The sequence below is a fragment of the Jatropha curcas genome, chromosome 6 (assembly GCF_041381405.1).
Source record: "Jatropha curcas cultivar XTBG-Jc1 chromosome 6, XTBG_Jcur_1.0, whole genome shotgun sequence".
NCBI lineage: Eukaryota > Viridiplantae > Streptophyta > Magnoliopsida > Malpighiales > Euphorbiaceae > Jatropha > Jatropha curcas.
Window position 1 is genome coordinate 2,815,181 of NC_143156.1, and position 121,896 is coordinate 2,937,076.

Consider the following 121,896-nt stretch of genomic DNA (forward strand, 5'->3'; position numbering starts at 1 on the left):
CTTATTTCAAAATTCGAGGACGAATTTTTTTGTAAGGGGGGAAGACTGAAACGACCCGAAATTATATTTTCAAAAACTTTTCCAATTAAATTTAATGTACCGACAGCCTGAAAATCAATATTAATATTTTAGTGCGAATACTGTGAGAAACCAAACCGAAAACCGAATGAGAAAGTCGAAAACCATTGAAAACCAAAGATTTGGGCCGAATCGGACCGAATCGAACCGGTTCGACCCAAACCATCTAGAAAGCTCTTCTCCTCTCTATATTCAACGCTCACCCCTCACCTCTCACACACTTCCAGTCAGTCACCGGTGACCCACAGCCTCCCCAGCCACCACCCTCCTCCCTCTCTTCTCTTTTCTTTTTCTTCTTCTTCTTCTTTCTTTTCTTTCTTTCTTTCCTTTTCCTTCCTTCTTCCCTGCGTCTGTCTTCGTGTGACTAGCGAGAGACAGCAGGTTCGCTGCGCGCCACCCAGCCTCGCCGCCACTCCACGCCGGCAGTCGCATCACCTCCGTCGCCTCGCTGCTCCTCCGCGCGCCACTGCCAGCAGCTCCACTCGCTGCCAGATTGTGCAGCGCCAGCTCCTTCTGCCCTCGATCGTGCAGCGCCTCACCCAGCTCCTCACGCCATTGCCACTGCCACTACTGCCGCTGCTCCAGGGCACCTCCGGCCATCAGCCTCCACCTGCTCTTCACTCCGGCACGTGTAGCCTCCATCTCCGGACAAGTAATTCCAGCATCCATTTTTTTTTAGATCGCCCGGGTCCATCTAGTGCTCCTCCAGGACAGAATCAAGGCTAGAGCTTCGCTCTCCATCACAGTGAGTAATAATAAATAATGCATATCAACATTGCATTTGCATAGTAATTATTTACTAAATATATATATTATGTCACTATTACTACATAATTATATTTGTGATTGTACATTTGGATGTATTGGTGCATTACTTGAAAGCATTGTTTGATTACTTGTGTTGTGCTATACGTTGCCTTGTTTGTGTGGAATTGGGATGAAGTGGACCACTAGGGGTTTGTGAGGACGGTCTGTGATATGGATCCGGTTATGATATGATACTTGACCGTCGGCCGGGAAAATGGGAGATCGGCGCCCCCTTGTGCACCTGATGATTTAGATTATATGGAAATTCACAGGATGGCTTCTTGTTGATGCGCACCTGACAATCTAGGTTTGATTGTAGTTCGCAGGGTGGCCTCCTGTTGAGCACTTGACGATCTAGATTGGATGGAGACCACCGAGTTGCCTCCTGTTGATATGGAAAAGGAAAGAGAGAATGGAAAAACAATGAGAGGACTGGTCAGTGAGGTTTAGACCAGTTGGCCGTATGGGGGATCGGCTCCCTGGTGCACATGTACGAGAGGGCGAGCCATGTGTGAGGACGGCTCGTTGGGGTTTCAGGTGGTGCCACTGACTAATTTCCACTTACTTGATTACTTGAAGGTGACATTACTTGTGGGTGCTAGTGTTGTGCCATATGAATGACTGCAGCATGCTCATTTTAGATTATTAGGATGCATTTTGCGTGAATGTGTGTGGTGTGTATTATTTATTATTATTCACTGAGTTGCAAAACTCACCCCCCCCCCCTTCTCTCCAAACCTCTCAGGTAGTAGGAAGTCGCTGATCCAACTGAAGCTCTGTCATTTTCCTCGCGGAGCTACAAAAGTAAACTTATAACTTTTGTTATCATAATTTGAGATTTGTATTATTAATTACATACACTACTTTAGTTTCAATTATTGTTGAACTCCGCAGTTGTAGGGTCGTGTATTTTCAGTTAGGCCTGCCGTATGTGTTACCTTATATGTATGGTTTGTTATGTTATTAGGTGCAGGTGGACCAGTATGCCATATTATGAATGTGATTGATTATGATTAGGCCCAAACTAAACTTGTTTGAGAAAATTAAAATTGGACCGCATTATGTAAAAATTATATCCTATCTTGCATGGGCTACTGTTCCTATTGAATGATGTGCTATGCTTGAGTTGAGCGGTTTAGGCTTACTACGGGCCTCGGGGGCCTTAAGCTTACCTAGGCCCTAGTGCCGGTCCGGCCCACGGAAATGGGTCGTGACATATAATCTCTCTTTACAAAATAAAACATAAACATCAATTTTGTTATTAAATATTTATCTATTTCACATATTAATGACATTAGAAAATGAATTTTAATTTCATTAAAAACAAGCATTGTGAAAAATGAATTTTATGATATAAGTGACATTATGCTGAACAAAAATAAACACGTAATTATAATAACTATAAATAAAATGCTTTTATATGTATTAAATATGCTAATAGTTATGAATAATTTATTATAAATCACAAAATTATACCTTTGTTGATCATCGGAAATTGAATACACTTTGTAACTCCATCACCATCACCACATTCATCAAACTCACATCAATAAAATGTCATGAAAATAATCTTATATTGTTTGCAAAGAATTGGTTTTCTTTAAGGTTTCATTTATATTGAAATAGATATATATAAAAATTCTGCAATAGTGGAAAAAGAAAATATAGAGAATAAATATTAATGATTTTGTTAATTATTTTAGAAAAAGAAGTAAAAAGTTTTAAAAATATTAATGAAATTATTAATTTAATTAATTATTTAAAAACTGAAAATATTATAAATGGAATTAATTAACAACTCTATTAATTATATTAAAAATAATTTTAAAAATATAAAAAATTATTTCCAACTTGATATGTAGGCTATCATTTTGCCACATAAGCATCTTAATACTCTAAAATTATGCCACATAAACTTTTGTACCTTAACTTTTATATATTTATATAGATAGATATATATTTAATAAGTAATGTTTTGTGCATCTTCTTATTATTATTATTATTATTATTATTATTATTATTATTATTATTATTATTATTATTATTCCACGTTGATTTAGAATAAGGTATTTAATTAGAATAAGAGACTAGACAATTATTTTTCTTTTGAACTAATTTTTAGAGAATGAGTTAAACCCGGTCTGTTTTTATTAACACGGTGTCAAAATTCAGAGCTCATCCTCCTACTATTGAGCCATTCACTCTAAATAATGTTCATGCTTGATTAAAGTCTAATCAATTTTGTTAATACTTTTAATATAAATTATTCAACAATTGTTTTGTTTTTTTCTTTAATTATTTGATAAATATTTAATAAATAATTTTACATGTTGAATTGCTTAACAAAAGTAATTTCTACACATTGAAAGTATTTAATATATATAAAATTTTACAATAAAGACATCGGATAACTTATGCATTCGTCATTTATAGAATTGTTACCTTCCAACCTGAATCACTCATCTTGACGAGAAAGCTTGTCTTGTGTCAAGTTAGCAGCAGATACAATAGATTTATGATGAAAGTTTTTAAATGGCATCCAATTGTATTAGTTTAATCGTAAAGAATTGAGATTCTTATTTTTTGTTAATTATATATTTGGATTCTATATTATGAAAGAAATATTTATAAAAATAATATTTTTAAATTTAAGCATATCTTTAAAAATTAATTTAATTTCATAAAAAAATCAATCAAATGTGATCTTATCAGTATTATTATAAAATTTTTTATATTATGGCAAATTAAGGACACTCTCATATTATATACTCTGTAATATTATTTTAATTTATTAAACTTCCTAATAAATAAATAAATAAAAAGAAAGAAAAACAATAGATTTGATAGGTTTTTTTTATAAACCATCGGTATTCGGATTCCATTATCAAGGACTACCTAATCCAGCTTGGAGTTTAATCACACTTAAAGTTTTCCACCCCTCCCTGCAAATGCGTTTAGTAGGAATTGAATCCAAAATTTCTTTCTATATATTCAGCCGCGTTGTCAACTGTCTTCTAACACAATATGTAGATAGGCTTTGTTTTTTTTTTTTTTTTTTTTTTTTTGATAGGTTGATATAGCATCAAAGATCCAAAGAATATGTGTTTTAATTGACTACTGTTACCTTAATTTTAATTAATTGATTACCGAAAAAAAATAATAATAAAATAAAACACAGAGGGGACAAAATAAATTATCATTTGATAGAAAATGGTTCTAACAGTATAATAAATATGGCCATGGAAAAGAGACAATATATCAGTCAACTGAAAACAAAAAAGCCACATTAAAAAATAGCGCATGGATAACATTTTTTTTTTTTGAAAATAGGGAAGAAAGATATCCCAAAACTTTGATCACATTTGATCTTCTAATAATAAATAAATAATAGTCACATAATTGCCTTTAGTATAAATTAAATTTACAACTTTAGGTTTATTAAACTCAAATTTATTAAGTTCTGGAGTATTTATAAATTATTTCAAACGAGGGACGCATAGTTGTTATTGAAATATAAAAATATATAATTATAATGGATTTTTCAGGACTACAAGAATAATCCCGGAAAGTACAAGATTAAATTTATATGTTAGTCCCGTCATTCGCAGCTTGTAAAACTACTGATCGAACCAAACTGAAAATTGAATTGACTCATTTCAGTTCAGTTCGTTTGGTGTCCAAGAGAGATTTGGTTGATTGGTTCATTGGATTTGAAGCAAACTTATTGTTTAAATAGACTCGATCACAAAAATTTATCGATTGGATTTAAAATTGAATTAAAATGGCAAAAAATGATCAAACTAGACCAAATTTACTGGTTCAATTACGGTAAAAAAGTTTATAGATCGATTCGGTTCGATTTAAACCGAACTGGTCGTTTGCTCACTCCTAATTGTTACCATAGTCAAATGCAAGTGCACGTGACCATTAGGATCCCAACAGACTCCAGTCTAGTCTCATCAATGCCACTCCATTATTGTTTTCTATTTTTCTTGGAAAATATCATCTTCTGTGTCCTCATTAATTGCATTTGAGCCTTCAACTTTTATTTGTTCTGTTTTAATTATTTGCTTTCTTATTTTTTCACAATAAAATATTAAATTTGTAATAAAACAATTTTAGTACTTATAATTAAAAATACTACTACCAAATCATGTTGTGTAATACCCATGCTGAGTTCATAAACTTATTAAGCCTTTGATATATATATATATATTTTACTTCAAACTTATTTGATTAAAAAAACAATCATAATATTTATGGATTATAGCTTAGTTGATAACACAAGTTGGATGCGTGGAAAGAATTCTCAAATTCGATTGTCACTAAACGCATGTATAAAAAGGGATGAAAAGTCTTAACTATGACTAAATTATGAATCGAATTAGGCGATTTTTTGTAATAATTCGAATACCGATGGTTTAAAAAAAATCATACTTACCACTTTCTAGTGAATAAACTAAACGAATTTCTAGTGAATGTCATCATAACAGATTCACTAACATTAGAAAAAAAATTATGCAGAAAAAGAAATCGATGTTCGTTATTTATTTATTATTGGTGATAAATCTCATTAATGTCATTATTTATTTATTTTGGTTGTTAGTATGACTTTCACCCACATACATACCTCACTCTGCGCTAAGATTTCTTTTGTGCTCAGTGAATAGAACAATGGGTCTGAGTTACCAATTTACCATAATTAAAAGGAGAAAGAATCTAATGTATTCTGGACCACCTTAATGTAGTAGACCACCTGATCTTCAGGTCTTGGTGGCTGTGATTATGGGTTGGTCTCGTGTCCGGTCCCATCCAAATAATTACTTGGCATTTGATTCTTTAGCAGGCTGATTTGTATTTGCTAACTGATTTGAATTTATATTATATTTTTATTAAATTTTATAAAATTTATTAATGTAATTTTTGAATTATTAATTTTATATAATTAGTTTGTTCATAATTAAATAAAATAATAAATAACTATTAAACATTATTGTAAAAAATTCATTAAAGTGTTTTATTTATATGGCATGCTAAAATAAAGAAATGCAAAAAATACCGTAAATTTTATCTTTTATAGCAATCTCATTCAAAATTAAATTAATTTTTATGACAATTGTAATCCAAATTTGATATTTTATAGCTATTACAATCTATATATTGAAATTGGAATTGGAACTGTAATTTCAAATAAAACATGAATTTTTTCGTTGATCCTATGTTGGAGCTTGGGTTAATTTAACCTAACCTTATAGCAAATTTGAAAACGTCCGCTTTAATACTCCTCCGTCCCAAAAAAATAATACATCTTTTCTTCTTGGTTTGTTTCAAAATATAGTCCACTCTCATTTTTTGCATTATAGTTAATCTTTAAATTGTCCATTACACCATTATTAAACTTTATCTTATTTTCAATAACTTGATTAATTCTTATTTATTATTCCAATATAATAATTGCTTACGTATTATTTAAGATGAACATAATAAAAAAATTATGCGAATAAAATTATCCTTTAATCATAACAATTGCTATTTTCTTAAAATGTGAAAATAAAGTAAACTATCTTTTTAGAATGGAGGAAGTAGTAGATTGAGAGACAATGTATGAGAGAAAAATCATTTTTTTAACATTTCTTGATTACGGAGAACACTAATTTTGAGAGATAAATAAAAAGTTAATTTATAAATTTGATTCAGACACCCAATTATATATATATATATATAGAAGTGTTCAAGAAAAGGAAAGTATTTTAAAAATTTTCTAAGTAGAAACATTACTCCTTTAATTTACAAGCTTTCACTATCTTTTTCTTATCTGATGATGTCATAATTATTCAAGGGGAAAAATCCCCCAAAAAAAAAAAAAAAAGAAACAGCGAGCTCATCATAATAAAATTGAGCCATCCCACACTTTTACTATCCCTCTCAAAAAAAAAAAAAAAAAAAAATGATACAGTGAGATATTCCAGTGTTCCAGCCATCTCTGCTTTCCAAATTGCATACATTACCTTGCGCTTTCTCTCTCTGCTTTTCTCTCTATCTACAAAAAGACACATTCACTTTGTCTCTCCCTTTCTCTTTCTCTGCCTGTGAACATCCACAAAAGCTACAGTTCTACAGATTCTTTCTTCTCTTAATAATCACAGTTTGTTTCTTTCCCTTTTTTAATTCAAATTTCACAGATTCTTTACTTTCCTTCAAGTCTCTCCAATTCCATATTTTCCTTTCCTTTTCTCTCTTTTTTCTCTTAAATCTCTCTTAATTACCTCAGATTCCTACACAAATTCCTTTCCTTTTCACTCTTTTTTCTTTTAAATATTATATAAAAAGTTAATTTATATAACGTGTTTAACTTTTAATATTTTATTAAAAATTACTCAAAAATTAACTCATGTAAAGTTACTCAAACAGCTAATCATTATTAAACAACTAAAACAATCAACAGTTAAAAAAAATTTTGCCAAACAAATCCTTATATATAATCTAACATAATATAACTAAGAGAAATTCATGTAACTACTTAGACCATTATATTCCTTATCAAGTATAAAAGTCATAGTCTAAATACTGAGGAAAATTGACCTCACAGTCATAATTTAATAAATTTTAAAAAAAAAATCATAGTTAGATAATCATGTAACTCTTGGTCATAATTTGAAAACTTCAAGAAAAATTTCAGGCATCAAAAATACTATATTATTAATTTATTTATTTAGTTGCTAAAAAATAAAGAATCCACCGTTAATGTTTAGATAATCAAAATATATTCACTGCCCAGTATCCACATTAAAACTGTCATTTGAAATTATATATTGTATAATAGGTAACTTATTATATAAATTTGCTTTAAATTAATAATTAATATGTATACTTCTCAGTCCCATAATTTTAATGGGCAAAAAATAAAAAAAGGAATTCTATCCCTCTTGTTTATTGGATTTATTTCCTTGATTAATGCAATAATATTATCTTTCAAAAAAAAAATTTAATAGGCAAAAAAGAAAATTATTGGGAATATTTGGAATTTATACATGGAAAGAGGAGGAAAGGGGGGCGGAAGAAATACACAATATAAACACCATCATTGCAATAGTCAAAAAAGAAAATTGAAGCATGGAAGGAGGAAGAAAACACATAATAATGACTCATGGGCTTTTGGTTCAGCTGCTGATAGCCGATTTACACCCGATATTTATGTCGTAGGTATTTTGAAACTTTTTTGTATCGGCCGGTAATTAATTCATAATATTATTTTAGACTTTATTAACCTCATCAAAGTAATTGCTTATAAAACTTTTGTTTCAAATTGATATTTTTTATGATCATTTTATTTGTAGTTATTGAAAAATAATTTCATTAAAATATTATTTTAAAATTTTTAATTATTATTTTATTAATATAATACATTAAAATAAAAATAATATATTCACCTTAATTTATATATATATATATATATATATATATATATATATACACACACATCATAATATATAAAAACAATTATACCTTTAATAGTCATTTTATATGTTAACAGCAACTGTTACCAATATTTTACCAAACACGAATACTAAGAAGCTAATCGCTATCAATCATCAGCTATCGGCAACCGCTATTAGCTAGTAGCTAGTACGAACCGTTAAACCAAACGAGGCCTTAATAGATCAACATTTCCAAATCTCGTCTCAGCTTAAAGGTCCATCTTCTCCTCGCAACTCTCTCTCTCTCTCTCTCCTCTTTTATTATATTGCTACATCTTTTTATTGTTAATCATGACCTTTTTTTTTTTCCCTTAAAGAAACCCTAAAAATGCTTTTAATGTTCATGAAAACAAAACAAGAAATTACAAAGAAGCTGAGAAGACAATAAACAATGGATCTACCAAACAATCTTTTTTCACCTTTAACAAAGAGATTCATTTTTTAACCAAAAAAAAAAAAAAAAAAAGACACAAAAAGATGCAAACTTCGACTAAATTGCACATATACAACATGCATGTGCCTCTCCCACGCGTCTGACGTGTCTCCCATTAGTGTTTGGATAGAAGTCTTTTTTTTTTTTTTTTTTTTTTTTTTTTTTTTTTTTTTTTAAGGAAAAGTTTTGAGCCTATCTTTGATCACATTTGATACTTTAATAATAAATAAATAATATTCTCATAATTGCTTTTGTTACAAATTAAATTTAGAGAGAAAGGAAATATTATTCCCATAAACTAATATGATAGACTGGAATATAATAAAGAAAAAGGATGTGTTAAGGTGTAAATTATGTATATTTTTTTAAAGGTTTCACAGTGTTACAAAAATCAATAATAATTTATAATTCACAATTTTATCCTTGATTAATTTTTTATTTTTAAAAATATTAAACTCAAATTTATTTATTTATTTATACAATATCGTGACCTTTTCTCCATTTAAATGAAGGCCACGTTGAAATTGTTCCTCTGAACTATGTACATGGCGGATGGCCGAGTATTATTATGCAGTTATTATAACATAAAGAACGAGAAAATAATAGCAAACCAATATATATATATATATATATATATATATATATATATGATTCTCTAGATTTTTATAACTCTTACCCTCGACTGTTTTAGAATTTTTAAATCGTCAGTTAACAGTGGAAAAATAATTATTTTGTCCCTAAAGCTTTAGAAAATTAATTGTTTCATTCTTGTATTTTTATATATTAGATATTTAGTCTTTAAAATTTGATTTTGTCTCATCAAATGATTTTTCTGTTTAATTATAGTGATTTTTGCCCGTTAAATTACTAGTGAAAGACTAAAACACCTTTTTCATAAGACAAAAATTAAAACCACTATCCCTCTTCTTCTCCTCCGTCTCTCCAAATCTCCATTTCTGATTCTACAACTATTCAAATTTTAAAAATAAATTAATGAATACACTTGAAAAATCTATACTATCAAAAGTAAAAGAGTCCATAAAAACTATTTCAATTAACAATGAATACACTTGATTTGTATAATTACAGTTTATTGCTCACTTGTAAAACCTATTTCAATTGAATCCAATTGCTGATGAGTATAAAAATCATAGTATAAATACCGAGGAAAATTGACCTCACAATGGTAATTTAATATTTTTTTTAAATTATAATTAGATAATTACGTAACTCTTGGTCATAATTCGAAAATTTCAAGAAATATTTCAAGCATAAAAAATACTATATTATTAATTAATTAATTTAGTTACTCAAAAATCAAAAAATCCACTATTAATGCCATTAATATTTAGATAATCAAAATGTAATCACTGCCAATTATCCACATTAAAACTATCATTTGAAATGATATATTGTATGATAGATAACTTATTATATAAATTTACTTTAACAAATTAATAATTAATATATATATTCCTCGGTCCCATAATTTTAATAGGCAAAAAAGAAAATTATTGAGAATATTTTGTATTTATACATGGAAAGAGGGAGGAAAAGGGGGAGGAAAGATACAGTATGAACATCATTATTGCAATAGTCAAAAAAGAAAATTGAAGGAAATATCGTATTCTTATACATGGAAGGTGGGAGGAAAAGGGGAAGAAAGACACAATATGAACACCATTATTGCAATAGTCAAAAAAGAAAATTGAAGGAAATATTTTATACTTATACATGGAAGGAGGAAGAAAAGACATAACTACTTAGGTTACATTTATTTTAGGAAGACATGATGTTTTTCCTTGAAAAATATTTTCCAAATGATTTTTTTCGTTGTTTGGTTGTAATATTAAAAATTAATTAAAAATATTAAAATTTTAACTCATAAGACCATAAAAATATTAATAATAGTAATAGAAATTTCGTATTTTAAAAATTTTATTGTTAAATATGAGAAGAATACAAAAAAAAGTAAATTATGAAATATGTCAATGACCGATGATAGTGAACGATGATATCCGCTGATGGTGAATGGTAAGTGATAGTAATAGATACTGATGGTTAATAAATTAAAAATTATAAAGTTATAATAAGTTTATTAATGTCAGAAAAATATTTTAGAGTCTTAAAAATGAGAAGTCATTTTTCTTCAAAATGATTTGATTTTTCTTTGACCAAGAAAATAATTTCTCTTTACTTATTTTCTTGAATGCCCCAAATAATGAAAAATTATAAAAATCTCATCTTAGAGCTACGTCTTCTTCCTCTCATCTCTCTCTCTCCTCTTATATTATATTGCTACATGTTTTTATTGTTATTTTGTTATATTCTTCTCTTAAACATGACATTTTTTTTCCCTCTAAGAAACCCTAAAAATGCTTATAATTTTAATGAAAACAAAATAATAAATTACAAAGAAGTTGGGAAGACGATAAAAAATGGGTCTACCAAATACTCTTTTTTGGCCTTTAACAAAGAGATAATTTTGTAACCAAAAATATATAGACTTTGACTAAATTGGACATTTGCATGTGACTCTCCCACGTGGCCACGTCCCTTTCTCTATATATATATGTTTAATTGTTCCTTTCGTCATTTCTTTTCAACCAGATTGACCTATCTTTACAATGTTATATTTACTATTTTGGCCTACTATTTAGTTATATATATGATACAAATTTTGCTCCATTCTGAGTCATGATATAAATATCTTTACAATTTCATAATAATTAGCAAAGACTTTTGTGATCGAAAAGAATCGGAATTTATTCTCCTCAAATTTATGAGAAAATACTAATCTTTTTTTCTTATTGCTATTTTATTTTTTAGTAAGAAGACATTTGTAATCTTTTTTTCATTAATTGTTCGTTATTAGATTTATTAAATAAATACCATCAACAATGTGTTTCTTGAAGTGGTAAGCGACTTCAATTTTCAGAAAAGTGAAAATATAAGTTCGATTTTCGAAAAGCGTATTTTACACTTTAATGAGAGTATAAAAAACCTTTACGCTTAAGAAGAATTATACCTCTCGACAATGAGTATAATTGACTGTTAAGTAACGGATTGATAGCAATAGCACGATACGATTATTTTTGGATCCAAGATAGGCACTTGAGCCTGCATGAGAGTTTAGCTCAGCCCAATTTGTCCCAACCCCAAATTTTAACTTATATTACAATAGGCAAAAAGGCCAACCAATATAGATTTGATAATCTCGTGGGCTCGAACTCATGCATGTAAGATCCTTCGTACTGTAAAATTTGCAAGTTTATCCTAATAGTTTGATTTAGTTTTTTTTTTTTTTTTTGAAATCTAATAAATTAAATAAAATTGAATATTTCAACTATTATGAGGTAAGATGAATTTATTCACCGAAATTCATTTTTTATGGAAAAATATTTTCCAAGAAAATAGAATTCCAAGAAATTATTATAAAAAAGTCTAATTATAGTAAGATAATCATAAAAATTTTCTAAGAAAATAGCATAATTATGACAATTAATATTATTTCCTCTGTCCCAAAATAAAAGATATTTAAATTTTTTTACAAGGATAAATAATTAATGTTCCTAATATAACAAAATCAATGATAATTTGGTCAAATAGTTACTCTTGTGAAAGTAGTTATTCTATAAAGGTAACATTGCAAAAACATCATTTATTACTCCTTAAATTACTCAAAATGATTTATAATTTGGAATAAAATAATCACACAAAAACGAATTATATTTTGAAACAAATAAATATTGTTATATAATTTTAAAATCTCTTATTTTCTATAGAAATATAATTTTTTCAACTTTTGAGACAAGAAAATACTGTCATGAATGTGAAAAAGTAAAAATTAGATATAAATATTAAAAATTTTATTTTTTCTGACAATTAACGTACTAATCAAACATTAAAATTTAATATCATTCAGTTGTAATTTGATCCATCTTTTTACAAAATATAGAAAATGTGGAGAGTGAAAGGTCTCGATAATATTTTTGACAAAAAGGTTATAAATATTCCGATCAATATTATATCAATTAACTTGGTAATAAAAATCCATAGTTGTGAAATCTTTAAACGAACATCATGTCAAAGAAAATTACGAAAGACCAATATATAAAAATGATATAAATGAGATTTGTTTGTCTCAAACCTTAATAGATACGATTGCAACCTATAAACATGCAAATCTAGAAAATTGAAAAAGACCCTAATAGATCCTTAATGCCATTTCACAGTGATATTAATTGTTGGGTTAGTCAGTGGAAATGTCCCTAGCATTTTTCTCTGGGGATGAATTGACATCTAAACGGCTAAACTTTATTAAAAATTTTAATTTTTTTTATTTTTTATTTTGAAGGTGATTCATTGCATCTATAATTGTATGGATTCTATACTATCTATCTATATAAATATATAATTTTTTAAGATATGAATACTTATATAGCAATGATGTGTCATTTTATTTTTTCATTATAATTAATAACATTAAATTTTTTTTATTAAATAATGGAGTTACAAACTAATAAATTTAATGAATGATTTTATTATAATTAATAGTTTTTTACATTTAATAACTATTAAATTTTTTATAAGATAATTTTTTCTGTCAAATAAAACTAATGGAGTTATAATAAAGTCATATTTGATAAAAATTAATTGAATAATGTAGGTACATTAAAAAATAAAAATAAAATATTGATTTCAATTCATTAAAATTTATTTCGTTAAAATTAAATATTCTTATAATACCTCATATAATTTGAACATATGAGAATTTTAAAGAGCAGAAAAAAATTAATTAACTATATAAGTTGAATACAATAATTTACTCCCAATAATTAATTGTGCTAATTAATATTTTAATTCATTACTTGAGAATTTCAAAAAGAACTTATAATTTTACTTTTTATTTTTAAACAAAAATACATAATCAAATTATTTACATTAAAGCATCGCAAATATAAATTACAATAATTTTCTTAAAAATTACATTCAATTTAATTAAAAAAATTATATAGTTCGTGCATAAGGGTACATGACTAGTATTATATATATAATATAAATCAAAAGATCTTTAAATATGGTTATAATGAGACCGAAATAACATTGACACACATTCAATTACTCATTTCTTTTTTTCTTTATCTTTTTTTTTTTTTTTTTTTCATATGGTTTTGTTTCCTTCTTTCACAAAGAGAAAACCAAACCATACTCAATGTAATATATCATCTTTTTCTAAATAAATTGTCAGAACCTAATGCTTCTTAGCTTTTAAGGTAATAAAAAGGATAAAAGAACAAATCATAAATGAATAACACTTGCATCAAAACAAGAGATCGACGTATAAGGAAACGTATAAGGAATCGATCCATATCAAGCTCAAAAGTTAAAAAAAAAAAAAAATCATTTTTTACCAATTCAAGTGAATGAATATTTGACAAGTAATATTTTATGCATCTTTTTGTTTTATTTTTTTAATTATTTGATAAATATTTAATAAAAATTTTATAGGTTGAATTGCTTAATAAAAGTAATTTCACAAATTGAAAGTGTTTAATATATATAAAATTTTACAATAAGAACTCAGATAACGTCTATCATTTATATAATTGTTAACTTCCAACCTTAATCACCCGTCTTGACTAGAAAGCTTGCGTCAAGTCAGTAGCAGCAGATACAATACATTTATGATGAAAAGATTTTTAAATGACATGTAATTGTATTAGTTTAATTGTAAAAATTTGAGATTCTTATTTTTGGTTAATTATATATCTAGATTCTACATTATCAAAAAGCTCCGTTTATTCCCAAAAAATAACTTTTGCTAAGGAAAATGTTTTCCTAATATTAGGCAAGAAGTTCCTATCGATTTGTTATGAGATGCAATTAGCATCTTTATTATCCTGAAGAAGATAGTACATCTTATAAATCAATATTTAGACCCAATTGTCAATTATCAGGCTATAATATATCTAGTACATAATTGTGATAGTGTGTTATCTTCTAAGCAATGCTGCTGGAATTATGCTTTTGAACCTTTTCTTGATGAACAAAAGAAGAGCTGAGCCTGCCAGCGGCCAAGTTGTTACAATTGCAATGTATACAAGCAGCCAGATTGAAATCCCACTTCGCTTCGAGAGCTGACCCATTTATCTTCTCATAGGAACTATTAGATCATTGAGATTTTGATCTGATTGTTGATTGTCATTAATTATAGGAGGTATTTTATCTGTCATATTATCACTCCTCTCTCTGTCAGAAATGGTTTCTTCTCCCTTCTTAACATGATCCCCATCTCCATTGCACGTTTCTTCTGCTACACTGTCTGTGATGTTGCCAATTGCAGTCACCATTCCACCTTCCATAACATTCAAGAATGGTCCCTGATCAATTGAAGATTGCGGCACGGAAGTCGAGCTACACTCTTCCACCTGCAAGACAATACAAAGCAAAAATATTAAACTTGCAGCCAACTGGGACTAGCCAATTCCATTTTAGTTCAAAAGTTCACATTTTGATCTTGAATGCAACTTTCCAAGCAAAAAAAAAAAGATCTAAAATATCAAGCTCCTGATTCTTTTATGCAACTATATACACGCTCTTTTCTCAGGAAGAGTTTCAACTTTTCATTAATTCAGCCGGATAAAATATTAGGCTTCAACAAAATCCTTAATGCAACTTCAGCCTCTGTCAAGCTCAGGAGGTAAACGGACCTAGTGCCAGGTTTTTGGTTCAAATCGTAAGATAAAATATGAAAACTGCAATATGAGGCATGTCATGTATTCTCATCAGGTATTCTTCTGCTATTTTTATTTAGTATATTAGCTCTAAGCTGTTAGTAAACTATTTTGTACCTTCTCTTTTCTGTTTCTCAATGGGCTAGAGTGCAAGACATGAAAGAATTCATTAACGGCTCTCACGCACCTGCAAGTGAATGAAGAAATATATTACACCATGACTCCCATGCATATCCTACAGTAATTGTTTTTCACAATCCAAAGAATCATATATCATACCATGACCGCGCAGTTACATAAACTCACGAATAGTCTCTAGCGCAACATGCCAATAACACATGTTGAAATACATTTGCACATGCATGCTATACCTTGGTCCTAGGTAAATATGACAGGTCTTAATTCATGGAAATTTGCTTCTTAATTTTTATCTATCCCATTGGTTTTATCATTTTTCTGGGATAATTTACCAATATATCTCAAATTAAACAAAGCCACACAAAAAATACTAAACTTCCTTTGAAACAATCGAATAATTAGGCCAAATTGCAAAGATCCTCGTGAAACATCACATCAGTCCTAAGATGACACCTCTAGTAAGATCAAGAAACAGGCACACAATGGGATTCTCCAGGGAATGGGTTCTCTCTTTATTTTAACTTTTTCTTTTGTGATGGAAGAAGAATTTGTATTAACTATTATGATGCAAGGAAAATGTGAATATAAAAGGAAGACTAGGGGAATCCCGTCCCTCAATGTTGCAGAATACAGGATTTGCCTGAAGCAAAAACACGAGAAAGAGAGAGAAGCTGTAAATTACCACAAGCTATTTGCAGTTATACCCTCGTAATAAGCCAGGTGTCCTCCATGTTTTGTGGTAGCCAGGATAATGTTCTCATTCGCCCTAAAATGAATCAAATGTATCAGTTTCACATAAAAATAGTATCAACTTTGCAAAAATAATGTAGTGACTCCCAAACTATGTAAAGTAACAAAAATATGGATGTCTTTGATTTCGCATGACATCGTGCTAGTATGGTTCAAATTTTTTAACATATTTAAGCAAGCCTCACCATTGGGATGTTGAAATGTATCTGCTACACTAATGTTCCATTTTGCTCATCAACATCGTTTTGCACATCCAAGAGTTTTGACAGCAAGTATACAAAAAGTTTAAAAATAGATCATCCTTCAAGTCTGATTGATGGCACTAGTGTAGGTCAATACTCAGTAGGTGCGACATCATAATGTCAGGTGGCCAAAACTTGGACCAAGGAGCAAATTTTTTGGACATGTTGAAACTTATTTAAGGTTAGAAATACAGTCGCTTCAATGGTTTCATTATAGCTTATACATAGGGATATTCAGACATGGAAATGACACTTTGGAACTTCAAATTAGTGGGAGAATCGACAAATGTAGTGTGTGACTCCTGAACATATATTCATGCCCATAGTTGTTGCTGAATCCAAGTAACCATATAGAGGAAAAGTTTAGGAAAGAAGGTTCCTGGGCACGTCTTTTTGTCCTTCACAACTATGGTTCACGAACAACGCATTCATGCCTCGGTGCATTTCACCCAAGGATTAAGAAGCCATTGCTGCCAAAGCTAAAACTTGATGCCTAACAGCTCATGCTAGGCCTAGTGCATACTTTTAACACTACCAAACAAGTTTCCTTCAAGTAATGCCACAAATAGAGGATTCTTACTCCTTACCTACATTCATCCCATGGGATGGCTTCCCTTGTACAAACTGGATCATCCAGTGCGCTCACACACAGGAGAGGCAAGGATACATTTCCTATAAAATTCACACAACTAGAACGCCTGTAATATGCATCTACAGTCTGAGAAACAGCAGAATCCTTTAGTCAATCAGGGGATATAGAAAAGCAACCATCTTTGATTCGGGGAATAAGAAAAATGACTTTTACCTCAAACTTTGCAAGAACTCGAGTTGCATGTCTGTCGAAGTCTCTAACTGAACATGACTGTCAAAGGGTAAAATCACATGTAGTCGAGGAACATTCAGAATAGAAGTGGACCATTTACTCGGTCCATGGAACCCCTCAATGATTATTTTTATATTTACATGAGCAAATAGATGAATGTTAACAAGTATGTACATGATGGACTTTGTTTATAATGTGGAGACTACATGTCATGTATACATACAATTGAGCTGTGGAATAAATAAATTTTATATATGTTGTTTTTGTGGGCTTACTTCAGACGTAATACTGCCTATAGGCTACTATCTTACACTTAGTTTCCACTAATTGATCAATTTCTAATGAGACATGAGGCCATTTAGTGGTAAATGTGTCCTCTGGAATCTCTGATCAATCAAATCCTACAGAGAACGTTTACAACCTACAAGCCACATTTGATTTGAAGGAAATAGGAAAACAAACACTTCCATTTACAAGATCAAATAGCTTGTGACCATCACAATTAGTTGCCAATTGCAGACAATATCTGGGATAAGACAGTTTTCAATTTAGATGTATACTAACTGTTATTACTGTATCTGGATATATACTAACTGTTAATACTGTATATGTTAACATTTTATTTGGATGTATAATTACTGTTAATATTGTAAAAGGATAAAAATGATTAGATCAAATCCAAAAGGTCATTTCTCAAATTGTACCATTTATTTAATTGCCATGAAAAGGTCATTTCTCAAATTGTACCATAAGGTTATTTAATTGCCATGACAGTTTGCTGTTTTTGGAAAACAGACGAACTGAGTGAATATTCAGCTGTGTGTAACACAATAACTAGAGTTTAAGAAACAAATGCAAAATACCAGCTCAATGCCATTCCAATCTACTAGACGAGTCAAGACAGATTGATGCCTGTAGGAAAGTATAGACTGAATGTAAATTAAAAGAAAAAGAAAAGCAAAATCGTAGTCTATAAGAAATCTTTTACATTTTTTATTTAATCATTATATATTGTATACAGCAGCAATAATAAGAGATTCGAGTCAAGAAACATAGAGGAAGAAGAAATGTAGACTTACAACTGTGCATATGCCTTTAGACCCACACTTAGCACTCTATCATATAATTTCTGCACAAGCCTGCGGTTGATGAACCTGTCACATATCTGTAAAGCAATCAATATGATATTCACTTTAGCACATTAATCTCATAAACATTAAAATTATTGAATGTCCAATAGGAAAAGCAGTTAATGGCAGGTTCAGGTACCTTGCCTGGAGCATATATCCAGGAAAGGTTTTATTATTTATAACATAAAAACACAAATATTGATATTTTATTGGCTTTTTATTCTATAACTTTATTCTTTTCTTTGTAAATGATCAAAGGACATCTTGTCTTTGATACCCAAAAAAACAACTGAATATTTGATCATTTCAATAAGGAAGCAAAATGCTGCATTTCTGATTCATTCATCAAATATAATCTGACTAAACTTTTTCAAAATGCTGCAGTTGTCCCACCACCCGCTCATGATAACACATATATTTGTAAGAGACCAATGTAAATAAAGAGAGAAGGTTTCTTTCTTTGCATGAAACACTAGCTTTTATCATCCACGTTAACAATTGCCTGAAATGGATACTGGAAATTTGGAAGCCAACTACGTCATCACACTTTCAATCATATAACTTCAATTTTTTTTTTTAGGAGATAAAAAGAGTTTATCATATCTATAGATGAGATTTGAACCCTTAAGAAGTTAAAAGAACTAAGAGGTGCATATCAAAGAACCAATATCATCGCACAAACTAATTCAGTACGTACATGCAAAAAGCATAAGAAATTTTGTGATACATAACCCTATTCAAATGGATTTGGCATTTGACAACATCACACAAATGAATGTACTAACCAAAAGGTCCCATGGAGAGCAAATAGCAGCAGCGCCAGTAAGAGGAATATTAACCCCATGCTCGCCAAGATATTTAACCTGCAAGAAGTACTCCACCATAATAGAAAAATGAAAATATGTGCACATCAAGTGCTCCAGAGTTCCAGTTATACATAAAACTATAATAGTCACTTATATAGAAGGATGAGGAGGCCGATGTCCAGTTTTCCCTTTTCAATCCAATCAGAGCAGTGACATTATATCAATCTGTTCTTCAACTTTAAGAAATGATGGGAATTACATATCCTTTAACTTACTGTCATTGAGAAAGTAAGACAGAAATCTGGTTTCTGGCATTTTTTTTAGTTCACTATATTTGGTTAAAAATTCTGCCCTCATACCCACTCAAGTCTCAAGTAAATAGCTGTAATTAGGAGGAAAAGAAGTAAATCAAGGGAAGAAAAAACAACAGTGTAAATCAGGTGGATGCCACCTTATGCCACGTATTCACCTGGGTAAAAAAGCATTACAAATTTACAATGAAATAAAAAGTTTCTTTTGGTGTCTATTTCTAAGAGATTTAATAAATATAAGTTCTAAATAAGTCCATCCATGAAATGTTTAGTTTGCTTTCAGCTTCACCATTTAGAACAGTCCAAAAATGCATTATACATTCAAGCACTATGACCTTTCTGAATTTTAGAAATGGAATATATAACAATCTCACTGGTAAGTTAATTCATCAACAAAATTTGTCCATTAACACAAATACATAATGAAACTTTGATGCCTCCATACTCAAAATTACACGACTAAATTTGAATAGGGAGGGGGAAGATCAGGTAATTTGCTTACCAGAATATTGGCACCAATGCTAGTTCCAACAGCATATAGAGGAGCTTCAGGATATTGACAGTGGATATGATCGATGATACTCCGAATATCCTCTGTCCATCCAGCATTATAGAAGCAATCAGACTGACATAAATATTTACAACAAGACAACTTATTAGTCAACAATTAACACCACTCAACATCCAGACAAACATGGATGTATAACCACACAGACAATGAATGATAATTTGAAATTAAAAATATGTTCAAGTTACTTAAAATGTTGGACAACTTATCACTATATGTAATGATGAATATGCTCAGAATTATGATAAGACCCTCATGAATAACTTCATAACCTAACAAAATAATCATGCACAGAATCACCTCGCAACAGAGAAATTCAGTAAGGGCAATTTATGAGTCAAGTATGCTTTTAAACGAACAAATTCAAACAGCATCCAATGAAAAGCCATTACTGATCATAAAGTATGATGTCCTTTCAATCAATGTGAATCTGTATGAGAAATACATATGAGGAACAGAGAGATAGAGACTAGAGACCAGTCCTCCATGGAGATTGAAAAGGAAAGCATTACTTAATAAGAAATCAAAAACTTGTAAGCAAATATATAATACTCACAGTAATTGATATGCCTCCCAGTCCCCGATGATTGCTCACGACAACATTCCAACCCTGCCTTGCCATTGTGAAAGCAAGATGCTTTATATACTGTTATACAGTACATTTTTCTTGGATATTAAAAGTAGAGGAAGATGAAGTTAACAAAGAAAGAGAAAATATCACCAAAGAATGAGCATGTTAACAAGTTATAAAGGTTTTATGTCAAGAGATAAGGGAAATGAACACGAAGTTTGGTTTTATCAGTTGAAATCTGCGTGCATAAATAATAATAATAATAATAATAATAATAATAATAATAATATTGGAACACATTGCAAAGGATACAGAAAATGGAAGGAACTCACAGCAGAAGCAGAGTCGCTAGTTAAGCCAGGAATCACTATTAAAATTGGAGTTCTATCATCTTGAAGAATGGAATCATTTTTATCGGAAACACCTTCAACTGCAAATCATAGTTGTAAAAACCAGAGCCAAATACTTAAATTTTGTATGTAACTCAAAAGTCATACATCTTGAGATCAATTTCTGTTGTAATATTTTCAACCAAAAGAAAGTGAAGCTGTTTTTAAAATGACATCTAGCATTAGAAAATTATTGACCTATTTTATCTGAAGCTAGACCATACCCTCTATGCTTAATTATTTTCCAACCATAATCCTCCTAAAAATGCAAGCATATGATATGAAATGAAAAAGATAGAGATGTAAGTGAAAGGCTAATAGCTAAAGGGTAAATGGCATCAACTTTATTGAAAGCAAGGCCTAGAATAAGGGGTTACAACTGAAACTAACCATCAGAGCACATTAGCCAGTCCAAAGCAAGTGTTCCTCCATCTTTAGCCTTGAAAATATGTCTGAAAATATACATATTAAAATATACACAAGAAATAAAATAAAACTTGAAATATGTGAGGGAAAAAAAGTCACTGCTACCAAGTACTAACCTTGTATAGGCAAAATTAGGAGAATTCCCAAAAAGACTCAGGAAAGCTGTTTGGAGATGAGGACTACATAGCCACGGCGTTGGAGAAAACCTTTTAAAAAAAATGCAAAACTTTGAGTTGCAATATTAACAATACCAAAGCAAGAACATTGAAATCAGAAAAATGAAACAAAAAAGTTACAGAATTTGACGATGGAAGACTTCACCTTCCATGAATAATCGGACACTTGGAAGCAACAGATTGGTAGAGCTCAGAGGAAAAATTGCATGTGAGTAACACAGGATCGCCTCTAAACCCAGTGAGCAAATAGTCAAAGAAATGAATCTCAAGGAAGTTGTAGAGGAAAAAGAAGAGTGTCAATAACAGGTATAATAGATAGTGATGAATTGGAATAAAGGAAAGAGCTTTGAAGAGAAGATCGTAAGGTGAGACTTCTAATGTGTTGTTGTCCATCGGCCAAGTGAATTTGAAAATTTATCAAGAAAGCAAATTTTTTAGAGGGAGTTTTTGAGGAGAGAATGGGCATTGGGCAGCATGTGGGGTTGGGTGATGGTGAAGAGACAGCGAATCGATTGGCTGGTTGGGTTCCCCAGAACGGTTTTGTCGTATTTGACCAGTTTAGCACGTTTCTGTGAGAAAGTTAATTCTTCATTGTGAAGGAAATTGTAATGTTGAAACTTGAAATGCGGTTGAATAACCAGTTGAGACGATAGCTGTTTATAGAAAAATATTAAACGACAGTCCAATGTGCCTAATCTGTCAGTTTTGCCATTAAGTGTCTTTCACATTCAAAAACCTTTGAAATTTGAAACGACCACTACCGGCGCCACAAACGGCAGTAAAGCTTGTGTCGTAAACCAGAGCCAATTTTAACGGGAATCAATTTCTCCACTGCCGACTGTAGCGCACAATCAACTTCTAGCAACAAACGACTCATATGCATCTCTGCACCACCAAATTCACACACCAATTCCACCACTACCGAACGTTCATAGCCGCCAAGATCAAATGGGTTCGTGATGCATATCTAGACGCAGCAGTCTCTAAAGAAAAAGACCTTAAACAAGCCATTTCTATCAAGAATCAAATCCTCTTTTCTCCCTCCAAATCTCTCCCCCTTTCCTCTCTCTCTCTTCTAAAACCCCACTTCAATCTCCCAACGACAGCTCTCAAATTTTTGCAGAAGTATCCATCTCTGTTTATTCAATTCCAGCCCTCTCCTTCTCTCCCTGTCCATGTCAAGCTCACTCCTTTTGCTCTCTCAATCCACAAAGAAGAACAAGTTATTCATAATTCTTTGGCTTATAGAGATGATGCTGTTAAAAGGTTAGCTAAGCTTTTAATGCTTACTAGAATAACTAGATTGCCTTTGCATGTCATCGACAGATTTAAGTTGGATTTGGGTTTGCCTCATAGCTATATTACTTCCCTTTTATCTGATTATCCCGAATATTTTCATGTTTGTGAAGTTCAAGATTGTTTTAGTGATAAAAAATTGCTTCACCTAGAGTTGGTTTCTTGGAGGGATGAATTATCTGTCTCTGAAATGGAGAAAAGAGTGGCACATGGGGATATGAAAAATATCAAGAAAGGTGAGCGCATTGGGTTTCCTTTGAGTTATCCTAACGGGTTTGATTTGAAGAATAAAGTGAAAGATTGGGTTTTTGATTGGCAAGGTTTGCCATATATATCACCTTATGAAAATGCCTTCCATTTAAACCCAAATGGGGATCAAGCAGAGAAGTGGGTTGTTGCTGTGTTACATGAGTTGTTGTGGTTGCTAGTGTCAAAGAAGACAGAGAAGGAGAATTTGCTTGTTTTGGGAGACTATTTGGGGTTTGGACATAGATTTAAGAAGGCTTTGGTACATCATCCGGGGATATTTTATGTTTCGAATAAGATTAGAACACAGACTGTGGTGCTTAGAGAGTCATACAGGAAGGATTTTTTAGTGGTGAAGCATCCTTTGATGGGAATGAGATTTAGGTATATTCATCTTATGAAAAAGCTAACAAAAGGCCAAGTAAATCAATCAGTGGAGCTTTAGGTTCTTGGTCGAAAAGGCAGGTTGCCTCATCAATCAATGAAGGGAAGGAAAGAATAGTGAGAGGTAAAAGTCAGAAAGAAGAGGAAGCGAAGTCAAATGGCACTTTTGATAATGAATTTCAGGACTTGGAACATTCTGATTCTGAATTTGAGGATGCAGAAATGATGAGCCAATGAAATTGAAATCGTGAATTGATATGCTGATAACTGATAATTGGTATCATGTGAACCAGGAGGCAAGATGTTGATATCATTACGTTGGAATTTTGCTTCAAATGGTCCAATTGGAAGTTGAAATCAGTTTGACAAAATTCTGTGAAAACAAGAAATTGAGTTACGGAATGAAATGAGATATATAACCAATGGATCAAATAAAAGAGGGAAAATTGTTGATATATGGTTCTTTATGCCCACATGTTACAGCTTTTTAGGATGGTTGAACCAACTGCTTCTGTTTCATTTTTGATAAATTGACATTCCCAGAAGTGATTTGGACAAGCAACTTGAGTTGTTTTCTTCCAGATGGTATAGATTTGAGAGCTTTTTGTTGTGCAAAGTCAAAATGTTAAACGTGAGCTTTTTAATGACTTTTTGTATAATGAAGCAGAGTGATTTCACTAACATTTGAATTGGATCACTATGACCTTTTGGCCTCTATTTAAAGATTGCAGCGGATTAACTATGAAGTTCTACATGTGTTACTTTTTTGTCAATCTATGGTGTTATTACATAGCTCTTGATTAGATGGAACCATTAAGAATTTATGATCACAGTCACACTCACAATCATAGTATTAACTTGCTCAGGTTGTAGTTGAATACCTGAGTGGTGTCTAATTTTTCTATCGTTTTGGAACTGTTTCCTTTTCCAAAAGTGACATGATTAAATGTGGGTCTGTATATATTAGGCTTCTTCGTTTTATCAAGTTGTGGACTTATGTATCACATGGAGGTTCCTAGTATTCTCTTTTGGCATATGTCTCCCAAATTCCCAGTGGCTCAAGTGTGATGACGAAGGTTGCTAGAGGCCAAATAAAGAAAGCAATCAAACCCAAAGAAAGCTCAAATATTTTCTCCAAGCATAAAGAGCTAATCCTTATTTCTCTCTTTGCCTATCGTACTGCAAAAATTGACCTCTTTGGATTTCACTGTTCATCATGCCCCTCCACCTTTTTCAATATATTGTATAAATGCATTATGTACCTTGATTTTCAGCTTATTTGTCTGACTTCATTACTTATTTGATGGCTGTGCACGGTTGACATATGTAAAGTCCAAATCTTTGATTTTATAGGTCTTTAAACAAAGAAGCTTGGTGTTGAGCAGGAAGAGGTTCATCTTTGTTGTTGAGATTGAGCTTCTGAAAAATTTTTGTATGGCTCAAATTGAGATACAAGCTGGGAATGAATATCTAGTTGATGAACTTGGAAAACCCAAAATGAATGTGGTGCATTAGGCTTTAGGCTTGTGCAAAATGAGAGGGGCATTAATATTCTTTATTTGCTCTAGAGGTATATGCTTCATCTTACCATTTTTTTTACCTCCCTGTTACATTTTTAAGTGAGCCTTTTTTTATTTTCTCTATAATTGCATTTATGGATCTTCATTGTTATAGTTTTTATACATTTCTTTTGTTTAGTTCATGGATATTGTTCATATACAAAATTGCATATCTGAATTAAGAATTGTGCTTGGTACTTTGAAATTACTAAACAAAGGTGAATGCTGTTTGGTATGCAAAATATGAACTTTAAAGATATCTTGATTTATCTGTTTGACGTTTGCCTTTGTGGCGACATTTGTCTCTTCTTCATTCTATTTACTGGCCTTGACCAAGACTTGGGATTGTAAAGAGCTTGGCACAATACGATTTAGCTTAGCTCGAAACTGATCGAGTCTAGAAATTTTAGACTCGAGCTTGAGTTTAATTCAAAAATTTTGAAGCTTGAAATTGGTTTGATGCTCGAGTAACCCTAAAATAAATATTATTTATATTATATATAAAGTTTGATAAGATTTGACAAGCTTTCAAACTAATCATCGCTGGGTCTCAATATATATGTACACTTGATAAGCCACTGCGTGTATGTAAAACATTATTATGCTATTAAATAATTTTTCTGAGGGTTTGACGTGAAAAAATACTCATAGAAAAGGATGATTACCATACACTATTATGCTATTAAATAATTTCTCGAGGGTTTGACGCGAAAAAAATACTCATAAAAAAGGATGATTATAGAACCCGAAATACGAATATTTTCATGTCTAAAGGGTGTAAGGATAAAAGAGAGAAGAAAAATGTCTTACCATTATTTAATACAAAACATCACAGATTATTTTATAGAATTGCTTAAATGAATCATATAATTAAGAAGAAGAAAAAAAAGTTAATAAAGATTTGAAATTTTTCATTAGTAGATTGTGTTTTAAAAGAATAATAAAAATATAATTTTATTTTTGAAAAAAAAAAAAAAAAAAAAAAGACAAACATCGTCGACTCCGAATGTATAGTTGGACCTCACCATTGTTATCAAAGGTGAAAAAAAAAACATTGAATAAATAATAAAAACAAAATGTGTGATGATCGCAATATTATATATATTCATATGATGTGGCTTTCCGACATGGCCATATGATTGGTTCTGAACTCTGTTTAATGACTGTTGATATCTGTGAATTAGACATAATATTTCTTAATTAAATATGTTTATTTTAATACAAAAGTGACAACACTACAAAGAGTTGAAACTTGAAACTCATGTCTGGCTTTTAAAAAATCAAAAAATATTTAAGAATTAAATAATTTTTTTTCAACAACATAGACTGTCAATATTGGAGTTCCATATTCCTCATGATGTAATAAACAAATAAATAAATAATACTCCAACTATTACATTAATCATCCAATACTAGATTATATTAAAATAATATCATAATTTTTATAATCAAGCCAAATTAAAATATTGGAAAGCGAATTTCATATGGATAATTTTAAACCAAAGAACCCCAGTTGGATTCCATTGTTCTTGTCTGAAAATTCAAAATTAGAGTTGAAATTTTCATTTTAGTAATTAAATGCAAATGTATAATAATGTAGTTGACAGGATCATGAGCATGTGGGTATCCTTTGTAATCCCAGTTGCTAAGTGCTAATGATTAATAACCAGGAATCTCATATTATGATCAGTTGATCACTAATTTTATATATAAATTAATAATTAATAACTACAAAAAATAAATGGATTTAAACATATTTAATTGCTAATTTATATTAATACAATCATAGAAACAAATGCAATTCTAGATTATATACCTACAGTTTTGACTTGGAGCCTCATTGCAGATGAACACATGAGAAAATGTGAGATTTTGGCGGCTTTATTTCCGTGCAAGTGGAAATTATTAAGATTAACTACTATTATTAGTACTATCAAAAAAAAAAAAAAAAACTACTATTATTAGTAATAGTATTAATTTGCGGCGTAGATTTCTTCTGAGAATCCAATAATGATAAACGTAAAGTCGTATTGCCATTTACAATGTCGTCCAATTGGGTAGGGCTTCATCAAGTTTGCTACTTGGTAGGTACTACTCGTTGGACAAATGTGAATGAACTTTCTCATATCGGGCACTTGTAAAAGGTTTTAATAAATTAATTGGTGCCACCCAACGTTTTTATATATGTATATATATATATATATATTTATTTTTAATCACATGTATTATCATTCCATCAGGTTAGAATTAAATTCTACTCTGCATCGTGTTGATCCACTAAGAGATAAAGTACTTTTAGCAAATATTTATTTTCTCCATAAAAATCGAACCTTCAATCTCACTTAAAATAGAAGAGTGTCGAACCATTTATCTCAATATTGTATATTTTTTAATTCTTAATAAAAATTTAAAATTTTATTAAATTATATAAAGGATGATAAATAATATTTATAAGTTCAATTTCATGAAAGCTGACCGAAGAATAATTTTACATTTTATAATAAAATGATGGAGGGTATCTCCTAATTCTAATTTAAAAAAGAAGAAAAAATAAAAAAAAAACCTTAGAAAGATAAATATCTTTTCCATTTATATCCATTTTTCCAAAGGAAAATCAAACTTGTCATTTTCAGTTTTTCGAGGGAAGTGTGGGAATGAAATAAATTGCTGTCCACCGACCATACCCATAGCCCATTCCATATAGTGGGAATGAAATCTCAACTGGAGGAAATATATGCATGTGATCTTTTCATTCAACAAATTTAACAATAATATTTTTCAGTTTATACCCTTGTTTTTTTCAAAATTCTCTTTATTGATAATACGAAGTTAATGGTTAAAATATTATATAAATTTTTTAATAAAGAGTGTATTATATTTCTATATATAGTTTTTTTTTCAGAAAAAAAAAAATTTCATGTCGAAACCAAAAATCCAAATCATCTAAAATTTTCAATTGATAACTCTCTTCTATTTCTTCCATTTCATTTTATTTGCTTGTTATTCTTTCTTTGAATGTTAAAATATCTGTAAAGTTTATAAATTTATATATATAAATAATTATTTTCTTATTATAATTTTTATAATTATTTATTAAATGAATAATTTTTATTAATTTCTTAATAATTTAAAAATAAAAAATAAAAAAATAATTTTATTGGTTAAATTCTCAATAAACGGTAATACACGTGTTTTGTTAAATTATACGGACAAAATCATCCGGATGGAGTAAAGTATCCAAATTTGTATATTTCTTCGTATGAAAATCGAAACTTTTAGAAGACAAAAGTAAGGTCAAAGTTTGCAGTCTCCTAAATATCATTATTCTGACAAGCAATATATAAATCACCGATGTGGCCAACATGTCAAAGCTGACCTTAATGACTCAGTAAAAGTACAGGTCCAAAACGTTTCACGTGGCTTTCTGGGATCCACTGCCGCGTTTTGTCCACATGTAAAATGGGCCCCATCCATGTGCATTAGCTTCCCAAGTTTCCTCCAGCTGTCTTTCTAACTTTGCTGATGTGGAAGCAGTTCCTGTCCGTCATTTTATCATTCCTGTTGTTAGGTATGACGTGTGAATGTGTCAGATCCAGGTGTCTTTTCTCATGTGTGAAATAATTTTTTTTTAAAAAAAATTGGCTTCTTCGACATGATGTATTCAAGCACGTTCTTATTCTTTATTTCTTTGCAATAACAAAAGTAATAAAAAATCCTCTTAATATTAAAATTTTGACTTTAAAATTTTGGGTATGGCCCCTTAAATTTCTCATAGGTTCCAATTATGATACTGTATTTTATATTTTAACAATAATTATATTCATCGTCAAAATAAAATATGAAAGTGTAAAGTTACGATTAAACTTTTGTAAAATTATTTAATTTCGATAAAACATATAACTATTATTAATATATAAAAGTGTATAGTCGGTTGTTATTGATTTAGAAATCGGATAAGTTGAATAAGGAGTCCAAGTTCAAGGAGATCCGGAATTCTCTTGAGTTGCCTGAAGGCAAGCGAAGTGCTTCGATGGGGTGAGGAGCACGAGCGATTGAAAGAGTAGTGATTGGAAAGCTTGGAAACTTTTTTTTAGGTCACCCACTACACGGTAAAGAAGCTAAAAATAATTGAATTTCATAAATTCAGAAAATAACAAGAAAAAATTGCCTAAATTTATATATTAAACTCAAAAAGGTTATGCTTAAAGTGGGTTTTTATATTTTAGAAGCCTTATTACCATTTACTGGAAAGAATAAAAAAAAAAAGAAAAAGAAAAAGGCTTATTAACAAGTTGGAAATTTTAATTATTTTATTATATTCAATCTTGGTGTGCATTTGGATAATTTTTTTAACATATTATGCTAACTTCGTGCCCTTAATGATATAGTATTCACCTTGAGATTATAAAATTATAAAAAATAATTTTTCATACTTTGGATAGAAAGTTAATTATGATTAAGAAAAAGGTTAAAATAAAAATTTATTTTAATCCAAAACTGTAAATGAATTCAACTAAATGAAATGTTATTTAGCTCCAACTCAGCTCAGTTCATGCTAAACTCAAATTTGAGAAACCAAATTCAAATATGACTCATATACAATTTATACTTTTTAAAATATATATAACTTCTTTAAAGGCCGGAGTTCCAACTCAGCTTGTTTCTTAAATAATTTGGATAAGTAATTCATGCTCTGTTTATTTCAGTAAAATAATTCGTAAGAAAATATTTTTTACAATTTTCCGTTGTTTCAGGTGTTCAGAAAAATAAATTAACGGAAAATATTTTTCTAGTCAAAGGAAAATTTTTTAAGAAAAATGATTTTCTATTTTCTAGAGAGTAAAACATTTTTCAAATATTGACAAATATTAAAAATCCATATTTTTTTTAATTTAGTAATCATTGTAGTCACTGCTACCCATCACCATTTACCACCAATTATAACCACTAACGGCCATCGGTGGCTTTCATAATTTACATTTTTCTTTTTGCATTCTTCTTATATTTAACAATAAAAATTTTAAATTATAAAATTTATATTATTATTAATATATTTTATAGTCTTATGAGATAAAGAATTTAATATTTTTATCTAATTTTCAATATTACAACCAAACAATGGAAAAAAAGTCATTTGAAAAATAATTTTCAAAGAAAAAGTTTTCCATAGAAAACATTTTTTTGCAAGTCATTTTACGGAAACAAACAGAGCATCAAGCTCAAACTTAACTCCTTAAATTCAATAAATGAATTTTTTTTTGAAGGTACCTTTAAATCACTTATAAACAGTTTGGATCATTTTATAACGCTATGCAATAATACTAATTATTCTTATTTTGTACTATCATTTATATGATATCTGGAATTAATATGTATTTTTCTAAAAAAAAAAAGGTTAACATATATGTTATCAAAAAGTTGAAATCCTCGCATGATCCTTTTTATTTAATAACTTTTATTGCACTAAGAAAAATTCTTTAATATAATTTTTAAAAAGAAAAATTATTTAAAAAAAAAGGGAGCTCTCTTGCTTATGGGGATGTGATTCTTAACAAGTCTTATTTGGCCATTAAAGGCTAATCATTTCTTAGATTGAAAAGGAAGTTAACTTGCAATGATAAAATATTAAAGAATGGATGCCCCATCTTACCTGGATTTGGGTCTGCAGGGGCCCATTATGATTATTACACTTTAAAAAGAATTCCAACTTTACATTTAAAGATTAAAAAAAAAAAAAGAACTTTTTAAATAAGTCAATAGAAATGAAGTTAATAATTAAAATTGATGCAATTGAGCTTTAATATGTTAGACTGAAGCAGTCTTAATTACACATTTCAAGTCAATTAGTAAATTAGGAGGAAAACTACAACACTTCAATTGTACATTCTCTAATTTTTGCATAATTTCACATATTTTTTAATAATTTTCATTGATTAATGATAATGATGATTCATTAAATATCAACAAATTTAAAACGGGTGATGTTATTTTTAGAGCAACAATTGTTAATACCAGAGCAAATTTATAATATAGACAAAAGTACCATTTTCCATTTCCCTTCAATTTGTTCATAGCAAAACTTCTTATTTTCATCCAACGTCTGGAAGTAACTCAGCCAAAAATAATTTACCTGATTCACTTGATTTTGACGGTTGACAACATCTCTAGCTTATTTCATAAATTTCTATAGCTGTATAAGAAGTGCTTCTATTAAATGGGATAATCGAATTCTCCCATCATGGTAATCACATTAAACAAAATTTAAAAATCCCACCATATACATAGAAAGGCACACACCAGATTCTTGAATTAAAGCACCTAAAATACTACAAGCAAGACATAATATTATTCCATGAATTGATGCAATTTGATTGTTTCTTATTGATTTATTCATTGATTATATACAATTTTTGAATTAAGTCTTATTTTGAAATAAGATCTAATCCTTATAAACAGAACAAGACTTATAATTTACCAATGACAATCTAACTAGAATCACATATCTACTTCAAAATAATAACAATAATAATAATAATAATCATAAATGATAATAACGGTAATAATATTAACAATAATACTAATTTAATAGTAATAATTTCGAGTTTCTAATGATATATGGAATTTAGAAAACCTTAATAAATTAGAACTAATCAAATGTCATAAAAAATTTTTTTTTTTTTTCGAACTATCATTAAGTTTGAAACAAGAAATATAAATAAAGAAATGAAATAAAAATTTGTAGATCGCATTGAATCTTTCTTCATATAATAAGTGAAATTTTATGTTTATATGATGAATTAAATTAGATTTTCTCCCTCTATTTTCTCTTTCAATTTTTCATGCATTAAACATGGCATTAAACATGATGAAAGTATTCTATTTATATAAATTAATGCGACAAGTATAGTGGGTGAAACATGCATTACAAGCAAGGTCGAAATCAAAATCTAAAATTAAAAGAACCAAAAAAAAATTTTTAAAATTAAGAGAATTAAATCAAATAATTTTTTTTTAACACTCTTTATAGAGAAAATCTAAAAAATTTTTGGAATTTAGGGGGTCGGGCTCCTCCCATTCCCTCTCTTATACATGTTTGAGAAACTAATGAAAATAAAGGGGAAAAAGATCCTAATTTTTCTAAAATTATTCTTTTTAGAGCTTCTATTAGTTACTATATACAAAAATATCATGAAGATAAATGTTAATACCAAGATGTGAGGAGACAGAAATATTAACATATGTGAAGTTAATTTTTAATTAATGACATATTATTATTTTTTTAATGATAATTGCAATGACAATGATAGATGAACCTATCATGACATGCAACTTGTGAAACCATAACATTTATAATATGTCAAACAAAAGATAAATAATACCAAATAATAAACTTCTAGCTTTCCACTTTCTTGCACGAACCTACTTACTTGAAATTAATGTTGTTTAAGTTTAATCCAAATAAAAAAAAATATATATATTTTTTAAGATTTTGGGTGGCTAATACTTTTCCACTTTCTTGTTAAACTAGATTACTTAGATGCTAGTTGTTGCTTGTAATTTGATTAAAAAAATTTTCTTTTGCTTAATAGCTTGGTTAAAGATACAAGTAGAGAATCATTCAACCTTGAATTTTATCATCTAGACTTATTAGACTTATTATTATTATTATTATTATTATTATTCAGTAATGAATAGTCATCTTCTTAGAATAAAAACCCACGAGTTAGATTTTTATTTTTTATTTTTTTAGGAAAAAAAAAAGGCGAACTAATTAAGTAAAATTAAAAAGGAAAAGGCCAAAAAAGTACGGATCAATATTAAAAAAAAAAAATGAAAAGCATGTGCATATATATCCAAGAAAGAGTTGGTTGTGTGTGTGTGTGTTTTTGGGTAACCAATAGACATTAGACAGTGAGTGTCTATAAAATGCTTAACATTGTGATGTTCTTGGTGGTACATTCAAAGAAACAACTACTAGTTTTTAGTGAAAAGAAGAGACTTTTACGCTTTTAGAGAGATATAGAGAGGAAAATGGGAAATTTGGGAGAGATTGAAGAAATAGAGAAATGGGTTTCATCACCAGCTGTAAATATAGCAGAAAGAAGAATGCCAAATCTTTCTTTAAATCATGTCTCATTTGTTTGCAAATCTGTTCCTGAGTCAGTAAGGTTTTATGAAGATGTTTTGGGTTTTGTGCTCATCAAAAGGCCTTCTTCCTTCGATTTTGAAGGAGCTTGGTAATGTTCTATTTCTCCCTTTTGCTCTCTTTCTTTCTCTCTTTTTATGTACATGTTGTTTCTTAATTTGTTAAAAGTCTTCGTCTTAATAGAAGATTTCTGGGCAGATATTCAAGATGTTTTTCCTTCCTTTGGGTTTTCTTTATTTTTGCTCTATTTGTTTCTCTTTGTGTATTTAACCTCGTATGAACATATATAGGATAGGATGAGCTTTGTATAAGTTTATACTATTTGATGCTTATTTTATTTTATTTTATCTCAAATTTTACTAAGCTGTGATCAAACCATCTTGTTCTTGTGGAAATTTTTCCAACTTCAGAAGCAAAATAATACAATTCGATTTTGGATCACTTCCTTTTCAAAAGTGAATTAAGTGGTTTTTTGGCTTTTGGCAAAACATACACTTTCAGTTCTTGGTTGAGAAAACAAAGCTTTTGTCAGTATTTTTTAAGGGAAACAACTTTTTGGTCTCCTAATCAAATTTTAAAGTTATCAACATAAGCAAAAATGCATAGCCTAATTTTACGTTTATGCATTTTCTTTATTTTTGTTAACCATGTCTTATTTGTACCTGAGGAAAAAAAAAAAAGGGAACTTCAGGAACTGATTTGTTTTATATCAAAACTTTGGATTTAATTGGACTATGGATGCAGTCATTTAGATATATTTTATTCACTTTGGTCCTAATGCATCTTTTTCAAGGGATAAACTTTTCTAGACGGGTCTGGTTCCACCCTTGGATCAAACCAACGAACTTTTATAACTAATATGGGAATATGGGTATTTTGCAGGTTATTCAACCATGGTGTTGGCATCCATTTGCTTGAAGCAGAAAATGCCCCTCATAAAAAAGGAGCAATAAATCCAAAAGACAACCACATTTCTTTCCAATGCTCAGATATGGATCTTCTTGTTCGAAGGCTCGAGGAGAAGAAAATTGAGTATGTTACAGCAACTGTAGAAGAAGGTGGCATTACAGTTGATCAACTTTTCTTCCATGACCCTGATGGCTACATGGTTGAGATTTGCAATTGTCAAAATCTACCAGTTCTTCCACTTTCTGTTTGCCCTCTAAAGCTACCTAAAGCCAATGGGAATATAACAACTCCAAGATTTTATGGTATTTCTTATTTCATTATAGATTTTGTTTTCACAATGTCTAACTGAAATCAGTGCTTTTGAAATCAGATCAGTCGATCAAAATAATTTCAAGAAACCTTGAACTTAATTTCCTTCAGTGGGTATTACAAAACTTTGAAACAGAAAAAGTACAGAACATATTGGATGGGATTAAATCTGATTTTGGACCGGTTTTCGGTTTCATGGTCTGGTCCGATTTTAATAACATTTGTTTGGAACTACGCTTTAGCTATAGTTAATTGAGCTAAATTTTATCAATAATTTTGGAGCCTGACATTTTTGAATAAAATTGCAGGGAAAAGCAGTTTGGAGATGGGATGCTCTGGAGGAGTTGCATCTCTGATGATGGAGAACTTGGTGGTTGACATGCTTGACATTTCGATGTAGGAGATTGGAAGAGAATGATTGGTGCAAGTTTTGATTGAATACTCTAAAAAATTTGTTTTGTAAAAATAGGGGTGAAAGCTTTTGTAATGTGAAAAAATTTATTAGGAGATATCAATCTTTGCTTTCGGTTGTGAGTTTTTTTTAAGTTATATTGAAACAGTGTTTAATTTATTGGTTTGATCAATCTTTTCTTATTTTTCCAATGCTCTTTTGTTAATGTTATGCGTTTGTAACCAAAGAGACTGAAGACAAATGGTTACCAGAAAAAAAAAAAAAACAAAGAAGAGGAAGAAAAGAAAACACAGGCTCGCAATTTTCCGATATTTGAAATATTCAAGAAAATTAGCTAACGAAAAATATTTTCTTACAGTAATAGTTTGATTCTTGCAGTTTTGTTGGTTCTCTTGTTATTCTCTTTTGTAGTGTTGTGAGTAGCAAAAATTTAGAACTTCAATCATAGAAAAAATAAGATAAGAAGACAAATTTAACCAATCAATTGAGATCTATAGGTGAAAGAAATCATATGGACTAATAAGTTAATTTTAAAGTAATGTGAAGATGTTCAATATGCAAAGCTACTGCAAAAGAAAAACCACAAAAATATAGTTATAATGTCTAAATATTGAACAATTTTGGAATTAATGGGGTATAATGCCTCAAGAACATGGTCAATTTTGAACAAAATCAACTTATTTTCAAAATGATTAATATGTTACAATTTCACAACATATTTGCCATGGTCAAATCTGAATAGTGGTAATCTACAAGTGGCTAGCTCCCTCGGTCAAAATTATTTCCAGGGTAAAATTTTTTGGTTACAATTGGGTATATACCTATCAGCCAGCAATGAGAGAGAGATAGGGTTGGAGTATTCATAGAGAAGAAATGGTCATGATGGTGTGGCACCAGAAGCATTGATTGGCTTCAGTCATTCACCTAATGATATGACAACAAAAACATCATCAAGGGACCATTTTCTTGGTTTTGACTTCTCTGCAGGGTTAATTATTGCTCGCTCTGCATTCGCAAGGCGATAACCAATCACGATTTCGTGTCTTTGACGACCCCTTATCATTATTTCATAAAAACAAAGCTCCTCCTGGTCAAATAAGTAGAATTCTGCAGGTTTAATACACATTTCATTCCCCTGCAAAAAGACCAATTGCATGCATACAAAAAAAAAAACATAGTCAATGCGATACCGTTGATTCTGAAACACTAAACTAGTTGCTGGGTAAGACATGAATGGGGAGAAAACAGAAAACAAAAGGTAGGCCAGAGAATCACAATTTTATGTATCAAATTAATCAAATTGCCTTCTGCCAGAATGGCGACGAGTCTCAACTAATATAATATCAGTCCAACACTCCTACCCAACCCCAGAACATTTCAGTTATGATGTGTTCTGTCTTTGCTTTTTCCAACAAAAGGTTAAACTATAATTTATCTGAAAGATCAATTGTTCTTTATTAGATGGATTTGTTTTATTCAAATTGTAGTGGGCTCTGTTTCGAAAAAATAATGAAAAAAGAAAAGGAACACAAATCTAACATCAATGTCCTATTACTAAATTCTAGTACAATCAATCCATAATAACATCAAAGCATAAGATAAGGTATGAAAGGTACCTCCTCTGCAAACAGTTCCTCAAGGACACGATTTATTTGCTTGTCTTCAGCCACCATTGCCAGTGCCATGCTTACCAGTTCATTTGATAGAACATAATCACTGATTCTGGACACCGAGACAAGGTTTCTAGTCCTAGAATCCAGGATTTCACTAATAATTATTGATTTGTCAGAAGCTTGCTGCATTTCACGGATCCAAGAACTGTGAGAGAATCCAGAGAGCCGTAGAGATGCTGACTTTGTATCTCTATAAGGGAGACGCTTTGACTGAAAATCATAAGGAAGAGAGAGCTCTTATCAACAATCAGACTATTAACCAGTCATGTTTATAGAGCTGTTATTTCAGAAGTAAATTCATTTTTGCTGGTATTATAAAGATGTCTCGCAAAAGCACATGCAAAATTCTGTCACTTACTTCTATATTTCCAATCTGAATATACCCCATGTCCTAATATAACTTTCTCTCAAGAGTTAGACACAAGACAGAAACCTTTATTATTTTTAATATCGTCCACACGGGCCAAAATGTAGCTTAATTATTTTTACATAAACCGATTGCTCAACATTTACATGCACCTAAACAAGGAAAGATATTCACTAGATCCATAATACTTTTAAGTGCTCAAACAAATGTATTGTTATATTTAAAAAGGAGGGAGCGACAGAGCAATGAAAATAAAATGGGGAATTAGCTGTCTCTTGTTCTTAAACAAGGAGGCAGCAACAGTATTTACCTGTATATCTCGAATAAGAAGAAGGGTAGCAAGAGATCGTGAGTCAGAATGCACAACAGAGTCCTCCAATGACTCATCTGCAAGAATTAATATCTGTCCGCTTAGAGTTAGTAATCAGTAGTGGAATTGTGCTAATTATAAGAAATATGAAATGTGCTTGTGTATGACAACTAAAATAGTTTCACTTTGTAACTGAGTTTCTTGTTGAGTAACCTTATAGAGATGAAGTGCAGAGTGGTGCTATGTTTAAGAAAGTAAAAGACTGTTGTGTTTCCTTGTTGCCCCAGGTCCATTTGCTAATGTTGTTTAAGTAGGTTGTGCACTATCTCAGTCTCTTTGGCTTGCCTAGTAAATGCCACTAGTGATAGGTGACTTTTCTAGTATTGATAAGCTCAATTGGTTAAATTTGGTCAGACACTTTTTTCCTTTTTTTTTTTTTTTTCTTGTCTCTGGGAACGGTTAAAAGGGTCAGGTGTGTAAGTAACTGTTACCTCAAGGCATTGTAACTTGTACGAGAGAAATTATTCATATAGCATTGCAATAAAAAAAAAGTCTGTGGGCCCCCTCTCTAGCTCCAAACTAAAACAATGAAGAGCCCAATGCTTTTCTTGGGATGTAGCACATTTTCTTCAGTTTTCTACTTACAAAGCAATCTTTCGCACCTACTGTTTTTTCTCCATAATGAGTGCAATCAATTGATCTTTGTATCTATTATCTCCTTGCAAACCCATTCCCTAATAAGGGATTCAATTACATTTTATTGAAGTTCGTTAATTATTAGATGGCAAGCCCTTATAAATCCAGTCTTTGACAAACAAAGTTGATGACCTTCAATTTGATGGTGAAACTGGGTAAAAGGAAAAAAGGTGATGCAACTTACAGAATCGAAAGTCTCAAGAGGAAGACTCTCCAAATGTCGTCTGATGACAGCGTTTCCCACCCGGTGGACAAGTTTTATGTTCTCCAATCCAGAAATGTCAAGTCCACCATCAGTAAGCTTCTTTTCTCTTTCTTTTTCTGGGACCTCATTGAACATCCAGAGTTCAGAACCTGGAGCCAGGAATGCCTCTAGAACCTGAAAAGTAAAAGCAAAATCAAAAAATCAAACTACAGCCTGTTTTAAGTAATTTCTTCTTTAGTGCAATAAAATTACATCAAATTAAGCCATCTTCTAACAAAAACCGAATAAGACTTTAAGGTAGCATTAAAACTTTATATTGCATACCATTATCATATCATCAATGTCACGGCGCCATCCACAGAATAGTATCTTCTCTGGATATTTTGGAGGATCAACTAGTTTTGGACAAAGACCACTGCGTACCTGGATTAGGTACAAGCACATGTAAGAAAAGACAATACAGCTAAAATCATTCTAACACAAGGCTTTAGCACATTATAAAAGAGATAAGTAATTAAAGTCCAAGGAGACAAAATGCTCAAGCATGTAAACTTTACTGCAGTATAAAATATTTCCTTCTCTCTTTTCCCCCGAAATAATAATACAATGTAGAGATTGAGAACCACTCCAAGAAACCATAAACAGAGCGTCAATGTTTCATCCTAAGCAAAGTTCACTTATCAGGAAAATGTTAGGGACCTATATGTTGTATCAGCTTTTACTGGCAGAAAAAGGAAAGGACAAGCAGATTTGTCGTGATTGCACTTCATGATGAGCGAATGTTATACCATTTATAGTTTTCATCATAGGCTTTGGTAAGAATTTAACTTCTAAACTTCCAAGCAGCTAATCATCACTAAAATCCAACGTTCATCTTTATCAAGTGTGAAAAGGACAACCTTTGGAAGAGGACCTGGAGTGTAAGTGTCATCATCCTCAGCTATGACAAGAATCTCATCCCCTTCCTTCAGTATATATTTATCATCTGGGTTTAAGTTTATTTTTCCACCTTCTGCAGCAACTTTAACTCCACAAGGAATTGCATCAGGAAATGAAATGAGAACTTCTTCAAAATGCAGACCGTCCAATTCAGGCCACCTTTTGATGTAAAATTCTGCATTCTCAAACCCTAATATATCTTCCCAAATCTGACCAAAAGAACTAAAATTAATAAAGAAAGAAAAAGGTCACACCTAATTGCTGAAACCGAAACAAAAGAAAGTGAGAAAAGTAGAATCAAATATTGATTGTTATCAAACCCAAAGGGTGCAACACAACAAATGGATAAATGAATAAATACAGATAACATTATTTATAGGGTTATAAATGAGGAAAATTTAACCTATAACCAAAATGTTATAAACAGAATTACAGCAGACTAATGACGTAGAATACTTCTACATGCATACCATGCAACATCAAAACTAAAATAGTTTTTGGCCCAATTCACGATAAAAATATCAAAAGCAATGAGGACTGACATTACTAGACGAACTGTGTTGCTAGAATGAGGGAAAATTGAAGATCACAAATAAAAATAGGCTGCTGACTGAAAATGCAGTACCTCTTTTCTCAGTTTTTAACCCAGATAAGACCCAAACTAACATTATCAACATCAACTAATCATTTCAAGTAGTGCACAAGATGAGACCATAGTTCATATAAGCAACGGTCATCTATGGTAGTTACAGTGTCAAATCTTCAGAAACTGTGAAGGCACAGGCTCATTATGCAAAGAGGTGGATCAGAAAGGAAGAAGAAAGAATAGACTCAAACATTGTCCCAATTAAAAGACTATGAATACCACAATTTAAAATATTGCCATTGAGTAACCTGTGCAAGGCCGGGTTGCAAAGCACATTGGATCATCAAACGTCCAATCACATCATGTGCAACAACTGTTTCAATGAGTTCCCCTCCAACAAGCTTCACCAGAGGTTCATTGTCGAGGTCACTCATCTCTACAACAACATGACCCTTCAGACCCTCTTTAACTCCTGTTAGGCTAAGCACAACCCGTAAAGCACGTGCATCACTCTGGCAAGAATAATACAAATATTTAAAGAATATTTCATAAGGGAGTATGCAAACCACAGAAGTAGATAGGGACATTGTAAGCAAACCTGGTCCGCATTTTCATCGGATGCTAATACAATGATTGCACGTGCCTTAGAAACTGAAACCTGTGAATAGGTGGGAAAAAAAAAATTTAAACCTCCCTAGAGCCCTACAAAAGCTTAAAGTAAAAAATAAAACTCCCCAAACATACTTTCTTTAAGTCGGCCAGGATAAGAGGGCTGCCACTTCTGCATATAACAGAAGTGCCCATGAAGTCGAATTCTAGCTTAGCTATATCCATCTCCATTTCCTCCTTGTCTCTTTCTGCTAATACAACAACAACTCCGCCACCAATACTCTTGTTTGCTATTGCTAGCTGCTTCAAAAGTGAACCCTAAAACCAAAATGCCATTTTTATGCTTTGCATTGAGAAAGATTCTCATGATACTGATTTGCACATTCAACTTCCTTTACAAAAGCGAAAAAGGAGAAAAGGAGAAAAGATGAATAATTTTCACAATATCCATTAATGGTAGCAGTTCTAAGTGCACTTCAGGCTAGAGGAATAAGACCCTGGATTGTTGTGCATCTACTCCTGGATTGTTGTGCATCCAAGAAAGAAATAAAGAATGAACGTCAAAAAACAGGCATCAAAGTTTCAGAGTTGTGCAAGAGAATTACCAATTTGTCACTCCACCCAAGAATTAGTATATGGTTCTTTTCAATAACTTCACTCTTCCCTTTCCGCAATGAATCTACTTTCTCTGAGATGGCATCTGAGACAAGTCCAAGCATCATTGCAAATATCAGCATTCCTCCTGAACTTATAGAGACAGAAACAATCCTTGGCCCAGTCCCAACCCTATCTGCATGATTTCCAGAATCAGCTATGAATGTCCATGACAGCCAAAGAGCTTCAGAAAAGCTACCATCACTAACTGCATACAGTGCCAAGCCGCCAAATCCTATCAGAAATATAGTTGCAAAGAGTAGTGCAAGCAGCTTTGCATAAGGATAAACAGAGAAAAATACATCCACCATATATGCAATCCTCTTCTTCAAGGGAACCTCCTCATTGTTTTTAGTTCTTTTTGGGAGAGCCTTGATTTGTGGAAGATAATCAAGATATTTGTAGATTAAAAATGGCATAGTGAGTGCGAATACCACAGTATACAAAGCAATAGTCCTACTGTCAGCTTTTCTTAAATAAAATGAGTTATAATCTTCATGTTGCAAAACTTCGATGCTGTTGTTACCAACACCGCTTTTGTTGCCACATGCTGTATGAAGGTTAATATTCTCTTCCTGCAATTAAAAGACCATATTTATGAAATATGGAAACAAATCACAAACAGTTGTGTTCAAGCAACATGCAGATTGGCTAAGGGAGTAAACATCCAACTCAGCTAATTAACATTATACAGCTTTTTTTCCCCCTTTTTTGAACAGAAACTGTACACAGCTTTGTTCATAACTTTTCTCTCTTTTCTTCCTTATGAGAATCCAGCACTGGCATTCATTATGTTTACCTTCATTTTTTGATTCCATTCAAGCAACAAGAGAAATATTGTTTCAAGCTTTTAACACAAAATCAATGCATTTCTCAACCCTAAGCAAATTATAGAACATACCTGTAGTTTTGTAACTTTACTCCGCAGGTGAATTGAATGAGATACAGATAATATACAAGTGAAAATGAGCTGCAAATGAAAATTAGCAACAAAACCATCAGTAAAATGTTGCTAATCATCAAAACTATAACATACCAAAAAATGCCAACTAAATCATGTCTCCATTCAGCAATTTCAATATTCCTGTTTCCCTGTTGACCTAACAGTTTCTACTTTCGTTGCAGCTAATCATCAGTCCAAAAAAAGAAAAGCTCAATTAATGGGAAATATATTTTCTTTCTTCCTTTCCGAATCCTATGATAATGAAATAAGAAAAAGAAAAAAAAAAATCCAAACTTTCTTTCTTTCTCTCACTTTTGAAAAAAGAAAATAAAAAGCCAAAGTCCCGCGAGAGATAAGCCAAACGTAGAAAAGAGCTAATTATTGAGCAAAAGTTTAGTTATGAGAGAGAAATTGAAATTTTCATTATACAGAAAAAGGGCAAAAGGCTATTTAAGAATATAATCTTTTTCCATTTCGGGAATATTCAAAATTGTCTCATTTTTTTTCTTGACGATTTTAAATTCTAAATAATTTTTTTTCCTTACATTTTCCCTCCATTTTTCTCAGCATCCAAACGGAAACCAACATTGTATTTATAATTAAAAGAAAATGCAATCATGAAAGAGAAAAACCTACAAAATAAGAGACCAAAGAGTGTTTCAATCCCCGACTGCTCCGAGTCAGAGAACTAGACTGAGTCGTCAAAACTTGACTAGCTGCCGCCAATTTTACTTCCTTCTCTGTTTTTGATTTCTCCTCTTTCGTTCCCACCGAATTACTCGACACACCTCCAATCTCCTTCTTTTCCTCTACCACCCTATTATTACCACTACCACTAGCATTAACACTAGAACTACCACGCCGACCCTTCAACGCTACCCGATTCCCTGCCACGTGAGGCCCGAGAAACGACGGGAAAACCCAATCTCTATCAGACAAGCTACCGTCAGTAATGTTATTCCCGCTACTATGAGCTGGAGATGCATCCTCGTTTCTGACGGAGACCCGGAGATCGGGAAGTTGAGGAAGAAGGGGAGGGGAAGGAGGAGCAGCTGATACGCGGCGGACGGTGGGGAATAACGGACCAGGAAAGTGAGTGTCGCCGGAAATTGTGGTTTTTGATTTCTTTAGCAGCGGTGGCCACTCTGCCTTCTTAGTGCTCGTATTCGAGGCTGAAGCTGAAGCTGACGCCGAAGCCAAATCCTCACTGCCCTTTTGCATTTCTCTTCTTCTTCAGAAAGAGAGATCTAAGTGGAGAGAATTCAGTTCGAAGTTAGGACACAGTTTGATTTCAGTGTAAGAAGAAAGGTCTGGCTTTCGCTTTTATTCTTTTTGAAAATCTATTTCTGACCCCTGAAAGTTTTTATTTTTATCTATTGAGCCCTTTATTTCTAAATTCATTTTATCAAGTCCATCATTTTTCAATTTAATACTTGATTGCTACTATGTTCAGTGGTTGCATAATTTGTTGGAGGCTAATGCTTGGTAGTTGAATTAGTGATTAAGTATAAGTGATTGAAGATTCAAACACAAATAATCAAATATTCAAAAAAAAAAAAAACAAATAGTCAAAAATCTTAACTCTAATTATAATTAATATCATTTAATATTAATATTTTCAAATTATTTACATTTATCAAATTTAATTTTAGGATTATTAATATGTTAAACTACTAATTTTAAACTATTACAAACAGTTGGATTAGTAGAAATAAATTGTATTTGGAGACTAATTTTATTGAGAAAGAAGAAGGACTTATAGACAAATTCAAAAAGTTTTAAGGGCTTAAAAATAATTTTATTCTTTTTTTCAACTTTTTATCTTTTTTTGGGGGTGGCTTTATAAAGTGATGATTGATGGATTGATTTGATAGAGATTCAAGTGGGGTATGTGTGAATCTGTGCCTTACGTGGATGGTGGGGACCCATGATGTGATCGGTAGAGATTATCTGATGATATGGACGGTAGAGTTTAATGCGCATGATCATGTAATTGTACGATAACACGATCTATCTTTTCTTTTCTTTTCTTTTCGTTTTTGTTTTGTCTTTCAGTTTTTTTACTTTTGTTTTGTTTTGGTCTGGTGGCGCTAAATTTCGTTATAAGTGAATGGGATCCACGTGTCCGGATTCTGCTTACCTGTCCAGCACTGATGACGTGGTAAAGGTCAATTGTATGCAGAGTAGCCATGTGAAATTTAATCCCGTCCTATCTTTTCTCTCCCTTTTTTTAGCCCTTTAGAGTTAAAAGTTTTTATTCTATTTTTCACACGAAAAATTTCAGGAAATTCCTATTTATGATTGAAACAAATATATAAATCAAACATGTAATACCGAGCATCAAATACCGGTCTTTTAGATGTAAACGATAACTTCGGTCATGTCGTTAACTACCGTTTCATTTACAGCCTTCTGAAACGACAGGACGAGATGGCATCATGATGATTGACAATTTTTTCAAAGAATTAATTCTAGAAACTCCATTGGAGAAAGAATACACTGGTACTTTGTGAGTGTTTCTTAGCCATTGTCACTTGCTGTCAAGCTTAGAACTATCTTTAGAGTCAGAGGGATTGTTGTATCTCCAAATTACTCCCAAACTGCTGCCCATGATGTTCATAATCACAGCAGACATAGCAGGAGGTAATGCAACCATTGGAGAAGTGAAATGTGATGTTGCTAAAACCACACCCAAGGAAGAATTTTGCATACCAACCTGAAATGAAGTTTTGCAGAACAAAAAGATCAGACTTCTAGTACCTTTTTTTCAATGGTGTACTCTCCTTGATACGTCTAAAATTTGATATTTCAAGCTTCAAATGCACTGCTCTAACCATACCTCAATTGATATAGCTCGCCGTTGTTGTTCTCCAAAACCGCAAATAGCAGCAGATATGTAACTGCAGATACAGACAGTTTAAAATCTTCACTGCTAATATCAATCAGATATACAGCAATAAAGGATAAATAAAGCAGAAAGGTTTTGGGTCGATAAACTTGAGGTGTTTGTTTAAGTAGGGTGAAAGATTAACGCTCTTTTAATTTTACTAGTAAGGCAAGAAAATGTTGAAAGTGTGAGTGCCCAGTGGAGAGAGAGAGAGAGAAAATAAAACCCAAATGAAAATCTACAGGCATGTATCAGTTTAATGACATAAAGGGCGTTTTGTCCAAATGTGATATCAATTGAGACAGAGAAATCCTTTTCATTTTGGCTTTTTTAAGAGAAAACCGAACTTTCTGGTTTACATGATAAAAAAAAACAATTGGATATTCTACAACAAACCAAAAGTGTTTCAGAGGTTGTTTTACATATCTATCAAAAAAAGTTTTCGCTGATTCCAGGAATATTCTATTCAGGTCATCTGCATGAAAACACTTTCATGGTGATATGTCAATATATTTATATATGTATTGTTACATGTCTGTCCATCTTGCATAATTACTCTAGAAATGATGATGAATAGAAAAAATAACAGGTATAATTTAAAAATATCAAAAACTATGTAAGTATGAGCATTAAGGCCACATCAAGGAAATGACATCGTTGCAATGAAAATTAAGAGAAGCTCTTACCCCAAAAAGAAACCAGCAAAATGCAGCAAGAAAACGGAAAGCATTATAATGCCCAGTTCTCCTGAAAATATTGATTGAATGAAAAGAACTGGAGAGGAACCAGGAGGCAATGAGGCACCAAGCATTGATTTAAACCGAAGAAAATTTTCTGAGAAAACACTGGAATAATATCCAGAAAAAAATAATAATACGTGAGAAAGAGAAAAAAGAAAACGAGATGCACCAATTTCACCATAATAAGTGAAATGGAACCAAAACCTGCAAGCAAGCAGTGATGATGTTAAAACAGCAAATAGTGGTGCAAAAGGGATCACAACTTTCACTGCCGCAGGAAATGCGCTTTGCATATAAGAACCCAACAGAATTGGAGCAACCACCACCTGGACAAGAAATCATAATGAGTAGAATATGAGCAAATGTACAATGTTAAATAACTTGTCATCAAGCACACACAAATTTTTATGTTACCTGTAGAGTGCTGATAGAAAGTTTTAAGGCATCCACAGGAACATAAGTTCCTGCCAGAATCTTTGTCAGCAGGGGAGTGAGAAGTACTGCACCAAGAGTAGTGCAGACTGTCATTACAATAGATAGTGGAACATCCCCTTGAGCAATTAAGGTCACCTGTAACACTACTTCAGCAAACAGAAATGAAGAAGTTTTTCATGAATATGAAAATATTGTATTTGGGCTGTCTAACAACAACTTCTAAGATGTCTACATGACAAGGAGAACATTCTAAATACTTTTTTCAGCTTATGGAGTTTCATCAAGATTGAGTCATTGATACCATATCTTGATGACAGAATCAAAATGAAAACTATAAATTATGGTCAAAACATATATACTTGTATATATGATCATATGTTTTCTGGAAGGACAATTATATTGAAACTATTAAAGATGTAAAAGCTTCTTGGCAAGAAAATAGTCTTCGCCATAATTTTACACATTTTCAATTTTTGAGTGATGAAGTGCAGGTACACAGCAGGTGAGCTTCAAACCCTCGAGTGTTGTACAAATTAAGTATCTAGAAAAGCATCTACAATAAATCATGAGGCTTGTTTAATTGCTACTTGCAGTAGTTGATCGTTAGTGTATTTCCAACCAGTAAACGAATATGCATTTGAAGTCCTTTGAAAGAATAATGATAAATAAGAAACAAACATTCAAAATGAGTGGTCATAAGAAGTTTTTCCTTACTTTGGGCATCTAACGCGTTGTCACATTTTCTTTCCTAAGCAAGCATAGCATAAATGATTACAGAAAACGAAACAAAGGGACAAAGTGCTCTTACCACATTAGACGCGGTACCTCCAGGGCAACATCCAAGCAATATCAGTCCAACTGAAAGAGAAGGTGAAAGTCCCAAGAATTTACCAACAAGCATTCCAAAAACTGGCATAATGGTGTACTGAGCAGCACATCCAAATAGTATCTGATCAAGAAGTGGCAAACAAGAACTCATGAACAGGGAAAACCTCCGTTGAGGTCAGCATTTTATTATACAAAATTGATGCAAGTGCTTTTTTCCTTTAAAACCTCAACCACTCGACAACGAATAACAAATAATCCACAATGCTAATGAACTCCAAAAAAAAAATAAAAAATAAAAAATAAAAAAAGGAAATGAAAGATTTGATCAATTACTCAATTGCATAAAAGAGTTCAGATATAATGGTTCAAGAAGTAATCCAAAAAAAAAAAAAAAAATCAAAATTGAAATTCTAATGAAGCAACTAAATCAACATTAAAATTAGTATACAATTCTACAAAGTTCCATTATAATTTCTCCCATTGCGAACTAAAATTTTCAAATTGAAGCACATTTCAAGCTTTTAATTGAAGAACCAAAATTTCAGACAATTCATTTATATTCCAATGCCACATCCACAGAATTATCTCCAAAAAAAAGGGAACTTGAGGGATAGATAAAGAATTAAAGACTCACGGAGACAGGCCTTCGCAGAAACAAACCAATCAAGTCTTTGAGCTCCAAGGTGAGACCCATAGACAACATGATTAACCCAAGAGACAAACTATATGAAGCTGGTCGTGCTTTCACAAACCAAACAAAAGCAGAAGGATTTGAGCAAGCAACAACGCCTCCCACAGTCACATATAGAGGATACAAGCTAGCTGCAGTGGACAACACATTTTCCCACCTGGGTTTTGCTTCAATCACAGGTAAATTCCTAGAATCCTCATGAACTGATCTAACCACTAATGCTCTGGTTAAATTCCTTAATTTTGGTGGTGAAGAAATGGTAAATCTATGTATAGGTTTAGTGATAGAGAATTTGAGGTGAGAGCTTTGAGGGACCGTAGTAAAGGGACTGAGAGTGTGCGAAAGAGACATAGATTTTATTGGACTGGAACCTGGACGGAGAGAGTGAGAGATTGACAATAAAAATTTGAACTTTGCCTAGATTTTCTTTTTCAGGCTCGTAAGTCATAACGAATTCTGATTCTGAAATTCTTATGGAGTTTTGCAGTTAGCGGTGGGTTGACCCAGGGTGGACCCACGTCGTGCTTAGCGGGTCCATTGTAAACAGGTGTCATCCACATGCAATACGCTAGTGGACGCCACGTCATTTGGCAAATTGATTTTTGACTAAAATGTTTTAGATAATGATTTACGGCTATAATATTTGGTTTATAGGCCAATTAAAATAATATTTATATTTAATATTTAATTCATTATATATAAATATAGTGTGCCAATTGTAGATTTTTAATGCAAGAAAACAAAACAAAAATATGATTTCACGTGAATGTCTAGATCTCAGTATTTATCTTCATAAAGGGTAAATATGCACTATATTCTTTGTCTTTTTAATCAAAATTTTTTCTCACTAGATTTTAGTCTTTTTAATCAAAATTTTTTCTCACTAGATTTTTCTGGTAAAGGTTTTTAATAAGATAGTTTTTCCAACGCATATTGAATAAATGAATAATGTACTTTTTTTCGTCATTAAGAATTTTTTCAATAGATTTTTTCTTAATAAGATTTTATCGTGACATATTCTTTGAAGAATGGACATTCAATGGAGAGTATTATGAAATAAGTAGATGTCCTATGATTTAGAAGTCTGTATTTTTAATTATTATAAACTCTATATTCCTGATTTGTATAGGACTTTATTAAGATTCCACTTATATAACTATATAAGGACAATGGTGACAAAATTATTATTAGCATAATTATTACTTTAATGATATTAATCCTTAAGCAAGACGTCTGTACATATGAAAATTCCGTAATAAAGAAAAGTTTGACAATAAGATCTTTAATGTTACAGAATTAAGATTACAGCTGTTGGATCCAAGGTCTCATATATAATCAAATTAATATAAATATGAATTTTTAAAAATAATTTTTAATTTCGGAAAATGAAATTATTGAAATAATAACTTTGGGTACTTTTTTAATATGTTGTGAAATAATATTCTTTCTTTTTTTTTTTAAGGAAAAATAATATTCTTTCTTAAAGCTTTTAGACTTAAATATTGAACTTTTCAAATAAATTATTATTCCATATGAATAAGTCTTCCACGAAGAAGCAGCCAAGAAACCTATTCCATTATCTACCAATCAAAGTCAGCGTCGTCGATGGTGGAGCTACAGCTACCACAGTTTCTGAATCAAGGATTAATCTTAAAGAATCAAACGTTTATTTATTTTAAAAAAAAAAAGAAACAATAAATAATATATTTCAACAATAATTTAACATATATCAATACAATTATGCTTCCTAATAGACAAATAAAGAAATTAATTTATTACTTTTTTCCTCAAATTTCTAAATGAACATAGGAAAGAAGAAATTATTTTCCTTGAGTAACAGGATATCCAATTCCATGCCTTCTAGTTGGAAAAACCACAAACAACAAGCTGCAAATAAGCCCAATCCCAACAGGAACAATATCCAAAACCTCTTGAGTTTCTTGCTGAGGCATAGAAAAGAAGCAACTCAGCACATTCTTATCTTTCAAAGCCACAGCAACAAAAACAAGAACAGATAGAACTGCATGAACTCCATCGATGAACTTAATCCTGTACTTTCTCAAATCTTGATCGCCTAAACTTTCAGGATCGGGACAATCAAACAAGAAAATCCCTTTAAAGGTTGCAAAACCATAGTAGACTTGACCATCTGTTGACTTTATGCTATCTGTGAAAGAAGCAAGAAAGCAAGAAACAGCAAGAAGAGAAAGAAGAACGAAGGTTAAAAATTGCGTGACGGAATCACAGGCGCCATTTTTGGTAAAGACTGGTGTTAGAAGCTGAAAGGCTAAAAGGGTGCCTGTAGGAAGAAGATTTGCTAGATTTGCTGTGCTTGTTAGGGTTTGTGAGATTGCTCTTTGTGAAAGAGTAGGAGTTTTTGTTGGGGATTTTGGGGTTGATGGTTCTTGGTCGTTATTGGTGCTTGTTGAGCTTGAACTTTCTGTGGATACTTCTTGTATGGAAGTTTGCTTTGTGGATGTAGTTCTTGCCCTGAGAGACATTTTGGGTTGGTTTTCTTTCTTTCTTTCTTTCTTTCTTTTCCGATCTGATGAAAGTTTTATGCTATATGATAGAGGTGGAGATGGTGCTGATCAATACATAGGGAAGGGGAAGATATTTAAATTTAGAATTAAGAAAGAAATGAAATTCGTAGATGGTTGAAATGTTCATACAAGAAAATGGGAGTTTAGGTATATATGTACTAAGATTCGGTTTGAAAGTTTGTTGCTTCTATTCTATTTCCACGTAATTTCCTTCCCTTTCGTATGTGATTAACTTTTAGTTCAAAAGTTATTGTTTATTAATTAGTTCAACGTGACTAAACTCGAATCGAATTAGGCAATCCATTATAATAGGTTTTTATTTGTAGAAAATGGCTTTCTTCCTGGGTCGTAGAAACTTTAATATTGCTCAAAGAAAACGTGTAATACATATACATGTTTTTCAATCAAAATTAGTTAGAGTCCTTTCAAGAGTGATATTTCAAAGTTGAAATTGCATAACTACTACTACTGATAAAAAAAAATATGTTGATTTGGAAATTATATATATATATATATAAATATAGAATTTCTAGGTTGGTTTTTTGCTTTTTTTAGTCAATAGTGATGTGGAATAATTAAGGAATATAATACTATTTTACTTGTAGTTTTTTTTTAATCATAGTGGGATTCAATTTGTTAAGGTAAGTTCCAACCTGTCTGTGAAGGTTTTTACATTTTTATATTCATAGAAGAAAATATTATATATGTTTAAGATAATTTGGTCTAAATGATTGAGGCGCGTTAGATTTCAACTCGGTGATTACAAGATGAAATTGGAGTGGCTATTTTATGGTTTTTGGAACCGAAACTGTCGGTTCAGAATTGGTAGGAATCAGAACTAAAATCGGTTCGAATCGAAATTAGAATCGGGAGTCTGCGGTCCGATTCTGATTTCAATTTTTGAGGAACCGTGAAACGGTGGTACCAAGAACCGGCCGGCACCGATTAGAATCAACGACTTTTTCAACCGGTTAGAACCAATGGTCCTTTCCGATTTCAACAACTTTTTTTAAAAAATATTTTTTTAAAATCCTCAAATTAACCCTCATAACAAATGTATAATGACTAGTTTTAAAGGCATTCGTGGAAAATTGATTTTTTGGATTTACTATAAGTATCTGTTTTCATTTTTAAAAAAAATTAAGTTCAAGCCTTTTTAAAAAAAATAAATTAAATTTGAGCCCTTTTTCAAAAAAAAAAAAAAAGTTCAAGCCTTTTTTAAAAACAAATAAATTAAGTCTTTTTACTAATAATATTTTCTTTAAAAGTCTTTTCTAAAAATTATTTCATAAATATTTAAATTTTCAATTTTGAAAAAAAAATGTTCCCTAATTTTTTATCTTATAATTATATGATTCGCTGAAAAATCAATCAGAGTGTTAAAACTGTCCATTTTGAAACCATTAAGGAATCAAAATGTAAACCGTAACGTTCGGTTTTAAACGGTAACCAAAATTCCAATTCAAAGAACCGGAATATTATATCATAATAGTATGAAGTTTTATACTACATCTAATTTTATGCTACGAGTGTCAAGTATATTTTCATCACACATATCACGTCTAATTTTTGTCATGCAAACCATGTTGATTTTATAGGGACTTCTATCTATTTTTAGCTCAAAAATAAATAAATAAATCTATTTGAGTTTTAAAAGAATCCATTAATTCAATTTATAAATCCAAAATTAAACTAAAATTATTAAAAATGGAATTATTTATCCAAAAAATTCAAATTAAACTACTGAGAAAAACATAGGTTGATAAATAAATTTAGGAGGAAAGTACATTAAATTATCACATAATTTATAACTTTTATTAAGAAAGTTTATATTATTATCAAAAAGGTTTGTTTCAAGTAGTGATGCATTTTCAAGTTTATATTATTTTTTTTCTGATATTAGAGCACGGTAATTTGTTTATTAGACATTTAGTTATCAAATACACCAATATAAAAATTTATTAAAAATATTTTTTTACTTATAAAGGAAAATTATCATTAATTAACTTAAAATAGAACTACAGCAATAAAATGACAAGTTGCGAAACAGCACTCGTCTGTTACATCATTTAGCGACGATGCTAGGACACACCAGCATTTTCATTCTCGATTGAGCCCCCCCTCCATTAACATTTAACAGTGGGTTCCTAAACCCTAACTTCCGTATCTAACCAGGTACTCCTCTAATTTTTATCTTTTTTTCCCCCTTTGTTCTCTCCATTTATATCACTGATTTGTGATGTTTGTTTGTTTTGTTGCTGCTGTATAATAGGAATGAAGCGAAAGCGTGGACGCCCAAAAAAATCTGTTGCAAAAAAGCCAAAAACTTTAGCGAATAAGGGTGAAGAAGCTTTCTTGAACTTTGTTGGCCAAAATGTCCAAGAAAAATCTGCATCAGAGCATGTCAATGATAATGGGTTTGATCAATTTAGTTCTGATAAGGTCTCTAGTTCGTCTTCCTCTTCTTCTTCCTCAGGTGAAAGTGATGATGGGTTACAGTTTGGGAGAGTTAACAGTGATTCTGATGAACCACAAATTGATAGAAGGGTTAAGAGAACAGCTAACAGGCGTGGTAGGACTAAAAAGCTGGAAGCTTCAAAGAAAAGTTTAAATGCCAATGTTGTTTCTTCTAATGGTTTGGGTTCATCAAGCAAGAAAGAATTACCACCATTGAAGATTCCAGCTCAGGATTCAATGTTAAATAAGAAAGATTTGAAAGCTTCCTTAGCGGTATGCTTTTTTATGTTACAGGGTTTATGGCAAAAGTTTGTCTTTTTGTGAATTTTAAGTTTTAGGGAGTTTTGCTCGTTGGATTTTGTGGTGGAAAAAGTTTTAATTTGATTGTACTTACTATTCCGTTTTGGTTTTGTGTATTTGTTTTAAAGGTCATTAAAAAGGTAATGGAAATGGAAGAAGCCGTACGTTTTAGTGCTCCTGTGGATCCTGTTTCTCAGGGATTACCCGTAAGTATGGATTACTATTATATATTTGATAACTGTGTTCTGTTGTCAGAGATGCATGTTATTGTAGTGCTTGTGTTTCCAAGAACATGTGAGACTGTAGGAGTACCTGCATTGTACTAGAATAGATGCATGGTCCAATATTTATTTGAGCAAAATATGTAGCCCGAAGGCATTACGCTCTAGGTAACCTCATTTGGTTAGTTGATTTCGTGGTTTCATAGTTGCATAGATAATTATTGGAGCATTTGTTTCAGATATATGAATTTCTCAGTGTTTCGTTATGGCTATAAGCTTCTAAGAATATAGACGCTAAAATCTTTTTGTGGTTTCACCATTGCTTACATTAGAGAACAAATTAACCTGAGACCTCAATTTAGAAATTCTTATTGCACACAAGCTGTTTTAGTTATGGCCAAAGGAAAAGAATGGCTTTTGCAGTTGGAGGAGGGACTCCTTAAAGGATTGCATTATAAGCTTTAAGGGTGCAATGCATTTGTAAGTTTTAATTAATTTATTTATTTTTTGTTCCCAATCTAACTGGTTCCCTTAATACACTATCTGATCTCTTTTCTTCACCCTTGTATTAAGAAAATGTCTGCAAGAACTGCTTTGGACAAAACATAATGATTTTATCATTCCATTATGGCATCAGTTCTTAAAATCAATGTGGCTATTGTTCTGGGTGTTGAGCATGCTTATGCTGTTATACATCTTTTTGGAGTTGTGATGTGTGTCTTCATCATAATCTATTTATGACTTGGATCCTTCTTTTTCTCTGTCCCTTACATGTTGGGACCTGGGGCATTGGCGCAACCAGGATTATTTCAACATCATAGATACACCAATGGATTTTGGAACGATATGTAGCAATCTTCAAAATGGTGTCAAGTACCTGAACTCAGAAGATGTATATAAAGATGTCGAGTACATTTGGGAGAATTGTCGTAAGTATAACAAAAAGGGTGAATATATTGTGTACCTTATGAAGAGGGTGAAGAAGAAGTTTATGAAATACTGGACAGCAGCAGGGCTACATAGTGAGATAACGAAGAAGCCCAGCGGTATGAATTTCATGATTGTGATTTTCTACTTTGACTTGACTTGGCTAGCACAGTTTTCTTCTGGAGAAAAATTTTATGGGATCAGTGCACAGGTTTCATATAAAACGTTGGGCCCTACTTGCTAGTGAAAAGGGGCAAAAACATGTAACCATTGTACACCATGTTTTGGTTATTTGGCAGGAAAAAATTAGCTTGTTATATAAGATTAATTTCCGGCCTGATTTTTCTCTTCATTACTTCAGTTCTCTTCCCCCCCTCTCTTTTCCTCTGTGTTTTTCTTATCAATGAATTTGCATTTAATTATTCCTTCTTCATGATAGTTTAATTATTAAATCTGCTAAATCTCAAGCTTTACCTGTTAGTTCATGGTCATTGTACCATGACTAGATTGTATAATGTATGATGAAATTTCCTGCAGTATTACAGGCAGAATTGTAATTTTTTTTTTGTTGCAAAGTGGTGCGCGTACCATAAAATGAGATAGAATACCTTGTGCAATGGGGACATGCTTCATATCTGGATTTTCCAATCACAAAGACATGCATCACGATATATTGATTTCTTTTACTTTTCAATTACATGTTTTCCTTTTGTAGGACATTCTCAGTTAGCACCTTCTGGTGATCATGCTGTGGGATATAGCAGGCATGATCCAATGTCTACAGTGAACCGTCCAGTGAGTAACCCCATTCAGATGCAGCAGAACAATTTTGGCACCAGCCAGGCCCAGCCTCAGCCTCAAGTGCCTCTATCAAGCTACACCCAACCCTATCATCAGTCTCAGCCAAGCACCAACCAAGTGCCACAATTTTCCCGGTTCCCAGCTGGTGTGGATGCAGGTACATTGTGCCTCAAGCTCTCAGTAACAACAGTAGTTATCGGGTTCATAACTATTCAGGTCTTGCAAGTTAATTAAGTCAAAGAAAGGCCCTAAATTTCTGTTGCAATAATTGCTACCCCTTAGTTTTTGCTAGATATCAAATTTAATCCAGATCTGCACCAAGAACAGCTTCTCAGTTTTATTATTTGTTCGTTAATATATTTTTCTAATGGTCATCTTAGCTGACTTGCCATTGTTTAAGCCATCTAAATAAATTGTGAACTTACCTCTATTTCTTTAATGAGTGTTATTGTTAAAAAATTACACATTTATCATTGAAATCCTTATGCAATATTGTTAAAATATTTTCTTCCTTTCTGCACCAACTAAATTAAGATAGAAACAAAGCACTAGGGATGAATTCTAAACAGACATAAAGCTGTGTTAAGTAGAGTACATAAAACAAAACCATGTTCAATTATTGATTATTTCCGATTTCTTTTCCTATTTATATGATAGTTCTGATTTCAAATCCATGTGGGTAGCCTTCTGTTTCTTATTTGGAAAATTTTGGCTTTCTGCTCAAATTTCAAACTCAATGTCAGCATTCCTTGGAATTTGATGTTATTATGCAACGATTAAGATAAACGTGTATGTGCAGATATGCCAAGGGGAGGTGGACGTTTGGGTAGGGCTCAGCGCAACCATTCAGATGGAGTTGTTAATGAGGGGAGTATGAAGGAAGGGACTGATGTACACGCTGCATCTAATCTACCGCTGCCACGAACACCTAACTCAGACCCAGCTGCAAACACTCCTGTTGGATGCACACCATCCTCAGCATCTGGCCCTCCAACTCCAGGAGGTGATATTGGATCCTCAACCACCTCCACTACAGTTACAGGCAATCGGCGTGCCCTTCAAGTCATCGGTGAAGAGTAAGAATATTTTAATTGCTTTATTATAAGTAGGTATTTTGTTTTTTTTAATTCAAATTTGTACATACATGAATCTAAAACTAATTGTTCCTTATTTCAGTTTTGATCCGCCTGATTGTGTTCGCATGATCACACGTATTTTTAAGATGAGATTTGATTCGGCAGGATACAACTGGAAGTCTGTGACTGCAGACACCAAGAACTTCTACTGGCAGGAGTTCAAGGTAAAATTATTTCAATTCTAAATAAATGTAATTTTGTGACTTATTTTCCATATGTAATTTGGTTTAAATTATGTTCTGTGTTGTTCTTATTTTCTTTATTTTTTAAGAAACACTTTGTATGGGATGAGGCAATCGAGGCCTCTGTGAAAAGGAATTGGAATAGGAAGGCTGCAGATCGCTATAGGGGTATGCTTGGTAAATGGAGAAAGAAGAAGCCTAAATATCTACCTGATAATATTTGGGAGAGTTGGAGGCCATATTGGGAGACTCCTGAGTTCAAAGCCAAATCTGAACAGTGTTCTAAGAACCGTTTGAGCGAGACTGGTGGTCCAGGGGCTGGTCCCTCACGCCATACAGGAGGATCTATCTCTTACAAAGTACATGCAGAACGCTTGGTATATATCCATTTTTCCTTAATTTAATTAACTTCAAACTTTGTAAAATTATTTATTCTTCCAATAAATGTAATAGACATGATCTCAATTTTAGGAGGCTCAATTACAACGACCACCACTTCCGCATGAACTTCTAGAGGCAACACACACTAGGAAGAAGGATGGGCAATTTGTGGACCAAAAGTCCAAGAGTGCATATGTAAGTTACATAACCACTGGCAATGAACATTATTGTGCTTATAATTGGACATTGTGAATACTGAACCTACTCTATATGTTTTTATGACTTTAGGAGGCGATTTTGTCTAGGGTTCAAACTGAATCTCAGCCCCAAGATGGATCTTGTGACCCGTGCTCAGTCGACGTTGCACAAATATATCTGCAGGAAGTGGGTGGTGTAAAGAAGCGACAGGTTTACGGCCTTGGCTCGCAAGCATCAGTTCTCTTTGGACGCTCTAGTGCCTCTAGCTCTTTTGCAACATCTCGCCTTCAAAATAATAATATCGACTCTCGGATTCAGGAGATGGAGCAACGCATGAAGGAGCTGGAGATGCGTCATCAACAGCAGCAGGAGGAGTTGCAGCAGCAAGTCCAGCAACAAGTTGCAAAGCTACTTCGTTCCCATTTAGTAGCTATGGCAGGTGGCTTACCTGCTCCACCTACCCTTCCTTCGCAACATCCTCGACCACAGTCTTCAGGTGCTCATCAAGGCAACGATGATGCTGCTAATCTAGGCAGACTTTAGATGTTGTATCTGTTGTATATAAATTTTGTACTTTTAGGCTCTGTTCGGGAACAGCGTTTGAGGGAGAGTTTAGAGTTTTGACTGTGTCAAAACACTGTTTTTATAAATTATATCCTTAGGTAGAATAGTATATAAAATAGCTGTTAGCGGATAAGATAGCGTTTATTAAAAAGTTAATCCATCTAATGTTCAGTGTTACCATTTTTTGATTAAATTGTTTTTAACAATTATGTCCTTAATTAACTTATATCATCTTTATCCTTAATTAACTTACATTATCCTTAATTAATTTATATTAACATTAGTTTAAAGTCTTTTGTTATGGTTATGCAAGTCTGCAATTAAGTTAAAAAATTACATTATTTTACACAAATTTAAACAAAATAATTTAATAATGAATTAAAAGAGGAATATGTGAGGAAATTGTATTATCATTTAAGAAATAATAATGATTTCAATTTATATAATTGGACTATACACTATAAATTGCCTTTTTTTTTTTTTTTTTTTTTTTTTTGTAATGAGTTCATTGCTATAGTCAATCTTCAAATGTCATTTTTTGTCATTTTAAAGTCAATAATTAATCAAATAACTATTTTAACCGAATACTTTTGCTGTAACAGTTATATGAACAGTTACCTAATAGCTATTAAAACAGCGAAGAGCTACTCTAACAGTTAATCTTGCTGAATAAATCCTTAGACATTGAATACATATTTAATTTATTTTATTTTATAAAAAGTTTCTCTAATTTTATATTTATTTTGCATTTATTGCTTTAAATAAAACTATTTTTTTCTAACCGTGTTGCATGTTGTTTATTCTTGTAGTTTTATTTGTTGCACATTGTTTATATATATATATATATGATGAGATGAACAATTTCTTTTAATCTTATATACTTATAATTATTATGCAAGCGTCGGGAATAACTATTTTTGTCATGAAGCTTATGTTTAAAACTTTTAATACCAACAAACCAATGTTACATAACATAATGAAGAAAAAAAAATCAAACATTTATTATTAATATCAAATCTAACGTAAAGTTTTTTTTATATATATAATTACAAAATCTAACTAATTTGGTTATTAAATAAAGTATATAAAATAAAACAAAATAAAAGTGAAGATAAAAAGTGATTAAACAAAACTAACCTATTAATTTTTTATTATTAAAGCTTACCATTCTAAAAACTCAAAAAAATATTATTAATATTTTCACATAATAATTAAAAAATATTGGAAAATATAAAACACGCTTTAAAAATTAAAATAAATAAATAATTAATTATATAACTGATATAATAGAGAATTTGAAGGGTAACCTAATTACATGGCGAGTAGTTTATTACATAATAACTAAAATTAATATTAAAAGATAAAAAAAAAAATAATAATAAAGTCAAACAAAAGAGCTTTACATGGTATCGAAAAACTTCTCTTATATGGCTTTATGATATAAACGTAAACATATATATATTGATTGAGATTTGAAGATTATCTTTCGTGACAAACATCTTTAGATAGAAACATCAACGTGATGGTAAATTCTCTATCTAATAAATAGTCGGCCATCTCGTAATTATTAATAATATTTAATACTTTGATATTATTATTAATAAATTTATATTTTTATTTATATTTTGCGACTCAGTTGGCAATGCAGACTTACAGTTTCGGGAGAATTCTCGAATTTGATTCCATTATTTACCCACATGAAGAGATCAAAAGTTTTAACTGTGACTGAGATTGAGTCGGATTAAACGGTCACCACCGTTGATATTTAATATTTTTTACTTAATTTAATTTAATTTTAAACAAAACTTTTACAAAGTAGTGTATAACATTTTATTTCTCTGCTGAAAAAGTTGTATTATATTATATATGGCAACGACAATTGTTGATATTTGCGTCACAAATTTTAAGCTAACAACAATAAATTGCCAAGTTGCGAAACACCGCCCGTCTGTTACACCATTTAGCGACACTGCTTGGACACACCAGTACTTTCATTCTCGATCAAGCCCATTCTTCCTTTATCTCTCTCGATTAACACTGTATTTTTCTCTTCAAAACCCTAATTTCTAGATTATCTTCAAAGCCGCAGATCTAACAAGTTATTCTTTTATATGTATATTTATCTTTTTATCGTTTGTTCTCTCCAATTTTTATCACTGATTGTAGTGTTTGTTTGTTTGTTGCTGTTGTTTAATAGAAATGAAGCGAAAGCGTGGACGCCCCAAAAAATCTGTTGCAAAAAAGCCGGCAACTTTAGAGAATACTGGTGAAGAAGCTTTCTTGAACTTTGTTGGCCAAAACATCCAGGAAAAATCTGCGCCAGATCATGTTAATGACAATGGATTAGCTTATGATAATGCTGGTGTTAATAATAATGGGATTGGTCAATTTAGTTCTGATATGGACTCTAGTTCGCCTTCCTCTTCTTCTTCTTCAGGTGAAAGTGATGATGGATTGCAGTTTGGAGGAGCTAGTAGTGATTCTGATGAACCACACATTGATAGAAGGGTTAATAAAAAAGCTAACAAACGTGGTAGGCCTAAAAAACTAGAGGCTTCAAAGAAAACTGCAAATGCCACTGCTAATTATTCTAAGGGATTGGGTTCTTCGAGCAGGAAAGAATTATCACCAATGAAGCACCCAGCTCAGGATTCAAGGTTAAATAAGAAAGAATTGAAAGCTTCCTTAGCAGTATGTGTTTTTGTGTTATTGGGTTTATGTCAAAAGCTTGTTTTTTTTTCGTGAATTTTGGATTTTAGGGAATTTCTACTATTTTGGTTCAGTGTTTGAAAGGCTTTATTTGATTGAACTCACAGTTTAGTTTCTGTTTTGTTTATGCGGTTTAAAGGTCATTAAGAAGGTAATGGAAATGGACGAGGCTGTACCTTTCAGTGCTCCCGTGGATCCTGTTTCTCAGGGATTACCTGTAAGTGTGGATTGCTATTCAGTGCATATATATGTTGGATAACTGTGCTCTGTTGTCAAAGATGGCATGTTATTGTTGTGCTTGTGTCCCTAAGATAATGTGAGACTGTAGGAGTACCTGCATTGTACTAGCACAGAGTGCATGTTCAAAATATATTTGGCAAAATGATGCCCAAAGGCATTGCACTCTAAGTTACTTCATTTGCATCAGTTGATTTTGTAGTTGCATGGCTAATTATTGGAGCATTTGTTTTGGATATGTAGTATTGACTGCTTCATTTTGGCTTTCAACTTCTAAGGATAAGAAAGACAGACACTCGAATCTTTTAGTGGTTTCACCATTTAGAGAACAAACTAACCTGAGAACTAAATGTAGAAATTGTTATTGCATAGAAGCTGTTTTAGTTATGGCCAAGGAAAAAGAATGGCTCTTACAGATGGGGGGAGGGACAGTTTAAAAGATTGCATTCTAATATAAGGGTACAATGCATTTGTCTGTTTTTTTGTTTCACAATCTGACCGGTGTCCTCAATACACTATCTTGTCTCTTTTCTTCACCCTTGTATTTAAAATAAAATTTCTGAAAGAGCTGCTTTGAACAAATCATAATTATTTCATATTTCCATTATGGCATTAATTTTCAAAGTGGTTATTGTTCAGGGTATTGTGCATGCTTATGCTATTATACCCTTTTTTTTGTGAGTTATGATGCGTTTCTTCATGATAATCTATCTATAACACGGATTCTTCTTTCTCTGTCTCTCTCTTACATGTTGGGGACTGGGGGTGTTGGTCGCAAGCAGGATTATTTCAGCGTCATAGATACACCAATGGATTTTGGAACGATATGTAGCGATCTTCAAAATCGTGTCAAGTACCTGAACTCAGAAGATGTATATAAAGCTGTCCAGTACATTTGGGAGAATTGTCGTAAATATAACAAGAAGGGTGACTATATCGTGTACCTTATGAAGAGAGTGAAGAAGAAGTTTATGAAATACTGGACAGCAGCAGGGCTATGTAGTGAGATAATGAAGAAGCCTAGTGGTATGAATTTCATGATTATGATTTTTCTGGATTTGGCTTGACTTGCCTCCCACAATTCTTCTGGACAAAAATTTTATGGATCAAGGCTCAGGTTTTGTATAAAACGCTAGTGAAGAGGGGGCAAAAACATTAAACATGTATCCATTGTACACTGTGTTTTGTTTATTTGGGAGAAAAAATTAGCTATTTATAGAAGATTAGTTGCAGGGCCTGATTTTTTACCTTCATCTATAATTCTCTTCTTTTTTTTTTTTTTTTTCTTTTTTTTGGCCGACTCTTTGCTTTCTTATCAATGAATGTGCATTTAATTATTCCTTCTTCATGATGGTTTAATTATTAAATCTGCTAGGTTGTCCATGGTATCTCAAGCTTTCCTGTTAGTTTATGGTTATTGTTCCATCAATCTATACTGAAATTTCCTGCAGTATTTATCATAAGCTGAATCGTATTTTCTCTATTGCAAAGTTCTATGAATACCATAAATAAGATATAATACCTTGTGCAATGGGGACACTCTTCGTATCTTGATGTCCCAGTCTTGAAGGCATGCATCATGATATATTGATTTCATTTAGTTTTCATTTACATATTTTCTTTTTGTAGGTCATTCTCAGTTAAAACCTTCTGGTGATTGTGCTGTGAGATATAGCAGACATGATCCAATGTCTACAGTGAACCGTCTAGTAAGTAACACCATTCAGATGCAGGAGAATAATTTTGGTGGCAGCCAGCCTCAATTGCCTCCATCAAATTACACCCAACCTTATCACTATCATCAGCCTCAGTCGAGTAACAACCAAGTGCCACAATTTTCCCGGTACCAGGCGGGTGCGGATAGCATTTATGCAGGTAGATTGTGCCTCAAGCTCTCAATAACAAAAATAGTTGCCAGGTTCACAATTATTCAAGTCTTGCATACGAATTAAGCAAGGCGCTAATTTCTGTTGCAATAATTAAGCCCTTTTTTTGGGCTAGATATCAAATTTAAAGCAGAGTTGCACCAAGAACAAGTTCTTCGTTTTATGCATTTATTTATTATTATATATATATTTTTTAATGATCGTTGTTGCTGACTTGCCATTGTTCAACCCATCTAAATAAATTCTGAATGTAAAGTCATTTCTTTCATGAGTGTTATTGTCAAAAAATTACACATTTAGCATTTTAATCATTATGCAATATTTTGAAAATATTGCTTCCTTTATGTACTGGCTAATTAAAATGAAAACAGAGGGCTATAGTGGAATTCTGAATGGACATAAAGCTGTTCTGTTGAGTGTATAAAACAAAGCCAGGATGAATTATTGATTATTTCCAACTTCTTTTCCAATTATATGATACGTTCTGATCCACTTCCATGCAGATAACCTTCTGTTTCTTAAATGGGAAAATTTTGGTTTTCTACACAAATTTCAACCTCCATGTCAGCATTATTTGGAACTTTGATGTTATTGTTGGAATGTTTTTTGAGAGTTCTAGGGTGGTATTATTTGAGGGTTTGCCCAGCGTGTGATATCATTAATTTTTTTATGTTTATTTTATGGAATGTCTTTTATCTTATACCTTGTCTTTGCATAGCGTGTCCAAAGTTTTTATGAGAACTTTGGTTGTGATGTACAAGCTCAATTTTTTACTTTCTTGTAGTAGAATTATTTGAGATCTGTACTTCTCTCAAAGCTAGCTGAGGTTAGACAAAGCTTTCAGAACTATGCAACAACTGTTGTTTACGCTTTAAAGCTGGAAGCTTGGATCATAGCAAGTGAAATCAGATTGAAGAGGCTGAACTGAACCTTCCAGATGTGGAAATTTGAGTGTGCTATGGGGTGAATGACTTATCTGAGTTAGACGTTGATGGTAGGCAATGATCTTGTTGTGGTTTTCTGACATCTTGATGGTAGCCTCTATCTGGACTGAATCAGGGGTTATTGGTGTCTGTTGGATGCTTCAATGCTGGTATTTGGATTCGCTTCCTCCCCACCCCATATTTCTTCTTCCTCTTCTCCCTTTTCTGAAAAAGGAAAACTGAATGTTTCTAGATGCTTTCAATATTTATTGCTTTGGGAGGAGATTTCTGATCTGTGGTTACTATGATTAAAGATATAATGTTAATTTGATGAATTTTCACTGCATTTCTCAAGAAACTAGTAACAAAAGAAATTCTTTCATGTTGCCAAAGTAAAAACAGAGGAAAACTGGTAGTTAGGTTAAACTCATGGGATTTAAAATGCTATTCCTCCTCTAATTTGTTGCTGTTGCGTGTCATGAGTGTTTGTGGTAATGTGCCCAATGATACATTTATTTTATGGAATTTATATTTATTTGGTTGCCTTCATAAAGTTATCTAACTTAGTCGGACGCTTCATAACCAAGTTAAGAGAAAAGTCCTTGTTTCTACAAGGTATTGATTTCACCTGCAACTGTTATCCATTAGCCGTTTCTCTTGCAGGGCATTCCCACAGAGGAGGACCACCTTCTACTGTTCTTCCTATGGAGCGGGAAAAACAGATACCCAAGCAACCAGTTGTCTCTATGGCGAATGGTTCAACCCATTCCCAGCCACAACAGCCCCAGTTGAGCTCATATTATCTTTGGCCACCACAACAGAGCACTGGCCAGCCACATCCATCTCAGTCACATATTGGTGCAGATTTTAGCAATGCTGGTATGACATGTCTATATTGTCATTTTTGGAAATACAACACCTCTTGCTTCAAATTCCATTCACTAAATCTACATTTTATCCTTTTTCTACAGTGACATTCCAATTATTTGTGTCCTCTAAAAGTTAAAGTGTAGTTCTCGGCCCTGATTATTTTGTAGGACAAATGCCTTTCCCTCCTACAGACTGTGCCATGACGCAGAATGGGTTTCCTTCTAGGAGTTCTGTGGATCCAATGTTCAGCATGAACCAGCCCCAACATCACCTGCATAGCCAGCGACCAAGTGAATCACATCAGCCTCGGGCAAGCATTGGGCATCCTCAGCCCTCCCAGCCACTGCCTATTGTTGATATCTCAAGTGCAGGTTTGATATCCTTGAAGATTATAATATTGCACATTAAAATATTTCCTGGATTTTGATCTGTATATATTTTAATAACAGTTAGAAGTCACAAAAGCAAAAGCAATGTAAGTCAATAATCATGATAATACAAATGCTCAGGTTCTACATGCATCTTTCAGGAAAAAGTTCTATTCTTTTGTGCTCTTATTTTCATGTAGTTGTTTTCTTAACCCTTTCATTTTCTGGTGTTTGTGTGGGATTATCAGGCATGCAACATTCAGATGCTCGTAGGATGGCGAGAAGGCATATGCATAGGCACTCTGCAGCCCCTGAAGCCGAAATCCCATTGACCTCAGATCATTTACTCCCTCAGCTGCCCTCTGGGAGTCACAACCCACAGTTTAGGTCTCAGCGTTCCACGCATGAGAGTAAGAGGAGGGTTCGAGGCCCCACTCGGTGCCGCTTCATGTTGGACATGCCCGATGGTGAGCGGATCTTTGTCCCAATCAATGAGCTAGGACAGCCTGTTGGCGCTGAAGCATCTAAGCTGGCTTCCTTCTTGGGCACTGTAGCACGAAATGGTAATATGGCGCCACTTAATTTTCTGGACTGGTCAGCAATGCCGGAGACGAGCAAAGAGGATATGTGGCAGTTTGTGCAGGTACTTGAAAATAGCATTCTGTTCTATGTGATAAAAGTATAGTGTGGGAGTGTTATTATGTCCTAAGTTGAAAGAAAACAAATAATAATAATAATAATAATAATAATAATAATAATAATAATATCTTCATCATTTTTATTTTTGTTATAATTATTATATTGCTTTCCTCCTTGATTGTTTCCTTTCCTTTTTGTGCCATAGTCAAAGTTTGACCTTGACCCCTTGTGCAAAACTTGGGTCATGAAGTCCCTTGCATCAAAATGGAGGAACTGGAAAGCAAAATTGAAAGCTGATCATTATAATCCTCATTCAACTGATGAAGAGCGTCTGAAGGACTGTAATAAACGAATCCTTCCTGATCAATGGGCAGCCCTTGTAGCCCATTGGAACTCTGAAGAGGTGCAGGTATGTGCCGGCAACAGTTATGACACCTTACATTTTACTTTGATATCAATGGCTATGTCAACATTTTACTTTGATATCAATGGCTATGTCAATTTGTGTGTTACTTGATTTGATATTCTTATGAACTGAAATATGAAGCTTACTTATGCCTCTTGTAGTTACGTTGTGCTAAAAACAAGGCCAACCGTGCAAAGCAGAAGACTGCCCATGCTGCAGGATCAAAGAGCTTTGCAAGGATTCGCGAGGAGGAGGTAAGCTATAATTTTGGAACTTATATTTCTACATGGTGGCTATTTTTGACATGCAAATGTATTCCCTTGATTGCATTGTCTAATGATAGCGAGCAAAGAGGTCTGATGGAAAGGAACCAACCCGAGGAGAGCTATACATCCTGACCCGTACACGTAAGGATGGACAACCTGTAGATAAGGGAGCTGCAGAAGTAATAGTATGTTTTAACAAACTGGACTGCGATCTCATTGCTTATCTTAATCTCATTATTTGGCATATTTTTGTTTGGTCAATACTTGAAGTGTAAAATAAATACTTGGGTCGTCATTGCAGTCAAAACTCCGTGAACAAGCAACTCAGAAACAGCAGACTTCAAATGACAGCAGTGAATATGCAGATACCTACTGCCAAGTTATGGGAGAAGACAGACGTGGCGATGCACGCATGTATGGGTTGGGTCCCACCCCTACTGAGCTTTGGGGCCGAAAACCTAGTCATAGTACTTTTATGAAGATGGTTTTGGAGGCCAAAAGATCAGCTAACGAAGAGGTAAGCAAGATGTTGAATAAAATGGAGGCCATGGAACAAAAGTATGCATCCCTGGAAGACCAGATAGCTAGGATGACTTCAAATATGCAGATTCTCATTGACAAAATGGATGCTTTGGGTTCAAAACAGGTATGTATAGGTATTATTTTTCCTTTTATTCCTTTTTTATTTACTTATTTTTATTTTTATTTTAAAGAATGAATCTATAAATATTGGTCAATTAGATTGTAAGTTTTTCTTTAGCCTGATGTTGCTTGTTCATTCCTGATAGGTTCTTGATAATGCTCTTGAGGATGCACCGCAGGGTCGAGTACACTCATCCTCATCAAGTCATCCAGTTAGATTTAATTAGGTGACGTCAACATATCCTCGAATTTTGTGCACTTTAGTTCAGTAGCTCTATTAACCCTGCGGAATGCATTGGTTCACAGAAAAATTGAGTTCAAAGATTTTTGTTTCGATGACTACATCAAATCATAATGAACTATGGAGTTAAGTCTCAACTCATGTTTTCAGAACTCAATTTTTTTCTCTTCATGAACTGGAATATATTTCTCATTTTTTGATCATGAAATTGGTCTTGGTTTGGATCTAGTGAACTCAAAAATTCAGCTGGTGTTTTCCATAAACTACTTGATTGTACCTCCCTTATTTCTGCATTTGTTTCTGAAATAATACACCAAACTGGGAAGGCAAAAAAGGGCCTGTGAAAGAAGGACTCGGCATATAATGATATAAACATTCAAGTAATATATAATTCATAATATTCAAATTCTGTTATGCTTTTTCTTTTGCTCTGGCTCAGCCAATATTTTCTTTCATATATTAATGAAATTAAAAGTATCTACAGTGACTATGCATGAAGAATGCCTTTTGGGGGATAGGGAAGGGGTATGACGGTTTGAACTGGACTAGATATGGTAACTGGCAAAAGGATGTGTATGTCTCCTTTGCCCAACAAAGTACGGCTTCACCTGTTACTGAACTTCGTCGTCTAGAACTTGTCTGCAAAATGTCCTGCAAAATGCCCTTAACTTAATTACATCAGTTCTAACTTTTAGCTGTGTTCGTGTTCTGTGTGCAGGTTTAAAGAGGCATGATGCTCGACAGACTTACCTGACTTTTGTTTTGTACCATCTTTCTCTCTCTCTAAATCATGTGTTACTCACACCGCTTGTGTCTTGTTGCATTTGTTGGTAGTAATTTTTTCACTCCAAAACAAGCATTATATATTTTGTTTGGAGTGATTTCTGATCACCGAGTATTCTTCCATCTTCTCACAAGGATGAAAATTCCAGTGAGAGCCACCTCTCTATATGAAGGAACTTATGTAATTGGTGTAATTTTTATATAGTTGAGATGGTACTTTTGCCATTCTTGTTACCACCACAAGCTCACAATCGAGTTTACAACATTATACTCGTTCTGTTTTATGCACAAACGATTGTATGGATGTGATACAATAGATAGTACATAAATATGAGGGCGAAACAATCCATTTCAGGACTTGTTTTTTGAATACTGGGAAATAATTACCTTGGTGAGATTTCATTTTCTTTTTCCTTCAACCAAGGTAAATCCATTTTAAAGGGTACATCAAATTAAAGCTTGATTAAACCAATCAGGTATGATTTAGTTAGAGGAGAGAGTTTTAGTTTTTCAGCTCGAGTTATAAAAATCTATTCGGCGTTATTTTGGCCCATTAGATTACCAATAACTAAAAAACAATAAATTTAACTAATAAGCTTAATAAACTAAACCCTCACAATAAAATAGATATGATAGGACTCTCTTATTTTGGTAAATAACAAACATTAGATTCCACAAATGTTTAATTAGGTTCCCTCATTTTTTAAAAATAGACTTTCCTCATTCGCAGTTGAACTCAATCATCATTATAGAGGGAAGGAATGTATAAATAAACTATTTCAAATATTATGTCGTTTGAACAAATGCTGAGATAGCTTCCAAAACGATCAAACCAATTCTGTCGTTGGAGTAAACCACCCCTTTATAACGAGAACTGGTAACCGATTGCTAGGAAACGACGTCGCTTAGCAAATTCAAGAGTTCAATTTCCCAATTCATATGTATGCTTAAAAACCTCGTAAAAAAATAGTGAAATCCGTAAACCTCTGTTTCCCTCCTTCGAATCTTCTGTATGTAGTCGTTATTAGCCCAGCGATCTCGTTTAAATCTGAAAAAGGTATGGCGCTGTTTATCCACTATTAATTAATCCATTTTCGTTAACGAAATTCTACGGTTTTGCTTGTTATGGAAAACTGAATTGTTGTTCGTTTACTGCTTGGGGTTCCCTTTGTAACCTCTCTTCAAAAAGTTTCGTCTTTTACATTATTCAATAACTAAAGTTTGAATTTTTATGTTAATGGGTTAGTTTTTTTTTTTCTCCTTTTTGTAAATGTAAAGCAATGGCGTGCAAATTAGTCGTAATTAATTTGAATTTTCTGAAAATTTGTTGAAGTCTAGATTTTATGAGATTTTTATTATTGTTTTGTTTGGTCTTCTGTGCAGTGTAGCAAGGTGGGTAGAATATGAAGCGAAAGAGAGGGAATAAGAAAGGCAAGCAAAAACGTCCTCCTGCTATTACCACAAATGAGGCAGTTGTGGACCTAGTCAATTTGGATAGGGAAGATAATTCTGGTGCAGATGAGTTTGATGATAATACTAATGATAATGATAATAATGAAGAGTTCCAATCTGCAATGGAGGTTGATACACCTTCTTCTACTGGTACAGATCAGCCATTGAATCTTGCAAGTATAAACCCTGATGGGTCGATTGATAAGACTGCAGGGAAGTCGTTTGGGCGTGTTAAGGTTAAGCTCAAGACTTCGAAGGTGTTAGAATCGCATAGCGATACTGATAAGAGTAGCCCACAATTGGGTTTGGAGAAACAAAGTGTGGTTAGTGATAAAATAGAAGATACTGGCAACTCACTGTCTGAAGTGAAAACAAATGTTTCTGGGAATGTATCAAAGAAACCTGGGAGTATAAAGATTAAGTCGTCAAAAGTGCTGGGTGGATTGGGTGCTGAGAAAAGTGGTGGTACTGTAATGATACAGGATGAGGGTTTACAACAAAAAGAACCAAGCACGCCTCATCAGGAATCTCAATATAGTAAGCAAGAGTTAGATTCTGCATTGTTGGTATGTTGGATTTCATTTCCTTCTGTTTTTTTGACTACTTTACTGTTGACTTTGTTATTCTGAGTTTTGGTTGAAATCTGATTTCTGCTTATTAATTTTTTTTTGGGTTATAATTTTAGGTGATTAAGAAGATTATGAAAATGGATGCAGCTGAACCCTTCAATGTTCCTGTGAATCCTGAAGCTCTTGGAATACCTGTAAGTATGAGTAGCTTACTCTAAAGGGACTTCAACATTACATTTATCACCCTCTAGCATAACAAAGCTCTTGGAATTAGCTTGGCACTGGCTGCTGCTTGTCTTTGATGAGTATGGGGGACTAAGTTCATATGGGTCATAGTCTGTCATGAATGATTGCCGGTGCATTATTTTCTTCATATCTTTCTATTTAATGGCCACCTTCATGCATACACTTAGGAATCTCTTCTCCTTTCATCCTGCTGTACCATATAATTAATAGATGAAAATTGTACATCACCAACAATATGCATTTTATTTTCTTAGGATAATGGTCCTTTGCTTTGAGATGCCTCACTGCTTGATGTGTTTATTTCATTAAATGAACTGATGTCTACTCTTTTTTAATTTGGGTGGGGATTTTACACCAGGATTATTTTGACATCATTGATACGCCAATGGACTTTGGAACTATATGCAGCAATCTTGAGAAGGGTGATAAGTATATGAACTCGGAGGATGTCTACAAAGATGTTCAATACATTTGGGACAACTGTTACAAGTATAACAATAAAGGTGATTACATCTTGGACCTCATGAGGCGGGTGAAGAAGAATTTTATGAAGTATTGGACCGCAGCCAGTTTATTCACTGAACAGTCAAGAGGTTCCAGTGGTGAGAGTTTTATGTATGTTTTTTTTTTTTTTTTCTCAACCAAATCAATTTTTTATTTTTGTCATTCGGCTTTATTTGGTAAACTTGCTTTTGCTTCTTGTTTTGTTCTATGGGACAAAGAAAAGAGAGCCCAAAAAGGGGCTAATGAAGCTTGTTTATCATATTGACTCAAATAGTTGATGGAGACAAGGTTGCCAACCTTATAGATACTTGGTCTTTCCCCAAGTCTTACATAGCATCTTAGTGGAGTAAAGAATTGCATTCTCTCTACTGAATTTATTTTAGGACCTAATAAAAAAATAAAAATTATAGTTTTTCGTATTTTTATGAATATATCTAGTTATTTTACTTTTATCAATGGCGTGGAAGTTTGTGTATGATACAATTGTGTCCATTAAATTTGCATATACAATTGTTACTTGCTTGCTCACATGGATCTTAAGCATGAGTTGTATGGTCCAAACAGTGTTGAGAAAGGGCTAATGTTGATGGACTTTGTTATTTGGAACATATATACTCTCAAATTATATGTCGTTGGAGCTACAGTTCATGCTACATCAGTTCTCTTCTGCATAATTAGGTTGCATCCAAATTAACCTCTCTTTCATCCCCAAAAGCCATAAAACCAACCCTTGTTCAATGTTCAAACTTATCTCCCTCTTTCAAGGCCTTTATCAATTAGTAATTAAGGCAGTTTGTTTGTTGTTGGGTCTGTACTGTTTGCTGATGGTTGAAGCTGCTGATTCATATTCCTTTTCATGGTTTTTTTGTGTTGGATTCTTTAGGCAAATATGCACTTGTTGTTGGATAAAAGGTGCCACTTGGTTCAAGTTTTCTCAGCATAATTTTATTATGGTGGTCTGACTAGAATTGTTGTTGCCATGCCAGGTGCTGAAGGTGCTCAAGGGGAAGATAATGGAGCCTCTAGTCAAGTTCATGGTAAAACTAGTCAATATAAACAGAAGAACAAAAAACGTCATGGGTATATTCTCTGCATGTTTTTTTCTTTTTCTGTTAATGCATAGGATATATTAGAATTTTCATGCGCTGTTCTTTGAATATTTTGTGAGTTCTTCAAATTTATTGTACTTCCTAGATTCTCATTATCCAACTTTTAGATGTCATATGGGTTATATGGTGATGACATAGTAATAACAGATAAGGCCAACAGGAAACAGTGAGTAGACATTAAAATTAGCATATAATAATTGTTTTTCTCATGTCCTTTCCCCTTCCCTAATTTCACTACTGGTCCCCTGAGACTGCACTCTATTTCAGGCTTGTTCCCATGCTTGCAATTTTGATTTAGAATCTCATTGTTCCAAATATGCTTGGTGTAGTCTGCTTGCTAACCAGTTTGAAGAAAGTGGCAGGCTCCAGATTGGCCATAGGTCATCACACATTCTTTTCCTTCCCTTCACTCATCTGAGGCCATGTCTTTGATTTTACAAGATGTTATATTAACAGTTATGCGATTCTCTTCCCAAATCATGAATTTTCCTTAGTTTTAAATTTCACAATTACTTATATTTTGCAGAAGGCGCCATAAGCTTGATTGCCTATGTGCTATATGTGTTCTAAAGCGCCGTAGAAGGGAGCGCGAGGAGAATGCTCGACTTGCTAAAGGTCAAATTGGAGTTTCTGATAATAAACTTGCTCAAGAGTCAAAGCAAGAGGTGCACGTGTATTTTTTTTTACTGATAATTAGTTACATAAAACCTTTTATGAGTTGAGTGTATTTTAAGTTTGTGTTTATAGCATCCATGTTCTGTACTTCTGGCCATACCCAATTTGACATGGTCTTGGATATGCACCAAATATTTCTTATATGTTCTGAAATTTTGAATGAGATCTTTTTTTTTTTTTTTCCCTTGACCGTGTTATAAGTATCTGGTAGTTACATACTTGTATGCATCAGTTAGACGTGGAAGCTTACTGCCAATTTTTTGTTCTTAACATAGAATGAGATTGCGAGAGAAGACACTTAGGAGTTTCTGGTGTAGGTTTTAAGTATTGTCCCTATTTGGATTTTTGTCAAGGGAAAGGAACAAAAGGGCCTTTAAGTGAGAAGAATTAGATGCCTGACTATGTTTAGATATTTGGTTTCATTGGCAGCATTTTACAGGTATACAAGCGACCGTGCATTTCTTTTATTTTGTCTTGAAAAAGATTTTCCAATTGTGTTAAAGTCGGGCCCCCTCGGTTACCTTTGTAGTAATTTTCTCTATGGTAAAATTGAATTTGTACTTATTTACTCTCCCTCACCTGCTTTTCTCTCTTCCTCCTCTCTTCTTAAAGGGATCTCCTCTAACTGAGAGTCCTGGTGGTGAGGATTCATCATCAAATATGGATGAATCAGTAGATCCAGATGCAGATGCTGAAGTGGAAGGAAAGGGGCAGGACGTGAAAATGGAAGATACAGAGCAGCAGTTCAGCACCGTTAAGGACAAGCCTGATGAGGCAGAGGATGAGGATGACGATGATGATGAGGAAGAGGAGGAAGACGAGGAGGAAGAGCAGGAGGATGAGACAGAGATTCAAAAGAAAGGGAAAGTCGAAACATCAGAGAAATCTGGGTTTGCTGATAGATTGGGAGAGGAGCCTAATCAACAATCTCAGCCTGGACTATCAGATAACACAGGTTTGGTAGTCCAAATACATACTGACAAAGGACGTATGACAGGCCAGCATGAGGACAAAACTCTAGCAGTTCAGCGAAGTAAGGATAAGGTAATTAACTTTCTAAACTAATTTTCATGTTGGCACATGGAAAAAGTCTTGCTTAGAATTTTCATGGCTAAAGCAAGCTTCCTTGAATCCATTAACTGTTGTATGTTTCGGATGTATTGAGGCCAAAATGATTAGAAATGGGTAATTTTGCTTAGATCTTAAGAGTAAATGTTAAATTTGTCGGCAGACCTAAGGATACCTATTCCTGAACATTTTTGGCTGATTAGGAATAGAAAATTTAAGATATAGATGGGTATAAAGCATCACATATCTCTTGATCGAAAAAAATTTTACAGGAGGCACAAAAAAATTTCTCCTGCATATATTTCTCATGTAACCTTTCTGTTTTATTTGCTTTTATGTTTGTATAAAACTTCATGTAGCCGACCCCAGCTAGTTTGGGATTAATGCTTAGTTGTTGTTATATTTGTGTAAAATTTCATGATATGTTGTACTTTACAGGAATCACAAGAACAAAAGCAGAAGGATAAAATGTTTGAGAAGTTTCGTTCCGAAAATCCCATGCTTTTCAGTTTGTGCAAAAGTCTCTTTCCTGACAACAATAAGTCTCTCTGGAGCGGGCCTCACTCATTGGTTCGACATGAGGGTTCCGATCGTACAAGTTCTATTCATGCTGCTATTGAAACTTTGATGAAGTAGGTGCTTTAAGTAACTTCACATTGTCCAACAAAGGATCTGAGGTGACCTTATGCTCACAGAGATCTAATATATTATTACAAGGCAGCATGTCTGACATAGATCATACGTGAAAGTGAAATGCCTAGTTATAAATGATGCTTCTCAGCTGAGGATAATTAGTTTTATCTTGGAACAGGGTGGAATCATACCTCATGGCCTAAAAATTCAACCCTAATTTACGCAACTTAGGTAATCTTTCTGCGAAGTCATTGGTATTCCTTTGGTGGTTGCAGGAATTTGCAATTGTAATTTGTATACATCAATGTTAGAAGTTGTAATCACTTGATATTAAGCAAGAATTCTTTTAGGGTTGTACTGCGGCAAAAAGCAGTTTGTGCGATTGTAAATAGATTATATTCTTTTAGGGTTTTACTCATCGTTATGCAGTCCTCGAAAAGGATTTCTCAAAAATAAAATTCCGATCCCTGAAATTTCATTTATTTTTGGGGAATTTTTTGGTACTATAAATAAGGCCGCAATTGAAGAACCATGTTGTGCCGGAAACAAAATGTTCTTGATTCAAAAATGCCACTATTTCCTTGTGTCCATGTGTTTTTACTTTGAAGTAACGCATATTGTTACAGATTTGAAAATTGCAGTAAATAGATGACAATGTTTTACATGCTTTTGAAAACAAACTTGAAGAGACCTCCAGCAAGCAAAGAAGATAATGTCAACCCTACGTTACATTGTACTCAGCTCTAAAGTTGCAGTGGAAGCATCACTGCGGAACAAAAAATCCTTGATGTATCAAATGCGGAAGTTCATGAGATGTTTCTGAAGAAACCCTAATTTACTGCCAGTCACGGTAGATCATACTTTACATGTCCAAGGTAGAGACCACAAGCTGGGGCCATGGGACTTGCTTCAGTCACAGACTTAGCGTTCAGTATTCGTTCCACTGAATAGAATTAATGAAATGGAAAAATAAGTTTCAGACATGATAAGGATATCCAGAAACATATTACACATACACAGACATGCGTGTAATGAGAGATACAGACCATCTGAACTTGTTCGATTTCCAGTGCCAACAGATTTGAGAACACCAACGAGCAGTCGAACCTGGAAAGGTTGAAATGAACTTCAAGCCCGCAAATGACAGAAAGTGCTCAAACTATAACTATCCAAAGTTGAAGACATTTCTATAATATTGCCATTGGCTAAAAAAAGGTCGAAATCAACAAGACAGAGGAGACAATTTAAGAATGAACAAAACTAACCCCCACAATCTACCAAGTACCAGTGGAAATGTTAATAGAATGACAATAATCTTACAATCATAACTCCTAATATAATTTCTTATGGGGCAAAATTTTCTCATGCAACATTTTCTACTGTTACTACATCAATAGTGTATTAATGGTGTTAGATGATTTGAAAGCATATTCCAGTGGGTGCACTTCTGATGTTTCTAGATCAAGTTTAACAAAATGAAATGGCAATTCAGAGACACCAATAAAATGTTGTGAAGTTGTGAGCTATAAAAGAAACTGCTTGTAACAAAGATTACAAAAGAAGTTGGTTCAAGTTAATTTTTCCCTTTAATATTTATGGAACAGAGTTGATTTCTTCGAGACATGAGCATGCATACAAATCCAGTAAATCATGCAAATGCTCTCATCTATAGTGCATAGCACCCTCAGTGCAATCAACTGAAGCTGCAACTTCAGACAAAGAGATTTATAGAATGGCCCAGAAAAACACCTGCAAAGGTTGATGCAAACCTGGTGATAAAGAAAGGAGCGGGCACGTGCTGTTACAACATAGCAATGGTGTTTTCTCCTCATCCCAAACCCTAATTCAATCTCACCATAGGAGCCTCCTGCCATTGTAGATGGAAAATACAGTGTTGAAGCCACCTCAAGAACAGAAAGTTCATCCAAAGTTCTGATTGGTGATTTTGCCTGTCAATAAGTTATTTACAAAATTTTATATTTTTCGGAATATGCTTGCCAGCTCCCATCATAGGATTTAGGTTAACATCTCGGAAAAAAAATTGAGCAAGACATAACAGGATCCAGAACATGAGCAAAGAAGGTGGCATTCAACAAATTGTGGTATATCACAAATGCCAACCGCCATGAAATAGTAGCAGATATTTGAAAATATCCTTAAATTGTTACAAAATTTTAAGCAAGAGAACCACAGAAAGAAGACAATTAATTTTAAAAAAAGAATAAGAATGTCGAAAAGAAATTTTCTTCATCTAATTTTAAGTTCTAGAATCGCTTAGGAGTAGGAATAAGAATCAGTACTGAAGAAGCTTGATTGTACTCCTCGCAACCAAAACTAGATCATGTCTTTTCAAGCATTAAACCACAGGCAGACCAACTTGTATCTATTTGAACTTAGGTAGTGCCGAGTGCTTATGCTAATTAATTTTCTGCATACTGAAAAGCCTCTGGAATATAAAGCATCTTTGCTCAACACAAAGTAGTACTAAACCATTTCATGTGAATAAAGATATCGAAGAAGGCAAAAAGCTATCTGCAAGACAAGGAAAAACCTGGCAACCAGATGCCCTGAATGAACTGAAATCATGATGTCCAACAAGAACTTTGCATGCTTCCTGCATGAATATCAACATTATTTTTTTCAGTAGCCAAATAACTAATGACCGAGTAAAGTAAATCTACGGCAAATGTTCATAATATTTAGCTAACCTGCATAGCAACAAGATCCAGCTCCTCAGGCACATGCCACGCCCTGTCTTTCTCGAAGGTAGACAAAGGCTCCGGTCCAGAGAGAAGTCGGTAGAAATACCTAATTTTTTTTCAGTGACATAAAACATTTATCCCCTGGGGTACAAGTTATTAGTATATTAAGGAACATGATAGCACCCTTTTGGTATCTAACTGAACTCATGTTAGGGTAGTGGCATGTGATAGCAATACATATGGCATCTAATCAAAGTTCATCCTCCACAAACTTCATAATCCTAACTGGATATTGGCAGATATTCATCCTTCACAAGTCTTCACTTAAAAGCATCATCAAATCAGCTAATCTATGGATGCCTGAATACATCATGCAATTTAAAAAACAATTAAAAGTTATTAATACCTACGTGCGCTCGCAAGCTTTATATCTCGCATGGAAATCAGCTGGAACACATCGAACATCAACCACTGTAATATCACCTTCATTCTTCTAACAAACCCAAATGAAAATGTGCGAGGCTCTTTGAATGTTAGTACATCATTATTAGAACATGGTCATTAGAACATGGACAGACAACTGAATCAGATCAAGCCACAGGCTATTCATATAATTATACAGCACCCAGCATGATGGAAACTCAGTGTTATAAAAACTAAGTTTCAACAGATATAAAACAAACACAAGGTCACGTAGCTTGACAGACAAAAACAATCAGCAGCATAGAGCAGCAGCTTTTCACATTTGAAAATCACTGGGTTAAAAGGCCACTTTAAGTAACATGAAGGTTAATGTGCAAATAAACAAAAAACATTTGTAAGCAGTTCGTTGATAGTTAACAATGAAAGCACAAATGTTTTACAGTAAAGAAAGCAAGCCCTTGTTTTGAACGTGCTTAGGCAACAGAAAGGGAGCAAATTGGGTTTTGCATCATGATTAAGCCACATCATGAACTGATTCATTCCACTTGTGATTCACCCAGTAACTTAATGCTCATAAGTGAGGCCAAAGAAGCACCAAATAATTATTTTCTCATGAAATCCATAAAATAGCCATAGATGGGATCCATCTATGATGAAATTCTGTGGTTTACCACGAGATTGTCTACATATACATGTAAATTTTATTAAAAATAATTTTAAACTTACATATAACAGCCTAAACACACCTTGCATTTTTTCAACATGTGACTTGAACCATTAATCAAAAACATTACATTGGAAATTATGCTATGAAACAGCCAAAAGGTTTGAACCATGTATAGAACCGAAACGTACCCTGAATAAGGCAGAAATTGAGACATGATTTGCATAATATATATATAAATATTCATAAGATACACACACCAGTGTTAGTTCTGTTTGACTACAGTATCATTAGCAAAGTAAAACTCAGCCAAGGTAATAAAGATAAGTCTAATGCAATATATTCAAGAACTCGGTGAGAGTGAGACTATGCATAGGCCAACAGTTCATTTGAACAAAAGAAACATCAGAAGACACACCACGAACCAATTTTTTTTCCTTAAAAAAAAAAAAGAAAACACACCTGCAAGAAATGGTTCACAGCTCTTCTAACTACTGATGGTTCATGTGGCTGTAACTATATTTTCATGAAAAATCATAAAACAGAAAATAATCGTCAGCTCAAGTATTATGAAAAAAGCCCCAATGAACTCATAAGAAAAGTAAATTACATTGCCAGCTGTGCAAGTGAGCATGCATGTGCATGTATGTGTGGTAATCTTGACACTTCCCTAAAGATTTAATAAATCAAAGATTTAATAAGCAATTTAAAATATCTTGCTTTCAGTCATTGCTAAACAAACACATAAAATTTCTTACGATTAATAATAAATACCAAAAATACAAACATTGGAAGGGAGCTCTCCCCATGCCAGATCTTTACCAACACCAGATGCAAAACAATATTCAGCAGCAAGTTAATAAATTAGAAAACAAATATGCACACAACATACCACTTCACCCGGCTTCCTTTTGCTTATGCGTTCAACATCAACATGACAAACATTCGACAAGGCATGTACTCCTGCATCCTACAATAGTTGGAACTTTGCATCTATATCACAGCCCAGAAGAAAAAAAAATTGTGATAATAGGAAACAAAAAAATTGTGATAATAGAAAACCAATAGCATACGCAACATTTGTCCCACTATTGTACATTATGGCAAATAGGTATATTCTCTTAAGTGATTTAGATTATTTCTTCTACACTAAGATTTGAATTTTTGAAATTCCTCAATATGATCATCCTCTTTTACCCCTTTCAAAGTCTGAATGCTATAGTCTTATCCTAATACCACAAACGAAATATTAAAAGCAGCAAGAAATATGCTTACAGTTCGACTAGACAAGGAGATTGATACTGGCTGGCCGATAAATTTATGAAAAGCCTCCTGCATTTAACATTGCAAAAAATGATAAATTTACATAATCAACTCCTGTCACTTGCATGCTAAAATCAATCTCGTTCTACTTGAACTTTTTTTCTCATTCAAAAATGAATGCAATTCAAAAAAGATTTACTTCCTGAAGCTAGAAAATCAAATAGTAAACCATAAAACAAGTCACAGTTTTTCTTAAATCACCTCAAGGACCCCAACCACGGTTCTGCAATTCAGCTGCTTCTGGGAACCGGCGAATCGGGTACCAATATACTCAACAGCAATCAAATAGCGTTGAAGTCTAGGATTTGGACTCATTAATTGAGCAATAACACCCGATTCCTGCAATTCTTCTCCGTCTTCGTCGTCGACGGTGAGGTCTTGGGTTTTTGGAATCTTGGAAGGTCTGTCAAGAGATGCAACAGAAGTATCTAAACAGTGTTTTACGTTTTCAGTCATTTGATGCTTTGGCTGTGTGCTTTCCGGCAACCCGTTTTCGTGGCTTCCAAACAGCTTTGCGTGAGTGACTGACTGACCGCTCAGGGTTTAGGAGATACAGGCGGCAATATGGGCTGATCATCTCGAGGTCAAATATGGGCTTAGAGCCTGATTGGCATTACGTTCATTTTGTTAAAAACACCATTTTTAATTTTTCATTTTGCACTAGTGAAGTATACGTATAAAATTTATTTTTATAATAAATTCTAATGACTTTTAATCTGATCTGTTTTTACTTTCCAAAACATCGCAAATAAAATATGTTTGGAATCTTGTTTTTCAAAACACCATCTTTTCAGATATATTAAAACACGGTATAGAATCAATTTTGCTAATTTTTAATAAATATTTTAGATGTGTGTTTTTCATCCACAATTCAAATAACATAATTCATTTTGATATAAAGAAATTTAAAATATAAAATTTATTTACGAATAAATTTTATATTTAAAATAAATATAAAATTGAAATTTATTTATTTTTATTTTTTGAAATAACATGAAAACTTATAAAATTTATTAAGAAATTTCATTTTTTTGATAAAATTTAATTTAAAAATATTCAAATCGTACAATTAAATTCTTCATTTATTTCATACCAAAAAAATTATTTGCCTAAACCAAATCTATTGCTACGTTTATGAACCAAATCAACGACAGTAAAATTCTTTAAAAAAAATCTAACCTCATTCTTTTTTTTCCCTGATATGTCCAAAAATACTCTACTTTCAATTAAAAAAAAAAAATCTTACTCTCATTAATTTGATCCATGATTAAAACAATAGACCCCAGTCTAGATAAAATTTTCCCTTCATACCAAATACAAAAATTTGATTCATTCCAAACGAGGGGGTAATATGACATGTAGAGCCTTCAAAGGAGTTTTAAACTGTATGTTGGAATGTGTAACTGCATTTGGAGCAAGTTACAAACCACCGATTTATGAACATTCAAATTCAACCTTTTAAGCATGCAAAAATATTGCCCTAAACTTAGACACGTACAAAAATTTCAATCACAGTATATCAAATTCTATTTAAAAGCTGCTTATTTAAACTTAGCATACACATTATATCCATGATTTGCTGAATGAAAAAAGGATGTCAGCCTTTAAGTTAATTATATTTTAGTAGAAAATATCGTAATCTAGAGATTCAGAGCACCAAATTTCAACACAAACACATTAAATGGTAGATAGAAATTGAACTTCATCCACCACCCTCCCACTTCACTTTTGGAATCAACCAAAGCACTGAAAATAAAATATAGCTAACCTACCAAAACAATAAATACTTAAATAAAGCCTTATAAACCAGCTTAAAATGGAAAAGGAAAACAGATGATTAAAACAACACAAGAAAAGGAAAAAGAACAATGAAACAAGAGAGCTGTAACATTGAAATTGAAAGAACTAAAAAAGCACAGTAAAAAATGCTTATGGTGCAGGGACTGAATTTTCTATTGGCTTCTTTATAGAATTGTTACTCTTCGGATTGTAGCTGTGGAGAGAGAGATTTTTAGTTAGATGGATGAGAGATGAAGGATTAGTCGTTTTCTTAGTCCTCAAGTCATCTTCAAATTTCCTTTCTCCTGTTTTGATTTGCTTCTGCGCAGAAACATTTTGAAAAAACATTAGTCCAAATAATGTCTTAATTTACTCATCAGCAAATTTAAAATGGGAGCAATAATACTGTGCACCCATTCAATTCAGGATTTGCCACAGGGCGCACATACAGCACGCAAATTTCACAAAGTTCAGCTACTACTACAAAACCAATCGGAAGAATGCATACAAGAACAAGATCAACATAGGCACTTAACCATAACAAAATTTTTTGGGCAAAAACACAATTCTCCATTTGAAGACCTAAAGACAACAGATCCACCAATTTGCAGCATTCTTTGCAAATGAGATTGGGAAAACTACAACAAACTCAAGACTTGAAAATTAATTTTATTTTTTTATAATGGTGACAAGGAAAAGCAGTTGTGAAGATACATAGTCATGGTCTTGCCCAAAAAAAAAAAGACATTAAAATGACGTGCTACAAAATTGGAAAAAATATATATGAAAATGAACTTAAATGAAACTAAGAAATTTGTGAGTAAAGGAACATAGTAAAATCACAAATAAAAGTTGAGCGAGGGAGACAAAATGAGGGAGTTGGGGAACTTACTGGGAAATCATCATTGTTGTGTATTTCCATTCGCAGAGTTGCAGGCTTACTGCTCTTTTTCACATTAAGGGACTTCTCTCGAATTTCATAAAAATTAAAGTCATCCAACAACGACGATTTAGCTGAATAGCTCTTAAAAATTTTCAGCATTTCCAAACCTTGCTTAAGTTCAATCTGCAAAATATGACAAAAAAGCTTGTCAAACCAAACATGAAAATGTTGCACATGAGCAGAGGTTGCTAGTGACAAATCTCTTTTGCACTAAGGTATTTTGCATGATATATTGGATTGAAATTACCATGGAAGAAAGATCATTTTTAACAATTAAGACATGTGCATTTTTAATTCTGATTATATTTGGAATAATGCCAACATCAAACAGACAGAATTTCACAGCAGCAAAATTAGAGCACAATTGAGGTTGAACAGAGGGAATATACCTCTTGGGTATCCCTACTAAAAGTTACAGGCCTTCTATCATTATTTTCGAGAATGATATGGCGCAGCTGATTGTTAGGAATGTCTTTTACGACATGCCATTTGACTGGGAAGAAACCATTCCACTTGTCAAGTTGCCAAAAGTCCATGTCTTTATCAAAATCCACCTTCCCAACCATCTCAGCTGCCCCAACAAATTGCCCACTTCCATTAACCTGAAGTTATAATGCACAGCAGACAACAAAGGCAAAATGAGAACTTCATCAAAGCATATATTCAGAGATAACAGGAAAAGAAAATTATGGAAACATTCAACAGAAGGAAGAAGGCATGCTTTCAACTCACCGAAAAAAAGAGGAAAATTGGGCATTTTGTGCCGTTTCCACTTGATCTCTGTTCTGCATCATGGAATGCTGCATCGAGCTTCTTATTACCATTTGGTGTACTTGCCCAGACATCATATTTAATGCTCTTATGAATGTCATCTTCATTGTAAGATTTTATGACATAGAACTTAGCATTTGCATACTCAGTTTCAAAATCTGGTTGGTTATACTTGTCCCTTTGCACAGTGGTTCCCAAGTCTTCCTTGACAGAAGAATCCAAAGAAGCCAAATTGTTAGAGGCCCTAGGACCACAAGTTAGTTCAGTTGAGGACTCAAAATCACTGTTTTTCTGGACTCTGTCTCTGAATTTATTTCTATCACTTCCATTCCACATCCTTCCATTTTGTCTATAGTTCATATGACCATTATGTGCAAATGGACCTTGTTTTTGGCTAGGAAATGAAGAGAAATTTCCTACATGATGGTATCCCTTAAACAGACCAGCTGAGAAATCAGAACCTAACGGAGACACCTGTAACATAAAAAGTTTATATTAGCAAAAAACTCATAGCTGTAGGAATATTGATGACCTAATTGCATAAAAGTTCAAAGTCAATTATCTTCGGGACAACTTTAACTTCAAAGATGAACACAAATAAAAGAATCACCTAAATAAGAGTTTAAGCATATTAACAGTTATCTATAAACTTAAAAGATGAGAAATTGTTGATGATATAATATGCAAATCGAATGTAATCTTAAAGGTGTAAACGAGCTAAAATTATGTAAACCTTGTTTAAAGGTCTGATTGATTGTGCATATGCAGACTTGGATGATTTGACGCCAACATTGCCATTAGACTTCATCGAGTTGAAACCATTTTGCTTGGCGAAGGTAGAACCTGAACCATATTTTCCATTTCCAGAACCAACATTTCCATTTGAGATGTCACCAACATATGTTGAATCCCACGAATAACAAGGCACAGCTTCAGCTCCATATGAAACAGGATGCTGAACATATCCAGGGGAAGAGAAATAGGGTTGTTGACTAACATTTTGCCCGTCGACGCCAACAATTGCTCCAGTCGCATATGGATTATATCCAGGTAAATAATAAACTAGTGATCCATTGTCTGATTGCATTCCCTGAAGCGATCAAGCAATAAACAAGAATATTAGATATCCATGAGACACATCGTATAAAATGTGGTAGAATATATATCAGCTAGAAAGGATGATGCATATTTTTGCAAATAGATTTCCAAGTGAAGTTGGAAAAACATACCAGGTGAGAATTATCTGCTTGGAAATAACCATGATCATCCAATTGTGCAAAAGGGCCACTGTATCCTGCAACACAGTTAAACTTTGAGAAATAATCAAGCCATAAATATATCTAAATTATCAAATCATACTCGCAGGGAAATGCACTAGTGCAGACGATGAAGCTAAATGAAGGGACTGTAATAGTTTATAACATTTATCATATTTTTTTTAATATTTTCCAGTTAATGTAACTAAAAACATTTGAACCTCACACATAAAGTGAGAATTTCTGAAGCTATCTCAAAATCTTGCCACCATGGACCTCTTAAGAATTTTTCTCAACCAACAAAAACAACATAGATTGAAATCAAGGCCACCCAACTATGCTAAAGTGACTGAAGACATGCTAAAGTGAACAATATTTACCTCTTTGACATAAACGTACCATTAGTTTAAAAGATTATTCTGACCATTATAGCATTAAGCAAACTAAATTTTTAATTGCAAATTGATGAACTTCCAGTTCTATGCAATTCATTGAAGTGCATTAGTACATATTTTAACTTCACAGAAAAAGTATCATTTATGTCTTTTAATGAAGACTATGAGCTGCCATTGCATTGACTTTGTGACAACTCCTATCAATAGCATAAGGCTGTTGCAATATCCCACCTGGGTAGTAATAATTGTAACTACTAGTAGGTGGATTGTAAATGCTCTGCTCTCCAGCTAACTCTTGATTAGCCTCCCCTTTAATGGTAGAAGTACCATCCCCTTCACCATTGGCATTAGAAGTCGCATCCCCTAAAGAGCAAATGGGCGATGTTGAGTCAGATGGTATTCCATCTTTTCCAGAAGCCTGAAAACAAAAGTGTTCAAATGAAGATAAGATAACAAAAAGATAACCATGTTACACTGAGCATGAAGGAAGTCACATATTCTAATGCAATCCTCTATCACATTAAGCACAACTTGTTTAATGTATAAGATCTAGATAATTTGAGTAAAAACCATTGACAAGATAAAAAAATGGAGTCATTTAATGGAAAAATAATTATTTATTTAAAAAAAAAAAAAAAAAAAAAAAAAAAAAAAAAAAAAAAGCCTTTTAGTGCTTGAACTGAAGCTAATAGAACTCATTAACCAAACATCCAGAGCGTGAAAGTTGGTGCAGCTATACAAAGCTAGTAAATCAATATATATACACTGAGTTTTTTCACCTTAATAATGATTTCATCCAAGCGAGCATGTACAAGGAAGCAAACAAAATTATACATAAATATGACATACCACATCATGTGCAGCCAATTTACTAATGGGGTCTGCCTCCAATCCCGAAGGAACAGGTACAGCTGCATTACATAAGAAAATAACCCTTATCCAGGTGAATAAAGCCAATTCACGAAATAAACAGAATAAGTAAAAAGAGATCGAATTGTAATGCTATTGAAATAATTTTAAGATCATCATGAGAATGCTTGCAGGAATACAATCTCATTGAGTAGCCAACAAAGCTGATAATTGTTTTGGTCAAGATAAAAAAGAGAATAAACAGACAATCAAATTGACTAATAGTAATAATGGTCAATCGACTAAAACGAAATAAATCCACTCTATAACATAAAATAACTTGTTCCTGGATAAATCCAATATGAGCTTTTAGCAGAAAGAGGAACAGAGGAAAAGAAAAGCATAAATCACAGAATCCAAATAGTTCATCCTCATTAAATTCAATTTTTGAATCACCCATAATAAGAATTACCAATAAAAAATACCAAACATGAACATCCAAAACCCAAGATTCTGAATTTTCAGTCCCACTAAGAAAAGGGGGGAAATCAAGAAAAGAACTTGAAGAAAACACACGAAGAATGCATAAAAAGACGAAAAACTTATAAGTAGAAGCTAATTCAAAGAGTAAATCCAATAAGAGAGCATACGTTTCTCGAGCTCCGCTCCAGTGGCCATGTTCGATCAAAAAGGACCAAGTTGATGCCTATAAAGAGAAGGAGAAAGAAAAGGAACAGACCAAAAAGGGGTTAGTCAATGATAAAGCACCAGTCTTTTACATACCACACAAGCCTATCCTAATTTCCCCAACAACTACACTAATTTGAATTTTCTTCAGTAAATCTTACGCCTTAAGATATCTCTCAATAATGCTTCCTTTTATAGAATTAACAAAATAAAAAAAATCCAACAAAAAGAAAAGGTTGCATACTGTCACAAGGCGCACGTTAGCCACTTAGACGAAATTGGGAAAAAAAATGAGATTCCGATTCCTTCTTTTATTATTAATTAAATGGAAAAGCATGAGATTCTATTTTATATTATCTTTGATAGCGATTTTTTTGTCTTTTAAAATAAATAAAAAATAAAAACAAAGCAAACTTCTACACCAGAAAAATCAAAACAAGTAATTGAAAATAACAATATGAAATTGATAATTGAGTAAATAGCCAAACTTCAATACCTTGCAGGAAACAAACACTTTGTAGATTTTTTCTTAAGATGGAGTAAAAAACTGTTTGGTAGCTGAGAAATAGCTAGAAAATAAAATTTCTTGACTTCAGGTTCAATAGAAATAGAAAATCAAGTTACGAGATGGAAATTGAAAACCTATGTCACCGAATCAAACTAAATCAAACTACTCACACAGAGATAACTTTTTAAAACTGCTTCTTTAAGTTGACACAAACGCAGAAACTAAAAGTACTTCTATAATACGCGTATACAGACAGTATACGCGTATTCAGATAGCAACAGAAAGAGACAAGAAAGGAAAGAAGGAGAAATCGGAAACGGACCTAAAAGCGACGGATCGAGGCCGAGACGAAACCAAGAGAACCCGATCTGAGGTGACCGGAAAACCGCTTTTGAAAAAGTGTGTGAAACCGGATCAAAAGCGGTTTTCCAGACAGGAAAAAAAGAGGGGGGAGGCAGCGAAGGGAGAGTACACTAAGGGGGAGGCGAAAGAGAGAAAAAACAGAAAGGGAAGGACTAATTATGGAAGGATCGGATGGATGAGATTAATTTGTGCTTTTTAAGAAGGGGATATAGTGACCGTTGGATCAGTAGGGTATTAGGCAAGAGCCAATGTTTTTGGGAGTTGCACCTTCGATTATGTCCCATTATTTGTCACATGGGGAAAATCGGAAATACACTTCTATTATATCCATTTTGTTTTTCTTTTTTCTAAAAAATGTTTTGCAGGATTTTCTTATGCTCTAAAAATACAAAATTGTTAACCTTTCAAAAAAAAAAATTTATTATCAAATATATTTGTAATTTTTATATAAATAGAAAATATTAATGAGTATTTAATAATTTTTATTTGTTATCTTAAAATAATTATAAATAAAATATTAAATATAAATAAGGGTGCTATGTTATCTATATATTTGTTGTTCTAAATTTATTCACAGATTTTTGTCATTTTTTATTTTATTTGTTGTTCTAAATTTATTTACAGATTTTTATATTGGAAAGTGTTCTAAACTAAGACAGTATTCTATTTTTTATATAACATTCCAGTAAATTATTTCTCAATTAATTTATTTTTGCTGTATTTTAATTGGTCACAAATTAATATTTATTAATTAATAATTTAATAACAATGAACATTGTTTTTGAGATCTAATCATTATCCATCCATCTATAGATATTCCAATTCATTCGTTATTTATTCAAATATTTTCAAAATCATCAATAAGTTCTTTATCTGTTTCTACTCTTTTGCACGTAATTGCTTTTATTTTATTTTATTTATTGTTGCAGCTTCACAATGAAATTGTTCATGTTAATATATCACCAATAAGGTTTTCCCTATCCTTTTTATTTCTATTCTTTCTTTGAAAATGTATTAGAAGAGAATATCAAATTTATTTTATTTACTTTTTTTCACATAATTGCTTCATTTTTTTTTTTTTTTTTTTTTTTGCAGCTTTATAATGAAATGTTTCATGTTAATATCACCGATAAGGATCTCTCTATTCCTTTTTATTTTTTAGTTTCTTTGAAAATATATTATATAAGAATATCAAATTTATTTTATTTATTATTTTAAAATTGTTTGTGAATTGATCTTTGCAGGTAAGATTAATGATATTATATTTCTATTTTGATTTGACTAGGTTAAAGAATATGTTGATAGTTAATTTTAGCAGCCTTGGAAGGTAAATTTGATTTAAGAAAATTATCAAACTTGCTTTAGTAACTCTGCTCAATTGTTATTTATTTATTTATTTATTTATTTTTTTTTTTTTTTTTTTGCTTGATCTCCTTACATGTCTGTCTTTTTTGATTAAGTTTTTTGGAGTATATGAAGATGCCAAAGACTTAATTTTTGTATTTTAGGAATTATGCATTAAGCCATTAACCTTTCTAGAATGTGGGATGCCAAATTATTGAATAATCAATTATGCCTTTGGTCCTATAATTAATTGCACTAATATAAGAGAGCTTGGAAATCACAGTTTGAGGTTTGTGTTTAGATTGATTCGAGATATAATTTTTGTAAACAAATGGGGATGGTGAAGAGATATGGTTAGGGATTACAAATAAACAAGAGAAGATTATTTTTCTCTATGCATTGAGTAGATACGATGATCTTTACATGCAATATTAAAAGTTATAATAAGTCACTTAATTTATTCAAAAATAGATTTCATTTACGAAATAAAATAATGATATTTATTTCATTTTATGATCCTTGTATCTTTAGAGGATATTTGTAGATTCCTTTTTTGTTCTTTACAGGATATCTTTACAGGATATATATATATATCACACCTTAGTTTTCAGATTCCAAAATTTTTTGCTCTTTGAGTTGTTATCGCAGCTAAGTAAATGTTTTTTTTTATGTATATCATTTTATGTTTCTTTCTAAATGTATATTTAATTTACTATTCTATTTATATTCAACTAATTATTAATAATAGAATCTTTATGATTGTTAATCATTTTAAACTGTATTAACGAATATAATATATTTTCTGTTCAACGTGATTTTAGTTTTGGCGCATAATTTATATGTAAATTTCTATAACATTCACTTATGCAAATTTTGACTATTAAATTTGAACGAGTATCATAATTTGATATACTTTAAACTTCTATAAAACGGTTAAGTGATGATATGTCGTGTTTATAGATATTGGAACTCATTTAGATTTAAAATATTACGGAGTCAAATCAATTTAATTTAAAACTTTTATACGCATGTTTAACCCTTTAGATATGTCGGATGAAAATGCAACATTGTTAATGAAAAAAATTAAAATATTCCATAATTTAATTGATGTATTTATTTATTTATCATACACCAAAAATATATCAAATCAAAGACATTATGTAAATAAGAAATTATTAACTACTTCATAAAAATATTGATTAAATAAATGGTGTTAGATTTTTGAGCTTTTATCTAAAAATAATTTCCATTATTATTATTTTTAATTTTAGTATAAATTTATAAGTCAGAAGAAATAACAATAATTATTTAAATAACATATTATAAACACCGCGCGGATAACGATTAGTTGAAGTGATATATTTGAATACCATTCCAAAAATATTTTGAAATCTAAAAATGCATTCCTTCCATTTCAAATTTTCTATTTTAAATGAAATTTTAATTTGAAATTTTGGAATTTCAAAAATTCCAAAATTTCCTACATTTAAAAATTTTCAGACTCAATAGTTGCTTTATCTGTATAAATGAAGTACAAAATATCAAAATGGCAATTTAATTATCGACCAAGGAAAAAAATCTTACTTTCAAATATGGAAACATAATTTTAAATCATAGTTTAAAAAGTAATAAATTAAAAAAAAAAAATCATTTGGTCTTAATAAAAGAAAATATTATAAGTGGAAGTACCCAAATACATTTCAAATCATAGTCTAAGAATAATAATAATAATAAAATTTCAGTTTGGAATAATGGAATATACATAAAATCAAATTATACTTCTAAGTATAAATATGGTCTAATTTTTGAAAATTTTTTATTTTTGTGATTGGAAAAATTTTTACAAACAAGTGCATGAACCGATTTGGCTCGTTGGAATGCTAACTAAGAGAAAATCATTTTTAACCATGTCATCACATGTGGACAACACTCTACTTATGTGACTCTCACATGACCATTGTAATAAAAACAATAATAATACATATTTGAAATGATTAACACGATGATCACAAAATTTTTTTCATTCAGGCACTAAAATAGAAAAAATTAAAAAAAAATCTTATTATAAAATACACATCTCTAGTTCTTTGGGTTATGCTCCAAGTTTAAATACCTTGAAGAATGATCCACTCATGCTCCAACCGTTGAAATGTGTAATCTTATTATAGAGAGAATAGAATCTCACGCTTGGAAACGAGCGTACATATAAGAGACTTTAGATAAGAAATGAACTCTTACATTAGCTTGTCTTTAACTAAGGAATAAACTCTTATATTACGGCCTAAAATAGCCTTACGATCACATACAACTAAATCAAACTCAAGTAAATCATGTTTGGAAGACCTTAAAGCAAACACAACTAAACACATTACTATTATCAATCCAGCTTAACATCTAGTCCTTTCAGTTATGCTTCAATTTTAAACACATTCAAGCATGCTCCTGCAATTCAGATTTGGCTTCTCCTTTTAGATAGAGGGGCATCGTGCGCAGTGTCATAAATAGAGAGTAAATAAAACAGCAACCAGTGATGGCACAAATCACAGCTCCAAGACCCGAGTGAATTGGTAATGCTGCATATGTACCAGTTGCGAATGCCACCACCATCAGCGCCATTGCAAGAAGGGTAAGTACAGAAGCACATACGAGTAAGAAAAAAGATAACTCCTTATTTCCTTGCATTGCAAATAAAAAGTGGTGAAGCACCGCAGTAGTGGAAAACACGAGCGCTAAGGTATCGGATACAAAAAAAGTAAGTATCGCAATATCTGGGTCTTCATTCTTGTAACTATCAGGCATATTGACACCTGCTGTAAAACTCACTGTTGCTATGAGCGTTGCTACTATTAAATGGGCATCTTTTGCTTTCTTGAATTCATCGAAGCTTACACTTCTTACTACTAAAGCTCGATTTTGTTCTATCTTTATTTTATTTCGAAGACTCCTTTTGCAACCAGCTTTCTTCAATATACTTGCTACAATTGACTGCAAGAAGATGAAATGATGAATTCATAGAATTGCTTTTCAAAACTAAATTTTCGGAGACCTCATGTTATATCTATATCTATATATTTCTATTTACTACACTGTTTATTTTATATTTCTATTAAAAGTTAAAACTAGTATTTAAAAACGTGTGTTACATATATTGTTTTTCATTATAAAGTACTCATTATTTAATTTATATTTTTTATTATTTATCAAGAACAATACTCATAATTATTTTACTTCTCAATAAATTAAATACAATAATTAATAAATATACATAAAATTATAGATAAAATAATTACTCCAGTTTGATTTTCTTATGTACTATAAAATTTGAATAAAAATATTCATAAACTCAAACATTGAAAAATAATTCATAGTAATTTGCAAAATTTAATTTTATTATAGAATAAGAAAAAATTTTAATCCAAAATACAAATAAAGGTAAAAGTTTTCTTATAGAAATAATGATTTTCTATTAAAAATAAACAATAATTATTATGATAAAATAAAATTAAACCATCTTATGTTAGAGGGCACAAGTTAAAATTTGAATACATCGACAAAAGACTTGAGATTATAATATTTCATTCCTAAACAGAAAGTAAAATTCATAAGTTTGAAAGTCAATTATAATTCCTAATTAAGATCGGACAATACTTTTCTACTTAAATTTATAATTATTTTGTACAGTATTAAATATTTCTTATTTTCTTTTAATAACAGTTTTTATTTTATTATTTAGGCTATATAATTTAGATTTAAATAGAAAACTAATATAACTAATCAAATTAAATTATTTTTATCTTTTTTAACCAATAAAATTAAAATTTTAAAAAATATTTTTATTATTCCATAATCCTTAATAGAGTTATTTTTGGCAATCATAGATATAATACACATTTCATTGTAAAATGCATAAACGACATGTGGTCAGCCAAGATGTAAAGTAATCAAATGGATTTCTATTAGAAAATGAGTAAAATGAATATTATGACTCGTTTTCAAAGGTTTGTGATTCCACGTACCTGGGAAGTGCCGGCTGAGAGACTGCCCTCAGATGAATCTAGAATAATATCCACAGCTGTCAAGTTTTGCTTATTAACTGCTTTTTATCAGCAAGAGGGTGGCTCAAGAGTGGGTAACAATTACAGCCCATAGACGCGAGCAAATGAATTGGCGTGTTACCATCATTGTCTTTTTGATTTATAAGATTGCAAATTAAAGGAATTCGAAGGAGAAAACGTACTCCTGGGACGCTACGGCTCTCCACAGCAAAATGCAGAGCATTTCTGCCTCTCTCGTCAACAATTTCACAACAATCAGGACAATGAGAAATAATAGTTTTCGCAATCAAATTATGGGTTGCACCACATAAAGCTGCAATATGAAGGGGCGTCTTCTTTCCATCTTTGTCTCGAATATAAGCAGTAGATTTATCAAACTGTAGTAGCAGCTGCACTATTGGTAGGTTACATGAGTGTGAAGCATGGTGGAGAGGAGTCCAGCCTTGTTCGTCTACTTCTTTTGTTAAATTTCGGTTTCTTTCCAATATTTTTCTTGTCATTGCTGGAATCAAGAATAGATAATAAAAAACTTCATTCAAAGTTAATCTGCTAACCAAAAAGAGCCTTTTAACTTAAGCACATACCTAAATTTTTGTTGATTACGGCAAGGTGCAGAGCAGTTCTGCCGAAAGGACCATCATAAGTTGGAGAAGTGCAAGTTTGTAAAATATGAGTAACAATATCATCATACCCTCTCTCTGCAGCAAGGTAAAGTGGAGTTTCTCCTACATCATTAGCTAAGTACTCAAACTCAGGATCTTCTCTTGTCAAAATTCGCACCACTCCGATATGATTATTTCTCACCGCCTCATGTAACGCCGTATCCTTTTCTACGCTTATCATTCTCACCATTTGCCTCGCTGCTTCCGCTCCAATTTCGATGTCGTTTTGTTCATCCCGTATTGTTTTTGCCCGATCTATAAGAAATTCCACTATATCTTCATGCCCTAACCTTGACGCGATGTGCAATGGAGTTTCGCCTTTAATGTTGGGTTGACAAAGTAGTGATTGGCACTTATTAAGGACTTGTACGATAAATGCAATTGATGATTCTGATTTTGGTTTGCGTGAAGAAATGAAAATATGGAGGATCGTATTTTTGCTTGGTGTAAGTAGAGAAGAAAGATCCGGCCCGGAATAATTATTGAATCCGTTGATATCACCATTAGCAGCAGCATCATGAAAACGAAGATCCATATATGAGACCATTTCTATTTGCTGGGTTTCATTTGAATCGCCGCTTGCAGAGGCCATAGCATTCTGCGAATTTGAGGAATCCATTTCTGCTACGAAAATATAAATGCGTATCTATTGTTTTGTGATGAAGATGCAGGCATTGAAATTACGCGACTTAAAAAAAGAAATGGAGGTCAATCGAGTCGTCTAGTAAGAATCAATATGAACCGAAGACGTCGTTTACATTAGTATGAATGCATAAAAAAATACCGAATGATAAAGATTTTGATGTAGATGGTCCCTCGGAGTGATGCTTGAGACCTCTCTTGGCCTAAGGTTCAAGCTTTCATTTTGTATGGCATTCTTTTTGTATTCCATTCCTTTAGTGGGGTTCTATTGCCTTGATGCTCTAAATTATTTAGTTTGGTCGAATGACGAATAAAAGAATAAAAGACTTGATTTAGTTGATTTAGAGAAAATAATATTAGAGAAAAATTGTTATCACAGTTAAAGAATAAAAGAAAGGGCCAATGACGAATATTATTTTTTCATCATATTATATTTTTCAATTAAATTTTAATTCATATAAGTTATTTAGAATAGATTTATTAATAATATATGAAATATTTTATAAATAATATCAGTCTATTATCATTTAATTTGAATTTATTGTCATAGAATTAAATTGAAAAAAAAAAAAAACATTTTGTTGTTCAATGCAACAAGCCTGCAGCGTCTTTTCAAAAATTTTATTTTCGAAGATCCATTAAACGACATAAATATTTTTTTACAGTTATTTTAGTGCAGTTTATTTTCTTTTCCAGGATGGTGATACTTAGCTGTGTAAATGAGCCTAGTCGAGTTTCAATCTGCCAGGCTCAAAGCTCGATTTAAAACTCAATGAGCCTGAAAATTTAGATTCGGATTCGGCTAGATGAAAGCTCGAGCTGCATTCGAATTTGACTCGTATTTAGTTCGAGCTCAACTTCAGGTTCGAGTAATTTAAATTAATATTATATATATGCACATATAAAAGCTCAATAACGTTCGATGAGCTTTTGATTTCGACCGAAGCATTATTAGGCTTGAACTCCGCTCGATTGCTAAACGAATAGGTTTGAGCTTGAGCTTGATTCGAACTGAATTTTTTTGAACTTTTTTGAAGACAAGCTCGATTGAAGACAAGCTCGAAAAGCTCACGAGCTGGCATCAATTTTTTCGAACTATATGTAGGGATGTTCATAACGATGACTCACATACATAGCATGTAATCTTGTCTTAACATACTCATAAGCATCAATTCTGACATGAGAATTAAGAAAACTGAAAAATTAAATAAATTTGAGTAACATGTAAAGCAATCAAATAGGCTAAAACGTTTGTATACATTAAAGTATAATACAGAAAAGCATGCATGACCCCATTAATAAAGATTGCAAGCTCTCTTTTCCATCTAAAGGATATCTCTTAAAAAGAAGTGCAACCCACAAAATTATTCCTACATCTATGGTTACCAAATATCCTATCTCTAAATCTAACCCCAAAAATTATACTTTGCACATTAACAAATAGAGAAAAAAAAAAAAAAAATCAAGCCATTATAACTAAAGACGCCATTAAAATTATCTAATAAAAAGAATTTATTCAATCTCTTTTATACTAAAAGATCTTGTTTGAATTTCGCATTAGTTTTCTCTTTTTCCCCATTTTTCGACTGTTGAGAAACAATCGAAGATGATGATGAATGATAATCTGGAGAATGGCGGGGAAATTCTGATAGCATTTGAACCACTTCTCTCATTGTAGGACGCTCAATGCTATTTTCTTGGCTACATAACATTGCAATGAAAAATAAATGCATTGCTTCATCTTTAGGCACCATTGTCAGTCTTCGATCGACGACTTGCATGACATCTTCTCTTCGATTGCTTGTCAATCTTCTACTCCATTGTACAATGTCTACTCCTTCTCCGAAATCACCGACGGCCGACGTCCGGTGAGAAGCTCCAAAAGAACAACTCCAAAACTATACACATCACTCTTCTCATCCACCTTCAACGTGTATGCATATTCAACAAATACAATCAACAAAACAGCCAAAAAGAAAGGACAGCATTAGTGAGTGGGAAGAAGAAGAAGAAATACACTTTTACACGTAAGACCAAAATCAGCTTGAACGTAAAAATTAAAATTAAAAAAAATATATAAATTTCTTATTATTTTGGCAAAAGTTATAGTATAGAGTTGTAAATGGGAATGTGTCGGTTAGCTTTCACTAATCTCAACGTTCTGTTGCGTTAGAATCATGGTCAGACTGTAATGATGTGTCAGATTGACCCCTCAGATTGCGAGAACAATGTTTTTATGGGCCCCAACAACGAGAGGCTGTCTTGTTGTTACCAAAAATTTTCGATGTGCCAAGTTCTAGTTTGTCCATTTTGTCTGTCACCTTGAACTTGAAGTACCACGGGTGGTTTTTTCTGCTGTCACTTTAGCACAGACAGGTGAAGAAGAGAGCTTGCGAATTGGGATGTAATGTGGTCTTAAAATAGTCTCATGTTGTAGAATACAATTTTTATTTCTTTGGTGTTGGATCAAAATTTCTTAAGAATAAAAAGATCTACCCTTGAGCAAAGGGTCCGTTCGGTTCAAAATCGAACTGAAGGTTTTTTACAACAAACCGAACCGAATTGAAATTTGTATTTGAACCAAACTGAATCGGTCAGTTCAGACTATTTTGGTCGGTTTTTGCCCTTTCAGTTTTGCTTTAAGAATCGATGAATTTCTGTGTAATCGACTCGAACTGAATCTATCTTGAACACCTGACTGAACCGAAATGGGTTGGTTCGGTTTTCTGTTTGGTCGGTAGTTTTGCACACCCCTATAAAGATCTATGAGGCTATGCTAGGAAATGTGAGGACTTAACAATGTAATTAGAACGCAAAACAATAATAACCAAAATGAAATAGAAGGACAAGAAAAAGAAAAGCTGACCCTTGATTTTTAGAATGAAATGCAACAAAGTAATGTACTTACCAGGTGCTATGTAACCATAAGATCCTGCTATAGCTGACATACATTCTGATGATCCTCCATCCCTAAGGAATTTCGCCAATCCGAAATCAGCAACATGAGCTTCGAAGCTCGAATTTAACAAAATATTGTTTGATTTTACATCTCTATGAACAATCAAAGGTGAACAATCATGATGAAGGTAACATAAACCTTTAGCAGCTTCAATAGCAATTTTGTACCTCAAATTCCAAGTCAAGAATGCACCTTTTTTCCCATGTAATGCTTCTCCTAAGCTTCCATTTCTCATATATTCATAAACAAGTAAATTTGTTTCTTTGTTCGAACAAAAAGCGAGCAATCGAACAATGTTTCGATGCCTGATGTGGCCAAGTGTTTGGATTTCTGCTCTAAAACCATGGTCATGACTATTATACCAAACCCAAGTAGTTTTTTTACTGCAATCTCAATCCCATTTGGCATTTTTCCATGATAAACAATTCCAGCTCCTCCTCTACCAATAACATTACCATCTTTAACACATTCCAGGATATCTTCAACTGAGAATTCGAGTTTTTGAAAAGCTGTCAATTTCCAAGAATCTGAATTGCTTTTCTTGAAAGACTTGGCCTTTATTATTGCAGCAGTTGCAAATATCAAAGAACATATTAAAAGGCCTAATGCACATATTAACTTGAAGTCATTAGGTGCCTTTTTTGGTGTATTTGCAATGGAAGTGAAATTACAAGGATTATTGAGAAGAGAACCACAGAGTTGAGGATTACCGGCGAAAGATGAGGCATCAAAGACTGAGAATTGGCCAGATTCAGGTAGTTTACCAGAAAAATCATTGAAAGAGAAATCTGCAATTGTTAAGCTTTTCATTGAACCGATGGATTTTGGAATGATTTGGTTTAAGTGATTTCTTGATAAGTTCAAGTAGTTTAAGATATGTATATTTGTTATTTCTAGTGGAATCGAATCAGAAAGACTGTTTTGACTAATGTCAAGGAAAGTGAGATGGAAACAGTTTCCTATTTCAGGTGGAATTGACCCAGAAAATGAATTCCTACTAAGATCAAGTTTTAGTACTTGATGAAGTTCTCCTATAGAAGGTGGAATTGGACCTGAGAATTGATTTCCACCAAGGAGAAGAATTTGGAGGGAAGAGAAATTTGAAATGGCAAATGGTAGAGAACCTGAAAGAAGATTGTTTGACAGATTGAGTTGGCCTAATTTAACAGGTTTCGATGAGGAATTAACATTCTCTGATAAACTACCTGACAGGACATTGTTTCGCAACTCTGCTAAATTGAGGTGAGGCAAGTAAAGGAATCCATTTGGAATGCTACCATTCAAGTAGTTCTGCCCTAGTCTTACTCTAGTAAGACTATAACATTTTCCTAACCCTTCAGGAATCAGACCGAAAAGGAAATTCTTGAAAAGAATTAGAACCTTTAACTGATTAGAGGAACATAAGTCTTGTGGGATTGTACCTGTAAGCTTATTTGAAGACAAATCAACAAGTTGAAGCTTACCATTTTGGCCATGTTTTTAGGTTTTTTCATTTATTTTGCTGTATTTTAATTGGTCACAAATTAATATTTATTAATTAATAATTTAATAACAATGAACATTGTTTTTGAGATCTAATCATTATCCATCCATCTATAGATATTCCAATTCATTCGTTATTTATTCAAATATTTTCAAAATCATCAATAAGTTCTTTATCTCTTTCTACTCTTTTGCACGTAATTGCTTTTATTTCTATTTTATTTATTGTTGCAGCTTTACAATGAAACTGTTCATGTTAAAATATCACCAATAAGGTTTTCCCTATCCTTTCTATTTCTATTTTCTTTCTTTGAAAATGTATTAGAAGAGAATATCAAATTTATTTTATTTACTTTTTTTCACATAATTGCTTCTATTTTTATTTTTGCAGCTTTATAATGAAATGGATCATGTTAATATCACCAATAAGGATCTCTCTATTCCTTTTTATTTTTTAGTTTCTTTGAAAATATATTATATAAGAATTTCAAATTTATTTTATTTATTAATTTAAAATTGTTTGTGAATTGATATTTGCAGGTAAGATTAATGATATGTTGATAGTTAATTTAGCAGCCTTGGAAGATAAATTTAATTTAAGAAAATTATCTTTACAGGATATTTGTAGATTCCTTTTTTGTTCTTTACAGGATTATATATATATATATATATATATATATATATATAACACCTTAGTTTTCAGATTCCAAAATTTTTTGCTCTTTGAGTTGTTATCGCAGCTAAGTAAATGTTTTTTTTATGTATATCATCTTATGTTTCTTTCTAAATGTATAGTTAATTTACTCTTCTATTTATATTCAACTAATTATTAATAATAGAATCTTTATGATTGTTAATAATTTTAATGAATATAATATATTTTCTGTTCAACTTGATTTTAGTTTTGGTGTATAGTTTATATGTAAATTTCTATAATGTTCACTTATGCAAATGTTGACTATTAAATTTGAATGAGTATCATAATTTGATATATTTGAAGCTTCTATAAAACTGTTAAGTGATGATATGTCGTGTTTATAGACATTGGAACTCATTTAGATTTAAAATGTTATGGAGTCAAATCAATTTAATTTAAAACTTTTGTATGCATGTTTAATCCTTTAGATACGTTGGATGAAAATGGAACATTGTTAAAGAAAAAATTAAAATATTCAATAATTTAATTGATGTATTTATTTATTTATCATACACCAAAAATATATCAAATCAAAGACATTATGTAAATAAGAAATTATTAACTACTTCATAAAAATATTGATTAAATAAATGGTGTTAGATTTTTGAGCTTTTATCTAAAAATAATTTCCATTATTATTATTTTTAATTTTAGTATAAATTTATAAGTCAGAAGAAATAATAATAATTATTTAAATAGCATATTATTGAAATACCCTAAATTTTTATTTTCAAAACTTTGGGATTTTTATTAAATCAAAAATCTAAATTTTTGATAGTATGGGTCGGTAGGATCGAGCAATTCTAATTTGAGCCCAAAGTTTTACGAGTTGGGCCCAAGCCCAAATAAAATGTCGAAAATTTTGAATCGTAAACAGATAAAATTTTTTTTGAGAAATAATACGAAATCCCGAAATTTAACCTATTATGAATATATAAAAATTAATTATCCTAAAATCAAATACTATTATTATTGTTATTATTGAGTAAATTGAGGAAATGTTCTAGAACCTAACCAAAACAATTAAAATAAATCAAATCAGACCAGAAAACCAATTAATATCTTTGAAATTGAGTCAAATTACTGAATTGGACCAAACCGGTTCGAATCGAACCGGAATGGCCCAGAAGTCTCTGGACCCACCTTTCTTCTTTCCTTTCTTTTCTTTTCTTTTCTCCTCTTCTTCTTCTTTGGCGAGACCTCGCTGCCTCTCCCCCAATCTCCGGCTTCCGACCACCAAATCCGGCGAGCCTTGATACCAACACGTAGAGTACGTTGAGAGGAAGATATCTGGAGGTTTGCTTCGTGGAGATGGCGCCCGAAGTGAGGGAGAATGCGACTGGAAAACGGGACGCCGCGCGATGAGCTTCTCCGCCGACTGTCGCCGTTTCCGGTGGACTCAGTCAGCTAGAGGACCGTCGATCAGCTCCTCTTGGTCTGGCGAGTGTTTCCCATTCTTTGATTTCGACGATGGGGCTCCGGTGGTGAAACCACCATTGATGGCGTCACTCAACTTCAGTCGATGAGGGTTTAGGCCAAATCGAGCATAGGATCAACAATCGGAGCACGGATTCGAATTCTTGATGGAATTTTGAGGCTAGGGGTGCATGAATTGTGAAACTCTGGGCAAGATCGGTTTTCCGGCCACCGTGCACGGCTGCCGGCGGCGGTATTCCGGTGACCGGCCGGCGACACTCCGGCGAGACCCTGAGAGGCAGAATTCTCTTCTCTTCGTGCTGATCGTGGAATCTTCGCCCAAATTTCAAATGGTACGCTTTAAGGCTCCGTTCCTAATTCTTGGTGTAAATTCCAAATTTATAATATTATGCTATGAATTAGTTGAAGCATTTTTAGGAGAATGTGAACCTAGAATATAATTATTAGAGTTGTGATAATATTAGATTATGAGTGTGTAATTAAAATCACTATTTGCCTTAGTAAAATACAATTAATTTTGAAACTTAGAAGTTAAGTCCTTTAAGATAATAGTTGGTAATCAAACGTGAAACATAAATTGGAAATAGTTAATTAGATATTTAGATAGCCATTAGCCTAAAACTAGTTGATTATGCATAAGAAAAAAAAAAAAAGAAGTAAAATGAATGCTTAGTCGGTTAAGAGCGGTTAGTTATGTAATTCTACTAAGCTTATGATTTAATAAATATTCTTATATAGTTTGTGAATATGTATTATATCTAGATGATTTAAATATTCTTATATAGTTTGGAAATATGCATAATTTTGGTATCGAAAAATTCCGAATTTAGTTGATGATTATTGAATACATAAGCTATAGTTTTATATGATTGTTAAGGGTCTATATTAGATAGTTTAACTAGTAACTTGTGGAGGTTAAGCAAAAAGCTATTTTTCATTTATTTGCTTATTTATTCATTTACTTAATGTTATATAGTAAGTTACAGTTTGACATTTACAATTAAATATTGATGTGATTATTTTGGATGAAGGAAGGGAAATAAATTTGCTTAATTGCCCGATGGATGGGCTGTGTGTGTTGATTGAATGATACTTAGTGTTGCTGGGATATTTAAACAGGTTGGTAGTCCCATTTTTAGGGGAGGTGCTGCCGAAATTTCGGTAGAACTTAGACTGATTTTAATTGATTACATAACAAATAAGTTTATTTAGATAATTTTTACAATTCGATACATAATAAATAAAGTGCTTTATCTACCATATCCTTATCATTGTCTATTATTATTATTATTATTATTAGTATTATTATTATTATTATTATTTTATCGTTGTTGTTATTGTTAAGATTATTTATTTAATTATTTAATTGCATTTGAGAAGGGATGTTTAATTGTGCATTGCATTACAATGTTCAGCTGATCCATATGTCTGCATCTAAATGAAATGCTTGATTAATTGTGTTGTGTTATTGCTATGCTTTGTTTGTGTGGAACTGGGATGAAGTGGGTCACCATGGGTTTGTGAGACTGTTTCTGTTATACGGATCCTGATTCTGATTTCTGTTATATTCCGATTCTGTTTTATGGATCCTGATTCTGTTTCTGTTAGCCGGGTAAATGGGAGATCGGCGCCCCCGTGTGCACCTACCGTTACCGTTACCGTTAACCACAGGTTGGCTTCTTTATTGGGCGCACCGGATAATCTAGATTTGATCGCAGCCCGCAGGGTGGCTTCCTATTGTGAGCGCCTGATGATCTAGATTTGATGGAGACGACCGGGTTGCCTCCTGTTGGTATGGAAAAGAAAAGAGAGAATGGAAAACAATGAGAGGGCCGGTCAGGTGAGGATTAGACCGGTCGGCCAGTATGGGGAATCGGCTCCCTGGTGCACATGTGAGAGGATGAGCCATGTGGGAGGATGGCTCATCGGGGTTTCGGTGACGCCACTGACCAATTTCCACGTGATGTGATTATATGAAGATGTTAATAATTGTGAGTGCTGGTGATATGCTATTTGTGTGACTGGTTGTGTGAGCATATAACTAGTCGGATGACTAAATTGATATATTTATACATTTGTGTGAATGTGTGTGTTGTGCAATAATTATTATTCATTAATAAACTTACATCTCTTTTTGTTTAAATCTTTCAGGAAGTAGCTCTTTCACTGTTAGAAAAGAGTTCTCTAAGTTTAGTATTGGTCTATTAAATAGATAAACGTCCGAAGGCTTATCTGTATTCATTTGTTAGAGAACTCCGCAGTTATAGGATTTGTATATTTTTATTCGTATATTATTATAGATACAATTATTTTGTGAGCCTAAATTATAATTATAGTGTATTATAAGCAGGGAAATTTGTAAATGTTTAAGATGTTTTAAATTTGGGCCGGGATGTAATAGAATCTTGAGGTTTATTTTACTATCAGTATGGGCTGAACGTTGAAAATTATATTGAGATAGTAAATTTTTAGTGTTTTAGGCTTACTACGGGCCTTGGGGGCCTTAAGCTTACTTGGGCCCTAGTGCCGGTCCGGCCCATGGAATTGGGTCGTGACAATTATAAATACCATGCGTGTAGCGCGGATTACGATTAGTTGAAGTGATATATTTGAATACCATTCCAAAAATATTTTGAAATCTAAAAATGCATTCCTTCCATTTCAAATTTTCTATTTTAAATGAAGAGAAAATTATTCTGTTGCATTTATTTAAATTTTAATGTGAAATTTTGGAATTTCAAAAATTCCAAAAATTCCTACATTTAAAAATTTTCAAATTCAATAGTTGCTTTATTTGTATAAATTAAGTATAAAATATCAAAATGGCAATTTAATTATTGACAAAGGAAAAAAAAAATCTTACATTCAATATGGAAACATAATTTTAAATCATAGTTTAAAAAGTAATAAATTAAAAAAAAATAATCATTTGGTCTTAATAAAAGAAAATATTATAAGTGGAAGTACCCTTATACATTTCAAATTATAGTCTAAGAATAATAATAATAAAATTTCAGTTTGGAATAATGGAATATACATAAAATCAAATTATACTTCTAATTATAAATATGGTCTAATTTTTGAAAATTTTTTATTTTTGTGATTGGAAAAATTTTTACAAACAAGTGCATGAACCGATTTGGCTAGCTGGAATGCTAACTAAGAGAAAATGGAATCCACTTTTAACCATGTCATCACATGTGGACAACACTCTACTTATGTGACTCTCACATGACCTTTGTAATAAAAACAATAATAATACACATTTGAAATGGTTTACACATTTCATCACAAAATTTTTTTCATAGAATACACATCTCTACTTCTTTCAGTTATGCTCCCAGTTTAAATACCTAGTTTAAATACCTTTAAGCATGATTCTGCTCCTGCTCCAACAATTGAAATGTATAATCTTATTATAAAATACAGATCTCTATCTTTTGTTTAAGGAAAGTACTTCATGCATTAACTTGAAACATAAAAAGATAACCAAAATTTGAAAATAGAATCCCACGCTTAAAAACGAGCCTACACGTAGGAGGCTTTAGATAAGAAATGAACTCTTATATTAGCTTGTCTTTAGCTAAGGGATGAACTCTTGTATTAGCTTGTCTCTGGGGTCAACTAATATTAGATGTATGGCCTAAAATGGCTTACGATCACATACAACTAAATCAAATTCAAGTAAATCATCTTTGGAAGACCTGAAAGCAAACACAACTAAACACATTACTATTATCAATCCAGCTTAACATCTATTCCTTTCAGTTATGCTTCAATTTTAAACACATTCAAGCATGCTCCTGCAATTCAGATTTGGCTTCTCTTTTTTGAAAGAGGGGCATCGCAGTCCATATCATGAATACAAAGTAAATAAGACAGAACTCAGTGATGACAGCAATCGCAGTTCGAAGACCCGAGTTATTTGGCAAGGCTGCACATATACCAGTTCTGAATGCCAGCACCATCAGCCCCATTGCAACAAGGGTAAGTCTAGAAGCCCATACAAGTAAGAAAAAAGATGACTCCTTATTTCCTTGCATTGCAAATAAAAAGTGGTTAAGCACCGCAGTAGTGGAAAACACGAGCGCTAAGGTATCAGATACAAGAAACACTTCAAAATGTGTTTTTCTTGTCAGTATCGCAATCCCTTGGTCAGTGCCTTTATCACTATTGTAACCACCAGGCATAGTGAAACCTGCTGTAAAACTCACTGTTGCTATGAGCGTTGCTGCTATTAACTGGGCATCTTTTGCTTTCGTGAATTCATCGAAGCTTACACCTCTTACTACGAAAACTCGATTTCGTTCTATCTTTATTTTATTTCGAAGACTCCTTTTGCAACCAGCTCTCTTCAATTTACTTTCTACAATTGACTGCAACAAGATGAAATGATGAATTCATAAAATTGCTTTTCAAAACTAAAATTTCGGAGACCTCATGTTATATCTATATCTATATATTTCTATTAACTACATTGTTTATTTTATATTTCTATTACAAATTAAAACTATTATTTAAAAACGTGTGTTACATATATTGTTTTTCATTAAAAAGTACTCATTATTTAACTTATATTTTTTATTATTTATCCAGAATAATACTCATAATTATTTTACTTCTCAATAAATTAAATACAATAATTAATAAATATAAATAAAATTATAGATAAAATAATTACTACAATTTGATTTTCTTATGTGCTATAAAATTTGACTAAAAATATTCATAAACTCAAACATTGAAAAATAATTCATAGTAATTTGCAAAATTTAATTTTATTATAGAATAAGAAAAAAATTTAATCCAAAATACAAATAAAGGTAGAAATAATGATTTTCTATTAAAAATAAACAATAATAATTATGATAAAATAAAATTAAACCATCTTATGTTAGAGGTATGAAGGAATTGAAGTAATCAATTATAAAGTCTAAGAGTACAACTTATATAGATACAGAGTCCTAAACTAAGTATACAGAAGTGATAAACATAGACCTAAACAGAAAGATAACAACAGATACAATTATTAGAAAACAGTTACAAGGAAGACTTATCTCCTTTATCCTCTATACGCCCCCGCAAGATGGAGGTTCCATCGGAAACTCCAATCTTGGATCGAAAATGTAAGAATGGGTGTTTGCGGAGTGCTTTAGTTAACATATCAGCAATTTGACTTTTCGAGCTGATATGCAAAACTTGTAGAAGACCAGCTGTAACTCTCTCACGAACAAAATGGTAATCCAATGCCAAATGTTTCATTCTTGTATGATAGATTGGATTAGCACAGAAGTAAGTTGCTCCAGTATTGTCACAAAGAATAGTTGGTGTGCCTTTTAGCTTTTGTCCTAACTCTGTTATTAAATTCTGCACCCAAACAACTTCAGCAGCCGCATTGGCTAAGGCCTTGTATTCTGCCTCTGTCGACGAACGGGATACCGTTTTCTGGCGTGCAGACCGCCAAGAAATAACATTGGAGCCAAGATATAAAACATAAGCTGTGGTTGATCGACTTTGATCTAGTTGTCCACCCCAATCAGAGTCAGAGAAGGCCTTTAAAGTGAAGTCAGAATTGCGATTAAGAGTCAGACCATGATAAATTGTGCCCTTCAAATACCGCAATACATGTTTCAAACCTCGAAGATGTACATGGGTCGGCTTATGCATAAATTGGGATAATTTGTTGACAGCGAAGGAAACATCCGGGCGCGTCATAGCCAAATATTGCAGCGATCCAACCATTTGCCGGTAAAGTGTCGCATCGGCAAAAGAAGAACCATCGTTGAGAACAAATTTTTCTAAAACAGACATGGGAGTGATGGCATCTTTAGCACCAGCCATATCAAATTTGTGAAGCAGATCTGCAATATATCGATGCTGGGATAAAAATAACCCAGTGGCAGTAGGTATGACCTCTATGCCCAAAAAGTGATGCAACATGCCCAAGTCTTTAATGGAGAAACGAGCCGCTAGCTTCGCAACACAAATATCCAGAAATTTGTTGTTATTCCCTGTAAGCACAATATCGTCAACATAAATCAAAAAGTATGCTGTAACTCCATTTGTGGCAAAGATAAATAAAGAGGCATCAGCGCGAGACCTCTTGAAACCCAATTGCATAAGAAAGGTAGTCAATTCAATGTACCAAGCTCTTGGCGCTTGCTTTAAGCCATAGAGAGACTTCTGTAATTTGCAGACATAATTTGGAAACTGTGAATTAACATAACTCGAAGGCTGCACCATATACACATCTTCATGAAGAGTACCATGCAAAAATGCATTATTCACGTCCAGCTGTCGCAAAGACCAGCCATTAGAGACAGCAATGCTCAACACTACCCGTATTGTGACTGGCTTAGTTACTGGACTGAATGTTTCAAAATAATCCCGGCCAGGTTGCTGCAAAAATCCTTTAGCCACTAATCGGGCTTTATATTTATCAATCGATCCATCCGGTTTCCGTTTAATACGGAAAACCCACTTACACCCAATCGGAACTGCAGCTGTCCTTGGAACCAACTCCCAAGTTCCATTCTTCAAGAGAGCATTATATTCTAGATCCATTGCAGCCCGCCAATTATTATCCTTCAAAGCTTGCTGAACCGTTCGAGGCTCAAGAGAGAAAGGGAGTGGATACCTTGTAGTAACATTAACAAAAGAGGAATTAAAATACCTCGGGTTCTGTTTGCGAGCATGTTGAGTTCTCGGTGCAGCTGTAATAGTCTCTGGAGTCGGTATCACTGTTAAAGTCGTAGCATCAGTTGCAGGAGGTGGAGTAACAGAAGTAACAGGCACAGCTTCGTGAGTCGGAGCAGCTGTTACTTGCTCTGTAGCTAGCAATGGAGCATCACTTGATACTGAATCACAAGGGACAATATCTGAACAAACTTGAACAGCAGGTGTAGCATTCACAGTACTAACCTGTTCCGAAACTGAGTCCACAGCCGGTGGCGAAACAAATGAGGGCAGAAGCATATGTACCGGAGCAGTGTCAACAATAGTTGAATGTTGCAACAAAGCACCTGCACAAGAAGCACCTCCACTAGAATTGAAAAATTGATGAGATTTATTGTACTCCTTGAAAGGAAAGACATGCTCAACAAACTTTACATGACGAGAAAAGTACAATTTCTTAGTCGACATATCAAGACATTTGTAGGCAGACTGTGAAGAAGAGTAACCAAGGAAGACACATGGAACAGAACGTGACTGGAGTTTAGATGTTGTGTATGGACGTAACCACGGATAACACAAGCAACCAAAAGGTTTGAACTTCCCAAAACTGTGAGAATGACCAAAAAGCTTGAAAAACGGTGTTTGAAACGAAATAACAGACGATGGCATCCGATTTATTAGATATACCGCAACCTGAAACGCATAAGTCCAATAGGTATTAGGCAAAGAAGCATAATTAAGTAAGGATAAACCGGTCTCAACAATATGTCTATGTCGCCTTTCAGCAGTACCATTATGTTCAGGCGTGTGAGGTGGTGAAGTATAATGAGAAATACCAGAAGCTGCAAAATGCGATTTTAATTTGACATATTCCCCACCATTATCAGAAAAAACAGAAACAATTTTGGTATTGAAATAATTCTCAACTAGACGCTGAAAGTTAAGAAATAAATGAGAAGTATCAGACTTTCTTTTCATCGGATATAACCAAACATATTTAGAAAAATGGTCAATAAAGATAACATAGTATTGATACCCATCAATTGACATTTTTGTTGGTCCCCAAACATCACTATAAACAAGTTGGAATGGTTTTGAACTAGTTAAAGAATTCTCAAAAAAAGGAAGCTTATGGCTTTTACTCATAGAGCAGGAATTACAATGGAAATTGGAAACAGAACTGGACAAATACTCAAATCCAGAATGTTGGAGAACTAATCTAAATACTTTATTGGAAGGATGACCAAGCTTACGATGTAAAGAAGACAATGAAGACTCTTTCGTTGTAACATTCAGCTGAGGACATTTGGAAAAGGTTGCACAATAAATATCATCAATGTTCTCTCCTCGTAGAAGCGGCGCCCCCGTGGACAGATCCTTCACAAGAAAATAAGTTGCAAAAAATTCAACAGAAACATTGTTAGTTCGACACAATTTAGCAATAGAAACCAAATTCCTTTTCAAATTAGGCACACATAATATATCTGGAAGAGATAAAATTCTGCTCGCAGTATTAATACTTGTAAAACCAGTGTGAGAAATAGAGTGACTTTTACCATCTCCCAGAAAAACTTCATCCGGACCACCGTAATCAGAATACCCTTGAAGAGAGGAGGGACTCGATGCTACATGATGGGATGCTGCTGTATCAAATAGCCACAGTTGAGAATTCATTGCTGTTGTAGTGTTAACAGCAGGTACAGAGGACACACCAACATTACTGTGCTGAACTGAAATATTATTCTCTTTCAGAAAACGAGCCAGCTTTCGACATTCAGCAGTACTATGTCCTGCAATTTCACAAAATTGACAAACAACACCTTGCCGATAGCTGCCTCTAGTCTGATTTGAATTCCGATTATAACCTCCACGATTATTATAGCCTCCACGATTGCGCCTGTAATTAGAATTATACCCCTGATTCTGTCGTGAAAAGTATCCCTGATTCACGTTGTTCCCATCAGAACCAGCATTTTGCGACTTAGTAGTGGACTTCTGAGTGACATGAACTGTTGCAATATTAGAGCTAGCATCCTCTTTCCCTTTCAGTGATCGCTCAAAATCAGTTAGTTTTTCAAACAAATCAGAAAACGAAATTGAAGTTTCACGCACTTTAAGAGCAGCAACAATTGGGGCAAATTCATCTCCCAATTGAGTAATGATGTGCACAATCAAATCTTCATCACTAATAGGGTTTTGAGTAAGAGCCAATTCATCAGCCATGGCTCGCATTTCATTCAGAAAAACAGATACCTGTTTGGTGCCTTTGGAGTTTGAAGCCAATTTGGTCTTCAGAGAAAGAATCCTCGATCGTGAGGTATTTGCATAACTTTGGGAAAGTCGATCCCAGACATCTTTCGCCGATTCTGCCGACGATATTAGTGGCTGAATTGATTCAGTGCAGCTGCCCAAAAGAGCGCTTAAAAGAGTGTGATCTTGCCGATACCAGATAGTATAATCTGGGTTTGGTTTATTATCAATCGCCGCTGACGGCGCTGGAGTAGAGCCATCAATATACCCCAGTAACCCTAAGCCGATTAAGGTGGATTGAACTTGCTTCCGCCAGACTGGAAAATTATCCTGATTTAGTTTGATTGGAAAATGCGTAGGAGCATTGAGCTGAATAACAGAAGAAAAAGAAGAAGACATATTGTAGAATTTGGATCGTTTGCCTCGTTAGAGATTATAAGGCTCTGATACCATATGAAGGAATTGAAGTAATTAATTATAAAGTCTAAGAGTACAACTTATATAGATACAGAGTCCTAAACTAAGTATACAGAAGTGATAAACATAGACCTAAACAGAAAGATAACAACAGATACAATTATTAGAAAACAGTTACAAGGAAGACTTATCTCCTTTATCCTCTATAAGAGGGCACAAGTTAAAAATTGAATACATCAATAAAAAACTTGAGATTATAATATTTTATTCGTAAAGATAAAGTAAAATTCATAAGTTTGAAAGTCAATTATAATTCCTAATTAAGATCGGACAATACTTTTCTACTTAAATTTATAATTATTTTGTACATTATTAGATATTTCTTATTTTCTTTTAATTATAGTTTATTTTATTATTTAGGCAATATCATTTAGATTTAAATAGAAAACTAATATAATTGATCAAATTAAATTATTTTTATCTTTTTCAACCAATAAAATTAAAATTTTTGAAAACATTTTTATTATTCCATAATCTTTAATAGAGTTATTTTTCGCAATCATAGATATAATACACATTTCATGGTAAAATGCATAAACAACATGTGGTCAGTCATGATGTAAAGTAATCAAATGGATTTCTATTAGAAAATGAGTATTATGGATATTATGACTCGTTTTCAAAGGTTTGTGATTCCACGTACCTGGGAACTGCCGGCTGAGAGATTGCCCTCAGATGAATCTAGAATAATATCCACAGCTGTCAAGTTTTGCTTATTAACTGCTATTTTATCAGCAAGAGGGTGGCTCAAGAGTGGATCACAATAAAAGCCCATAGACGCGAGCAAATGAATTGGCGTATTACCATCATTGTCTTTTTGATTTATAAGATTGCAAATTAAAGGAATTTGAAGGAGAAAACATATTCCTGATTCGCTACGGCTCTCCACAGCAAAATGCAGAGCATTTCTGCCTCTCTCGTCAACAATTTCACAACAATCAGGACAATGAGAAATAATAGTTTGCGCAATCGATTTATGGGTTTTACCCCATAAAGCTGCAATATGAAGGGGCGTCTTCTTTCCATCTTTATCTCGAATATAAGCAGTAGATTTATCAAACTGTAGTAGCAGCTGCACTATTGGCAGGTTACCTGAGTGTGAAGCATGGTGCAGAGGAGTCCAGCCTTGTTCGTCTACTTCTCTTGTTAAATTTTGGTTTCTTTCCAATATTTTTCTTGTCATTGCTGGAATCAAGAATAGATAATAAAAAACTTCATTCAAAGTTAATCTGCTAACCAAAAAGAGCCTTTTAACTTAAGCACATACGTAAATTTTTGTTGATTACGGCAAGGTGCAGAGCAGTTCTGCCGAAAGGACCATCATAAGTTGGAGAAGTGCAAGTTTGTAAAATATGAGTAACAATATCATCATACCCTCTCTCTGCAGCAAGGTAAAGTGGAGTTTCTCCTACATCGTTAGCTAAGTACTCAAACTCAGGATCTTCTCTTGTCAAAATTCGCACCACTCCGATATGATTATTTCTCACCGCCTCATGTAACGCCGTATCCTTTTCTACGCTTATCATTCTCACCATTTGCCTCGCTGCTTCCGCTCCAATTTCGATGTCGTTTTGTTCATCCCGTATTGTTTTTGCCCGATCTATAAGAAATTCCACTATATCTTCATGCCCTAACCTTGACGCCATGTGCAATGGAGTTTCGCCTTTAATATTGGGTTGAGAAAGTAGTGATTGGCACTTATTAATGACTTGTACCATAAATGCAATTGATGATTCTGATTTTGGTTTGCGTGAAGAAATGAAAATATGGAGGATAGTATTTTTGCTTGGAGTAAGTAGAGAAGAAAGATCCGGCCCGGAATAATAATTGAATCCGTTGATATTACCATTAGCAGCAGCTTTATAAAAACGAAGATCCATATAGGAGACCATTTCTATTTGCTGGGCTTCATTTGAATCGCCGTTCGCAGAGGCCATAGCATTCTGCAAATTTGAGGAATCCATTTCTGCTACGAAAATATAAATGCGTATCTATTGGTTTGTGATGAAGATGCAGGCATTGAAATTACGAGACTTAAAAAAGAAATGGAGGTCAATGGTATTACATAATCATTTTGAAACAGAATATTGTTTTGTAACTAGATATTGATAGGCTTATACACTTTTGTATAGCCGTTTAGATAGGTCTCTCTCTTTTATCTCTTTCTGTATATAAACACACTTACACATAATGAGAAAACAACAACTTCTCCAAATACTTTGGAGTCGTCATTTTAAATTGGAAATATTAACAAGTTATTATCACAAAACAATGATGTAAGAATCAATGTGAACCGAAGACAACGTTCACATGGTTTGTGAATAAAAAAAATATCCAATGATGGATCCATCAATATGAACCGAAGACAACGTTTACATGGTTTGCGAATAAAAAAGTTCCCAATGATAGATCATTAAATGTGAACGGTTCCTACCGTGGCGGTAAGAGTGATGCTTGAGGCCTCTTTTGGTCTAAGGTTCCAGCTTTCAATTTGTAATAATTAATATTAATTTGCATTGCATTCTTTTCGTATTCCATTCTTTTCGTGGGTTCTATGGCTTGATGCTCTAAATTATTTTAACTGTTGCGGGTAAAAAGAAGATGCAATCATTAAAACTACAAGACATATAAAAGCTTTTTGAATTAAAGTAAAAATATTATTTTGTTTTGTAACTGTTGCCGGTAAAAAGAAGATGTAATCGTTAAAATTACAAGACATATGAAAGGTAAAAATATTAGTTTGTATTTTTGGTGCGAGAGTTATTTATTTTCAGATTTGGAATTCAAACCATGCATCTATTGTTATATGGTACGTGTGTTTATTATTAGATTATGCGCGTATGATATTATTTTGTACTAGCTCTATATTTTATTGCATGTTTTTATGAAATAAAATTGTTATATATATTTAATGATATTTTTTTCGAGATATATATTTGTTGAAAAGTATAATATTTAAAATATTATGTATATTTTAGCAGTATAAATATTTTGAGAAAATAATATTAGAGAAATAGTTTTTGGTATTTAGAGACTTGATTAGTTGATTTAGTTTGGAATAATTAAAATTACTCTTATGATATAATTATATTAATTAAATTTTTGATTAAGTTTTGAGAAAATTTTAGTTGAAATATTTTCTTTAATATAGCTTAAAAAAATAGTTTAACTAAGAAGGTGAGTTTATTATTTTTAACTTATTAGTATAAAATTCTTTTATCATTGTTAAATTTATAGAAAAAGTTGAATTAGTATTTTTTTTTTTTGTTATCACAGTTAAAGAATAAAAGAAAGGGATTATTTTTCATCATATTAATTTATTTATATTTTTCAATTAAATTTTAATTCATATAAGTTATTTAGAATAGATTTATTAATAATATATAAAATATTTTATATATAATATCAGTCTATTATCATTTAATTTGAATTTATTGTCATAAAATTAAATTGGAAAAAAAACATTTTGTTGTTCAATGCAACAAGCCGGCATCGTCTTCTCAAAAATTTTATTTTCGAAGATCCATTAAACGAGATAAATATTTTTTACAGTTATTTTGGTGCCGTTTATTTGCTTTTCCAGGATAGTGGTACTTAGCTGTGTAAACAAGCCTACACGAGTGTCAATCTGTTAGGCTCAAAGCTCGATTTAAAACTCAACTAGCATGAAAATTTAGGCTCAGATTTAGCTCGATGAAAGCTTGAGCTCCATTCGAATTTGATTCGTATTCGGTTTGAGCTCGACTTTAGGTTTGAATAATTTAAAATAATATATATATATATATATATATATATATATATATATATATATATATATATATAAAAGTTTGATAACGCTAGATGAGCTTTCGATTTCGAGCGAAATATTATTAGGCTCGAACTCCACTCGATTGCTAAATGAGTAGGTTTAAACTTGAGCTTGATTCGAACTGAATTTTTTCTAACTTTTTTCAAGCGAAGCTCGAACAGCTCGCTTGCCAGCGTGCCCCGTTCATACCGCTACTGTTACTGTGGGAGGACAGTTGGCTATTGGGCCAGTGGGCAAGACTTTATTAGGAGTAACAGATAAATCAACTATGGGAAAGGAAAGCAGGACAACGTCCAACGGAAAAATAATTTCAGGTGCCATGGAAAGGTTGACGTTCAATGGTCCAGAGAATTTCCGGCCAAACATAACTCGTCTGAAGTTAGAGTTATTCTCTCAAGTTCAACGAATGCCGATTCTTGCAGCGGTGGCGGATCATCATATTCTACTTTACATTCACCGCTGCGCACCGCCGGCGGTGGCCGCCCATTCCTACGGGTAACCATTTCTTTGATTCATGGATGTTTTTCACTGGTTACGGGATTTAGAGTTTTGGTAATTCAGATTGGAGTTGCAATAATGATATTCCAGCAATTTGGAGTTATTAAGCAACTCAAACTTGAATTCATGACAACAGATTTTACTTTCCACGCTTCAATCCACAATTTTTTTTTCTTTTACTGCTATTTGCTATAGATTTTTCATTTTACTGCATTTTTGTTGTTGCTATTCTTCTTGACCAGATCCAGATTTTCTTATTCAAATTGCTTTAAGAGAAAACATCCCCAAAAATAAAAAATTATTTCAAGAAAACAATCACTATATGTAGGGATGTTCATAATGATGACTCACATACATAGCATATAATCTTGTCTTAACATACTCATAAGCATCAATTATGACATGAGAATTAAGAAAACTGAAAATTTAAATAAATTTGAGTAACATGTAAAGCAATCAAATAGGCTATAACATTTGTATACATTAAAGTATAATACAGAAGAGCATGCATGACCCCATTAATAAAGATTGCAAGCTCTCTTTTCCATCTAAAGGATATCTCTTAAAAAGAAGTGCAACCCACAAAATTATTCCTACACCTATGGTTACCAAATATCCTATCTCTAAATCTAACCCCAAAAATTATACTTTGCACATTAACAAAGAGGAAAAAAAAAAAAAAAAAAAATCAAGCCATTATAACTAAAGACGCCATTAAAATTATCTGATAAAAAAAATTTATTCAACCTCTTTTATACTAGAAGATCTTGTTTGAATTTCGCATTAGTTTTCTCTTTTTCCCCATTTTTCGACTGTTGAGAAACAATCGAAGATGATGATGAATGATAATCTGGAGAATGGCGGGGAAATTCTGATAGCATTTGAACCACTTCTCTCATTGTAGGACGCTCAATGCTATTTTCTTGGCTACATAACATTGCAATGAAAAATAAATGCATTGCTTCATCTTTAGGCACCATTGTCAGTCTTCGATCGACGACTTGCATAACATCTTCTCTTCGATTGCTTGTCACTCTTCTACTCCATTGTACAATGTCTACTCCTTCTCCGAAATCACCGACCGGCCGACGTCCGGTGAGAAGCTCCAAAAGAACAACTCCAAAACTATACACATCACTCTTCTCATCCACCTTCAACGTGTATGCATATTCTACAAATACAATCAACAAAACAGCCAAAAAGAAAGGACAGCATTAGTGAGTGGGTAGAAGAAGAAGAAGAAGAAGAAATACACTTTACACGTAAGACCAAAATCAGCTTGTACGTAAAAATTAAAATTAAAAAATATATATAATTTTCTTATTATTTTGGCAAAAGGTATAGTATAGAGTTGTAAATGGGAATGTGTCGGTTAGCTTTCACTAATCTCAACGTGCTGTTGCGTTAGAATCATGGTCAGACTGCAATGATGTGTCAGATTGACCTCTCAGATTGCGAGATCAATGTTTTTGTGGGCCCCAACAACGAGAGGCTGTCTTGTTGTTACCAAAAATTTTCGATGTGCCAAGTTCTAGTTTGTCTATTTTGTCTGTCACATTGAACTCGAAGTACCATGGGTGGTTTTTTCTGCTGTCACTTTAGCTCAGACAGGGGAAGAAGAGAGCTTGGGAATTGGGATGTAATGTGGTCTTAAAATAGTCTCATGTTGTAGAATACAATTTTTATTTCTTTGGTGTTGGATCAAAATTTCTTAAGAATAAGAAAGATCTACCCTTGAGCAAACGGTCGGTTCGGTTTTGAAGGCTTTTTACAATAAATCGAACTGAATTGAAATTGGTATTTGAATCAAACTGAATCTGGCAGTTCAGACTATTTTGGTCGATTTTTGCCCTTTCAGTTTTACTTTAAGAACCGATGAATTTCTGTGTAACCAACTTGAACTGAATCTATCTTGAACACCTGATCGAACCGAAATGGGTTGGTTCGATTTTCGACTTGGTAGGTAGTTTTGCACACCCCTATAAAGATCTATGAGGCTAAGCTAGGAAATGTGAGGGGTTAACAATGTGATTAGAAAGCAAAACAATAATAACCAAAATGAAATAGAAGTACAAGAAAAGGAAAAGCTGACCCTTAATTTTTAGAATGAAATGCAAGAAAGTAATATACTTACCAGGTGCTATGTAACCATAAGATCCTGCTATAGCTGACATACATTCTGATGCTCCTCCGTCCGTAAGGAATTTCGCCAATCCGAAATCAGCAACATGAGCCTCGAAGCTCGAATTTAACAAAATATTGTTTGATTTTACATCTCTATGAACAATCAAAGGTGAACAATCATGATGAAGGTAACATAAACCTTTAGCAGCTTCAATAGCAATTTTGTACCTCAAATTCCAAGTCAAGAATGCGCCTTTTTTCCCATGTAATGCTTCTCCTAAGCTTCCATTTCTCATATATTCATAAACAAGTAAATTTGTTTCTTTGTTCGAACAAAAAGCGAGCAATCGAACAATGTTTCGATGCCTGATGTTGCCAAGTGTTTGGATTTCTGCTCTAAAACCATGGTCATGACTATTAGTACCAAACCCAAGTAGTTTTTTTACTGCAATCTCAATCCCATTTGGCATTTTTCCATGATACACAATTCCAGCTCCTCCTCTACCAATAACATTACCATCTTTAACACATTCCAGGATATCTTCAACTGAGAATTCGAGTTTTTGAAAAGCTGTCAATTTCCAAGAATCTGAATTGCTTTTCTTGAAAGACTTGGCCTTTATTATTGCAGCAGTTGCAAATATCAAAGAACATATTAAAAGGCCTAATGCACATATTAACTTGAAGTCATTAGGTGCCTTTTTTGGTGTATTTGCAATGGAAGTGAAATTACAAGGATTATTGAGAAGAGAACCACAGAGTTGAGGATTACCGGCGAAAGATGAGGCATTAAAGACTGAGAATTGGCCAGATTCAGGTAGTTTACCAGAAAAATCATTGAAAGAGAAATCTGCAATTGTTAAGCTTTTCATTGAACCGATGGATTTTGGTATGATTTGGTTTAAGTGGTTTCTTGATAAGTTCAAGTAGTTTAAGATATGTATATTTGTTATTTCTAGTGGAATCGAACCAGAAAGATTGTTTTGACTAATGTCAAGGAAAGTGAGATGGAAACAGTTTCCTATTTCAGGTGGAATTGACCCAGAAAATGAATTCCTACTAAGATCAAGTTTTAGTACTTGATGAAGTTCTCCTATAGAAGGTGGAATTGGACCTGAGAATTGATTTCCACCGAGGAGAAGAATTTGGAGGGAAGAGAAATTTGAAATGGAAAATGGTAGAGAACCTGAAAGAAGATTGTTTGACAGATTGAGTTGGCCTAATTTAACAGGTTTCGATGAGGAATTAACATTCTCTGATAAACTACCTGACAGGACATTGTTTTGCAACTCTGCTAAATTGAGCTGAGGCAAGTAAAGGAATCCATTTGGAATGCTACCATTCAAGTAGTTCTGCCCTAGTCTTACTCTAGTAAGACTATAGCATTTTCCTAACCCTTCAGGAATCGGACCGAAAAGGAAATTCTTGAAAAGAATTAGAATCTTTAACTGATTAGAGGAACATAAGTCTTGTGGGATTGTACCTGTAAGCTTATTTGAAGACAAATCAACAAGTTGAAGCTTACCATTTTGGCCAAGTTTTCGAGGGATCTCACCAGTGAAATTGTTCATCCAAAGGCCTAATGTTTCCAAATTAGGCAATTCTGCAACAAAATCTGGAATAGACCCATGTAGTCTATTCAATAAGAGATTAAAAAGCTTCAATTGCTTGAGATTAATGAACTCAAAAGGGATTTCACCAATGAGTGCATTATTTGAAAGATCAAGATTGACCAAGTTTGTCAAATTACCCAACTCCTTCGGAATAGAACCTGAAAGCAAGTTGACATGCAAGTAAAGTGTGTCAAGGAACTTCAAGTTCCCTAACTCCTTTGGAATTTGACCATCTAGTCCACAATTTGACAAATCCATGTGTACTAAATTCACCAAATTCCCAAACTCCATAGGCATTCCACCTTTGTAAGCATTGTAGTACCCTAAATAAATCTCCCTTAAGTTAGTCAAATTGCCTAACTCACCAGGGATTTTTCCATGAAGATCATTCCCCGCGAGCGAAAGATACTCTAACCCCACCAGTGTACCATAGTTTGCTGGGATTCTGCCATAGAAATAATTTCCACCAAGATCTAAGTACTTCAATTTCTTCAATGACAAAATCCCAGGAGGAAGGAAAGCAGTGAAGTTATTGTTGTAAGCATCAAACACTTCCAAGTTCCTCATTTCTGAGTAGTTCCAATCCAAACTGCCACTGAATTGATTGTTTGAAATGTTAAGAAACTGAAGATTATTTAACTTGACAAGCTCAATGTTGCCTGTGAAGTTGTTTCCTGCAAGAGACAAGTTGGTGAGACAATCAAGTCTTGAAATTTGAGGTGAAACAGAACCATAAAGATTCAAATCTGTTAAGTCCAATGACACAACTCTTCCTCTTGAGCAACTAACGCCAGCCCAAGAACAAACCGAGCTTGGATTTGACCATTCCCAAGAATTCAATTCTAGTTCAGGGAATTCAAATTCTTGTTTTAGCGCGATTAAGGCATTAAAATCATTGACTAAAGAAGCAAAACAAGAAGTGTTTAGAAAAGAAAGCAGGGTGGTCAAAATAATGAAGGGGACCATGTTGATATTTTTTTTTTTTTGTTCCTGGAATTATTTTTCTCTTCAGGGGAATTGAGTTTGGAAGGACTTGAAGCAAAGACAAAGGGATTTAAGGAAATGGGTATGGATTGATTTTCTAGAAAAGGAGGGGAAAGTGAAAGGAATCTGAGAAACTTCAAGTGTGCATAGGCTTAAGGAATCAAACATCTTCAACAGAAAGAGAGTCTTCAAATACAAGGAAGAAGCTAAGCCTCTCCTTTTCTTTGTTTCTCTTTTCTGTTCATTCTTTTGCTTTCTTTTCTTTTCCTTTTAAGAAGAAAAGGGAGAAGAAGGAGAAGAAGATGAGGAAATTGAAATTCTGGATGAAAATGAAAAATGGATTCTTCTTGTTATCTATAGTTCTGTGTTTTAAGCTTCCTTAAGCAAAGAAAGAGAAAAATTAAAAAGAAGAAAAAGTAGAAACATAAAGCAAAAGAGGAGTGGGAGTAGGAGCTTAGTTAATTATTTTTATGCATGGTTAATTATGATTAATTAAAAAAATAAAATTATAAAGCAATTGGATAACAGAAATTTAAAGTTGAGATTAGGAGGGAGAAAAAGTAAAGTTGGATGCTGCTGCTGCTGCTGCTGCTGCTATCTTTCTTTGTTTCTTTATTCATATGACAAAATTGCCCTTTAGCTTTAATCAATTTAAAGGTTTCTCTTTATTGCTTTGAATGAGAAATGTTGGAATTGCACTTTCAATCATTTAAAAATGGCTGCATTGTCCTGTTGCTTTTGATAAATGACAACCATATATGTATCCCTCTGATTTTTGTAATGACTACTCATATTATGATTGCTAACTGGTGGAGAAAATAATTGATGCATGGCATATTGCAAATATGAATATCATATTGGTGAGGCTTATAGGTTAATAATGGTAATTAGTCGCATTTTAATTCTGAAAAATAAGATAAATAATGTTTCAATGCTCAAAACTTCTTTCTACATTTTAATTATTTTCACATTTCAAACTTGGAATGTGCAAATTACAATGAAGCATTAAAAAATTTGTTTCATGTTAATCAATATGGATTTCTGAAGCCAAGAATGATTGGAAAAGCCAAGAGAGTGAATCTTTTTGGTAGTGGGTATTGATAAAATATTGAGTGTAATGCAAGAAAAGTAGATGGCAATGAGAAGCAGCATGACCCCAAACTTCTTCCAATTGGGTTTTCTCTTATCATTTTAGGCCATTGCAGATGTACATTTTTGCAGTATAAAGGTAAGAAAGAAAATGAGGAATCCTTTCACAGAAATATATACACAGTACTCAGAAATTATATTCTACTGTGTCCGTTTGTAAATCCCCCTCGTATTTGAAGGCAAAAGGACTTATCCGAGGGTTTGCATTATGGAAAACCGAACCTATGACTCAAGTCATGATGATCAACACCGTAAGTGTTCTTTGTCACTGAGTTACCATATTCGGGTTAGTAGCATTGATACAGTTAAATCTTTAAGGTTTGTTTATGACATAAACAATATGCAAGAGTGACATGAAAAAGCACATTAGCACTTAGATAATGCATAGAGGACCCATCAAAAAGTTCCAGAGAGACATGTTAGCAGAATCATACTTGTCCTACTACAATTTATAGGTTGGACCAAAAATGGTTCAAGTTGTGTATTTTTATGCATATGGGTAACTTTATATTACCTTACAGTGTTAATTTTTTTTAAAATTTAATGAAAGGTTTTAGCTTGAGTTGGAAACATGTGCCTGCAGGGAACAGTGGGCTGTAAGAAGGTAAAAGATGATGATTATTAATATATCATTACTATGTTTGTTTAATGATCGATATATAATTGTGTTGTATGGATAGGTTGCATGGAAGAGGGAACCATTGAAGCTTTTTTTTTTTTTTTAATTCAAAAAAGAAAAAAACATGATTAACTTTATTCCTTCTTCTTCTTCCTTGCCCTACATGGTTGGGACCAACAATTCTCAATGTTTAATGTGCATTTATGCTTTATTAGACGATGGAATAGTCTAAAAGAGAGGGCTGAAAAGTAAAAGCAAGCTAGCTAGCGAGTAGCAAGATATATGTATATATTTTACTTTTGATCTTCCACTTTAAAAGAAAAAGAAAAGAAAAAAAAAAAAAAAAATCCATTTCCCCTATTCTCTCCCTCCCTCTCACATGGAAAAGAGTGCTCTTGTATTAACTTGAACTCAATCAACTATTCATTACTTTTCTTTTTTTTTTTTAAAAAAAAAAGATAATAAATATCATTATATATATATATATATATATATATATACACACGTTATTTATCATGTTAATGAAAATCAAATCATCCACATCAAATTTAAGTAGATATGACTAGGAGTGAGCATTCGGTCTAACTGAATCGGACTGAATCGAATTGGTTCGGTTAGGTTTGACAGAATAGATTTCATGTCGATCGGAACCACACTGAAGGCTATGTGAAAAATTAATTCAAAATCAAATCAAATCAGATCGGTTCGGGTATTCCAAACTGAGTAATCTCTTTTGAGTGTATAACTCAATTTGGGTCGTTATTCAAGTAACCGAACCAAAAATAAAAAACCATCGATTTTATTATTTGAATTGATAGATAACCGATCTCTAAAAAATTTGATCGAACTAAACCAAAATGAATCAGTTCTATTCGGCTATTCAGTTTGAACCGAATACTGCTCATCTCTAGATATGATATCAAAATAACAAAGGTAAAGATCCGCCAGCGAAACGACGGGGATAAGCGAAAAAGAATAGGTTAATAATCTGATTCTAAAAATTCAATTTTAATGAACAAGATGAGAAATGAAACCATTCAATTTATCTACCTTCCTTTCAATTTCTCTCTTTTTGAAAAGAAAAATATATGGCCCCTCGTACATGGGAAACAGTGCTTATGTATTAACATGAACAACTCTCTTTCATGTGAGTTTTGTCATAAAATAGTGTGATTGGCTCCACTTGTGCTTCATACTCACTCATGGGGTTAGGGACTTGGGAGGGTGCTCTTTTGAGGTGTCACTATCTGTCTTATTGATGGGCAGGCCTGCCCCATCATTTTGAAGGGTCACTATCTTTTGGACTGCCCTCTTATTTATGGGGTAGGAACCCTTATATGGTCACTCAATTCATTGGATTAATTAGAAAAAAAAAAAAAAAAAACTATATTTTGGAGAGTCTTTATAATTGCAGGTAAACCCCTAAGTGGAAACATCTACCTCACCTTCACTTTTGCTAAGATTTCATGTCCAAATACATGAAACCACATAAACTCTTTTTAGATTTTTTTAGTCTTTTCTTTGAATTTAAAAAGGTTTTGTCCAAATAATTGGAGATAATCTTAATAATTGCAGAAACACAGGAAATTAAGAACAAATGAAATTTCATGATTGTGTTTTATAAATAAATGTCTGCCATATTAATTATTATCTATTTTGTTTCCAAATGACAAGTTGTACGTGAATATCCAGAAGCATCGGGTCCATTGCCATATTTATTTATGACATCATAAATATATATGGTAAATTTACGTAACATGTATATCGTGTCAATAAATGTAATAATCATCATAAAAAAATACCAGAAAAGAGACTTGTAAAGGAAGAAGAAAAAAAAAATTAAGAAGATGGCTAATCACTTTCTGCCATATGATTGAAAAATGGAACCATTATAGGGGATGGAAGGAATTAAAGAACCAGGTTCCTTATCTTTCTTAAGGAATTATAATTAGAAAGCAGCTTTACATGTCACAGGTTGTTATATTCCTTCACTGCCAATTCCATTATTCAGCTGAGCTGAAAGATTGGAAAATAATAATAATAACTTCATTGCAAGTAGGGGTGATCATCATTAGTGAGGACCAAACCGACTCATTTTGATTTGATTTGGTTAGTATTTTAAGAGTTTGGTTCGA

The 121,896-nt window shown here is 32.7% G+C and overlaps 14 protein-coding genes, 2 long non-coding RNA genes and 1 pseudogene across 27 annotated transcripts in view; 7 read left to right on the top strand and 10 right to left on the bottom strand.

The window, feature by feature from the left end:
* The window catches only part of LOC149495256 (uncharacterized), a 2,009-nt gene extending 54 nt beyond the window's left edge, over positions 1–1,955 (top strand). Inside the window, exons 1-2 of the long non-coding RNA XR_016321188.1 lie at positions 1–823; positions 1,631–1,955. The exon at positions 1–823 is cut by the window's left edge and continues 54 nt beyond it. This is a non-coding gene — a long non-coding RNA (uncharacterized LOC149495256). The remainder of the gene's footprint in view (positions 824–1,630) is intronic.
* A 12,625-nt stretch (positions 1,956–14,580) lies between these two features.
* Positions 14,581–22,521, bottom strand: LOC105629748 (uncharacterized). Its single transcript, XM_089722662.1, has 14 exons — positions 22,009–22,521; positions 21,804–21,893; positions 21,652–21,713; positions 21,205–21,302; positions 20,858–20,947; positions 20,236–20,358; positions 19,402–19,479; positions 18,566–18,651; positions 18,350–18,398; positions 17,469–17,525; positions 17,251–17,381; positions 16,354–16,437; positions 15,651–15,720; positions 14,581–15,227 (listed from the first exon to the last, which is right to left on the bottom strand). The coding sequence occupies exons 1-14, from the start codon at positions 22,254–22,256 to the stop codon at positions 14,946–14,948; spliced, it is 1,548 nt and encodes a 515-aa protein (XP_089578788.1). The 5' UTR covers positions 22,257–22,521; the 3' UTR covers positions 14,581–14,945.
* A 67-nt stretch (positions 22,522–22,588) lies between these two features.
* On the top strand, positions 22,589–24,535 carry LOC149495257 (protein WHAT'S THIS FACTOR 9, mitochondrial-like; annotated as a pseudogene).
* An 8,704-nt stretch (positions 24,536–33,239) lies between these two features.
* Positions 33,240–35,296, top strand: LOC105629649 (glyoxylase I 4). Its single transcript, XM_012211263.4, has 3 exons — positions 33,240–33,585; positions 34,377–34,705; positions 35,021–35,296. The coding sequence occupies exons 1-3, from the start codon at positions 33,380–33,382 to the stop codon at positions 35,110–35,112; spliced, it is 627 nt and encodes a 208-aa protein (XP_012066653.1). The 5' UTR covers positions 33,240–33,379; the 3' UTR covers positions 35,113–35,296.
* Positions 35,297–35,784: 488 nt separating this feature from the next.
* On the bottom strand, positions 35,785–43,413 carry LOC105629650 (putative ion channel SYM8). Of its 2 annotated transcripts, XM_012211264.4 has the most exons (12): positions 42,743–43,410; positions 42,065–42,133; positions 41,115–41,738; positions 40,645–40,827; positions 40,499–40,558; positions 40,209–40,412; positions 39,275–39,523; positions 38,700–38,798; positions 38,355–38,549; positions 37,475–37,567; positions 36,741–37,007; positions 35,785–36,259 (listed from the first exon to the last, which is right to left on the bottom strand). In XM_012211264.4, exons 1-12 carry the CDS (start codon positions 43,325–43,327, stop codon positions 36,041–36,043), a joined length of 2,847 nt encoding a protein of 948 aa, XP_012066654.1. In that variant the 5' UTR covers positions 43,328–43,410; the 3' UTR covers positions 35,785–36,040. The 2 variants fall into 2 exon arrangements, with proteins under 2 accessions (XP_012066654.1, XP_089578640.1); XM_089722514.1 differs by lacking the exon at positions 35,785–36,259 and having other exon boundaries at positions 36,762–37,007; positions 37,475–37,551; positions 42,743–43,413.
* A 971-nt stretch (positions 43,414–44,384) lies between these two features.
* LOC105629653 (putative sodium/metabolite cotransporter BASS2, chloroplastic) lies at positions 44,385–48,138 on the bottom strand. The gene is made up of 7 exons (XM_012211266.2): positions 47,631–48,138; positions 46,977–47,117; positions 46,148–46,303; positions 45,938–46,059; positions 45,680–45,838; positions 44,946–45,006; positions 44,385–44,822 (listed from the first exon to the last, which is right to left on the bottom strand). Exons 1-7 carry the CDS (start codon positions 48,036–48,038, stop codon positions 44,637–44,639), a joined length of 1,233 nt encoding a protein of 410 aa, XP_012066656.1. The 5' UTR covers positions 48,039–48,138; the 3' UTR covers positions 44,385–44,636.
* A 1,300-nt stretch (positions 48,139–49,438) lies between these two features.
* Positions 49,439–50,417, bottom strand: LOC105629654 (protein DMP3). The gene has a single exon (XM_012211267.4). The coding sequence runs from the start codon at positions 50,186–50,188 to the stop codon at positions 49,508–49,510; it is 681 nt and encodes a 226-aa protein (XP_012066657.1). The 5' UTR covers positions 50,189–50,417; the 3' UTR covers positions 49,439–49,507.
* Positions 50,418–52,260: 1,843 nt separating this feature from the next.
* On the top strand, positions 52,261–57,603 carry LOC105629655 (uncharacterized). The gene is made up of 10 exons (XM_012211269.4): positions 52,261–52,405; positions 52,503–52,960; positions 53,116–53,193; positions 54,011–54,254; positions 54,851–55,093; positions 55,736–56,012; positions 56,113–56,236; positions 56,344–56,631; positions 56,726–56,830; positions 56,924–57,603. Exons 2-10 carry the CDS (start codon positions 52,505–52,507, stop codon positions 57,374–57,376), a joined length of 2,268 nt encoding a protein of 755 aa, XP_012066659.1. The 5' UTR covers positions 52,261–52,405; positions 52,503–52,504; the 3' UTR covers positions 57,377–57,603.
* Positions 57,604–59,280: 1,677 nt separating this feature from the next.
* On the top strand, positions 59,281–67,604 carry LOC105629656 (uncharacterized). 7 transcript variants are annotated; one of them, XM_089722499.1, is made up of 16 exons: positions 59,359–59,436; positions 59,595–59,663; positions 59,835–59,930; positions 60,013–60,054; positions 60,246–60,323; positions 61,126–61,369; positions 61,973–62,218; positions 63,816–64,031; positions 64,190–64,393; positions 64,639–65,033; positions 65,235–65,438; positions 65,597–65,689; positions 65,779–65,886; positions 66,003–66,347; positions 66,490–66,570; positions 67,303–67,604. In XM_089722499.1, exons 3-15 carry the CDS (start codon positions 59,844–59,846, stop codon positions 66,568–66,570), a joined length of 2,343 nt encoding a protein of 780 aa, XP_089578625.1. In that variant the 5' UTR covers positions 59,359–59,436; positions 59,595–59,663; positions 59,835–59,843; the 3' UTR covers positions 67,303–67,604. The 7 variants fall into 7 exon arrangements, 6 of the variants coding, with proteins under 6 accessions (XP_020533280.1, XP_020533279.1, XP_012066660.1 ...); XR_016321212.1 differs by adding an exon at positions 66,650–66,709 and having other exon boundaries at positions 59,281–59,436; positions 59,595–60,088; XM_020677621.3 differs by having other exon boundaries at positions 59,281–59,436; positions 59,835–60,088.
* Positions 67,605–68,249: 645 nt separating this feature from the next.
* On the top strand, positions 68,250–74,037 carry LOC105629657 (DNA-binding bromodomain-containing protein). Of its 3 annotated transcripts, none has more exons than XM_020677567.2 (9): positions 68,250–68,424; positions 68,751–69,385; positions 69,505–69,582; positions 69,993–70,236; positions 71,125–71,218; positions 71,577–71,627; positions 71,774–71,912; positions 72,535–72,966; positions 73,429–74,037. In XM_020677567.2, exons 2-9 carry the CDS (start codon positions 68,771–68,773, stop codon positions 73,624–73,626), a joined length of 1,851 nt encoding a protein of 616 aa, XP_020533226.1. In that variant the 5' UTR covers positions 68,250–68,424; positions 68,751–68,770; the 3' UTR covers positions 73,627–74,037. The 3 variants fall into 3 exon arrangements, with proteins under 3 accessions (XP_020533226.1, XP_012066661.1, XP_020533227.1); XM_020677568.3 differs by lacking the exon at positions 68,250–68,424 and adding an exon at positions 68,486–68,608; XM_012211271.3 differs by lacking the exon at positions 71,577–71,627 and having other exon boundaries at positions 68,253–68,424.
* A 120-nt stretch (positions 74,038–74,157) lies between these two features.
* Positions 74,158–79,299, bottom strand: LOC105629658 (Pseudouridine synthase family protein). 2 transcript variants are annotated; one of them, XM_012211272.4, is made up of 10 exons: positions 78,937–79,298; positions 78,688–78,744; positions 78,305–78,382; positions 77,875–77,928; positions 76,736–76,818; positions 76,332–76,431; positions 76,175–76,237; positions 75,393–75,572; positions 74,670–74,730; positions 74,158–74,566 (listed from the first exon to the last, which is right to left on the bottom strand). In XM_012211272.4, exons 1-10 carry the CDS (start codon positions 79,189–79,191, stop codon positions 74,469–74,471), a joined length of 1,029 nt encoding a protein of 342 aa, XP_012066662.1. In that variant the 5' UTR covers positions 79,192–79,298; the 3' UTR covers positions 74,158–74,468. The 2 variants fall into 2 exon arrangements, with proteins under 2 accessions (XP_012066662.1, XP_089578646.1); XM_089722520.1 differs by lacking the exon at positions 77,875–77,928 and having other exon boundaries at positions 78,937–79,299.
* Positions 79,300–80,396: 1,097 nt separating this feature from the next.
* Positions 80,397–86,387, bottom strand: ECT11 (evolutionarily conserved C-terminal region 11). The gene is made up of 10 exons (XM_012211275.4): positions 86,246–86,387; positions 85,379–85,434; positions 84,729–84,790; positions 84,111–84,297; positions 83,458–83,522; positions 82,962–83,318; positions 82,190–82,702; positions 81,847–82,059; positions 81,407–81,580; positions 80,397–80,835 (listed from the first exon to the last, which is right to left on the bottom strand). Exons 2-10 carry the CDS (start codon positions 85,404–85,406, stop codon positions 80,665–80,667), a joined length of 1,770 nt encoding a protein of 589 aa, XP_012066665.1. The 5' UTR covers positions 85,407–85,434; positions 86,246–86,387; the 3' UTR covers positions 80,397–80,664.
* A 3,291-nt stretch (positions 86,388–89,678) lies between these two features.
* Positions 89,679–93,198, bottom strand: LOC105629749 (protein ACCELERATED CELL DEATH 6). Its single transcript, XM_089722680.1, is given in 4 exon segments — positions 89,679–90,615; positions 91,647–91,726; positions 91,729–92,187; positions 92,270–93,198. Coding segments are annotated over 4 exon segments (1,791 nt in total). The 5' UTR covers positions 92,967–93,198; the 3' UTR covers positions 89,679–90,060.
* A 1,474-nt stretch (positions 93,199–94,672) lies between these two features.
* On the bottom strand, positions 94,673–97,427 carry LOC105629750 (leucine-rich repeat receptor-like serine/threonine-protein kinase BAM1; the record flags this gene model as incomplete). Its single annotated transcript, XM_089722681.1, is given in 3 exon segments — positions 94,673–94,933; positions 95,898–96,308; positions 96,311–97,427. Coding segments are annotated over 3 exon segments (1,641 nt in total), but the record flags the coding sequence as incomplete, so codon positions are not given.
* Positions 97,428–99,207: 1,780 nt separating this feature from the next.
* Positions 99,208–102,014, top strand: LOC110008822 (uncharacterized). Its single transcript, XR_005177768.2, has 2 exons — positions 99,208–99,896; positions 101,716–102,014. It is a non-coding gene; the product is annotated as an uncharacterized LOC110008822 (long non-coding RNA).
* Positions 102,015–103,107: 1,093 nt separating this feature from the next.
* On the bottom strand, positions 103,108–111,067 carry LOC105629662 (protein ACCELERATED CELL DEATH 6). Its single transcript, XM_012211278.4, has 3 exons — positions 110,234–111,067; positions 109,610–110,151; positions 103,108–103,940 (listed from the first exon to the last, which is right to left on the bottom strand). Exons 1-3 carry the CDS (start codon positions 110,928–110,930, stop codon positions 103,356–103,358), a joined length of 1,824 nt encoding a protein of 607 aa, XP_012066668.3. The 5' UTR covers positions 110,931–111,067; the 3' UTR covers positions 103,108–103,355.
* Positions 111,068–113,720: 2,653 nt separating this feature from the next.
* LOC149495258 (uncharacterized) lies at positions 113,721–118,403 on the bottom strand. Of its 2 annotated transcripts, XM_089722780.1 has the most exons (3): positions 115,625–118,403; positions 115,407–115,549; positions 113,721–114,443 (listed from the first exon to the last, which is right to left on the bottom strand). In XM_089722780.1, the coding sequence occupies exons 1-3, from the start codon at positions 117,973–117,975 to the stop codon at positions 114,025–114,027; spliced, it is 2,913 nt and encodes a 970-aa protein (XP_089578906.1). In that variant the 5' UTR covers positions 117,976–118,403; the 3' UTR covers positions 113,721–114,024. The 2 variants fall into 2 exon arrangements, with proteins under 2 accessions (XP_089578906.1, XP_089578905.1); XM_089722779.1 differs by having other exon boundaries at positions 115,407–118,401.
* Positions 118,404–121,896: the final 3,493 nt, after the last annotated feature.

Coding starts and splice junctions, on each gene's coding strand:
- LOC105629748 (XM_089722662.1), bottom strand. CDS start 22,256: ATGGACAACAACACATTAGAAGTCTCACCTTACGATCTTCTCTTCAAA. Junction 21,714..21,803: donor CCTAATTTTGCCTATACAAG/GTTAGTACTTGG, acceptor GTATATTTTCAG/ACATATTTTCAAGGCTAAAG. Junction 20,948..21,204: donor CTAGCGACTCTGCTTCTGCT/GTGAGTTCCTTC, acceptor ACTGTATAACAG/TATATAAAGCATCTTGCTTT.
- LOC105629653 (XM_012211266.2), bottom strand. CDS start 48,038: ATGTCTCTTTCGCACACTCTCAGTCCCTTTACTACGGTCCCTCAAAGC. Junction 46,304..46,976: donor GAGGTACCGCGTCTAATGTG/GTAAGAGCACTT, acceptor GTAGTGTTACAG/GTGACCTTAATTGCTCAAGG. Junction 44,823..44,945: donor GGCGAGCTATATCAATTGAG/GTATGGTTAGAG, acceptor ACTTCATTTCAG/GTTGGTATGCAAAATTCTTC.
- LOC105629656 (XM_020677620.3), top strand. CDS start 59,597: ATGAAGCGAAAGCGTGGACGCCCCAAAAAATCTGTTGCAAAAAAGCCG. Junction 62,219..63,815: donor TGCGGATAGCATTTATGCAG/GTAGATTGTGCC, acceptor TTTCTCTTGCAG/GGCATTCCCACAGAGGAGGA. Junction 65,887..66,002: donor AGGGAGCTGCAGAAGTAATA/GTATGTTTTAAC, acceptor TCGTCATTGCAG/TCAAAACTCCGTGAACAAGC.
- LOC105629650 (XM_012211264.4), bottom strand. CDS start 43,327: ATGCAAAAGGGCAGTGAGGATTTGGCTTCGGCGTCAGCTTCAGCTTCA. Junction 42,134..42,742: donor ACTCTTTGGTCTCTTATTTT/GTAGGTTTTTCT, acceptor TTTCATTTGCAG/CTCATTTTCACTTGTATATT. Junction 38,799..39,274: donor CTCCAGGTCCTCTTCCAAAG/GTTGTCCTTTTC, acceptor TACCTAATCCAG/GTACGCAGTGGTCTTTGTCC.
- LOC105629657 (XM_020677567.2), top strand. CDS start 68,771: ATGAAGCGAAAGAGAGGGAATAAGAAAGGCAAGCAAAAACGTCCTCCT. Junction 69,386..69,504: donor AGTTAGATTCTGCATTGTTG/GTATGTTGGATT, acceptor TTATAATTTTAG/GTGATTAAGAAGATTATGAA. Junction 69,583..69,992: donor CTGAAGCTCTTGGAATACCT/GTAAGTATGAGT, acceptor ATTTTACACCAG/GATTATTTTGACATCATTGA.
- LOC105629654 (XM_012211267.4), bottom strand. CDS start 50,188: ATGTCTCTCAGGGCAAGAACTACATCCACAAAGCAAACTTCCATACAA.
- LOC149495258 (XM_089722779.1), bottom strand. CDS start 117,975: ATGGTCCCCTTCATTATTTTGACCACCCTGCTTTCTTTTCTAAACACT. Junction 114,444..115,406: donor TTATGGTTACATAGCACCTG/GTAAGTATATTA, acceptor TTGTATTTGTAG/AATATGCATACACGTTGAAG.
- LOC105629662 (XM_012211278.4), bottom strand. CDS start 110,930: ATGGATTCCTCAAATTTGCAGAATGCTATGGCCTCTGCGAACGGCGAT. Junction 110,152..110,233: donor CGTAATCAACAAAAATTTAC/GTATGTGCTTAA, acceptor TCTTGATTCCAG/CAATGACAAGAAAAATATTG. Junction 103,941..109,609: donor TCTCAGCCGGCAGTTCCCAG/GTACGTGGAATC, acceptor ATCTTGTTGCAG/TCAATTGTAGAAAGTAAATT.
- LOC105629649 (XM_012211263.4), top strand. CDS start 33,380: ATGGGAAATTTGGGAGAGATTGAAGAAATAGAGAAATGGGTTTCATCA. Junction 33,586..34,376: donor TTCGATTTTGAAGGAGCTTG/GTAATGTTCTAT, acceptor GGTATTTTGCAG/GTTATTCAACCATGGTGTTG. Junction 34,706..35,020: donor AACAACTCCAAGATTTTATG/GTATTTCTTATT, acceptor ATAAAATTGCAG/GGAAAAGCAGTTTGGAGATG.
- ECT11 (XM_012211275.4), bottom strand. CDS start 85,406: ATGGCCACTGGAGCGGAGCTCGAGAAAC. Junction 84,791..85,378: donor TGGAGCGGAGCTCGAGAAAC/GTATGCTCTCTT, acceptor TATGTAATGCAG/CTGTACCTGTTCCTTCGGGA. Junction 81,581..81,846: donor TTAGTAGGGATACCCAAGAG/GTATATTCCCTC, acceptor CATATTTTGCAG/ATTGAACTTAAGCAAGGTTT.
- LOC105629655 (XM_012211269.4), top strand. CDS start 52,505: ATGAAGCGAAAGCGTGGACGCCCAAAAAAATCTGTTGCAAAAAAGCCA. Junction 54,255..54,850: donor GATAACGAAGAAGCCCAGCG/GTATGAATTTCA, acceptor TTCCTTTTGTAG/GACATTCTCAGTTAGCACCT. Junction 56,632..56,725: donor AAGTACATGCAGAACGCTTG/GTATATATCCAT, acceptor TCTCAATTTTAG/GAGGCTCAATTACAACGACC.
- LOC105629658 (XM_012211272.4), bottom strand. CDS start 79,191: ATGACTGAAAACGTAAAACACTGTTTAGATACTTCTGTTGCATCTCTT. Junction 78,383..78,687: donor TCTCCTTGTCTAGTCGAACT/GTAAGCATATTT, acceptor CAACTATTGTAG/GATGCAGGAGTACATGCCTT. Junction 76,819..77,874: donor CTGTGAACCATTTCTTGCAG/GTGTGTTTTCTT, acceptor TGGGTTTGTTAG/AAGAATGAAGGTGATATTAC.